The sequence below is a fragment of the Thamnophis elegans genome, chromosome 7 (assembly GCF_009769535.1).
Source record: "Thamnophis elegans isolate rThaEle1 chromosome 7, rThaEle1.pri, whole genome shotgun sequence".
Classification (NCBI taxonomy): Eukaryota; Metazoa; Chordata; class Lepidosauria; order Squamata; family Colubridae; genus Thamnophis; species Thamnophis elegans.
In genome coordinates, this window is record NC_045547.1 from 80,492,218 (window position 1) to 80,605,772 (window position 113,555).

General features: G+C 46.0%; 3 protein-coding genes across 6 annotated transcripts in view; 1 reads left to right on the plus strand and 2 right to left on the minus strand.

Annotated features, from left to right (window-relative positions):
* Positions 1 to 10,629: 10,629 nt before the first annotated feature.
* TMEM60 (transmembrane protein 60) lies at positions 10,630 to 14,419 on the minus strand. Of its 4 annotated transcripts, none has more exons than XM_032220619.1 (3): positions 14,325 to 14,415; positions 13,282 to 13,423; positions 10,630 to 11,283 (listed from the first exon to the last, which is right to left on the minus strand). In XM_032220619.1, the coding sequence occupies exon 3, from the start codon at positions 11,233 to 11,235 to the stop codon at positions 10,831 to 10,833; it is 405 nt and encodes a 134-aa protein (XP_032076510.1). In that variant the 5' UTR covers positions 11,236 to 11,283; positions 13,282 to 13,423; positions 14,325 to 14,415; the 3' UTR covers positions 10,630 to 10,830. The 4 variants fall into 4 exon arrangements, with proteins under 4 accessions (XP_032076510.1, XP_032076508.1, XP_032076507.1 ...); XM_032220617.1 differs by lacking the exon at positions 13,282 to 13,423 and adding an exon at positions 12,828 to 12,969 and having other exon boundaries at positions 14,325 to 14,410; XM_032220616.1 differs by lacking the exon at positions 13,282 to 13,423 and having other exon boundaries at positions 14,325 to 14,419.
* A 472-nt stretch (positions 14,420 to 14,891) lies between these two features.
* Positions 14,892 to 91,185, plus strand: PHTF2 (putative homeodomain transcription factor 2). The gene is made up of 18 exons (XM_032221781.1): positions 14,892 to 15,124; positions 44,400 to 44,475; positions 57,950 to 58,006; positions 66,946 to 67,015; positions 68,840 to 68,998; positions 70,615 to 70,780; positions 71,794 to 71,958; positions 74,144 to 74,342; positions 76,238 to 76,396; positions 77,206 to 77,424; positions 79,210 to 79,338; positions 79,695 to 79,967; positions 81,952 to 82,083; positions 82,457 to 82,543; positions 85,281 to 85,436; positions 86,498 to 86,593; positions 88,710 to 88,835; positions 91,016 to 91,185. Exons 2-18 carry the CDS (start codon positions 44,431 to 44,433, stop codon positions 91,034 to 91,036), a joined length of 2,259 nt encoding a protein of 752 aa, XP_032077672.1. The 5' UTR covers positions 14,892 to 15,124; positions 44,400 to 44,430; the 3' UTR covers positions 91,037 to 91,185.
* A 17,973-nt stretch (positions 91,186 to 109,158) lies between these two features.
* Positions 109,159 to 113,555, minus strand: part of MAGI2 (membrane associated guanylate kinase, WW and PDZ domain containing 2) — a 182,691-nt gene continuing 178,294 nt past the window's right edge. Inside the window, exon 14 of the mRNA XM_032221891.1 lies at positions 109,159 to 109,934. Within this exon, the coding sequence (XP_032077782.1) occupies positions 109,159 to 109,934 (776 nt within the window). The remainder of the gene's footprint in view (positions 109,935 to 113,555) is intronic.

Below are 113,555 nucleotides of genomic sequence, written 5' to 3' on the forward strand. Positions count from 1 at the left end.
TGGCTGAATAAAGTTAGGAACATGCTTAGCTTAATTCCTTCTGTGCCAGAACCTAAACATTTTCCTGTATGTAACAGAACACAGAAACAGCTGTCACTTTCCGACCTCTTTTTTTGGCACAAATTATGACTTCCATTATTCCCAGCGGGGAGTATAATATGAAAAAAATATCCATTAAAATATCCACCCGTCTCATCAATTCCATTTTGAGTCTTCAGCTCTGCCATTCAGATGATGACTATTTTCGCAGCATCAGCCCCCCCCCCCCCCCCCCGGGCCCCACAATTCGGTTAAATACGCAATAAAACCTCTCCTGGTCATATCAGTTGAGTATCTTAGCTTGCATAGCTGTAATTGTGGTAATTTTTAGAGACAAGCAAATCATTAGACTTCATTTGCTTGTGGGATTTTATTTTATTTTTTACAACGAGGTTTAATGTGTCGGCCTGAATCCAAAATGCCACAGAAGCTGCTGCCAGAAAAAAAGATTTGAGAATGAGCTAGCCTTCAATGGGACTAGGGGATCTCTAATTTAAAATTGATCTGTGGTAGGGAATATGTACCGTCCTGTTTTCATACAAAAGAGAGGCAGAGATGCCCTTGTTAAAACCAGATGTAATCATTGCTGTGCATTCTAAGCACGGAGAATGATTTCTAGAAGAGGGGTCTCTAACCTTGGCAACTTTTAAGACTTATGGACTTCAATTCCAACTTCATCAGTGGCTGAGGAATTCTGGGAGTTGGAAGTCCACAAGTCTTAACAGTTGCCAAGCTTGGAGACCCCTGCACTAGAGGACTCTGAATATAAGAATCAACATGGTTTTCTATACAAAGTGATGCTCACAGCCCTTTCAGATTGCTGATGTCAGCAAATGCCACCATTTTCGTGGGGTTGGGTTGATTTTTTTTTTTTGTACACCTTTGATAAACATGTCTTAACAATATCAGGCAGTTCCTGTAAGAGGCTGCTTTTGTGTTTTCCCTTTGAGGTTTATGCAGTGTGCTGAAAATGTTACGAAGTGCTGAAGCCTTTTGTTTAAACCAATTGTTCATCCGAAACTAAGCTGTCATTGGATATTGTAATCTCTGTCTTTGGTTAGGGCTATTATATCTGGCGTGTGAAAACCTGGATGGCCTCTAGAAGGCAGCAGTGGGTTTTCTAATTCTCTGCTGTCATCTAGTACTTATCTCCCATCTTTGCATCCCAAATATATTAGCCTTAGTCTTTTTGTTCTTTTCTCCAGAAATATGTCCTTTCTAGTCTCCTGCCACTTACCTGCTTTGAATGATGCAACAACAGATAAATGCTACCTTTTTTTTAAAGAAAAAAGTTCTCTGAGCTTCTTCATACTCTCCACCTCACTCTACAATTTAAAAAAAAAACTATTTTCAGTCTGTATAGTTTAATCTTTCCCAAGTAGGATCTGAATTGTTGGGATTAGATTAGTTATGACACCCTACCCTCCCTCTACATTTTTTTAACATACAAGTAGTGCTTGACCTACGACCACGGTTGAGTCCCACATTTTTGTTGCTAAGCGAAACATTTGTTAAATAGGTTTTGCTCCATTTTACAACTTTTCTTCCCACAGTTGTTAAGTGAATCACCACAGTTGTTAAGTTTGTAACACGGTGGTTAAGTGAATCAAGATTCCCCATGGACTTTGCTTGTTGGAAGGTCACAAAACAGGATCACGTGACCTTGGGGCACCGCAACCGTCATAAATATGAGTCAGTTGCCAGGTGTCGGGATTTTGATCATGTGACCATGGGGGAGGCTGCAATGGTCATAAATGTGAAAAACGTCATAAGTCACTTCAGTGCCGTAATTTTGAACGGTGAGTAAATGAACTGTTGTAAATTGAGGATCACCTGTATTATGTAGTAGGCAATCGTTAGCAATTAGGTTGGCGAGATTTGTGCTTAAAACATATTTTTTTTCCTGATTTTTGAATTTGAGATACAATTATAACAACTCCCTGTTCAGTGAAGTATAGAAAAATACGACTTACTGTTTCTGAAAAACGAAGGATTTTCCACAATTTGTAGTCATGTAATCGACTACAAATTTTGTTTTGAAGTGAAAAATGTTTGTACTGTGTATTCTAGGCAACAAAACTTCTAATTCATGGATTATGCTTAAAACTTGGTTTAATCATAGTATGCAAATCACGTTTGCTTTGTTGAGAAGGTGACGAATGCTATAGGCACTTCCTGATGGAAGAGTCCTATAACTTATTCACTATTTATACTGAACTAGTCAAGCAAAATTGTAATTCTTCTGAAGAGACCAAGTTGGGAAAATATGTGTGGGGTTATATCTAAACTCTTACTACGAAACTGAATGGCTTTGGTCCAAAAGCCAGTTCCTTACTACCTGGTCCCCAGTCAACTAAGCAAGGGAAGGAAATAAAACATGTCTACCTTCTAGATTTCTATCAATATAAATTTGCAGAAGCTGCAACAAGCAGGAATCGGATCGCGGCTGCAATATTCCTCCTGTTAACAGTTATTCTTCCTGTTAGCTCTATGCTTCCTTCCAAAAATTCTTCTAACCATACCATTAAAAAAAAAAAAGCTGCTTTGCTCTCATTGAAAACTAAACCCTGATGAGTTGCCACATTTTTCCTTCATGGAATACTATCGGTTTACCTTTATTGAGAACAAACAAAAATGTTCTCCTGGTGTTGAAAAATAAGTGAAATAGCACATGAACTCTTTGTTCCATGTCATTGTATGTAAGGCGAGGCTAAATTATGCTGATCTGGCTTAAGCATGGTTTAAATATGGCCACAATGGTGGGATTTGCATTTCGCTAATCTGTACCGAAACAAACCACAGTACAGGTTTAATATGATGTGTGAATACCGGGTGTAAATGGAAGAGGTAAGTAACAATGAGGAAGCAATATATCTTCATGAGTATCTTATTACATAAAGCACTTTAATGTCAATTGCTTTTATTTTCTTTATTGAAAAAGAGGAATATTAGACAATCATTTTTTACACATAGAACTAATTAGTTGTGACATGTAGGTGGATACACACACACACACACAATTTTAATAAATTTAATGAATGAGTTAATGAATTATATTGAATACAAAGATTTCTTGGTGGAACTGGGTTTTTCCATTAAAATGTCTGGATTTCAGAAATTAGCATGAAACGAACTAGCAGAGACTACATACACAAAGAGAGACTTCACTTCCCCAACTCCAAACTCTCTCCATCACCATTTCTATTTTGGTAGTATAACACACAGGGATTTCCGCTAACAAGGCCCATCTTTGCATACCCTGGTAACCTGCATCCGTTGATCGGCTTGCCTGCCGCATTGAATTATGGTTTATTCAATAAACTGCAATTGGTTAGGCTAAAATATAAATCCCAATGATACGTTAGTATATATACAGGGCTCATTACGCTTCAGGACTGATTTAAACTCTAGCATGAGCAAAGTACATCTCGGCTGCTAATTAAAGCAGCCTTTCCTTGGGCTGCTGCGGGAGACTCAAAACCATGCCTGCTTAAATGAATCAACTCATTAAAATGACCTTCAAAAGCAAACACGTGGCCTGAGGGTGGCCTGACCAAAGTTGTGGCTGCTTTAATGAGCAGGGAAGTCTCATGCTCACGTTTTTAGGTTTTAAGCAGTGCCGTGTCATTTTTAAAGCATCTGCAGCCCTTGTTTTAACATTAAGCTCAAAACAAAACCACAGGGTGGCTTGATCCTGTCACCCACAGGTGATGTGTAGCACCACTTTAGAAACTTAGAAAGCATTTGCTTCCCTTCAGAAAATAAGCCAGTAGCCCTCCTGGATCACTCCCACCCAACCCGTGGTGCAGAAGATTCTGATCTAGGCATAAAAATATTTGGATGCTCATTAGGTGAACACGTGTGACAGTATCTTGAGGCGAGTTGACTGCTCAGGAGTTTACTCCTTTGTAATTTTGGGGTGCCAAGTTGAAGGCCCGTCTGAGCCTGGTTACTATAAGTAGCCTTATAACTGGGCAGGCCTTCCTTGTGCTCATCGCCAATTTGAAGATCCTCCTAGTGTCTCCAGAATGAACAAGCGGTAATCGGGATGACCTGAATGTCCACGGCTAGTCCTGTGGCAAACAGGGCCAGGGTGATGTTGATGTCTATTGCCATTGTTCTTGCTATCTTGAAAGAGGGAAAAGTAGTGTTAGATCCATCCGTTGGTGTTCTTCAACGGATCAGCTTGGAAGAGGTGGCTGTTTCTTTTGAGCTTGGTGGCGTTTTTGGGGGGGGATTTTAAGGTCCATTCTCTGCAGTTGTCTATAGAGATCATCCAGATTATGGTTGTCCCAAAGGTGCTTCCCCCCCCCCCCCCCCCCAAGAGGTAACTGGACTTTCCGGTTTTTCGTGGAAGAGGTTTCGCTTCTCATCCCAAGAAGCCTCTTCAATTCTCTGTATTTGTAATGCTTTCGTATTTGCTGACACTTATAATTTTTTGCTATGAAATCAAGTGGCTCCATGATGAAGCTCTTATGAAGTTGTCTTAAGGGAAGGGTCATATTATATGATTCTGAACTGATCAGCTCCAAAGATGGTTTCCCAACCCTCCAAGTTAACATAATATTCTGCTTTGATCAGATTCCCAAGTGGTGTTTTTTTTTTTGTGATAGATCTATTCATGTCGGCCATCTTTCTCATGATCGATTGTGCGCCAGATTCTGGAGTATTTTTAGCTGAATACATTTTCTTTGAAGGAGGTCATTGTGAATGCTAAGAAGAAATTGGGTGTAAGGCTAGGTTTATGATTGCGATCACAGTCTGGGCACGTGGCATCTTTATAATGGTTTGATACGCCGATTTCAAATTTCTTGACCCTTTTGAGGTAGCGTTTATTGGGTAGCACTTAATCATCTGTTGCACCTTCTAATAAACATAACAGCTGAAGTTATAACCTGCTTTTGTTTTAGTCCAGCTGTCAAGCCAGTTGTGATCTGTAAGCTGTGGTTTGTGACTCAAACCAGCCAATGGTGGTTTAATAAACCCCTGCATGAGGCAATGGGTAAATGCTGTCAGGAGATTTGGAGGTTTTTCTCCTGCTCGTGAGAGCTCCCCGTTTTGGTAATGAGAATGGAGTGCATTTGAGACACATTCCTGGTACTCGTAAGCTGAAATATAGACATCCCAATCTTGGAGTTCAACACGGCAATATCTGAGGTTAAAGGTAAAGGATCCCCTTGCACATATGTGGTAGTCGTTCCTGACTCTAGGGGGCGGTGCTCATCTCCGTTTCAAAGCCGAAGAACCAGCGCTGTCCGAAGACGTCTCCGTGTCCATGTGGCCGGCAGGACTAAACGCCGAAGGCGCACGGAACGCTGTTATTTTCCCAACAAAGGTGGTTCCTATTTTTCTACTTGCATTTTTTACGTGCTTTCGAACTGCTAGGTTGGCAGAAGCTGGGACAATGAACTCACTCCGTTACGCGGCGCTAGGGATTCGAACTGCCGAACTGTTGACCTTCCTGATCGACAAGCTCAGCGTCTTAGCCCCTGAACCACCGCATCCCTTTTATCTAAGAAGTATCCAAACTTGGCATTTTTAAGACCTTGTGGACTTCAACTGCCAGAATTCCCATATTGGCTGGGGAATTCTGGCAGTTGAAGTCCACAAAAAATTGACAGGGGTATCCAACAAAAAATTGTTGGATACCCCTGTCTCTAGATGATCAGCAGCCCAGCAGATGGCAGCCTTTTCCTGTTGTATTTGGGCAAGGAAGTGGCTCCTTGAATTGATTGCAGGGGTCAGATCAGGCAATGGTGTTACTAATACACCCCTTCCCTGGAATTCATTCCGTCTCCTCTCTTAACAGGAAGTTAGTAACTCCGAGAAAGAGTTTCATTTCTCAGTTAATCTTGAAACATGACTAGAACTGACTTAAATGTCAGCTCTTCCACAGGCTGGGCATTGGTCGCATACTTTCTCTTGAGCAGAGCACCAGACTTTCTAAGATTGCCTGTTTCCAAATTCCTCTGGCCAACAGTGTTATCCATTCCTTCAGAAATTGTTTTCTTCAAAACAATTTTCAGCAGCTAGGCCTTTTTCCGAAGAGAGAGTTGGAAGATCGATACTCATCCGTTGTGGTTAAATTTCTTGCTTACCAAGGTAGGGGAAAAAAACATTCCTTCATCTTTACGAGCTTCTTTCGTTAATGGCATGAAAATATCTATTATCTGCTTAGCTGAATCTTCTATATATATAAAAATGGCTCTGGTGGTGTGTGTGTGTGTGTGTGCGTGCGTGCGTGCGCACCAACATAACTCTGGAATACCTTGAGCAATTTCAACCAAACTTGGTACAGAGATGACTTACGCTCGGGAAAAAATACTGTGGGTGTGTGCATTCTATTAAGATACAGCCTGTTGTGCCTTAAAATGGCTTCTACTGCACAGTGGAGTGGAGTTGCTATGGTAACGGCTTCATAATACTTCCCAAGGGGGGTCCCTCTGGTAAGGGGGAAAATCCAACATTAGAAAGTACGTTTAGTCCGGACATTTCCCTCTTATGAATAAATACCCCGGTTATCAGCTAGGGGTTTATAAAGAATATATTATGCCTATTAGCTGTCTGGTAACCAATATTCTCATTTTATTTTATTTTTAAATTAGAAAGCAAAACTTGGAGTAGCATAAAAATTGGGAGTGACTTAAACTTGGCTAGATGGAGTGTTCAGATTGGTTCAAATGCAGGTTAACATTTTCATAATGGCGAAAATGAATGATCCTCAGATGATTATTGAGAAAACGATAGAGGTGATGTGTCTTGTTCCCAATTTGAAATCTTGTTATGTACAGCAACAAAGTGGTTATTATTATCTTTGCACACTGCCCAATAACTTCCCTTAAATGGAAGGGTGTAACTGAAACACCTACAACTAAATATACAATCCTTTAGTAAGTGGTTACGGCATTTTAATTTTGGTTTACAGTGTCAAAAGCTTCCAACAGGGCAAAAATTGAGTATTAGCCATCGAGCGCTTCCGAGATTATTGAATGCCACATTTACCGTATTTTCTGGCGTATAAGATGACTTTTTAAACCCAAAAAATTATTTCAAAAATTGGGGGTTGTCTTATAAGCCGGGTGTTAAGAGAGGCCATACCCTAAAAATCAAAACAAAAGAAAAAGCAACGCCACCAAGCAAAAAGCCGCGCCGCCACCAGCACAGATGCCGGATTTTTAATTGATAACTCGGCGCTCCTCCGTGACCCATCAAAACCGCGGAGGACAAAATCGCGCTCGACGAAAGCGCGCATTTGACGTCATCACAACGCGACAAAAAAAATTAAAAATTGAAATAAAAATAAAATTAAAGCAAGCTGATTCACATAAAGGTAAGGGTTAGGGTTAGGGTTAGGGTTAGGTTAAGGGTTAGGGTTAGGTTTAGCGTTAGGTTAAGGGTTACGTTTAGGGTTAGATTTAGGGTTAGGTTAAGGGTTAGGTTTAGGGTTAGGTTTAGGGTTAGGTTTGGGGGGGTTAGGGTAAGGATTTTGCTTTATTTTTACATTTTTCGATCACAGCGTGATGTTTTCGTCGCGCTGTGATGACGTCAAATGCGCGCTTTCGTCGAGCGCGATTTTGTCCTCCGCGATTTTGTGGTGGAACCCGCTCCTCACCTGGGCACGTGGATGGATGAGCGCTGGGATGGCTTAGTAAGGTCTGGCTGGTGTTCTGGAGGAGGAAGCGTTGAGCTCAAACTACGAAAGCCCGGCAGTTCGGAGGCCTTCAGTCTGCTCGTGGGTACCTGAAAGTATGGGATTGCCTCATACGCCCAGTCACCTTATACGGCGGAATATATGGTACTTTTGAAAACAACATGTTGAGAAAGGAAGATTACCGATGTAGTTTGGAAAGCAGAAAGGCTCAAGTACAACAATGAAATCTGCAGAGGTTGGTGCTCAAATGGAAAGATACCTCTTTGAGTCAATTAGATCAGGGGTGTCAAACTCAAGGCCCTGGGGGCCGGATCCGGCCCACTGGGTGCTTAGATCCGGCCCACGGGCCACCCTAGAAATAGCAATTGACCAGTCCACGATGCCTCTGCCAGTGAAAACGGAGCTTGCGAGGGCTGTGCGCAACCCTCCCAAGTTCCATTTTCACTGGCAGACGGTTGCAGGAAACTGTCCCAGCTGAAAACGGAGCTCGTGAGCACTGTCCATGGCCGCCCTGAGCTCCGCTTTCACTGGCAGACGGTTGCAGGAGGCCGTTGCAGCCGAAAACGCAGCTCAGGAGCCCGTTTTTGCTGGCAGTGTGTTTGGGCTGCCACAGGTGTCCCCCCACAAGTGATGTCATGGTGGCCACACCCACCTCAGCCCTTCCAGAAGTCAAACACAACCCTGATGCGGCCCTTCATGAAATTGAACTTGACACCCCTGATTTAGATCTATTTAGCTATAAAAATCTTTCACATTCTCTTCCAGATCATTCTATAATTCAGGAATTTTTATGAGACTTTAAAAGTCCTACAAGGAAGGTAAAAGTTACGAAATATACCCAGTGCAGTTAAATTTTATAGTTTTTGTACGCTTGAGTAATTTTACTGCTTCGTTCAAACTGATAAAAAAATAAAAAATAAGACTTGGCTGTGAAACCATCCATTTGGTCATTGGACTGCTTTCGATTTCGGAATCCCCCAGCCCTGAATTTAACTCATACTTGCACAAATCCATTTCAATTCTATTCATATGCGTGAACAGAAACGCTCGGTGAATATCCAAGTTACTAAATGAGGAATTGCCAACTGCTATAGGAAGTGGGATTTGGTGGCTCAGTGGCTAAGACGCTGAGTTTGTCGATCAGAAACATCGGCGGTTCGAATCCCTAGCGCCGCGTAACGGAGTGAGCTCCCGTTACTTGTCTCCCAGCTTCTGCCAACCTAGCAGTTCAAAAGCATGTAAAAAAATGTAAGTAGAAAAATAGGGACCCCCTTTGTTGGGAAGGGAACAGCTTTCCGTGCGCCTTTGGCGTTGAGTCATGCTGGCCACATGACCACCGAGACGTCTTCGGACAGCGCTGGCTCTTCGGCTTTGAAACGAAGATGAGCACCACCCCCTAGAGTCGGGAACGACTAGCACATATGTGCGAGGAGAACCTTTACCGTACAGGAAGAAGTTATGTCACCAACTTCTCCGGCACCACAATGTGCAATCGTGGATTGTGTGCATAGGCATTTCACATACACCCCCCCCCCCCCACCAGTTCTTCAATTCCCTCTTGCTGCTTTCTCCACCGTGTGGCTGGGAACTCTGAAAAGTCCCATTGTCAGAAAACATCCCTAGGATGCGGTTTCCGTCTTGAAACGTGGGAAGGGGCTGTTAATAATTTGATAGTTTGCATGGTGTAGCTGAGAAAGGCTTAATCAGGCCTGGAACAGATTATTTCAAGTTTGTTTCAAGCTACCCACCAATCTCTACCTTGACCCACTTAAATATGTTGTGCAAATAACAGCTGAGCAGCAATCTTTCCATACGCAGCCTCCGTAGCGTTGTATCTACTAACAGTATAAAGCCTGTCCCATATTGGAAACAAGAAACCAAAATTCCACATTGTAGTATTTTGTATCGGAAGACGTGCTTGATATCTAATGCTGCTAGCATCAACCATATTATGGAGTTGGTTGATTGTATGCAAAAGGATGCTTGCCAGGTGGAAAGCTGCCAGGTTTGAGACCCGAGCTCTGTATGCTGGGGTGAGCTCCCGTTCTTTGCCTCCGCTCCTGCCCCCCTAGTAGTTTGAAAGAATGCAAATTTACCTTTTAACGACCCCCATAATCCCTTGCGGGGTGGAGTCTGGGCAACTGAATGGAGCTGAGTGTTTACTGGCCGGATGCCCTTCCTGTTGCCAATGGGGAGCTTTGTTCAGCAGATATATTCTCATTGTGCCGAGAGAGAGAAATATCTGCCTCTACCTAGGATTGAATTCACAGCCTCCTGTTTGTGAGGCGAGAGCTCCGCGCCTAGGCTACCGTACCACTCTTTGAAAAGGATGCAAATGCGAGTAGACAAATAGATACTACTTCAGTGGGAAGGGAACGGCATTCTGTGCACCTTTGGCATACAGCCACGCTGGCCAGGGGACCATGGAAAATGTCTTTGGACAATGCTGGCTCCCTCGGCCAAGAAACAGAAATGGAGCACCATACCCTTCAGTCGGAGATAACCAGCCAGGGGAAGCCTTTACCTTTAAAAAGTTGAGATTGTATGTAGTTGCCTTATTCTACTGCACCAAAAGGGCTGACTTTTCCCATTTATCCTAGAGTTTCCTCTTTCCCTTCTCCTCCCCTTCCCCTCCCAATTCTCATTTTACTGTTATTTTTTTTGATTATCTGCAAGAATTTGTTCATCTTCTTGGATACCCTTTTTAAAACCGCCTTCCGCAATTTGGATGCCCCGAAGAAGCGCAGATTTCATTACCAGAATTATTAACCTGTGGCATTTGTACACATTGGAAAGACGGTGAACCCGAGTAGAATTGCTGAAGACAACAGCAGAAATAGTAAGGTTTCTGGCGTACGGCTGTGTAATTGCAAATTTGTGTCCCGTGACTCGCTCGCTAGACCCGTCGGAGGCCAAGAACTTAAAATGTAGAAACCACAGAAAATATGAGGTTGTTTTATTTACATTATATACATGGAGATCAGATGGCCCCGCTTCGCATACCGAAGAACCACGTCTAACAACTTGCAGAGCAAATGCCTATTTGAAATCATTCCTTTTAGAGGCGGTAAAGCTCATTACGGTGTTATTGGAAAAAAAAAATGTTGAATCTCAAGAATGTTGGGGGAGGGGGGGGAAGTTTAGTCCCTCCTTACATAGAAAATATTATAGCCCAGTTCTATCATCCCTCCAATGAGCAGAATCCAAAGGGGAATAAAGACGTAATAAAGTTTCATGGCGGTGAATTGTTCCAGTTTCGCGCACAGAGCGAGGCAGAAAGCCAGCTTCAGAAGCATCGCCGTAAGGTACCAAGCCTTTTTCTTGAGGTTCTGAGAACCGTTGCGAGGATCGTAGCCGGACTTGCAACGGCGAGCCATTTTCACGATGATCATCACTAGGAGGATGGTATCAAAGATCCAAACCGGGATAAATATGAGAAACCAGTTCCAGGGAGCCTTTTCATCCAGTTTTAACACCAACATGATCAGGAAGAGCAACGTAAAGAGCCATGTGAGTAGCACTCTCTGGGCCAAGGACATTCTCATTTAAACAGCCTTGGTAGGTCAGTAGCCAAAACAGAAAAAGAGAACACCCTAGAATAAAAGGGGAAAAAAAAATAAGGTGATGGGTAAAAGCATATAAAAAGACATTCTGCATGTTTCCGCCATTAAGCTTTTGCTATTTTTCAAAAAACAGAAACCAGGGGATAACGTGAACAAGGAATTTTATGAGTTCTGTAAAACCGAATGGGAAATTTCTACTTGTTCCATTTAATTCATTTGCACTGGAGAGAATAGAATATAGAATAGAATAGAAAGGGAGGGGAGGGAGAAGAAAAATAGAGAATAGAATAGTGAATAGAATAGGACAATGAATAGAATAAGAATAGAATTCTTTATTGGTCAAGTGTGATTGGACACACAAGGAATTTGCCTTTGGTCCATAAGCTCTCAGTGTATATAAAATAAAAAATACATTTGTCACGAATCATAAGGTACAACATTTAATGATAGACATAGGGTACAAATAAGCCATCAAATCATACTAAGAGTCAATATAAATCATAAGGATACAAGCAGCAAAGTTACACTCCTGCAGTCCTAAGTGGGAGGAGATGGGTGATAGGAACGATGAGAAGATGAATAGTAATAGTAATGCAAACTATTAGTAAATAGTTTGACAGTGCTGATGTTGCACCAGCATCAGTGCTAGAAGGGAGTGGGGGTTTGTGGAAAGGAAGAGTAGGGAGCGGGAGGACTTTGGTATCCTTGGTGCTCTCTGAGCTTGGTGGCTTTGTATACGTTTCATTGCCCAACTAGGTAATAGCATAAGGACTAGAAGGGAGTGGGGTTTGAAGATGATGATGAGGAAGACTGTGTGGTCCTCTGTGCTCTCTGAGCTTCATAGTCTTCTTGAAGAATTTGCATGACCCAAACAAGGGAATATCATCAGGAGTGCTAGGAGGGAGTGGGGTTTGAGGAGGGGGACTAAGGGGGTCCTTTGAGCCCTCTGAGTTTACTGGTCTTCTTGCAGATGGTGCATTACCCAAGTAGGTAATAGCATCAGTGCTTGAAGGGAGTGGGGGTTGAGGACGAAAACTGTGGGGTCCTTGGTGCTCTCTGAGCTTGGTGGTTTTCTTCCAGACATTTCATTACCCTACTAGGTAACACCATCAGGGGTATAAAAGAGAGTGGGATTTGTGGAGGAGGATGGTGGCTTTGGGGGTCCCTGATCCTTTGAGCTTGTTAGTTTTCTGGCAGACATTTCGTGACTCAACTAGGTAACATCATCAGTGCTACAAGGGGAAAAGGGGAGGAGAAGGAGGGGTGGTGGTGGAGGACTATGGAGGCCCTTGGGGCTCTCTGAGCTTGACTGTTTTCTTGCAGACATTTCATCACCCAACTAGGTAACAGCATCAGTGCTAGAAAGTAGTGGGATTTGTGGAGAGGTGGAGGAGGAGGAAGACTGGGGTCCTTTGTGCTCTATGAGCTTGGTGGTTTTCTTGCAGGCATTTCATTACCGAACTAGGTAACCTCATCAGTGTTTGGAGGGAGTGGGTTTGCAGAGGGGAAGGGGGACTGTAGGGTCCTCAATACTCTGTGTGCTTAGGTGATTCGTCTCGAAGACGTTTCCTTACCCAGCTAGGTAACATCACCAATGCCAGGAGGGAGTGGAAGTTGTGGAGTGGAAGGAGGAGGATTGTGGGGTCCTTGGTGCTCTCTGAACTTGGAGTTTTTCCTGAAGACGTTTCACGACCCAACTAGGGAACACCATCAGTGCTAGAAGGGAGGAGGAGAAAATAATGTGGTGTCCTTTGTGCTCTATGAGCTTGATGGTTTTCCTTGCAGACATTACATTACCCAACTAGGTAACATCATCAGTGCTACTAGGGAGGGAGGTTTGGGGAGTGGAGGAGGAGGAGAGGGAAGAGGACGATGACTATGGAGCTCATTGGTCCTCTCTGAGCTTGACTGTTTTCTTGCAGGCATTTCATTACCCAACTAGGTAACCTCATCAGTGTTTGGAGGGAATGGGTTTGTAGAGGGGAAGGGGGACTGTAGGGGCGATTTGTCTTGAAGACGTTTCCTTACCCAGCTAGGTAACGTCACCAATGCCAGGAGGGAGCGGAAGTTGTGGAGTGGAAGGAGGAGGATTGTGGGGTCCTTGGTGCTCTCTGAACTTGGAGTTTTTCCTGAAGACGTTTCATGACCCAACTAGGGAACACCATCAGTGCTAGAAGGGAGGAGGAGGAGGAGAAAATAATGTGGTGTCCTTTGTGCTCTATGAGCTTGATGGTTTTCTTGCAGGCATTACAATACCCAACTAGGTAACATCATCAGTGCTACTAGGGAGGGAGGTTTGCAGAGTGGAGGAGGAGGAGAGGGAAGAGGACGATGACTATGGAGGTCCTTGGTCCTCTCTGAGCTTGACTGTTTTCTTGCAGGCATTTCATTACCCAACTAGGTAACCTCATCAGTGTTTGGAGGGAGTGGAGCTTGTAGAGGGGAAGGGGGGACTGTAGGGCGATTTGTCTCGAAGACGTTTCCTTACCCAGCTAGGTAACGTCACCAATGCCAGGAGGGAGCGGAAGTTGTGGGGTGGAAGGAGGAGGATTGTGGGGTCCTTGGTGCTCTCTGAACTTGGGGTTTTTCCTGAAGACGTCTCACGACCCAACTAGGGAACACCATCAGGAGTGCTAGGAGGGAGTGGGATTTGCAATGAGGAGGACTGTCGGGGTCCTTGATCCTTTCTGAGCTGGCTTGTTCTCTTGGCGGACGTTGCGTGACCCAACTAGGGAACATCATCAGGGCTCCCGGGAGCGCTGGGCCTTTTTGCTAAAAGGCCGAAAAGGGGCTCCAGAGTCGCAGGGGCAAACAAAGCTGTTCCCCCCCCCATAAAAAAACCCCTTCGGCCTTTCCACACAACGCAGCTCTTCCCTCCCCGCCGTCCACGCCGCTCACCCCCACCGACCACAACCACCGCATAGAGGCCCGAGGCCGCTCCAGGGAGGCTCCGGAGGAAGGTCTCCGAGCCCGGCCTGGGCCCCGCGGCGGCGAAAGGCAAAGCAAGGCCGACCGGCCCTCCCCGGCCTCGTCTCCAGAGCCCCGAAAAGGCGGGAAAGGCCGTTACTTACCCGCCTCAGGACCCCATGGGCGCCCGCCAAGCGACGCCGCTCTAGGACGGCACCTGCCGGGCCCGCCTGACCAGCGAGAAGAGAGAGACAGAGAGTCCCCCCCACCCCCCCCAATCCACCACGCATCTCTCCCCATTGGCCGGTCTCGGTTCGTTTCCGCCGTTCTCATCGGCTGGAGCGCTGCCTGTCATTCCCGCGCGGGGCCTTCCTCCCCTGTGTTGCCCTATTCGGGCAGTCCAGCGTGCCTATCAAGAATCGTTTTCTCTGAAGTCCCGCCCTCACCCGCCCCCGCCGGAGCTGTCATTTCCCTTTGGATGGTTTCGCCGCGCGCCCGTCAATCACGTCAAGCCAGCCAAGCCTGAGCGCTTTGAGGCCGCGCCCCTTTCTCTCTCCCCTCCCCTCCCCGCCCCCGGACGACGTCTCGCCCATCAGCGAAAGGAGACTTTCGGGTCACGTGAGGGGATTTTTTCGAGCCTGGCGCGCCGCGGGGCCCTCCTTTCGCTCCGCCCACGGGGAGGAGGAGGAGGGAGCAAGGGGGCGGGTCAGCAGAGCCCAGATTGGCACGACCGTCCTCCCACGGCGGCGCGCTGTTGCTGCTGCCGCGGCTTTTCCTTCCCCCCCTCCCTCTCTCCCTCCCTCTCTTGCCCTCCCCCGTCTCGGGAGCCGCGCGCGCGTGCACCCCCACCACCACGCGCTGCTCCCGCTGCCCCTTTTCCGCTCTGCAGAGGTTCATTTTTTTTTCAGGGGTGGGGAGTCTTCTTCCTCCCCCCGCCCCTCGCCTGCCAGCCAGCGAAGGACCGGTGAGTGCCCCCCTCCCCACCCCGCTTTTCAGCTGGGAGGGGAAGGGGTCTGGTAGGTGGGGGGGGGCTGATTGCCGCCGGGAGAGGAGGAGGGAGGATGCAAAGCCAGGATTTGAGTGGGGGGGGGTCTGTGTCCTTGGAGGAGGGCGACGTGACTGGGGAGGGGAGGGAGGAAGGGGGGCGTCGTTGCATGCCGGCAGAGGAGGGGGGTTGCATGCCCCCCCTCTCTATAGAAAGGGTCTTTGCTGCTTTTGCTTTTGCCCCTGGCAGGGGGGAGGAGGGAGGGCGCAGTGAGGAGTGTCTCTGGCTGGATCTCTAGAAAGGGTCTTTGCTGCTTTTTGCCCCCTTGCAGGGAGGGAGGAGGGGGAGGGCGCAGGTGAGGAGGGGCTCTGGGCTGGATCTCTAGAAAGGGGTCTTTGCTGCTTTTGCCCCCTTGCAGGGAGGAGGAGGGGGAGGGCGCAGGTGAGGGGGCTCTGGGCTGATCTCTAGAAAGGGGTCTTTGCTGCTTTTGCCCCCTTGCAGGAGGGAGGAGGGGGAGGGCGCAGGTGAGGAGGGGCTCTGGGCTGGATCTCTAGAAGGGGTCTTTGCTGCTTTTGCCCCCTGGCAGGGAGTGAGGAGGGGGAGGGCGCAGGTGAGGGGGCTCTGGCTGGATCTCTAGAAAGGGGTCTTTGCTGCTTTTGCCCCCTTGCAGGGAGGGAGGAGGGGAGGGCGCAGGTGAGGAGGGGCTCTGGGCTGGATCTCTAGAAAGGGTCTTTGCTGCTTTTGCCCCCTGGCAGGAGGAGGAGGGGAGGGCGCAGGTGAGGAGGGGCTCTGGGCTCTCCTAGAAAGGTGTCTCGACTGCTTTGCCCCCCTCCCCCCTCCTAAGGGAAGAAGAGGGAAGGCACAGGTGAGGAGGGTCTCTGGGCTGGATCTCTAGAAGGGGTCTTTGCTGCTTTTGCCCCCTTGCAGGGAGGGAGGAGGGGAGGGCGCAGGTGGAGGGGGCTCTGGGCTGGATCTCTAGAAAGGGGTCTTTGCTGCTTTTGCCCCCCTTGCAGGGAGGGAGGAGGGGGGCGCAGGTGAGAGGGGGCTCTGGGCTCTCCTAGAAAGGTGTCTCGACTGCTTTGCCCCCCTCCCCCCCTCCTAAGGGAAAGAGGGGAAGGCACAGTGGGGGTCTCTGGGCTGGATCTCTAAAAGGGTCTTTGCTGCTTTTGCCCCCTTGCAGGGAGGAGGAGGGGAGGCGCGGTTGAGTAGGGGTCTCTGGGCTGGATCTCTAGAAAGGGGTCTTTGCTGCTTTTGCCCCCTTGCAGGAGGGGGAGGGGGAGGGCGCAGGTGAGGAGGGGGCTCTGGGCTGGATCTCTAGAAAGGGGGCTTTGCTGCTTTTGCCCCCTTGCAGGGGAGGAGGGGGAGGGCGCAGGTGAGAGGGGTCTCTGGGCTCTCCTAGAAAGGTGTCTCGACTGCTTTGCCCCCCTCCCCCCCCCTAAGGGAAAGAGGAGGGGAAGCACAGGTGAGGAGGGGGTCTCTGGGCTGGATCTCTAGAAAGGGGTCTTTGCTGCTTTTGCCCCCTTGCAGGGAGGGAGGAGGGGAGGGCGCAGGTGAGAGGGGCTCTGGGCTGGATCTCTAGAAAGGGGTCTTTGCTGCTTTTGCCCCCTTGCAGGGAAGGGGAGGGGCAGGTGAGGAGGGGGCTCTGGGCTGGATCTCTGAAAGGGTCTTTGCTGCTTTTGCCCCCTTGCAGGGAGGGAGGAGGGGGAGGGCGCAGGTGAGGAGGGGTCTCTGGGCTGGATCTCTAGAAAGGGGTCTTTGCTGCTTTTGCCCCCTGGCAGGGAGGGAGAGGGGAGGGCGCAGGTGAGGAGGGGCTCTGGGCTGGATCTCTAGAAAGGGTCTTTGCTGCTTTTGCCCCCGGCAGGGAGGGAGGAGGGGAGGGCGCAGGTGAGGAGGGGTCTCTGGGCTCTCCTAGAAAGGTCCCGACTGCTCTGCCCCCCTCCCCCCTCCTAAGGGAAAGAAGAGGGAAGGCACAGGTGAGGAGGGGTCTCTGGGCTAGATCTCTAGAAAGGGGTCTCGGTTGCTTTGCCCCCATTGCAGGGAGGGCAGAGGGAAGGCACAGGTGAGGAGGGGGCTCTGGGCTGGATCTTGCTTGCTTTTTACCCCCTGTAGGGAGGGGAGGAGGGAGGGCACAGGTGAGGAGGGGCTCTGTGCACTCCCTTAGGGCTGGATCTCTGCTGCTGGGTCCCCTCGGAGGGAGGTGGATTCAGGAGTTAAAAGTGGGGGCTCTGACTCTTCCCTCCCCCAAAAGGGGGTCTCAGCTTCCTTGCCCCCTTGCAGGGAGATAGGAGGGGAGGGCGCAGGTGAGGAGGGGGCTTGCAATCCCCCCCCCCCGTAGGATTGGATCTGTTTGGTCCCCCCTCAGGGAGGTTTTGGAACCCATGCAAAGTCAGGTGGGGGCTCTAAGCCCTCAGTAAAAGAGTGGGGGGTCTCGACTTCCTTGCCAAGTAGGAAGGGATGAAACAGCAAAGATCCCCCCCCCCCGGGAAGGTTTTTGCTGCTTGGCCCCCTCCCAGGGAGGGAGCTCCCCTCAATCTACAAGGGGAGGGGTCTCAGCTGCTTTGCCCCCTTGCAGGGCGATGGAACAGGGGAGGGGCACAGTCAGGACCACCCCCCCTAGCAGCTTTTCTACACTTGCAGAAAACCCACCTGCTTGGATCCTTCCCAGGGAAGCAGCCCTGAGTAATTCAAGATTTAATTCAGCATGCTAAACTGAATTAAGCTGACAGGTAGATCCCGGTGGAAAATCCACTGGTTCGTCTTCCTTCTGGCTGATTTTGAGTGGATCGCTTGTGTTTTGGGCACCCTACGGTTCCCACTTCAGATTTTTAAAAAAAACCAGAGAGAGAGAGATAGCAAAACAGAACTAATTACAATGCTCTGGAGTAAGGAGAAAATGGTGATTATGGTGATGCAAACAGCCCTGGTTTGGGTGAAAGCAGGACAGGGGTTATTTCAGTGAGCCGATTAAGCAAGATGTTGGGTGATGCCTCCTGAGACCGTGTCTCCATTTGGCCGCACCCGGAGCTTCTTTTCGGGAGCGAGTGCCAAAACCATTCAGACAAAGAGTTATCCAATCTCCTCTTATAACCTCCAGTGATGGAGTAGCCACGATTTCTTGTGGTTGGCCGCCGGCCCCTCCAGCAGCCAAGTCAGAGGAGGAGAAAGAGGTGTGGGAGTCAGGGTCAGCATCAAGGCAACCTGGAGCTTTGAGGGGGAAGAGGAACTAGAGCTGACAGAGAGAGGGAGAGGGAGGGGGGAGAGAGAGAGGGGGGGGGAGGCGGAGCCTGGGCTGTCCGTCAGCCCTCAGTTGGAGAGTCAACAGCCCCCAGAACTGGAGGTGGCTGATGAGGAAGGGGAGGAACAGCTGGATCCAGTGTCTGATGTGTGGATGCACAGAAGGCAGAAGGAGAGGAGAGCAGTGGAAATCTATGGGCCGGTCCTTGGGACAGAAGAGTGAAGCCTCATCCTAGGGATAAAAAGACAGTGGGTAAGAGATGAATAGATGTAGCAGACACTTTCGGACTTTCACAGGGGTCGCCTAAGACATCGGAATCTCATATTTCGGTAGTCGGAGGAACGGAGACACCAATTTTATGGTTGGGGGTCACCACAACATGAGGAACTGTAATAAGGGCCGCGGCATTGGGAAGGTTGAGGACCACTGGCCTACGATGAGAGAGAAACTTTTTGCCGGGGCTCCTGGAACTCCTAATAAAGGAATCTTTGAGTTAACTTTTTTTGTCGTGTTCGGGAGCTGGGTCAGAATACTTCTGGAGGCAAGCTGTTCCACCTTGGAGGTCTTCTAGTCCAGCCCCCAAGCAGGGGACCCTCTACCACTTCAGACCAGAGGTGGGTTTCTACCGGTTCGCACTGGTTCGGTAGAACCGGTTCGCCAAATCTACCGAACCAGTTAAAGAGGTTCCACCAGTGGACCCGGAAAGCAGGCCACACCTACAGAAGAGGGTTCCAAACATTTTTTGAAACCCACCACTGCTTCAGACCATGACTGTCCGGTCTCTTCTTAAAAACTTCCAGTGTGGATCATCACAACTTCTGGAGGCAAGTTGTTCCACCAATTAATTGTTCCCGCTGTCAGGAAATTCCTCCTTAGTTCTAGGTTGCTCCTCTCCTTGATAGTTTTCCATCCATTGCTTCTTGTCCCTACCCTCAGGTCCTTTTGGAAAGATCAAAAATCCAACTTGGGGGCGGCGGGGGGGGGAAGCTGGGGTTCTACCACAAAACCGCGGTAGAGTAAAGCGCGCTCGACGAAAGTGGGTACGTGACGTCATCACAGTGCGACGAAAACAGCACGCTGGTGAGCGGTAAACTTAAAATTAACGCGTAATCTAAACCTAACCCCCCCAAACCTAACCCTAAAACTAACCCTAAGCCTAACCCTTAACCGAACCCTAAACCTAACCCTAACCCTTAACCTAACGCTAACCTAACGCTAACCCTAACCTAACCCTAAACCTAACCCTAACGCTTAACGTAACCCTAACCCTTAACACTAACCCTAAACCTAACCCTTACCTTTACGTGAATTAGCTTGCTTTAATTTAATTTAATTTTAATTTAATTTATTTTTAATTTTATTTGTCGCGCTGCTGATGAGTCACGTACGCGCTTTGATTGGGCGCGCTTTAGTGGACCGCGGTTTTGAACGGGTCACGGAAGCTGCAGCCTACAGAAACTTCGCCAAAAGTTTGAGGGCTAGAAATAAAGTTTCCTAATCGGGAGATGCCCCTCTAGTTATTGCATGGCTAAAGAAGTCATTTAGAAAACACAATCTGAGTAGACTAAAGCTTCAACAGAGCCAAAGCTGAAAAGGAGATCAATGTGTGTGTGTGTGTGTGTGTGTGTGTTGTGTGTGTTTGTGTGTAGCCAAGATGCTTATCGCTGGACTGGTGACAGCTTTTAACCGAAGGAAATGTGAAATTCTGCAAAGCAGAAATACGGCAACGTTGAGGCTAACGGGCCTGGCAGAATGCTTAATTCTTCTTTTGAAGAACCTTTATAATAATAGTTTTCAAAAGCTGGATTTTTTTGAAAGCGCAGAGAAGAGCAGGGAAAAGGCATGAAAACGAGGACCTGTAGTTCCAGGGCATTGTTTAATGATGCGCAGGTAATTTCAGCTTCGTGAACTCACAGACGGTGCGAAAAGGTGGCGGAATTATTATTATTATTTTTTGTGCATTATCGGGCTCAAGACGGAAGTCGGACAGTTTTTGAGAAGGATGGAGAGAATTAATTGTGAAAATTAAAAGGAAGGAACGTTTTTTTTCTTTCTTAAAACCGTGTTTTCTTTCAGCGATCATATTGGGCTGTTCATAGCCGGACGTTGAGAGACAACGAGGGAAAGAAAGGATCCGTAAAGTTGGGAGTGTAAATAAATGTCCAGAGAGGGTTATTATAGTTGTTACATGCCAGGTGGGGCTCAAAAATGCCATCTCTCGATTCTATCGGATGACATGAAGACAGACTGAGGTGGTCGGCAGGAATTTCCCCCTGGCTTAAGGGCCCTTCAATATCATTGATGTACATTTCGGTTGCTGTTTAGTTATGGAGCTTTGTTTTGCCTTACGTTTTGCAAGGATTCAAGAAGACTCAATAAGTGGATTTTCTGTAGGGAATTGAGAAAAAAATTATCCGTCTAACCATCCTGGGAAAATTTTACATATGTGCATGTGAGGTAGATAAGGGTTTGAAAGTTGGTTGTTTGTTGTTGTTGTCCTTCTTCTCTCTTCTCCTCCTTCCTTCTCCCCTTCCCCCCCTCTCCTTTTTCATCCTCTTCCTCCTTCTCTACCACCTTTTCTTCTTCTTCTTCTTTTCTCTTCTTCTTCTTCTTCTTCTTCTTCTTCTTCTTCTTCTTCTTCTCCTTCTTCTTCTCCTCCTCCTCCTTCTCCTCCCCTCCTCCTCCCCTTCCCCTCCTCTTCCTCTTCTCCTCCTCCTCCTCTTCTTGTTCTTCATCTTCATCTTCCTCCTCTTCCTCCTCCTCCTCCCTTCCGCCCTCCTCCTCTTTTCCGCCCTCCTCCTCCTCCTCTTCTTCTTCCTCTTCCCCCCCCTTCCCCCCCCCCCCCCTCCTCCTCCTCTTTCCCCTCTCCTTCCCGTCCCCCCCCCCCTCTCTTCCCTCTTCTCCTCCTCCTCCTCCTCTCTTCTTCCTCCCCTCCTCCTCCCTACCCACCATTATTATTCTTCTCTCTCTCCTCTCCTCTCCTCCTCTCCTTCTCATCTTCTTCCTCCTTCTCTCCTCTCCACCCTTCTTCTTCTTCTTCTTCTTCTCCTCCTCCTTCTCCTCCTCCCCCCCTCCTCCTCCTCCCCCCTCCTCTCCTTCTCCTCCTCTTCCTCTTTCTCTACCACCATTCTTCTTCTCCTCCTCCTCCTCCTCCTCCTCCTCTCCTCTTTCTTTCCTCCCTCCTTGACTACCACCATTATATTTCTTTTTCTTCTCCCTTCTCCTCCTCCTTCTCCTCCTCTTCTTCATTTCCTCCTTCTCCTCTCCTCCTCCTTTTCTTTGCTTCTTCCTCTTCCCTATTCCTTCTCCTCCTTCATCTCCTCCTCTTCTTTCTCTCCTCCTTCTTCCTCTTCTTCTTCCTCCTCTCCTCCCCCCCTTCTTCCCTCTTTCTTCTTTCTCTTCCTCCTCCTCTGTCTGAAGATATTTTTCTTTTCAAAATGGAAAGCTCTACCCATTACACTTCGCCGTTTCAACCCTTCGGCCCCTTCTCACTCCACATTCCCCCTCTTGCTCCCTCTGCGGATCTAGAGTACATCTCTCCCTCTTTTGTCCTTGTTGGAAGAAATGTCCCCTGGGTTCAGGTCCAAGTGGGGGAAAAGACACTGGATTCACGGAAGTTGGCTGGAAAGATGGTCTTAATGGCGGACAGGATCGCACGCCTTGAAGATGTTGGGCAAAGGGAAAAAAAAATTGAAGAGATGCTGAAAGTGCCTGGATTTATGCCCTCTGTTGGGCTTTTGCATCTGAGCTGTATTCGATTGGTTCAGGCTCCGATGGGGCCATGCAGGGGCAATTCTGAAGGCTGCCCTGAGTCCCAAGCTTGGTTGACTCTTGTGGGGTGATGATGTAATGAAAGGGCTTTGGGATTCCTATTATGGCTCTGCCTGAAGGAGGTAGAACTTTGTTATGTAGAATAGGCTGGCTCAGGCCTTAGTGACCCATTGACAAAGGTGTGTTTCTGCCTCCCTTTTAGGGGAAATATTCTGCCCTTTTAATATTTCCTAAAATATCTCATTTTTCCAAGGAGAGGGGTGGGTGCTAACTTCTCATATCCTGACCATTCCCATCCTTTCATCCACAGCTGCCTAAGCCTCTTCCCCTTTCCCCCTCCATTTTTAATGCTCTCAGTTCCTCCTTCCCTGGACTGGAGTTCTTAGAAGCTCCGTTTTCTTCTGTGGTTGGAAAATTTCCTCCGTAGACTTTTCTCTACTTTTTTTTGAATTAAAAGTTTTAATAAGTTTTACAATTATACCTTTCCCCTTCCCTCCCTCCCCCCCCAATCCCACATCCCCTCCCCCCCATCCCAATCCCATCCCCTCCCCCCCCAACCTCCCAGAGCAAATACAGGGTATAAACATTTAGCAATCATGCATCGTACCTTCACTTATACTTTAACTCCCTTTGTAAACTAACTGTAGATAAATTGTAACATTCCTTGTTCATTCATTCATAGCTAACTGAAATTTCTTAGTCCCATATTTATTTTGAATATAATCAGTCCATCTTCTCCATTCCAACTTGTATTTCTCATCCGAATGGTCCTTCAAGTATGCTGAGATTTTAGCCATCTCTGCTAAGTTTGTTACTTTTAACATCCATTCTTGAATAGTAGGCAATTCTTCTTCTTCTTCAGTACTGCGCCACCAGCAATCTCGCAGCCGTTGTTAAATTCAGAATCAAATTAGTCTCTATAACTGTACAATCTATAATTATACCTAACAAGAACAACTGAGGAGTAAACTTTATCCTCTTTTTAAGAATATTTTGAATAATCCACCATATTTTATCCAAAATGCTTTGACTTTTTACAAGTCCACCATATATGATATGGTGATATGATATGACTTTTCTCTATAGCAATAGCAATAGCAGTTAGACTTATATACCGCTTCATAGGGCTTTCCGCCCTCTCTAAGCGGTTTACAGAGTCAGCATATCGCCCCCAACAATCTGGGTCCTCATTTCACCCACCTTGGAAGGATGGAAGGCTGAGTCAACCTTGAGCCGGTGAGATTTGAACCGTCGAACTGCAGTTAGCAGTCAGCTGAAGTGGCCTGCAGTACTGCACCCTAACCACTGCGCCACCTCGGCTCTTCTCTACTTCTCTACTTTTGCCGCCATCCAGAACTCCTCACGGTGATCCTTTCGGGGCAATCCCCAGTCTTGATTTTTTTTCTTTTCTTTTCGGAGAAAAAGAAACGACTAATGTAAATCAAAACTTCTTGCTGCTTGTCAGCATATAACAGTGGTGGCGAGCTCCGGAAACCCGAAAACCAGCTGGCCAGCACCACAATGTCTTCCCACTTGGAAATGGCTGAACTGGGCCAAAAACAGCCCGAAAAAGGCCTGGGAAAGCAGCCCGAAAATCTGCCAGTTTTTTGACCGTTTTCCAGCACCCACGAAGACCAGCTGGCCGATGCATGGAGTGTCTTTTTTCCCACTGGAAAACTGGCCGAACAGAGACAGAAACAACCCGAAAAAGGCTTGGAAATGAGAGGAGGAAGAGAAAAAGAAATGGTGTCCGATTCATCGCGACCCCATGGACATTCCTCCAGGCCTTCCTGTCTTCTACCATCCTCCGGAGTCCATTTAAACTCACGCCGGCTGCTTCGGTGACTCCATCCAGCCACCTCCTTCTCTGCCGTCCCCTTCTTCTTTTGCCCTCCATCATTCCCAGCATGAGGCTCTTCTCCAAGGAGTCCTTCTCCTTCTCATTAGGTGGCCAAAGTCTTTGAGTTTCCTCTTCAGGATCTGGTCTTCTAAAGAGCAGCCAGGGTGGATCTCCTCTAGGACTGACCGGTTGGATGGCCTTGCAGTCCAAGGGACTCAATGCAGGAGTTCTTCTCCAGCACCAGATTCAAAGGCCTCCATTCTTTGGCCTCAGCCTTCCTTATGGTCCAACTTTCACAGCCATCCATTGCAACTGGGGAAACCATAAGCCTTGACTATACACACTTTGATTGGCAGGGTGATGTCTCTGCTTTTTAGTTTGCTGTCTAGATTTGCCGTAGCTTTCCTCCCCAGGAGCAAGCCTCTTGGCTGCAGTCCCCATCTGCGGTGATCTTGGAGCCCAGGAAAGTAAAATCTGTCATTACTTTCATTTCTCCCCCATCTATTAGCCAGGAATTGAGAGGGCCGGATGCCATGATCTTAGTTTTCTTCATGTTGAGTTTCAATCCAACTTTTGCACTCTCCTCCTTCACCAGCATCAAGAGGCTCTTTCCCTGCATATGGCTCTCAAAAGGCTCACCACCTCCAATATACATCGCAGAAACACACACACACACACACACACACACACACACATACACAAAAAACAAATAATACAAAATTATGCAGAGACCCACATATTATATGACTTCAGCTCCTAGAATTCCCTCACTTGGACCTTCTTGAGGTTGAGAAACATCGCTGTAGTCCATTCAATAATACAGATACGGATTAACAGAGTTGGAAGGGACCTTGTAGGTCATCTAGTCCAACCCCCTGCCCAAGCAGGAGACCTGCGCCATTTTTGTCACAGGGGCAGTCCATTCTCTTCTGGAAAGCTTCCAGGGACGAAGCTCCCACAATTTCTAAGGCTGGAAATGAGACAAATCCAATGCCTTAAATAATGGATCTCTAGCATTGCTTACAGCAAAGCTCAGAGCTTTTACTAAAATCAATACATTCGACTTCCTTCCATTAATTTCATACCTCCCCTTATCTTTTGATTTACGGAGGCCTCGTTCAATGGATATTATCGGATTTGGGACGTCTCTCCTCCTTAATTCCAGAAATGAGTTCTTCAGGAATTTAAAACGCCTTCAACATTCTTGTTTTTTGACCTTTATAAAGCAAGGAATTCAAGCAGTCACATTCCCCCCCTCCTTCTCTTCTTTCTATTCTGGTTGAAGCAGGAATTTTGACTGAAAACCGTAGATTTCTGCTGGCTCTTTTCTTTTCTTTTCCCCCCCAATTTGTCTCAGTTGTCCCTCATTCTATATAACTCCATTTGCACCAGGAGGCAGGACAGGAAAAAATGGGTGGAAACTAACCGAAGAGAGAAGCAATCTGGGATTAAAGGACAGCTTCCTAACAGTGAGGACAATTAATCAGTGGAACAGCTTGCCACCAGAAACCGTGGAGGCTTTTAAGAAGAGACTGGACAGTCACTTGTCTGAAATGGTATAGGTTCTCCTGCTTGAGCAGGGGGCTGGACTAGAAGACCTTTAAGGTCCCTTCCAGCTTATTCTTCCCTCCCCATTCCCTCCCTACCCTACTCCACTCTACTCTACTCTTTCTACTTTCTCCGATTGAGATATGACCTTCGTATGTAAGGTCAATTTTTGATTTACAACAATTCATTTTAGTGGCTTTTCAAAGTTACAACAGCGCTGGAAAAAGTAACTTGTGACTGTTTTTCACACATCCAACCATTGCTGCCTTCCCATGGTCATGTGATCAAAGGCTTGGCCACTGACTCGTATTTACGACGGTTGCAGTGTCTTGAGGCCACAAGTTTCTGAGAAACAAAGTCAACGAGGAAGCACAGACTGACTTAACAACCGAGGGACCAAACGAACGACTAGAGGGATTCACTTAATAATTGTGGCAAGAAAGGCCGTAAAAGAGAGCAGAATAATTGTCTCGCTTAGCAACATACATTTTGGCCTCAATTGTGGCCGTCTCTCCTTGGTTAGTTTCATCCATTGTTTCTTGTCTTGCCTTTTGGTGCTTTGGAAAATAGTTTGACCTCCTCCTCTTTGTATAGGAGCTGCTCAACTATTGGAATGTGGCCATCATCTCTTCCCTAGTCCTTCTTTCATTAAACCAGACACGCCCATATGACTATTAGACTAAAATGTCTTTCAGACTAGTTAGTTGTAGGGACAATTCACTGGAACTAACTCATGATGGCCAACTCAGTGTGAGACAATTCAACAATTCGATTTAATTATTTAAACTAATTTAAAAGGGCCATGTCGAGTTGCCATGTCAGTTGACTATGGCAAGTTGGCCATGTTGAGTTGGTCATGTCATGTTGGCTATGTCATGTTGGCCATGTCGAGCTGGCCATGTTGAGTTGGCCATGTCAAGTTGATTATGCCAAGTTGGCCATGTTGTGTTGGCCATGTCATGTTGGCTGTGTGAAGTTGGACATGTTGAATTGGCCATGTCATGTTGGCTATGTCCAGTTGGCCATGTCGAGCTGGCGATGTTGAGTTGGCCATGTCAAGTTGACTATACCAAGTTGGTCATGTTGTGTTGGCCATGTCATGTTGGCTGTGTGAAGTTGACTATGCCAAATTGGCCATGTTGATTTGGCCATGTCATGTTGGCTATGTCGTGTTGGCCATGTCGAGCTGGCCATGTTAAGTTGGCCATGTCAAGATGACTATGCCAAGTTGGCCATGTCCAGTTGGCCATGTCGCGTTGGCCATGTCCAGTTAGCCATGTCCAGTTGGCCATGTTGAATTGGCCATGTCAAGTTGTCATAGACAAGCTCCATCCTTTGATCCCTGATGTGTAGACACACTCAAAACACTGAACTGTGTGTGTGTTGGATTTTGGCAATCAGAGACAGTTCTTTTTCCAGGAAGAATGGGAATAGTAAGTTATTTGGAATGTCTCTTTCTAAAAATAATAGTTATATATATAGAAATTCCACTTCTACTCATCATCCCTTTTTGCTGTCAGCTTACATTACCCCATTGGTTATTATTATTATTTTCTTGTGACATTTCTTAAATTCAACCATTTCAGGCACTGTGGGAAAATATTATTGTGTATGTTTTCCAGGGCGGCATCAGGCAAAAAAAGGGCTGGCCAAAATTTCCTTAAAAAAAAGGATCATGTGAACGGAGAATGAGATCCCTCTTGTGTATGACTAGATAATTTACGACCTGGCATTCAGCTTGTTTAGCCGAACCCAGTTCTTGTATGAGGAAGGTTGCAAATATATCGCCACGAAATATGTCCCGAATGAGAGAAAAAATTGTTATTGCGGATGGTTTTGCAATGAAATTCTATGAATCTGAATTCTTTTTTTGGAGACAGAGTTCTGGCAGGTTTGGCAGCATTTTCTAATCTGAAAACAGGTTTTGGATACATACAAGAAGGAGCTATTTAGGTATATTTATATTTAGAACAAAAGGGATATGGTGGCTCAGTGGCTAAGATGCTGAGCTTGTCGGTTAGAAAGGTCAGCAGTTTGGCGGTTCGAATCCCCAGCGCCGCATAACGGTGAGCTCTTGTTACTTGTCCCAGCTTCTGCCAACCTAGCAGTTCGAAAGCACGTCAAAAATGCAAGTAGAAAAATAGAACCACCTTTGGTGGAAGGGAACAGCGTTCGCTGCGCCTTCGCCGTTAAATCATGTCGCCACATGACCACGGAGACGTCTTCGACAGCGCTGGCTCCGTTTTACGAATTTTCTTGGCTCAGTTGTTAAGTGAAATGCTGCAATTGTTAAGTTAGCCACACGGTCGTTCAGTGAATCTTTTCCAGTCAGAAAGGGGAATCACATCATCCCAAGACAACGGCAACCATCATAAATATGAACCAGTTGCCCAAGTGCCTGAATTAGGATCATGTGAACCCCCCCCCCGGAGATGCTGCAACTGTCATAAAACGGGCATAAGTCACGTTTTTCAGTGCCATTAGAGCAGGGGTGTCAAACTCAAGCCCGCGGCCCGGATCCGGCCCGCGGGGTGCTTAAATCTGGTCCATGGGGCTGGCCTGGAAAAGGACTGGCCAGCAGTGCTTCTGGCAGCCAAAACAGAATGTGGGTAGCGTCTTGCGTGCCCCCCCCGTGCCCTTCTTGGCCAGCAGAGTGAAAATGGGGCACAGGGAGAGCCTCCCGCATCCTCATTTTTGGCCAGCTAGATGCGGCAGGAGGCCATCCAGGCCAGAAACAGGGTGTGGGTGTGCATGTGGGGGGCTCACACGGCCCCTCTGTGCCCTGTCTTGGCTGGCATGGTGTTGCCAGAGGCATCCACCCCATCATCCCCCGCCCCTCCTCCCCAATCCGGCCCGCAGGGGAGAACTACAGCGCTGATCCGGCCCAGAAGAAATCCAGTTTGACACTCCTGTGTTAGAGCTTCGAACCGTCGCTAAATGAACGGTTGCAAAGCGAGGACTACTTATACCTGCCGCCCGTGTCGCGGTCCCCGAATACTGTTTTAGCAATAGCAGTTAGACTTACATACCGCTTCATAGGGCTTTCAGCCCTCTCTAAGCGGTTTACAGAGCCGCATTTGCCCCCAACAATCTGGTCCTCATTTCACCCACCTCGGAAGGATGGAAGGCTGAGTCAACCCTGAGCCGATAGATTTGAACAGCCGAACTGCAGAACTGCAGTCAGCTGAAAGTAGCCTGTGGTGCTGCACTCTTAACCACTGCGCCACCTCGGCTCTCAATGCATCGTTTTTAAATGCATCGTTTCTTTCCTATAATGCAGACTGTCGTTTCTTGAAAACTCCACATACGATCTGTTTCTTCTTACCAGGGTTTCCTATCCCTGTGCTGTCTCGTCTAAATTGATTGCAACATTAATAATTCACACACACACACATCACACACGCACACACACACATCACACACACACACACACACACACACACACACACACATTAAAAAGCAGGTGACGGGGGGAATGTTAGCCGAGAGTGATTGACGCATCCTATGTATAATGAACACGGCAGCGGGATAGACTTAAATATTGCAGAGCAAGGAAATTAGCATCCCGGTTTTCAAATCAATTAACAAAGCTGTTACTTGTACAGGCACAAAAATGCTGCCATTCATGGAATTGCTGGCGAAGCAGCCCGAAGAAGGAATGGGAAGTCTTTTTTTTTTTTTTTTTCCTTTTTCCTAACTAGCGTTCTGGATGAACAATCTTCTCCCCCCTGCTTTGAGTGGCCTTTGCCCAAAAAGCTTACTGTGAACGAAGGAGAAAAAAAAATTTGCTGACCGTCAGAACAATGAATCAGTGGAACAATTTGCCTCCAGAGGTTGTGGGTGCCCCAACTCTGCAGGTTTTGAAGAAGAGAAGGTCAAGAATGGACATTAAAAGTAGTAAATTCTTTCTTTAGGGAAAATAAGGTGGTGTTACAACAGGGGCTAGAGATGGTAAACAAATCAACCCAAATATTATAACCTTTTAAATGGAATAAGAGGCAAAGGGAAAGAATATATGTGAATGTATACCTATAATTGTATGCAAGAAATAAATGACAGTAAGAATATAAAACACAATATAGGTAACAATATTTTGTTATAAATAGCTAAGTATAAATAAATATAGAATTGTACATAAAAATGGATAACAAATAAGGGGACCATGAATGCAAGATAGAAATGTATAGAAGGGAAAACACTAATTGTAAAGAAACCGATACGGAACGGCTGTATGATATAGGATGGAACTTCTTGTTCCTATGTTGTGTTAAGTCATGTTTTTGTTGATGTGTTTATATGTTTAAAATAAAATAAAATAAAAGTAGTAAATTTAGCAGAGATGGCCAAAAATCTCAGCATATTTGAAGGACTATCCAGATGAGAAATATAATTGGAATGGAGAAGATGGATTGATCACATTCAAAATAAATATCGGACTAAGAAATTTCAATTAGCTTATGAATGAACAAGGAATGTTATAACTGATCTAAATTTAGTTTAATAAAAGGGGAGTTAAAGTACAAGAGGTAGGAAGCTATAGTTAGTTAGCTTATGTTAGTGTATGATTGTTAAATGTTTACACCCTGTATTTTGCTCTGGGAGTTGGGGGGGAGGGAGGGTTGGGGTGGGGGAGGGAAGGGGAAATATTTGTAAAATGTATTAAAACTTTTCAATTAAAAAGAGAAGGGAGGGGACGCCATTTGTCTGAAATGATATACGGTTCCTGCTTGAGCAAGGGGTTGGACTAGAAGACCTCCAAGGTCCCTTCAACTCTGTTATGCTGTTACCAATCCTTCCTTCTTTCCTTCCTCCTTCCTTCCTTCCTTCCTTCCTTCCTTCCTTCCTTCCTTCCTTCCTTTTCTCTTCCCTCCCTCCCGCATCACTGGAGGCTTTTAAAAAGAGATTGAACAAGGGTATAAGGCTGAAATGATATAAGGCTTCCTTCCTGAACATGAGGCTGGACTAGAAGGCCTCCAAGGTCCCTTCCAACTCTCTTATTCTGAGGTTTCCCCCCCCCAAGTTTCCTAATTAAGATCATGAATAGACTCTCATAAAAGGAATGGAAAGATATTTCCGTTTGCATTAAGTACAGTGACTCTTGAAATACAGATAACCCTCGGCTTACGACCACAATTCTGTGGCTAAGCAAGACAGCTGGTAAGTGAATTTTGTCCCCTTTTTACCACTTGTCTGGCCACAGTTGTTAAGTGAATCGCTGCAATGGATAAGTTAGTCATGCGGCTATTAAATGAATCCAACTTCCCCACTGCCCTTGGGTCAGAGGGGGATCACATGACCCCAGGGCATTGCGACCGTCATAAATAGGAGTCCGTCACCGAGCATCCTCCATTCTGATCATGTGACCAAAGAGGGTGGTTCGATGGTCGTAAGTGTGGAAAAAGTCATAAATCACTTGTTTGTGGCGCCGTGGGGCTTCGACTGTCATAAATAGGAGTCGGCTTCATTTTGTGACCAAGGGGGAATGGTTCGATGGTCGTAAGTGTGAAAAACAGTCATAAGTCACTTGTTTGTGGCGCCGTGGCTTCGACTGTCATAAATAGGAGTCGGCTTCATTTTGACCAAGGGGAATGGTTCGATGGTCGTAAGTGTGAAAAACATAAATCACTTTTTGTGGCGCCGTGGTGGCTTCGACTGTCATAAATAGGAGTTGGCTTCATTTTGTGACCAAGGGGAATAGTTTGTTGGTCGTAAGTGTGAAAAACAGTCATAAGTCACTTGTTTGTGGCGCCGTGGTGGCTTCGACTGTCATAAATAGGAGTTGGCTTCATTTTGTGACCAAGGGAGAGTGGTTCGATGTCAGTTGTTCTCGTGGCCATGGTGACTTTGAATAGTCACTAAATGAACTGTAATGACTTCTTCACATACGGCCGGGCCAAGCAAGGATTGAAAACACCGCAACATTTTCCTTGTTCGCCAATGTTTGACTAAACATTTGACTTGTCGAATTATTTGGCAGAGGATTTAACCAGAACAAGAGCCAGGTAAATATGAATGAATCCCAGGTAAGCTTTGGGCAAACAATTGGGAACTCAGCGGTACAGATTGGTATTCCGTATTAAAAGTGACTCATCTTTAGGGAATGAAATTAACGCTACCGAAAAAAGGCCCCGAGGCTAACTCTCTGTCAACAGGACTGTTTTAATTGTCGGAGGCAATTAAAGATCTGAAAGAAAAACAAAACAATACGTGTTTGGATGTTTAAGCAGAGAAGGATTTGGTTGTACCATTAAAACCGTCTTTGGGACTTTAGGAAAAACTAATTGTACCACTACCAGGACGGTTTGACCTCTTAAGATGCATGTAGATTAAGAGAAGGCTTCGGTTGGGTGGAATGGCAACTTAAGAGACTTTGAGAAGGTTGTTACGTGCAGAAGTAGTATTCTGTATGTGCAGAAGTAGTATTCGCATGTAGATTAAGAGAAGGCTTTGGTTGGGTGAATGACAACTTAGAGACTCTGAGAAGGTTGTTATGTGCAGAAGTAGTATTCTGTATGTGCAGAAGTAGTACTCTGCATGTAGATTAAGAGAAGGCTTTGGGAGAAGTAGTATTCTGCATGTAGATTAAGAGAAGGCTTCGGTTGAGTGGAATGACAATTTAGAGACTCTGAGAAGGTTGTTATGTGCAGAAGAAGTATTCTGTATGTGCAGAAGTAGTATTCTGCATGTAGATTAAGAGAAGGCTTGGGGAGGAAGTAGTATTCTGCATGTAGATTAAGAGAGGGCTTCGGTTGGGTGGAATGACAACTTAGAGACTTTGAGAAGGTTGTCACGTGCAGAAGTAGTATTCTGTATGTGCAGAAGTAGTATTCTGCATGTAGATTAAGAGAAGGCTTTGGGAGGAAGTAGTATTCTGCATGTAGATTAAGAGAAGGCTTTGGGAGGAAGTAGTATTCTGTATGTAGATTAAGAGAAGGCTTTGGTTGGTGGAATGACAACTTAGAGACTTTGAGAAGGTTGTTATGTGCAGAAGTCGTATTCAGCCGGTTCGAATTGCATCGCCTGAACCAGTAGTGCCGAACTGCGAGTGGGCCCGTCCACGCGCCCCGGCTTCAAAGCTTCCTGTGTAGCCTCATTTTTGACTCCGCATGCACGCCGTGTGCTCAAGCAAAGCACATGTGCGGAAGGCCGTGTGGAAGGTGTGCACACACTCGCTCGCTCACAGTTGCCAACCGGTGGTAAACCTAAGTGAATCCCACCGCTGGCTATGTGTCAGTGGTGGGATTCAATTTTTTTACTATCAGTTCTGTGGGCGTGGCTTGGTGGGCAGGACATGGCTTGGTGGTGTAACAGGGGAAGGATACTGCAAAATCTCCATTCCCTCCCACTCCAGGGGAAGGATACCGCAAAATCCCTATTCACTCCCCACTCCAGGGGAAGGATATTGCAAAATCTCCATTCCCTCCCTACTCCAGGGGAAGGATACTGCAAAATCCGCATTGCCTCCCCACTCCTGGGGGAAGGATACTGCAAAATCTCTATTCCCTCCTCACTCCAGGGGAAGGATACTGCAAAATCTCTATTCCTTCCTCACTCCAGGGGAAGGATACTACAAAATCCCCATTTCCTCACAATCAGTAGGGACTCAGGAGGCAGAGAATAGATGGGGGCGTGGCCAACCAGAGGTGATATTTACCGGTTCTCTGAATTACTCAAAATTTCCGCTACTGGTTCTCCAGAACTGGTCAAAACCTGCTGAATGCCACCTCTGCTAAGTGTGCTGTATAAATCAGCACAAACTTCATGTCCGCCAATAAACTAAAAATTCAACGGCTCATGTGCAAAGGCGTGCATATGAATGCGTGTAAATACTTTAGGGATTATCTAACTAACCAAGGAGAGACGTGGGTTTGACACCCCTGGTGTAGGAGATGTCCAGGTTGAGACCGTGGGGGTGGTCAAACGTGTTGTCAGTCACGAGTTCCCGCGTGGCCACAAGACATCTAAGTCCATCCCACCTTGAATGGCTTTCTTATCACCCGCTCATTTCCTTTGACTGTTAGTTGGTCAGATTCTTGTAGAGAACTCAAGCCTGCAAAAAGTTTTTTTTGAACTGCCTGGATCTCCTGATTTCCCTAGCGCCTGACACATAGGTGTAGTGAAACTCTTTATATGCTCTTTTTAATTTTGTAGTACAGGCAGTCCTCGACTTATGACCACAATTGAGCCCAAAGTCAATGTTGCTAAGCGAGACATTTGCCCTAGTGAGTCATGCCCCATTTTGGCCCATTGAAATCCTTGACTTTGCTTGTCGGAAAGTCACTGAAAGGGATCCCGTGACTCTAGGACGCCTCAGACTCGCTTAACGAACGTCTCTCTTAGCAACAGAAATATTGGCAGTAATTCGAGGACTTCCTGGAGAAGACTTGAGCCCCATCGCAATTTCTTTGTATCTGTTTCAACTTGTTGGTATTTTACACAGCCTGTTGGAATGCTTTGGGAAAAAGTGGTACGATATGCATACCTTTGGTATTGCAATGGTTAAGAATTGTGTTGTGTCTTAAGGCTAGGCGCGGTGTTAGCAGTAAGGAAAGGAATGCGCGGATCCAGCTGCCGAAGAGGAAGGCTTTGTGTGCCAGAGGTTTTTATGCGGACTCCTGTTTTTGGCACCTGAAACAGCCTCTCCCAACTCTGTAGACTCGACCGGAGCTCGAATTGCACCAGACTTCCCACACGGTGCGAGCCGCAACCACGACAGACCACAAATGTGGGAATTGCAATTTCCGCGTATCTGGAGGGAACCGATTTGGAGAACATCGTCCTAAAAAAAATAATCCTTCATAGTTTTTGCGGGGATATTACATGCAAGAGGGACGCGGTGGCTCAGTGGCTAAGAGGCTGAGCTCGTCAACCGCTGCCATCATTAGATTAGCAACTTGGTCGTTAAGTGAATCGCCTTTCTGGAAATAAATTCTGGTAGCACAATTGGTGCAGGCAGCCCTTGTCTTAACAAGCACAACTGAGCCAGAAATTTCTCTCTTTAAGTCAGTCTTGCCCCATTTGACAATCCCTCCTGCCACCGTCATTAAGTGAATCACTGCCGGCCTTAAGTTTAGTCCCATGGCTGTTAAGTGAATCTGGCTTCTCCGTGGACTCTGCTTGTCAGGCAGTCGCAAAAGAAGATCACGGGATCTGTGACCGTCGTAAGCACAAGTCAATTTGCAAAGTGTCTGGAGTTTGAATCCGGTCGTAAGGGTGAAACGGCGGTCATAAGTCCCATTTTTAGGGCTGTTGCAACTTGGAACGGTCACTCAACAAACTAAGTCAAGGACTACCTGTAATCGGAACAGATGTTGCCATGCTGAATTTCTTTGTCTGTGTGTGTGTTTTTGCTATCGTAAACTAAGCTGGTCTTTTATCCCTGGTGAAAAAAATTGGTGCATTTTCATCTTCATGCTAACATTTATTCACCGTTGCACGTTGACTGCACACCGCTAAATAAATAATCCCCAGCCTTCCTTTTTTTTTTTTTTTGCAAATAAAATACTTTGCAGCTGTGTCATCCGCCACTTATAAAGTACGTTTTCTTTCTCCTCTCCTCCACTCTCCGAGAGCTCAGCCAGTGGCTCACACACTTCCTCCTGAAGCCGGTTTATTGTTTTCAGCTTCTAGCCCTTGGAGACTTCAAACTGCTCGCGGGAGGAGCGAGCGAGGAGGAGAAGGGGGAGTGCTTGGGAACAATTACATTGGCAAGGTTGGTTTGACGGCTGATTAGGGTTGGGTTTGGGGGTTTGGGTTCTGAGAATAGAATTTCAGGCGGCTCAGTGGCTAAGACGCTGGGCTTGTCAATCAGAAAGATTGGCGGTCCTTTGGTTCGAATCCCTAGCGCCGAGCTCCCGTGACTTGTCCCAGCTTCTGCCAACCTAGCAGTTCGAAAGCACGTAAAAAATGCAAGTGGAAAAATAGGAACCGCCTTTGGTGGGAAGATAATAGCGTTCCGTGCGCCTTCGGCGTTGAGTCGTGCCGGCCACATGACCACGGAGAACGTCTTCGGACAGCGCTGGCTCTTCAGCTTTGAAACGGAGATGAGCACCGCCCCCTGGAGTCGGGAATGACTTGCATGTATGTGCGAGGGGAACCTTTACCTTTTTAAGAATAGAATTGGGTATGGAAATGCATCCTTGATTTTTTTTAAAAAATTCTCGTGAAGCCTGACTTCTTCAGCTAGGACTTTGAGTGAATTTTTATAGCAATAACACTTAGATTTATAGATTTATAAACTTAGATTTACTTGCCTCCACAAGTTGTGAATGCTCCAGCACTGGAAGTTTTTAAGAGGAGATTGGATAACCATTTGTCTGAAGTGGTGTAGGCTTTCTGCCTGAGCAGGGAGTTGGACTAGAAGACCTCAAAGGTTCCCTCCAACTATTCTATCCTATCCTATCCTATCCTATCCTATCCTATCCTATCCTATCCTATCCTATCCTACCTTTCCATGCTCTGCTCTGCCCTGCCCTGCCCTGCCCTACCGTACCGTACCCTACCCTACCCTACCCTACCCTACCCTACCCTACTCTACTCTACTCTACTTTATTCTAAATACTTAGACTTATATACCGCTTCTCAGTGCTTTTACAGCCCTCTCTAAGCAGTTTACAGAGTCAGCCTCTTGCCCCCAACAATCTGGGTCCTCATTTTAACTACCTTGGAAGGATGGAAGGCTGAGTCAATATTTGAGCTGGTCAGGATCGAACTGTGGGCAGAGTTCACCTGCAATACTGCATTCTAACTACTGTGGCAAAAGGAAGGAGAATGAGAAAGGGAATAAGGGATGAAGGAAGGAAGGAAAGAAGGAAGGGCAATAGCCCTTAGACTTATATACTGCTTCACAGTGCTTTTACAGCCCTCTCGAAGCAGTTTATAGAGTCAGCTTATTGCCCCCCAACAATTTGGGTCCTCATTTTACCCACCTCGGAAGGATGGAAGGATGAGTCAACCTTCAAGTAGTCAGCATCGAACTCCTGACTGTGGGCAGAGTCAGCCTGCAATTCTGCATTCTAACCATGGATGGATGGATGGATGGATGGATGGATGGATGGAAGGAAGGAAGGAAGGAAGGAAAGGAAGGGCAATAGCATTTAAACTTAACACTTCACAGTGCTTTTACAGCCCTCTCTAAGCAGTTTACAGAGTCAGCCTGTTGCCCCCAACAATGTGGGTCCTCATTTACCCACCTCGGAAGGAGGGAAGGCTGAGTCCACCTTGAGCTAGTCAGGATCGAACTCCTGGCAATCGGCAGAATTACAATGCTGCATTCTAATCATGGTCCTTCCTTCCTTCCTTCCTTCCTTCCTTCCTTCCTTCCTTCCCCACTTACCAATAGCACTTATATACCGCTTCACAGTGCTTTACAGCCCTCTCTAAGGGGTTTACAGAGTCGCCTCTTGCCCCCCAGCAATCTGGGTCCTCATTTTATCCACCTTGGAAGGGAGGGAAGGCTGAGTCCACCTTGAGTCTGGTGGGATTCGAACTGCCAAACTGCAGTCAGCTGCAGTCAGCAGAAGTAGCCTGCACTCTAACCACTTGCCTTACCACTCTTGCGCCTAACAACTGCTCTTACGCGACTGATCGTCCCTGAGCTTGCAAGGTCAGCTTGTCCCCAGATGCGTGACGAATGGAGGCCGCCGAGAACAGGCTGCTCCGAGGAGTAAACACTGTACGTTGTGTGTAGTTCGTTCGTCCCTGTAGTGATATGTTATCTTGTGTCTGGGGAACACTCGGAGAAGGGATGTTTTTTGTGATGCTTCGAAGGGCCCTGGGGAACGCGGGCAGGATGTCTTCCCAGAAACTCTCTGTTCAGTAACCTTCTGAAGGTCATACTCTACGGGTTGTCAAGAGAGCACCAAAGACCTCCATAGTCCCTCTCTTCTTTCCCACTCCCCCCCCTTCCTCCTCCTCCTCCTCCACTCCGCGAACCTCCCTCCTTAGTAGCACTGATGATGTTACCTAGTTGGGTCACGAAATGCCTGCAAGAAAACTCATTCAGCTCAGAGAGCACCAAGGACCTCCATAATCCTCCACCTCTTCCCTCCCCTCCCACTTCCTCCTCTTCTTCTCCTCCACTCCGCAAACCTCCCTCCCTTGTAGCACTGATGATGTTACCTCGTTGGGTCACTAGGATTCTGCCAGAAAAACCACCGAGCTCAAAAGACCACCAGGGTCCCTCGGTTTAACACTTTACTCCCCATAGTGCTTGTCCCGTTGGAACACTGTGATTCTTCGGCCTAAGAGTTGGAGTTGAGCTGCTACGGGGAGAAAAGGATAACAGGGGATCCGGCCTTCCTCTATTTCAAGCCAGGTTTCGTTTGCAATGCAAGATCTTGTGTTTATTAGCAACGCAGCTGTTTTGTTGTAAAAGAAACCGTTACTTGCTTTTTTGGAAACCCATCAGAGGTCTGAAGTTCTCCATTCCTGAACAGGAGTAGAAGAAGTTGATTGTGTCACATAATTGGAAAGAAGAAGTTTCAAACACCCCCCCCCCCAAAAAAAATAGAGTAAAAGGAGATGGTTTCTGAATTAAGAGTGGAATGGATAACAGAGCTGGAAGGTATACCTTGGAGGTCTTCTAGTCCAGCCCCTGCTCAGGGCAGGAGACCCTAGACCATTCCAGACACGTGGCTGGCCAGTCCCTTCTTAAAAGCCTCCAGTGATGGGAGCACCCACAACTTCTGGAGGGGAGGGTGTTAAGGATTCATTAATATTCATGAGGCCCAGCAACAGCCTCTGACTTTCCTGGTTGGCTGGAAGCCTCAGAGGGTGTTGCCGGCCGAAAGTTACAGTTGATTGGCCGAGGGACTGACGTCAGCGGTTGCTGTCTAGTCCCCGCCGGTGATTGGTTAAACGTTAGTATAAATACCTTTGGCGCGCGTTCTGTCCTTTGAATCGCTGTCAGCTTAGAATAACCAGTTGTTTGTTTGAACCCTGGCTGCCGCGTCGTCCCTCCGTCGATATTTAAAACTGGCGACGAAGGTGGGATCGCGATTCCACGCAAGCCTAGGGTAGAGAGAGAGGTTCTATCAGCCAGCTGCCACAAGCCGCTACTCGCGCCGGCACCGAACGCTGAGGGAAAATTCCTGTCACGACCTCCTCTCCACAGCCTCCCACTCCTCAGTCCCTGTCACTAACTTTAGCCAACATGAATCCTTTGCCGCCTTCGCTCCATTCGGCTCCGCCGGTGAATCCTGGAAGGGTTCATGGAGCGGTTTGAGACATACCTCATTGCTACAAAGAACCAGGCTCAAACCGATGAGGAGAAGTGTAGTTTCTTTTTATCCTGCTGCGAACCTTCGATGTTCGCCTCAGCCAGAGCTATGGCTGCTCCCAGACCAGCTTATAAATTAGGTTGGGACAACTTGATGGCTAAACTGAAGGGGCACTATCCCAACACCTTCCAAAATTGCCCCAGCTTTGTGTTCCGCAGAAGAGTGCAGAAGCCGGGAGAGTCAATTAGTCAGTTCTTAGAAGCCCTGCGCACGGTAGCGTCCCAGTGTGATTTCCTCAAATCTTGAGGAAAATTTAGTTGAGCAATTCGTGTGCGGAGTGCGGGATGTCCATCTAAGAAACCGCATGTTCCGCTACCACGATATTACCCTCCTACAGCAGTGGAGATCGCCAGAGCAGCGGAGCTCTCTGAGCAATCCACCGCGGATCTGGAGTGGCTACAACTATCATCACAAACGCCAGGGCACGTTCCGTTCACGATCCACCGACCTCCCAAATCCATGACATTGACTTTGATGACTTTACGCCGTCCGAGGACCCGGAGCCCGACAACGTCGGCCAAGTACGTGCCCAACCTCGGCGAAGACAACCGGCTCCTTCAGCGGCCGCAATGCAAGCCTCCAAGGGCGTCTTGCCTCAGTTGCGGAGGCCGCCACGACCGCCAGACCTGTCAGTTCCGGAACGCCATCTGCCGCCGTTGTCAGAGGCAGGGGCACATTGCCCAAGTCTTCGAGCATCCTTGCCGCCCCTGCCTTCTTCCAGCCAACGAAAGATCCAAATCGCAGCCGCGCACGCCAACCACCGCGGCCAACTCGCAGAGGAGACGACTGCCACAATGTGTCCGCACCGCAGGATATGGAGAGTTCAATCAACCAGGCCTCCTCCGGATCCCGGAAAATAACAGCCAATGTCCACCTGGCAGTCAGCCGTGCCAAATGGAGGTGGACTCCGGCTCCTCCCGTTCGTTGCTGTCCTGGGAGCATGTTCTCCCCGCCTCTGCCCTGCGGTGCCCCAAACAAAGTTAGCCCAACCCGCTTACTTTTAAGGGACTACCAAGGAAAATTGATTCCCGTGACTGGGGTCTTTCCCTATTCCTTCATTATGGCACTTTTAATGGGAAGCTGCCAATCATTATTGTAAAAACGCCCTGCCGGCCCTTCTCGGCCTTGACTGGTTTCCAGCCCTGGGTTGTCCATTGGGGGGGTGCACCGGGTGATTTCCTTTTCAGTAGAGGACGTTTTAAAAGAATTCTCTGACGTTTCCGATGGTCAGCTTGGGTGCTACAAGGGAACCCCCATCTCCCTTAGTTTGAGATCCCCAGATTGCTCCCATTAGCTGAAAGCCCGCAGGGTGCCCTTTGCCTTAAGGGCCAAGGTTGACGCCGAACTTGACAAACTCTTGGCGCAGGGTGTCATCGAGCCAGTTGATCACGCTCCATGGGAGACCCCCATAGTTCTCCTCCGGTCAAGCCGGATGGCTCGGTGAATCTGCGCCGACTACAAGTCGACGATCAACTTGGCCCTTCAGGCAAACCCCTATCCAGTCCCTGTTGTGCAACACCTGCTCCACTCCTTGGGGCAGGGTTGCATATTTGCCAAACTGGATATGGCGCAGGCCTATCAACAGCTCCCGGTGGATGACGATGCGGCGGCTGCCCAGACCATCGTCACCCATCGTGGGGCTTTCCGTTGTCGCCGCCTGCAATTCGGCGTGTCCGTTGCCCCGGGGATCTTCCAGAGCCTCATGGAGCGTCTGCTCCATGGACTACCGGGGGTTGTGCCATATTTCGATGATGTTCTGATCGCTGTAGCCAGCCGCTCAGAACTCATCGATGTATTACGGAAGGTCCTCAGTCGTTTCAGGGGCGCGGGATTGAAATTGAGAGCAGCAAATGCTCATTTGCTGTCCCTAGGGTAGAATTCTTGGCTTCTTAATAGACACCCAAGGCATTCACCCTACACCGTCAAAAATTGCCGCCATTAAGAACGCCCCTGCTCTCACCTCCAGGGCGGAGCTACAGGCGTTCCTAGGGCTGCTCAATTTCTATGCCCCCTTTATTCCTCACAAGGCGTCACTAGCCGAGCCGCTGCATCGGTTGCTCGACCGATCCGCGGCCTGGCGCTGGGGCAGCCGCGAAGCGCATGCGTTCGCGGCTGTCAAAGAGACGTTGACGTCATCGGCAGTCCTGATTCAGTATCATGACGGGATGCCTCTGACGTTGGCGTGTGACGCCTCCCCATTTGGTCTAGGGGCGGTCCTGAGCCATGTCCTCCCGAATGGCTCAGAGGCCCCTGTGGCCTTTATTCCCGGACACTCTCCTCGGCGGAGCGTAACTACAGTCAGATCGACAAGGAGGCTCTGGCTGCAGTGTCCGGGATTAAGAGGTTCCACGACTACCTCTATGGTCGGCACTTTACTCTTGTCACCGACCATAAGCCACTCCTTGGGCTTTTGGCGGGCGACAAGCCGACCCCTGCCATTTTGTCCCCCCGAATGACTCGCTGGACGGAGTTCCTCGCAGCGTATTCTTATACGCTGCTCTAACCGTCCTGGCAAACAGCTGGGGCATGCGGATGCCCTCAGCCGTTGCCCAGCTACCGGAGACGGACACCGCCACCGTCCCAGCCCTCTCCGTCCTCTCCATTGCCTCCTCCGGGTTCCCAATCTCCGCCGCAGACGTGGCAGCCCACACGAAGGCCGATCCAATCCTCTCCCAGGTCCGCTTCCTGGTTTTGAGGGGATGGCCAACAGACAAAGTGGCAGAGGGTTTTCGGCCCTTTAAAAATCGCCAGACAGAGATCTCCACGGGGGTTGTCTCGTCTGGGGGGATCGGGTGCTGATCCCCGCTGCGCTTCGGCCACAAGTTCTGGATCTGCTCCACAAGGACCACCCGGGCATAGCACGGATGAAGGCATTGGCCCGTAGCTATGTCTGGTGGCCCTTGCTGGACACAGAGATAGCGGCCTATGTAGGCCGCTGCAAACGACTTGTCAAGTATCCAGGCCCAACCCCCCTGCCGGGCCTGCTCGAGAGTGGGAGGCTCCGAGAGGCCCATGGTCCCGCCTCCACATCGATTTCGCTGGTCCCTTCCACGGCCAGAACTTCCTGGTTGTGGTGGATGCCTACTCCCGATGGGTGGAGCTGGTCCTCATGGGCTCTACCACAGCCGAGAGTACGGTCAGGCTCTACGGAAATTGTTCGCAACCCATGGGTTGCCGGACGTGATGGTTTCGGACAACGGGCCCCAGTTCACATCCACCACTTTCCAGAATTCTTGGCCGAGCAATGGATCCGGCACGCGCCCATAGCCCCGTATCACCCGCCAGCAATGGCCGGGCGGAGCGGGCGGTCCCGCTCAGCGAAGGAGGCACTGGGCCGCATGGACCGGGGCGACTGGCAGGCGAGGGTGGCGGCTTACCTGCTAAGCCAACATTCCACCCCCTGCCCAACCACCAACAAAGCCCCGCGGAGCTCTTGATGGGTCGGCGCCTGCGGACTCCCCTGGATAGGCTTCACCCGCTCTATTCAGGGGATCAGCCGAGCAATCTGGGGGTTCTCCCTCCCCGTTCCTTTAAGTTAGGGGATTCCGTGTGGGCCCGGTCTTTTGCGGGGGAGCCGAGATGGGTGCCAGCTTCTATCGTTGCCCTGACCGGCCCATGTTCTTTTAGGATCCAATTGGCCGATGGATCCCAATGGAGACGCCACCTGGATCAGCTAAGGAGGCGTCTCCCGTCGCAGGCCGGTGCCACGAACCCCCGATTGACAACACCGCAATACCGGGGTTGCCCTGTGAAGCCTTCGCCACTCCAGGCCTCAACCTGTGCCAACCACAACATACTCAAGCCGAGGGACCGCAAACAAGGGCCTTCGCCACTCCAGGCCCTACCTACCAAAGCGCCACCTGCAAGGACGCAGAACTGACACCTCAACCCGTCCTAGGAAACTTTCAGAAATTCAATCACAACCCCGGGGACACTCCCCAGAAGATCCCTCCTACGCCTGGCGACGCGCCCCCACGGCCAAGCCTACCTTTGCAGTTGAGCCCGTCTTCTGGGCCTTTTCAAAATGGCGTGCCTCGGAGCTCCACTCCCTTTGGGGAGGAGCTACCACGAGGAGGTCCTCCTCCGCCGACGACTGCCCCTGCAATGAGAAGATCTGGGCGGGTCCGGCGCCGCCCAGCATACCTTCAAGACTACGCATGCTCCGTTTCGGGCATGCGCAGAACTGGGGGAAAGGGGTGTTAAGGATTCATTAATATTCATGAGGCCAGCAACAGCCTCTGACTTTCTGGTTGGCTGGAAGCCTCAGAGGGTGTTGCCGGCCGAAGTTACAGTTGATTGGCCGAGGGACTGACGTCAGCGGTTGCTGTCTAGTCCCCGGCCGGTGATTGGTTAAACGTTAGTATAAATACCTTTGGCGCGCGTTCTGTCCTTTGAATCGCTGTCAGCTTAGAATAAACCAGTTGTTGTTTGAACCCTGGCTGCCGCAGTCGTCCCTCCGTCGATATTTAAAAGAGCCCGTCCCACGGGTTGATTGTCCTCACTGTTAGGAAGTTTTCTCCTTAATTCTGGGCTGCTTCTCTCCTTGATTGCTTCCCATCCTTTAAAAAATATTGTGAAATAGAAACTCAAAAACATCATCTGGAACCGTGTGTGTTTGTGTGTCAAATTCTATTTCATTGAGAGCTAGCATCAGGGTTGTGTTTGACCTCGTGGGCATGTCCAAGGAAGGCATGTTCAGCCTCGACGTCACTCGTGACGGGGGCGCCCGTGGTGGCCTGAGTGCTATCCCAGTGAAAACGGGCTCCCGAGTTCTGTTTTCAGCTGCGCTGGCCTCCTGCAACCCTCTGCTAAAGAAAGTGGCCCCCGAGCTCTGTTTTCAGCTGCAACGGCCTCCTGCAACCCTCTGCCAGCGAAAACAGGCTCCCGAGCTCCGTTTTCAGCGGCGATGGCCTCCTGCAACCCTCTGCTAGAGAAAAGAGGCTCCCAAGCTCTGTTTTCAGCTGCAACGGCCTCCTGCAACCTCTGCCAGCGAAAACAGGCTCCTGAGCTCCGTTTTCAGCGGCGACGGCCTCCTGCAACCCTCTGCTAGAGAAAAGAGGCTCCCGAGCTCCGTTTTCTGCTGTGACGGCCTCCTGTAACCCTCTGCCAGTGAAAACGGGCTCCCGAGCTCTGCTTTCAGCTGTGGCGGCCTCCTATAACCCCCTGTCAGTGAAAACGGGTTCCGAAGCTCCGTTTTTCAGCTGCGACAGCCTCCTGCAACCCTCTGCCAGCGAAAACGGAGCTTGGGGGCTCCGTTTTGCTGGCAGAGGCACCGTGGGCCAGTCCTTTGCTGTTTCCAAGGCGGCCTCCCGGGCCAAATCTAAGCACACTGTGGCCGAATGCAGCCCTCGGGCCTTGAGTTTGACACCCTTGATCTAGAAAACAAGCAGACGGTATGAGACCATCGGCTTCATTTGCAGCATTTGAACGCGGATTAAATAGTTGTCGTTGCGAGTATTAGACTTCTCACTCTTACGGATTAATTGGCCATTGCGATTTAAGCCAAAACACTGCGCCTTGCTTTAGTTGAAATTCTAAGGTTTAACGTTGTGTGTTTTCTTTTTGTTGTTGTCTCCGCAGCCTAAAATGACTTCGGTATAAACGCCACAGAATGGCCTCCAAAGTCACAGATGCTATCGTCTGGTACCAGAAAAAGGTAAGATTTTTTTTCCCAGTATGAAATGATGGTTCATTTAGGTCACTAATGGCTAACATTTTTATTGTCATGTGTGAGACATCTCCCCCCCCCCCTGTGTGTCCTGTCTCCCTGTGCTCGCGCGCATGACTGCCCCCATCCCCCGCATGACTCCTCCCCTGCGATCCCCCCCTTCCGCCTCCCTGAAGCCTTCTGGGACCAAAAATGGGCTGCGGGAGGGAAATACCGCCCCCTGCGCCCTCCCCCCCCCGCATGCACATGCGGCCCCCGCTCCTTCACACATGCGCCCCGCACATGCACAGCACAGCAGAGACTCGAAATCAGCTGGCCGGCGGTAGGAACACAACGCATGCGCGGCTGAGCTGGGGCGCCGGCTCGCTGATTCTAGGTGGTGATTGTCCCAAAGGTGCTTTTTCAGGAGACAGCTGGATTTTTCTTATTTATTTATTTCCTTTGGAAGACGTTTCGCTTCTCATTCTCACTTGAATGAACCTCCAAGTGGCCTCAACGACTCTCTAAAAGGATGCAAATGACCAGCTGTCTGCAAGGTGTATCAATCCTTCCATTCCCCCACCGTTCAGTCAGAGCTGAAGAAGCTTCTTGGATGAGAAGCGAAACTTCTTCAAAAAAAAAGCCACAAGAAACTCCAGTTTTGCCTCCTGAAAAAAAAAAAGCACCTTTGGGACTAATATCTGAGAGCTTTATTTTAATTAAAAAATTCCGGTTTTATCCTCTTGTTCCCCAAAGCTTTTATTATGTCTGGAGGCAGTGGGTGCAGTAAGTTTTCTGTTGACAACGCTTTCATCTTTACGTAGAAAATAACTTACCTTAAGGTTAGCTAAAATCTCAACAAATACCTCCCCCAAATGCTGGAAATGTGAATCAATACATGGAACATACTACCATTTATGGTGGATCTGTGAGGAGGCTAAAATTTTTTGGAAAAGGATCAAAAAGTGGCTAGAGGTAATAACAGGTTTTAAAATAGAATGGAAACCTGAAGTTTTTTTTTTAATTAGGAATAATGACTATGAAATATATATAAAAAAGAAATCCAGTATTTAATATTACATATAATTACGGCGGCGAGGATTGCCTTTGCCCAGAAATGGGAAAAACAAATTAATTCCAAGCGAAGATGAAATAATAAGAAATGTTATGGACTAGAGCTGAGGTGGTGCAGTGGTTAAATGCAGCACTGCAGGCTACTTCAGCTGACTGCAGTTTTGCAGTTTGGCGGTTCAAATCTCACCGGCTCAAGGTTGACTCAGCCTTCCATCCTTCCGAGGTGGGTAAAATGAGGGCCCGGATTGTTGTTGGGGGCAATATGCTGACTCTGTAAACTGCTTAGAGTGGGCTGAAAGCCCTATGAAGCGGTATATAAGTTTAACTGCTATAGCTATTGCTATTGCTGAAATGGACAAACTAACTAAAGAAATCCAGGGAAAAGAAGAATCAGAATTCTACCAGATATGGGATAAATGGTACAGGTAGATGGAGGAAAGAAACAAGAATCAATGAAGGAAGCCCAAAATAGTAGTTAAGGAGAATTAACACACATCTATATGTCTCCAAGTGGTTTAAACTTACTAGAGGTAATCAGCCAATATAGTAGACAGAGGAGTAAGATAAGAGGGTTAAGAATGGTGAAATACAAATTGAAAAATAATAGAAGGGGCAATAATATCGTGACCTGTCAAAACTGCGGTCCACTAAAGCGCGCCCGATTAAAGCGTGTACCTGACGTCATCAGCAGCGCGACGAAAAAAATTAAAAATAAATTAAATTAAAATAAAATTAAAGCAAGCCGATTCACATAAAGGTAAGGGTTAGGTTTAGGTTTAGGGTTAGGTTAAGGGTTAGGGTTAGGTTTAGGGTTACGTTAAGCGTTAGGGTTAGGTTTAGGGTTAGGTTAAGGGTTAGCGTTAGGTTTAGCGTTAGGTTAAGGGTTAGGTTTAGGGTTAGGTTAAGGGTTAGGTTTGGGGGGGTTAGGGTAAGGTTTTCGCTTTAATTTTAAATTTACCGCTCACAGCGCGATGTTTTCATCGCGCTGTGATGACGTCACGTACGCGCTTTCGTCGAGCGCGCTTTAGTCTACGGCTAGATTTTTAGAATATGGGAAGAAGATATATATCTTCATATATATATATATATAAATAAATAAAATAAAATAAATAAATAATGGAAGAAGTGATCTTCTAGAATGGAAGTAGTGATCTTCCTCCCATGTTGGGCATACCGGGGGTTGTAAATCTAAATAGATACCTTTCATCCTGGCTGGCTGATAAGGAGTCGAGCTCTGTGGCTCAATGGTTAACACATCTGCCTTAGAGGCAATACAGCACAGGCTTGATTCCCAGTAAGGGTATGGCTAGCTGATGAGAGCTAAATAGCTTGAAATAGATCTATACTAGTCTCCCTTTATTTATTTATCAGCACAAATATAACATATAGCCATATATATATATATATATATATATATATATATATATATATATATATATATATATATATATATATATATATATATATATATATTTTTTTTTTCTGAGGTTTTCGTGGGTGTTAGTATGTAGGTCTCTAGTTGTTCGGGTTTTCTCCCGCGTAGAATTGGAGATGTCTTGGCGACGTTTCGACGAAGTCACATTCGTCATCTTCAGGCTGCTGCTGACTACTTCAGGTTTGGTGTTTCCAGGAGTAGGGTTTGGTCCAGGTTTGGTGTTTCCTACTCCTGGAAACACCAAACCTGAAGTAGTCAGCAGCAGCCTGAAGATGACGAATGTGACTTCGTCGAAACGTCGCCAAGACATCTCCAATTCTACGCAGGAGAAAACCCGAACAACTAGAGACCTACATACTAACACCCGCGAAAACCTCAGAAAATATATATATATAAATATATATATATATTTATATATATATATATATATATTATATATATATATATATGCTATATTTATGCTGATAAATAAATAAAGGGAGACTAGTATAGATCTATTTCAAGCTATTTAGCTCTCATCAGCTAGCCATACCCAAGTTGGGAATCGAACCTGTGCTCTATTGCCTCCCAGGCAGGGAGTTAACCATTTGAGCTACAGAGAACGACTCCTTATCAGCCAGCCAGGGTGGGAGGTATATACTTAAAGTCACAACCCCTGGTATGCCCAAGTATGGGAGGAAGGTCACACTTCCACTCTCTGTCATTAGGCTCGTCACAAGAGACCATCCAGACAGAAACCCAATATTTTTTACTGTTGCCTTTTTGTTACATTTGCTATATTTATACTGATAAATAAATAAAGGGAGACTAGTATAGATCTATTTCAAGCTATTTAGCTCTCATCAGCTAGCCATACCCAAGTTGGGAATCGAACCTGTGCTCTATTGCCTCCCAGGCAGGGAGTTAACCATTTGAGCTACATGCTTATTTATCAGCATATGTGTGTAATGTATGTATGTATATTATATATATATGCTGTATGTATGTATGTATGTATGTATGTATGTATGGTTGCAACTGGTACGATGAAACGGGGCCAGGCGTTCACCACATGCACATGCGCAGCCCGCACATGCGTACTTACGACCCTTGACACTCCAGCTGCTCGGCAGAGCATCACGCAGGCGCCGTACGCTCCATGTGTGTGCGCGGAATACCCCATCGCTCAAATACCGGTAAGGAGGACGGGCGGGCAGGTGGGCCCTCCGGAGCACCATACTGGAATAGTATCTGGTGCTCCCAGCAGGCACCGATACGCCCGTACATACTGGTATGTATGTTCCAGCATAACCCTGGAGCACCTCGAGCAATTTCAACCAAACTTGGTACACAGATGACTTATTCTCTGGAAACAAATACTGGGGGAGTAAGACAATCCTGGGGTGTGTGTATCTGTGTGTGTGTGTCCCAGCATAACTCTGGAACGCTTGGGCCGTTAAGGAAAGCGAGTGCGGCATCCTAGAGCGGCAGTTGTTTGTGATGCCAGTTCCTTTTCAGCTCCCTCTGGGAAGCCACCAGTGAGGAAGTGCCTGATGGGTTTAGGGCAAAGCGCCAGGATCGTAGACAGGGCGGGAAAGAGGAGCGCATGGGGGGGAAGGGAGAGGGCAGGGATGATGGGCATGGGAGTAGGGTGAAGAAAAGCCCTCTCAATGGCTCCCTGTCAGACAAACGCTTCGATGTCTCTAAATATCTGGGCAATGGCGGATTATCAGCTAGTTTAAAATAAAAAAAGTCTGTATAATTGCTTGTTGTGTGTTTACCCAATTCGGCAAAGATTTTCTCCGAAAAAACAACAACTCTGAATTGAAGCAGTAATCTGATCTTCACAGGGAAGACTGGAATACAGATACAGGAAGTCCCCGATTACGACCACAATGGAGTCCCCAGATTTCTGTCCTTAAGTGAGACGTTGGTTAAGTGCTCCATTTTATGACCTTGCCGCAGTTGTTAAGTGAATAACCACAGTTGTTAATTGACGAACACGGTTGTGAAGTGAATCTGGCTTCCCCCTCCCAACTTAACAACGGCCACGATTCACTTAACAACCGTGGCCAAGGAAGGTCGTGGAATGGGGCCAAAATCGCTTAACGACAGAAACTTCGGGCTCAGTTGTTGGTCATAAGCCGAGGACGGCCTACATTGCAGTTGTGCATTGCTGAGTAGATACTGTATCTCTTGCTGAACGTTTTCTTCTTATTTCCTGAGGGCCAAAATGTCTTTATCAGGTGGATTGCATCAATAAATTTGGTTAGGATCGTGATAGGGAACTTATGGCAACATATGGCATCCTTCCTCTCTGTGGGCACATGAGCCGTCACCCAGCTGGGCTCCACCGCGGCGTGACCCGACAAAAGGGCGAACGACAAAACCGCGCCCAACTAAACCGCGTCGCTGACGTCATCAACGCGGCGACAACAGCCAGCGCGGAGAAAGAAGGGCGTTTTAAATAGCGCGTCAAAAGAAAGCCGATTTAACTTAAGATAAGGGTTAGCTTTAGGGTTAGCTTTAGGGTTAGGTTAAGGGTTAGGGTTAGGTTTAGGGTTAGGTTAAGGGTTAGGTTTAGGATTAGGTTTAGTGTTAGGTTTAGGGTTAGGGGTTAAGTTTAGGTTTAGAGTTTACAGCGTGCTTCTGTCTCCGCGCTGTTGTTGCCCTGTTGATGACGTGGTTTAGTCGGGCGCGGTTTTGTCGTTCGCCCTTTTGTCGGTGAACCCCACCGCGGATGTGCCTTGCGCCCGCCAGCTGGTTTTCGGGTCTCTCGTCCATTGCATTACAGGTGCATGAACGTTTCCGTCATGCGGCGACAAAAAGGTTAGCGCTCCCTGGGTTAGGACGGCAGGCGAGCGAGTGGACATCAATTATGCATTGACGCTGAAATATTTATTGTTTCTATTAGAAACTCCGCGGCTGGTAAGTATTGGACTACACGGTGATACTGTCGCAGCCTCTAGTTAAACTGAACTCAAGGTGTTTCTCCCGAAGCTCAGGTTTAAATCTGGAAAGGATGTGCCTTATTCTTTCCACCAGAAACTTAAGATAGCAATTAATCAACAGGGCTTAGCAAAAAAATAATAATAATAATCAACTCCCGTTAAACACACACACAGACGCACAAATGTTAAGGGCCGATATTATTATTATTATTATTTTGGTGCAACTTGCAGCCTGGCAAACAGAACGCAACCCTCCTTTTTTAAAAAAAATTATTTTATTTTATTTTCAAAACAAACATACAAATCCTCCTTCTTTACATACTGTAGAAAGTGTATCAGTTGGTTACAAAAGGCTTTTGTGCGTCATCAAATATAATTCATATTAATTCTAACATCTTAGCTCGGACATACCTCCACTTTTATTTGACTATAATTATTTAAACGTCCATCATAAAATATACTAAGATTTAATACATAACCACATACTGGCATTTCATTTACTTATTTGTAAAATCCTCCATTAACATTTAAATCCTCATATCCTGTTCTAGCTAAACATCCATAATATTTAATACCAAAATTTTCTAATCCTCCATGTATATAATTTTATTATCATTATCCTTTCTTTATTTAACTATATCCTATATCATAATATTTTCCCCCTATTAGTTAAACTTTAGCTGTGTCTAACTTTGTTCTTTTTTATTGTTATTGTTATTAATAACCTTTATATATAGTCCAAAATATTTCTAACCTTCCCTTCACGGGTAACATTCAATATTCATATCCAATTATTACTTATCGTAACAGCTCAACGTTGTATACATTACTATCATTATCAATGATCAATCAAGGGCCGATATTATTGTTGCCCTTGGTTGTATATAAACCGAGGCATAGAATAAAACAAAACACCTATTAGGGCCTCTTGGTAAAACCTTAGGAAGTTTTCCACACCTGGAATACAGCATCGAGTTTTGGTCAACACATTGCCAAAAATAAGATTTGGAAAAAGCCAGGAGTGGAGCAACTAAGACAATGAAAGTCCTGGAGACTAAAACATACGAAGAACGGTTGCAGGAACTGGGTATGTCTAGTTTAATGAAGAGAAGGACTAGGGGAGACAGAATAGCAGTCTTCCAATATTTAGCAATAGCAATAGCAGTTAGACTTATATACCGCTTCATAGGGCTTTCAGCCCTCTCTAAGCGGTTTACAGAGTCAGCGTATCGCCCCCAACAACAATCCGGGTCCTCATTTCACCCACCTCGGAAGGATGGAAGGCTGAGTCAACCTTGAGCCGGTGAGATTAGAACAGTCGAACTGCAGAACTGCAGTCAGCTGAAGTAGCCTGCAGTGCTGCATTTAACCACTGCGCCACCTCGGCTCTATTTGAGGGGCTGCCACAAAGAAGAGGGAGTCAAGCTATTCTCCAGGGCACCTGAAGGCAGAACAAGAAATCATAGTTGGAAACTCATCAAAGGAGGGAAGCCACCTGGAATTAAAGGAGAAACTTCCTCATAGCGAGGACAATTAACCAGCGGAACAGCTCGCCACCAGAAATTGCGAACGCTCCCAACACGGGAGGTTTTGTAAGAAGAGACTGGACAGTCATTGTCTCAAATTCTGCAGGGGGGTGATGGCTGTGGTGCCCAGCGCCCTTTCTGTGGGTACGCAAGCCATTGCTCCAGTTCAGCTCTTCTGCGCATGTGCACCTGCCTTCTGCTGGCCGGCTGGTATTTGGGTCTCTGCCGTGAATGCGTGGGGGGCTTGCAGGGGGCCACATGTGCAATCATAGGGGCAGGGCGTATGCATGGGGGGGCATAAGTGGGTGCGGGCACACATGAGTGTGGGGTGGGGTGCATGCGTGGGGGGCGTGCGTGCATTGCATTTTGGGGGTTCGGGTGCTTCGGGCACTTTGTCTGGAAAAAGTTGGCCATCATTGGTCCAGGGTCTCCTGCTTGATCAGGGGTTGGACTAGAAGACCTCCAAGGTCCCTTCCATATCTATTCCGATTGTTAGCTCCCTCCTTTTTTTTTAATATATATTTTTATTCTTTTTCTTAAACAACAAAACAACACATACAAAACAAAGCAAGAAAAAAAAACTTTCCTCCATTTCATCAAGCGTGTTGTTTGGTTACAAGTTTTTGTGCATCAATTCAAGATTAAGAATAACATCACTGGTTTTGTGTTAAACATAACTGAATATTTCGCTGTCATTGAGCATTATGTGTTCAAATTACCATTAATATTCTTTCATTTGTAACAATCCTTATTTCCTTGAATTCATAATTATCTCTCAAATGACAATAAGCCTTTAAAGTATTATAATATCACTTATCTCCAAGGAAAAAAAAGAGGAGATTAGCTCCCTCCATTTCAAGGTTTGCCTGTGTGCAGAAGTGGGCAATTTTGTCCAAATGCTTTACTCCTACCCTGGAGTAATATAATACTTCCACATTTTGTATCAAGTTGAAGAATAGACAGTTATAAAATCCTTCTTTTCTTTTCTTTTTTTTTCAAGAAGTGCATTATCTCTCTCCAGACCACTTCCTGGCCCCTCCTTCTTAAAACCAACTTTCGTGCAACAACATCGCTCGCAGTTCAAGGCTAGGCCGTGTCCTCCCCGAACGGTTTCCGTTCACAGTTGCTGGGAGGGGAGAGCGCTGCGCCCCCACATCCTCAGCGCGATGCTTCAGGCACGCCAGTTCTCTTGCTAGTTCTCTCTCTGTCCCTCACGTGCTTTTGGAGGGCTGCAGAAGATTAAATGTATATAGACGTTTAAATAACTTCCGGAGTAACGGAATGAAAAGACTTGCCCCCCCAGAAGTGGTGGGTGCTCCAACACTGGAGGTTTTTAAGAAGAGATGGCACAGCCATTTGTCTGGAATGGCGTAGGGTCTCTGGCTTGAGTAGGGGGTTGGACTAGAAGACCTCCAAGGTCCCTTCCAACTCTTCCCTTCCTTTCCCTTCCCTTCTTCCTTTCCCTTCCCCCTCTCCTCTTGAAGAGATTGGACTGCTAGTTGTCTGGAATAGTATAGGGTCTCCGGCTTGAGTAGGGGGTTGGACTAGAAGACCTCCAAGGTCCCTTCCAACTCTTCCCTTCCTTTCCCTTCCCTTCTTCCTTTCCCTCCCCCCTCTCCTCTTGAAGAGATTGGACTGCTAGTTGTCTGGAATAGTATAGGGTCTTCGGCTTAAGTAGGGGGTTGGACTAGAAGACCTCCAAGGTCCCTTCCAACTCTTCCCTTCCCTTCCCTTCCTTTCCCTTCCCTTTTTCCTTCCCCTCCCCCCTCCCCTCTTCTCTCCTCTTGAAGAGATTGGACTGCCAGTTGTCTGGAATAGTATAGGGTCTCCGGCTTGAGTAGGGGGTTGGACTAGAAGACCTCCAAGGTCCAACTCTTCTCTTCCCCCAACTTCTCCTCTCCTCTCTTCTCCAAGACTGCCAGTTGGACTGCCAGTTGCTTGGAATGGTATAGGGCCTCCAGCTTGAGTAGAGGGTAGACTAGAAGACTTCTAAGATCCCTTCCAACTCAACTCTTCTCCTCTCCTTCTCTCCTCTCGAAGAGATTGAACTGCCAGTTGTCTGGAATAGTATAGGGTCTCCGGCTTGAGTAGAGGGTAGACTAGAAGACCTCTAAGGTCCCTTCCAACTCTTCTCCTGTCCTCTCCTCCCCTCCCCTCCTCTCTTCCCCTTCTCCTCTTTCTGTGTACTGAAGGTCTCCATATCGCTGTAGAAATGGAGGTCATGTCTTCTGGATCAGAATCCTTTTTTCTGCTCTTGGGTGATACAGGGTAAACTCTCCTTGGCAGGCAGCTCTTTGAGCCTGTCCTCAGATCCCTGATGAAAAAGGCGATTTCCTCAGCTAACCCGCTATTTCTGCCTCCCCCCTCCCTGGAAAATGCACCTGAAACGCATCTGAGGTAATTTAGAAGCACCCACTCATGAGGGCATTCCAGTTGCACCAGTCACAAACCTGGTGGTTTGAGCCGACATTCCCCAACATTCTCCTCATACTCTTGACTCATCAGAGCCCATTAAATATATATATGTATTAATATTCTACGGAAGGAATAGAATTACCCTGTCATTAAGGAATAAGTGGCTGATACAGCTAATTTTTGGTTTATGATTAAAAAGCTCGTCTGATGACTGGATAATTACACCGTTTCTTTTCATTAGGATGTGGAAGTGTGGTGTGTAAGAGGTTGTTATTGTCAGCTTTCACCCTTGTAGTTTCATTCTATTTGGGTATCAAGGTCATGGGATCAAAATTCAGGCACTTGGCAGCTGATCGTCGCATCTCCGTGATCCCCTTTTGCGACCTTCGGATAAGCAAAGTAGATTCACTTAACAACCGTTAAGTTGCTAAACGAACAGACGTAGTGATACGGTGTGTCGTAAAGGCCATCGAATGTGACCCAATCCACCTGACAGATGATTCGCTTAGCATCGGGAATTTGAGGGCTCAGTTGTCATAAATCGAGCACTACCTGTAATCATCTTTTAATGACACCGTAATCCCTTGCGGGATTGTGTTTCCTGGCCGTATGCCCATCCTGTCTCCGGTGCGGAGTTTTGTTCAGCAGATATATTCGGATTGTGCCCAGAGAGAGAAATATCTGCCTTTACCCAGAATCGAACTCATTGCCTTTTGATTGTGAGGCGAGAGTTCTACCTCTAAGCCACCGCTCCACTAGAGCAGTACCTGTAATACAATAGGAAATGTCTCAATATTGTCTCTGTGTGTGTGTGTGTGTGTGTGTGTGTGTGTGTATCTGTGTGTGTAAATAAAAAAATAAATTTTGGAGAAATCAGGTGTGAGTTTCTTTACTTCCTGGCTTTATGTTAGTGTGTTTCTTTCGTAACCCTACAAATGCGCGCACGACAAAAGCGCACCAACAAAACTGCGGCAAGAAAACCGTGGCGTCGAAATCGCACCCACAACAGGGTGCTGACAAAACTGCGCCCACAAAAGCGCGATTAGGGTTAAGGTAAGGGTTAGGTTCAGGCTTAGGCTTAGGCTTAGGCTTAGGGTTATTACCTTGTTTTCACGTTGTTTGTTGATAGCACGCTGTTGTCGGCATGCTGTTGTGGGCGTGATTTCGACGTCGTGGTTTTGTCGGTGCGCTTTTGTCGTGAACCGTTTCTTTCAATTTTTTGTGGTGTCTCACGGACCTTTCCCGGGATTTTATTTTGTTACCTTGCTCAGTAGATTTTGTTATTAAAAATAAACCACTGAACTGGAAAAAAAAAAAGAATCTACTGAAAGATTTTGTTGTTGTTATGAGCAGCATGGTGGCCTAGTGGTGAAGACGCTTGCTTCCCACTTAGGTAGCGGGATGTTTCTCTTTCAGGACACAAAGAGAAACTATCTGCTGTGAACTCCACTTAGGCGTCAGGAAGGAGATCCGGCCAGTAAATGCTCGGCTCCATCCAGTCATCCTGATTCCACCCCAAATTAAAAGATTACAGGGTTGTAAAAAGGGAGTTATTCCAGTAGATTTTATTATCTTTCTGTGTGAATCCTGTTACAGATTATTTAACTGCCTGTGTTAAGAACTCGAGTTCATACAAGATCCATCTCCTCGTAGTTTACCACAAGCAGAATTTTTGTTCCATCTGTTACGACGCCTGACATTGGAGTGGAAAGGCAAAAATAACAACAAAAACCTTGAAGATTTAGTAGAAAAGGAAGACAAATGCTTTAATAATAAAAAGACATACAGCAGAAGCATTAAAAGAACGAATAACATGTAGAGGAGTATGCCTTGTAAATCGTACTACGTGTAGAATCTCCAGTCTGTTAATCAAATTTTATGAAATTACTTAGTACTAAACCGAAGTATAATGTTCATTCGAAGACTTGTGTGGTAAACCACAAGTTTCTATTCTTCCTTCTTTCTCTAAAGATAACAACTGTAGAATGGGAACTTGTGTGTGTGTTCAGCACAGCACGTAAATAATTTCCTAATGCTTGAAGGGCCTCTGAAATGATGGTGTTTTTAGTTTTTACTATAATGAAGTCGGCAAAGGAGGAGAGTCAGAACAGCCTTTCATGCATTATCTAACACTCCTGCAATAGTTTTATTTCGCCACCTGTAACACCAGGCTGGATAAATGGTTATCCAGCACAATCTCTAATTATTATCTAGAGTAATCCTTGAGCAGGTCCTGAGAGAGATGTGGATTCCTGGAAGTATACAGTTTACAGAAATGTTGTGCACTCTCTTCTATTTTTATATCTTTATTTATTTTTCTGTTCCTGTTTGAACATAGAGCACGAAATGATTTTTTAAAGTTAATGACTATAAATTATGGATGTTAGCACATTAATCAGCTATCTATTTTACAAGATGGCTGGGTGGATGTGTGGGTGGGTTGATGGGTAGGTAGATATATATATATATAGATAGATAGATAGATAGATAGATAGATAGATAGATAGATAGATAGAGAGATGGACGGATGGACGGATGGACGGATGGGTAGACAGACGGACAGACAGATATGGACAGATATGGACAGATAGAGACAGATGATGGATGGATGGAGCAGTAGGTAGAGAGATTGATATGGAGATAGATATATAATATAAATTAGAAAGAAAGAAAAAAAGAAAGAAAGATAGATAGATAGATAGATATAGTTAGATGAATATATAGATCGATATAGAGATAGAGGGATGGATAGAGGAATAGATGGATGTAGGGATAGATAGATAGATAGATAGATAGATAGATAGATAGATAGATAGATAGATAGATACAGAGGCAGGCAGAGAAGATGGATGGATGGATGGATATAGATAGATAGACAGACAGACAGGGATGGATGGATGGATATATAGATGGATATAAAGATAGATATAGAGATAGGTGGATGGATAGAGGGACAGATGGATAGAGGGATAGATGGATAGATAGATACATAGACAGACAGACATAGAAGATGGATGGGTAGGTAGGTAGATAGAGACAGAGACAGACAGACAGACAGATAGACAGAAGATGGATAGAGGGATAGTGGGATAGAGAGATAGAGAGATAGAGAGATAGATAGATAGATAGATAGATAGATAGATAGATAGACAGACAGACAGACAGACAGACAGAGACAGACAGACAAGATGGATGGATGGATATAGGGATAGATAGATAGATAGATAGATAGATAGATAGATAGATAGATATAAAGGCAGACAGACATGATGGCTGGATGGATACAGTAGATGGAGGGATAGAGAGCGAGATGATAGACCGATCCTATTGCAAAACATAGCAAATCGTTTTTATTCTAAGGACGATCTTAGTAGGAGCAACGCTCAGACGTTTACTTCGTTTATCCCGGAATTAACCCAGAGTACTCTATCTGGGTGTACTGCCCTATCTCCACTTATTGTAAAGCAGTTCGTTGAATCTGGATGGATCCATCAAGTGGCTTTCAGCTCCTCACACCCACATAGATAAAAGTTATCAAGAAACAACACGGGGGCCTTTTAAGTTGCCTAATCACGTCATTCCTTGGAATGCAGCCTCTGGAATTTAGCAATCTTCTAAGTCAAGTGTTTTCAGAGGACTTCTGACACTGTGGCATGCTCCATTTTTGCAAATGTAGAAGCACCGTTAATTTTGAAGCCCGCTAACATCAGCTGGGTGCTGCCACCTGTTGGATCAGTGCAGATAATGCAGAAAAGCCATTTTATAACTCGTTATGATGTGCAGCCCGTTTAGCTAAAAGTCATAAACCAAAAAACACCAGCCGTGCTGTTAAAACAGATAAATGTGATTTATTATCAGCTAAACCACTGTAATACGGGCAGTGCTTATGTTTGTAATCGCTAAAGTTTTTTTAAAAAAATTATTAAAAGGCAGATTTAAAATAATCACATGTATTTAAGATGGTTCATCTCTTTGATCTGCTGCTTTCTCTCTCTCCATGTAATATATATGTATATGCACAGATGTGCTGTTTTGGATGCCGTGCCAAATTTGCATTCTGCCGTGCCATGTTTTAATTAAATCCTTTTTTTTCTCCTTTATAGATTGGGGCTTATGATCAACAAATATGGGAAAAATCTGTTGAACAAAGAGAAATCAAGGTAAATTTTCGGGCTTTAATTCCGTTATTTTATAACAGTACATTCCTTAATAAATTTGTTTTATGTTGGTTAAGAAAAGCAGAGTTTTTAAGCAAAAACTTCTAATCTTTACAATGATTGAGCATTTAGCCCTGTTTAACTGTTCCCCAATAACGTTACGTACAACCAATAACACTTGATATTGTTAGTTGAGTTTTACATAATTGCATACTGATTTTCCTGTTCTGGTTAATGATCGCAATAAACTTTTTCAAGTTCCAGGAACATATTTAAATAAATGCGCTTTATAGAAATATTTGCAGATTAATAAGTTTTGAGCAGCTTTCATTATTAACTTACTAGCAAATAACCCGGTTATTTGTTTATAGGGGGAAAATGTCCAGATCAAACGTAATTTCTAATATTGGATTTTCCCCCTTACCAGAGGGATCCCCCTTGTGGAGTACTGTGAAGCTGTTACCATGGCAACTCCACAGCGCTGTACAGTAGAAACCATTTTACGGCAGTACAGTAGAAGTCATTTTAGGGCACAACAGGCTGTATCTTAACAGAAGACACACCCTGAGGGGTGTTAGGGGCATCTTATCCCCACAATATTTGTTTCCAGAGAATGAGTCATCTGTGTACCAAGTTTGGTTGAAATTGCTTGAGGCGTTCCAGAGTTATGCTGGAACACACAAACACACAGACACACACACACACACAGACACACACACACTGTATATATATTTTAAGGAAGTCGTATAAAATTCTGAACGTGACCCACAGAAAATTATTTTTTCTCTCCCACATTTTGTTAACAAAGTGGTAGGATTTACATGCTAATTCTTAACAGATCTGCAATATTTTAGTAGTTTTAAATCAATTCAAAGTTAGAACAATTCATCAGTGGAAAACCTTGCCACCAGAAGTTGTAAATGCTACAACACTGGAAGTTTTTAAGAAGACATTGGATAACCATTTGTCTGAAATGGTCTAGGGGTTGGTCTAGAAGACCTCCAAGGTCCCTTCCAACTCTATTATTCTATTCTATTCTAAATCAGTTTTTTTTCCTACTGAAATGAAACATCAGCACAAGAATCAGGAAGGGGAAGGAAAATTATAGGATTGGGACAACTAAATTTGTTTTATGTCCATCAGGCTGTAAAATGGGTATAAACAGCACCACACTTTGCTGTGTGTAGAAGCTCCAAAAATCGGAGTAAAAAATCTACCTTTCTTTCTCTCTTTGAGAAATCTAAGCACTGACAGAAAAATCGTGCTGTGTTTAGTTCACGTTGCGTTAAAACTGCTTGTCATTTCATCTTGCACGCTCTTGTGACTTTTTGTTAGTTTTAGTTTATTGTCTTCTGGTTGTGTTTATATGGTTCCCGTTCACTTTTCATCCTGTTATTCTTTTGAACAGTTTATTAAACTGGTAAGTATGTGATGATGGCGGAAATGTGCATCAAGCAAGCAATTTTTGTAGATTAACGGTTTTTGCATCTAAGCTAACCTCACTAACAAAATCTGTTTAGCATCTGGTGAGCTGCAAGCAAACGTTTGAATATTTAAGGATCCCTTCCATATAATAATAATAATAATAACAACAACAACAACAACAACAACAACAGCCCGACTAGTAACCAATGCCAAATCCGGCGAAACAACTGGCCGCTGTGATACAATTGTATAATAATAATGCTGTAAAAAAATTGTTCAGACTGATTATAAATTGCGGCACAATTCAGTAGCACAAATGATCCATTGGAATTTGTGCAAAAATTATAATATTAAAACAGCAACAAACTGGTGGGAACATCAGCCTGATGGTGATACTGGTGGTGGTGATACTGATAGACTATACCTGCCCCGAAAACCAGGTGGCAGAGGATTATTACAAGTGAAGCAAACAATTGAAGAAGAAAAACATGCACTGGCTGATTATTTAAAAGAAAGTCAAGAACATCTATTAATCGAAGTAAAGAACAAAAATCTACTGAAGGCCCAACAGACGAAACAAGAATACAGAAAAGATGTGATAAAATCAAGAATGGAGAGTTGGCAGAACAAAGCACTGCATGGCCAATTTCTGGAAAAAATAAAAGATAAAGTGGACAGTGAACAAATTTGATTATGGTTAACAGCAGGTACATTAAAGAAAGAAACAGAGTCACTAATTCTGGCTGCGCAAGAACAAGCTATCCGCACAAATGCCATTAAGGCCAAAATCGAAAAATCCTCTGATGATGCCAAATGCAGACTTTGCAAAGAAGCTGATGAAACTGTTGATCACATACTCAGCTGCTGTAAAAAAAATCGCGCAGACTGATTATAAATTGCGGCACAATTCAGTAGCACAAATGATCCATTGGAATTTGTGCAAAAATTATAATATTAAAACAGCAACAAACTGGTGGGAACATCAGCCTGAAAAAGTCACCGAAAATCAGATGGTCAAGATCTTGTGGGACTTCTGTATACAAACCGACAAAATACTGGCGCATAATACACCAGACATCACACTGGTTGAGAAAAATAAGGTCACAATCATAGACATCGCAATACCAGGTGATAGCAGGGTCGCCGAGAAGGAACATGAAAAAATCGCAAAATACCAGGACTTAAAAATCGAAATTCAACGACTATGGCACAAACCAGCAGTGGTAATTCCAGTAGTAATTGGCACACTGGGTGCTGTTCCAAAAGCACTGGAATTACATTTAAAACAGTTAAAAATTGACAAAATCACCATCAGTCAAATGCAAAAAGCCGCACTGCTTGGATCTGCACGCATATTACGAAAATACGTTACGACGTCCTAGGCCTCTGGGTGGGGCTCGACTAGTAACCAATGCCAAATCCGGCGAAACAACTGGCCGCTGTGATACAATTGTATAATAATAATAATAATGATGATGATGATGATGATGATGATGCAAGAAGATTGTGCAAACTGACAACAAGCAGCGGCTCGACAAAGTAGCAACAATGGTGCATTGGAAGATCTGCAAGAAGTATCATTTTACTGTAAGCAAGAACTGCTTAAAATATAAAAAAGCGTACAATAGAGAAAGTCATAGAAAAGGAAGAAGTTAAAGCTCTGGGACTTCAGAATCCAGACAGACAGGCACCTGTCACATACCCCGGACTTAACAGTTGTCGATAAGAAAGACAAAAATGTCTGGATAGTGGAAGTGCCTGGAGACAGCAGAAGAGAAAGAACTGGAGAAGATAGCAAAATACAAAGACCTACAAATAGAAATAGAACATTTATGGCAAAGGCAAGCAAGGGCAGTACCAATATTCATAGGTCCCTTGGGTGCAGTCCCAAAACAACTAGAGCACTACTTGAACACCGTAGGCATTGACAAATTTGCCATCAGTCAATTGCAGAAGGCGGCTTTACTTGGCACTGCTTCCATCCTGTTGACGAGATCTGTAACACCGTCAAACATCCAGATTTGCTTATCCCAGGTCCTTGCTAAGGACTCGATAGGCAGGCAAAAATGCCAAACCCAGTCTGAACATCTGGCTGACTCTGTGATGATTAATAATAATAATAATTTAGTGCCATTTAATTTTATCTGGAAATGTCTTGTTAAACATCTGGATAAACATAAAGCATAGCGCTACACCATTAGGAAGATTTTCAGTATTTTAAACTAAATGATTACAGCTTTTAATGGCTTAGCCCCCATGACGGCGAACCTATGCCACGCGTGCCGGAAGTGAAACGCAGAGCCATCTCTCCAGGCACGCCAGGGGTTGCCCGTTGCTCTGCATGCATGGGAGGGCCGGAAACTGGAAGAACAGCTCCCTAGCGTGCATGGTTGTGCCAGGAAGCTGAGCTTCCAGTTTCTGGTGTGCGTAGGCTCGCTGGCCAGCTGGTTTTCGTGTGCGGATATGGGCAAGAAACCGGAAGCTCAGCTTCCAGGTCCGCACATGGTACTGAGTAACTGCTCTTCCAGTTTTCAGTGCTCCCCTCCTGCCCGGTGTGCGCACTCCCGTTTCGGCACTTGGTGCCAAAACGGTTTGCCAACACTGGCTGAGCCTATATGAAATCTGCCCATTATTATAATCGCCATGGATATATTTTGGAGGCATCTCAAGGACTTTTCCTTCATTTTCCTTTGGATTCAGATCAAGGAATGCGACATGATTCGCCTCTTTTCCTTCTTAAATTCTGCCAGTTTTATCCACTGTTTCCGTCTGCGAAGCAGCTCCAGGCCGTGCCATTTCAAAAGTCCGTGTCTTTCCGTAGCTTCTTTGAAAAAAATAAAATAATAAAATTCCTGCCTTTTCCCCACCTTGCTTAGACGTAACCTGTGCTGTTCTTCACACCAGGGTCACTACTGATTTCCTAATCCAGCTTTTTCTCTTGGAGAAGGCGAATGTTTGCTTCTTGTGTTGGTGTGAAATAAGCCTCTGTAGACTTCTCAGTTTCAAAGATGGCCCGAGAGAAGTCTTCAGCACGTGCTTGGGAATGGGAGTGAGCGTTGCATTCCTTCTCTGTTTACCAGTTTGTGAGCTAATCATTTCACGCATCGAAATTAGCAATACCAAATTACCAAATCAACAACGGCTTATAAAGCCCAGCTCCGTGAAAGGATCCCTTGTTTTAGCATTTGGCCAACGTCAAATTTCACATTCTCATCTTTTTTTTCCCATGGGAAAAATGCAACAATTTGATTCCAGCCTTAGAAATTTAGTGCCCCACAGAGTGTCTGCAAAGTATGCTGGGGGAAAAAAAAGTCAAATTGGCAACCCACCACAGTGTGATTGAACCCACCGCTGTTTCTTCGTCTACATGTGGTTCATGAAGCGGCATGGAGGCCTAGAGGTGAAGACACTCACCTCTTAACTTGAAAGATTGAAAGTTCAATCCTGGGTAGCGGCAGATATTCCTCTGTCAGGGCACAAAGAGAAAATATCTGCTGTGAACTCCCCATAGGTGTCAGGAAGGGCATCTGGCTAGCAAATGCTCAGCTCCATCCAGTTGCCCCTACCCCAAATTAAGGCATCAAAAAGGGCCGTAAAACGAAAGTTTTGGTGCATCTAAAAAAAGGGGTGGAGCATTGTTCACACCACCATGGCCGCCATCTTGATTTTTTTGATCACGCCGCGTGGATACTCCCTGATTGCTAAATTAAAAAAAAACTGTTTAGGGTACTGGTTTGAGTGAGATTAGAAGACTTTTTGGAAGCGTAATGGCGTGTTTTGGAAGACACTGAGACAAGGGCCTTTCTTGAGAGGGTTGGAGATATTTTTTGTAACCTGTTTCCTGTCCCTCATTGGTTACTCCTGGCAAGCAACTCCTTGCCACTTGCATCTCCCTGTTCTTCTTTGGCTGTTTGTGGCTTCCCTGCATGCAATGTCACAGTTTGTTGCAAAAACCACATCCAGAAAGCACACACAGGTAACTCTTTTCAGCAGGATTCATTAACTTCTTTATATACATAATTGTTCTGAGCCCCCTCGTCCCACACCAACACACTCCGAGCCAAAGATAAGTTACAGCATTTAATTAACAGACAGGTCCTTGGCAGCAAACCAGCACAGACAAGCTTGGGCAGCAATCCAGCATAGATAAGCCGTGGCAGCAATCCAGCCTGCCAAGCTCACAATAATGTTCTCCAACATTAGTTCCTGCGTTGACTTCTGCAAGAGGGGCATGTGCGCAAACAGTCCTTTTATAGTCTGGAGAGGAGCCTAATGACCACCAGCTGAGTGCAATTACCTCCTGTACTTGCGCAATTGTTCCTGACGCCTATTAGCTCTTTGGTGCCGGGCATCCAGGAACAACTCACTGCTGACCCCAGGCTCACACTCCCTTGTCTCCTCCCCACTGGTCCAAGGCTCAGGCGCCTCCTGGTGGCCAACCAGCCTCTTTGTGCCCTGCTCAGAGTTGGAACCCCGTCCAGGGTCCTCCACATCCTCCAGAGCCGACTCATAGGTCCCCTCGCTGTCAGAGTCTGGTGGCAGCTCCAACGGCTCCTGCTGGGCCACAACACATAATGACACATGAATAAATGTACAATACCAACGGCAGATTCTTCCAATGCGGTAGAGAAGAGAAGATTGGTTTCCAGCTTCAGTTCGGAAAGCAGACTAGATTAGATTTTCTTTTCAACACAGATTTTGCAGCTTTAGTACAGAACAGTTGGACTAAGTCATGCCTAATCTCCGAGATGTCTGGCATGGCTCTCAGTCACCAAATAGTTCCCATTGGCTGGCCCAGTTGCCATACCTATACATTGACTGACCTTGTTACCATGTCTTATTCCCGTTCATGAATATTCTGACAGGCAAGAAATCAGGAGCCAGGATAGGCTTCAAAAAGCACTCTTAAGTTTATTTAGTAGAGGCGAGGTGGCGCAGTGGTTAGAGTGCAGCACTGGAGGCTACTTCAGCTGACTGCAGTTCTGCAGTTCTGCAGTTCGGCTGTTCAAATCTCACCGGCTCAAGGTTGACTCAGCCTTCCATCCTTCCGAGGTGGGTAAAATGAGGACCCGGATTGTTGTTGGGGGCAATATGCCGACTCTGTAAACCACTTAGAGAGGGCTGAAAGCCCTATGAAGCGGTATATAAGTCTAACTGCTACTGCTATTTCATTCTACCTGTATGTAATAATATCTCATGGGGTAATAACCAACGTGTGGCTCTGGAATTTAATTTAATTCTATCCCCGTGGATAAGCTGTTTCAGTTTTCTCTTTGCTAATTAGCAAACATCATTTAGCTCTCTCTCTCACTTAAGTTTTTACTCCAAAATAAAATGCCGTGGGGAGAATGAGATTTTTCTGTATTATACCATGCATGTGTCTGCATTCTGGGTTTAAATAATCAAGGAGCCAATACCCCAAACATGAAAGCTGCAGCATTTTGCGGCAACCATGAGTTAAATTATTCAGTGTGTTGCTTGCGCTGAATCTCCTATCAATCTGTTTAAACTTTAGTTAACCCAAGAAGGATGAATGTCACCCTCTAAAAATAGATGTAGCTAACCATGATTCCGCTGATCATGTTTTCCAAAATGAAAAAAAGAGAGAGAGAGAGAGCCTTAAATAAAAACAGAGCCAGGGAATGAAAATGTCAAGCAATTTTTTTTGTTCAGCCTCTCCTTTGGCAGTGCATTTTTGACATGGAAAAAAAATATCAATACAATTCTGCATTGGTGGTTGGGAATCTTAGATAATAATGCAGATACGGCCACAATTGAGATGGACTTGCAGGATTTTTGCACCTTTGTGGATTCTGCTGTTTAATAGTGAATATAGTAAATTATTTCAATTATTGGGAGTAGTGCAGTGGCCTAGAGTTCAAGCTATCGACCTCGCAATCAGGAGGCGGTGAGTTCAATCCAAGGTAGAGGCAGATACTGTATTTCTCTCTCTCGGCACAATGAGAATATATCAGCTGAACAAAACTCCTCATCGGCGACAGGAAGCATATCCGGCCAATAAATAGCTTCCCATTCAGTTACCCATACTCCACCTCACAAGAGATTATGGGATTATCAAATGATGATGATAAGTAAATTATTTCAATCTGCTTTTAATAGTTAGTAAGATAGGCCTGAACTGAAAAGTGGTTAGGCAGAGGAACTTTTCCAACTATATATCCTTTTAAACATAATTGAAAGCGTGTATTATTTTAGTAACCAGATCCTTGCACCCATAATGACCAATGTAATGAGAATACATTAATGGAAGACATTTGTGAGAGCTAAGAGGAAGGAATGCAATAATGAAGTTTTCCATTTGCCACGCAATAAGACAGATAATGTTTTATTAGCTAGAACTGTGGGCAGTAGGTGGAGACTGGAGGTTAGAAATTAATGCAACAAGACTTTAAAAGTAACCTGTCTTGTAATGGTTTGAAGTAAGATGTGGGAAGATTGATATTGATATTAAGATTTGCCAAATAATTGATAATTATTTGTTGCCAGGAGACAGCAGGAGAAAACAGCAAGTCAATTATTCAAGATAGATTGGGGTGGGCTGGGGAATGTTATTTCCAAAGGTGGACTGGCATAATTTTTGTGAATTCAGTGGTTAGGTTAAAAGGACTTTGAATTTCAAGAACTCCGGTATAAGGTAATTTATAGTGTAAATAATAGGAGTGCTTGATGTTAAAATAATAACCTTGATAGAAAATATGGAAAATATTAACTGATGTTAAAGACGGAGATTTTTCTTCGTTGAAATGAATCTGTTGAGATGTTGTGATCATGAATTTTAGAAATGACAACTTACAGCAAGTGAAGCCATTGAATTTTTCTACGATATAATGTTTGATGGCATTGTGGCAAGAACCTGAGAAAATGAGGAGATAGAACTGATTACAAAAGAGAAGTCAAAACAAAAATAAAACCAAGATTAAAAAACGTCACAAGGGCTCAGTGGCTAAGACGCTGAGCTCGTTGGTCAGAAAGGTCGGCAGTTTGACGGTTCGAATCCCCTAGCGCCGCGTAACTGAGTGAGCTCCCGTGACTTGTCCCAGCTTCTGCCAACCTAGCAGTTCGAAAGCACATAAAAATGTGAGTAGAAAAATAGGAACCACCTTTGGTGGGAAGGTAACAGCGTTCCGTGCACCTTCGGCGTTGAGTCATGCCAGCCACATGACCACAGAGACGTCTTCGGACAGTGCTGGCTCTTCAGCTTTGAAACAGAGATGAGCACTGCCCCCTTGAGACAGGAACGACTAGCATATATGCGCGAGGGGAATCTTTTTAACGGTATTTTCATGGCCTTGAGTTATTTATCAAAACAATAAATTTTTAAAAAAATCTAATCGGGATGTTCAGTTTCCTAACTTGTGGCTGCACACAGATCCAAATCATTTAACACGGCGGCCTCTCATCAGATAGATCTCAGATCGCCCAGAGGTGACCCGTGTTTCAGCTTTCAGTGTAGTAAATAACGTTGGGTGTTGTTGTTGTTTTTTTCCCTCTCATAGGGTTTGAGAAACAAACCAAAGAAAACGGGGCACGTGAAGCCTGATCTCATTGATGTGGATCTTGTAAGAGGTAAGACTTGGTCTCCTCGACTGGCGATGTCATTTTATTCCATCGGTCAGGTTCCGGTAGATGGCGAGAAAAGAAAACGCCACAAAACACAGTCCTGGTTTGTAGGGAGTTGATCTTCTTTGCTCCAGTATGAACTGACCAACTCACCAAACCCAAGGAGGCAAAATGAAGTTGGGGCTCCCCATCACTGTTTAAATCTTCCCGCTGCCCCGCCGTAGCTACTCGTGTCCCCACCCATCACGCAGTGGCGATCAGGTCCATCTAGAACCATATGGAGCTGTGCAACGGAGTTCAGGGCTGCAGGTATAGCGTGCAGTGGGCGTAGCGCGGCTGCATAGTCCTTCTGTCCAGTCGCCTTTCCCCACCTGAATGGCAGCCCCGGGCCACCAGGCGCACCAGGGCTGATACCCTCGATATTAGCTTCGTTTTAACATTTGTAATGTACTCTCATTTTAGAGGGCAGGTTTTCTTCATGGGGTGAAACTCCCTATTGGGGAGGGATTTTGGTCAGGTGCAAAAGGATTAGGGTCATAGGTTAAGTTGCGAGTCCGAAAAATTGACCGCTCAAGCCCATCCAGGAGAATCGGGTGAACTGACGGTCAACGCTAAATTGGCGCTAGATAAGAATCAACGGAATTCAAGGGAGTTGGACTGACATGCTTGCGGCAACATAATGATTCTAGGCTAATGACTCACTTAACTCCACCATCCGGTTCTGTCTTGCTCTTCCACTGCAGATTTTCAGTAATCCCGAGCTGCTACCTAAATATCAGACCAGCATAGCCCTGTTGTCAAGATTAAAACCACTTAGATTTCTCTGCATCTTGTCACTTTTCAACTTGCCCAAAGAACTGGGAGGAGGTGGGAGGTGAGAAGGAATGCGGAGGCTTCAGACTTTAGCCATGAGAACCAGGTTCCCATCAAGGACACTCCTGCAGGTGTCAGCCAAGACACGAACTGTTCTCAAAACAAAAGAATGATCCATAATTGGACAATGTGTCCTCATAATATATAACATTCAATGTGAAATATTATTATATTATATTAATTATATTAATTATATTATATTATATTATATTATATTATATTATATTATATTATATTATATTATATTATATTATATTATATTATATTATATTATATTATATTATATTATTATATTATATTATATTATTATATTATATTATATTATATTATATTATATTATATTATATTATATTATATTATATTATATTTATTATATTATATTATATTATATTATATTTATTATATTATATTATATTATATTATTACATTACACTACACTATATTATTATATAATATAATATTATATTACATTATACAGGTAGTCCTCAATTTACAACAATTCATTTAGTGACCATTCAGATTTGCAGCGGCTCTGAAGAAAGTGACTTATGACCGTTTTTCAAGCTTATGACCATTGCAGTATTTCCCATAGTCATGTGATCAAAATTTGGTCACTTGGCAACCGTCTCCTTTTTATGACGGGGCCTCACCCTTTCGCAACCTTATGAGAGGCAAAAGTCACTGGAGAAGCCAGATTCACTTAACAACCATCGGATTAACTTAACAACCGCAGTGATTCACTCAACGACTGAGGCAAGGAAAGGTCGTAAAATGGGGACAAAATTCAACCTAACCATTGTTTCCCTTAGCAACAAAAATGTGGGGCTCCGTTTTGGTCGTACGTCGAGGACCACCCATACTTATAAATATATTTATATAAAATATATTTTTTAATGAATTTAAAAAAACAACCACATGTCTCTGTGTAACCAGTTCATTAATGTTGCTTCTCTTTAGGGTCGGCTTTTGCAAAAGCAAAACCAGAAAGTCCTTGGACTTCCTTGACTCGAAAAGGGATTGTCAGAGTTGTTTTCTTCCCCTTCTTCTTCAACTGGTGGCTACAAGTGACGTCCAAAGTTATATTTTCGTGGCTGCTTTTCCTTTATCTTCTCCAAGGTACGCCTGGATGAGAACCTTCTGCCTAAGTAATACATGGCAGTTCTGGGATTTACATTTGTTTTACTACCGGTTCCGTGGGCGTGGCTTGGTGGGCTTGGCAGGGGAAGGATACTGTAAAATCTCCATTCCATCCCCACTCCAGGGAAAGGATACTGCAAAATCTCTCATTCCCTCCCCACTCCAGGGGAAGGATCCTGCAAAATCTACATTCCCTCCCCACTCCAGGGAAAGGATACTGTAAAATCTCCATTTCCCTCCCCACTCCAGGGAAAGGATACTGCAAAATCTCCATTCCCTCCCCACTCCAGGGGAAGGATACTGCAAAATCTCCATTCCATCCCCACTCCAGGGAAAGGATACTGCAAAATCTCCATTCCATCCCCACTCCAGGGAAAGGATACTGTAAAATCTCCCATTCCCTCCCCACTCCAGGGAAAGGATATTGTAAAATCTCCATTCCATCCCCACTCCAGGGAAAGGATACTGTAAAATCTCCTATTCCTTCCCTACTCCAGGGAAAGGATACTGCAAAATCTCCATCCCCACTCCAGGGAAAGGATATTGTAAAATCTCCATTCCATCCTCACTCGAGGGAAAGGATACTGTAAAATCTCCCATTCCCTCCCCACTCCAGGGAAAGGATACTGTAAAATCTCCATTTCCCTCCCCACTCCAGGGAAAGGATACTGCAAAATCTCCATTCCCTCCCCACTCCAGGGGAAGGATACTGCAAAATCTCCATTCCATCCCCACTCCAGGGAAAGGATACTGCAAAATCTCCATTCCATCCCCACTCCAGGGAAAGGATACTGTAAAATCTCCCATTCCCTCCCCACTCCAGGGGAAGGATACTGTAAAATCCCCATTCCCTCCCCACTCCAGGGAAAGGATACTGTAAAATCTCCTATTCCCTCCCCACTCCAGGGAAAGGATACTGCAAAATCTCCATCCCCACTCCAGGGAAAGGATATTGTAAAATCTCCATTCCATTCTCACTCGAGGGAAAGGATACTGTAAAATCTCCCATTCCCTCCCCACTCCAGGGAAAGGATACTGTAAAATCTCCATTTCCCTCCCCACTCCAGGGAAAGGATACTGCAAAATCTCCATTCCCTCCCCACTCCAGGGGAAGGATACTGCAAAATCTCCATTCCATCCCCACTCCAGGGAAAGGATACTGCAAAATCTCCATTCCATCCCCACTCCAGGGAAAGGATACTGTAAAATCTCCCATTCCCTCCCCACTCCAGGGGAAGGATACTGTAAAATCCCCATTCCCTCCCCACTCCAGGGAAAGGATACTGTAAAATCTCCTATTCCTTCCCCACTCCAGGGAAAGGATACTGTAAAATCTCCCATTCCCTCCCCACTCCAGGGAAAGGATACTGTAAAATCTCCCATTCCCTCCCCACTCGAGGGAAAAGATACTGTAAAATCTCCATTTCCCTCCCCACTCCAGGGAAAGGATACTGCAAAATCCCCATTTCCTCCCGATCCGCTGGGACTCGGGAGGCAGAGAATAAATGGGGATGGAGCCAGTCAGAGCTGGTATTTACGATGGTTGAACGATGAATGGCTTCTCCATTTGTATCCTCTTTTTTTCTTCCTGACAGTGGCTGCCATCATACTCTTCTTCACAATACAAACCCCGCACAACATACCTCTGACGGAAGTCATTGGCCCAACATGGCTCATGCTGCTCCTTGGAACGGTGCACTGCCAGATTGTCTCCACAAGGACCCCCAAATCCTCCACAAATACCGGCGGGAGAAGAAGGAGGTAGCTTTATGGGAGACTGGGCTGGGTTTGTTATTATGAATATCAAAGCCTTTTTGAATTTACTTTTGTCTACCTTCCTGAACGTTTTATTTCTTACTAAAAGGGAAGATCCTATTATTTGAAAAGTGTAGGAAAAGGAGAGGCGGAGCCTGGGGGAGGAGTCAAGAAAAGAATCAGCCTGGAATCTCTACATTGCCACAAACGGTCTTAAGTCCAACCCCTTTTGAATTCTGTTAATTCCGCTAACTTTAGTGCTGACTGTTACCGTATTTTTCAGAGTATAAGATGCACCAAAGTTTTGAAAAGGCAAATTAAAAAAAAAAAGTTTTTGCACTCTGCAAATCTCCCCAAAACAGCCCATTTTTTTGGAAACCGGGCCCGTTTTCCCCCCAAAAAGGCATGAATAGCCTTTAGGAAGCTTGTAGAGTGCTCCAGAGGGGGGGGGGGGCAAAAATGAGCAAAAAACAGCCCGTTTTTGTGTGAAAATGGGCCCGTTTTTTTGTCAAAAAAGGGCATGGATAGCCTTTAGGAGGCTTATAGAGTGCTCCTGGGGGCTGGGGGAAGGAGCAAAATTGAGCAAAAAAAGGCCCCTTTTTCACTCATTTCTGCCCTCCCCAGCCCCCAGGAGCTCTCTGAAAGTCTCCTAAAGGCTGTGCATGGCCATTTTTGCAAAGGGGGTGGGGTTTCGGGAGGCCAAAAATGCTGCATTCAGTGTATAAGACGCACCCAGATTTTCAGCCTCTTTTTTTGAGGGAAAAAGATGCGTCTTATACACTGAAAAATATGGTAAGTTTCTTTTATAAAGGCCTGAGCAATAAATGAGCTTAACTGGAAGTTAGCAAGTGCTTCTAATCGTTTGCACCGGAGAAAAAGGCACTCACGGAAATGGGATTTTTCTCGTTTAAACGAACTGAAGCCATTGTTCGGCAGTAAACACACCGAAGGGAAATTCTGTCCATGTTGCGCTGCTAGTGAATTACCTTTACAAAATGCCTCCATTTTGAATTTTCAAGGAAATTACGGAAAGCCGCCCACTTGGAAGTGCATCGCGAAGGGGATGGCTCCAGCACGACCGATAACACCCAAGAAGGGACCGTCCAGAGTTATGGTACCAGCACCTCTTCTAGTCTTGGCGCTGTCTTCAAGGAACTTTGGCACGCGACTTTCTTTTTATCAGGGTTGGTATATTTTAGTCAAGCCTTGGTTTGACTGCTCCTCTTCTCTTAACATCGTCCCATCCAAGTTTGTTTGAGCCTCCATGACTTTTGTTCTCCACACTTTACTTTTAAAACCAGTAGGAGAAAATGGAGGCCACAGATCAGTGGTGGGTTTCAATTTTTTTTAGAATCTCTTCTTGTAGGTGTGGCCTGCTTTGTGGGAGTGGTTTGCCGGCCATGTGACTGGGTAGGAGTGGCTTGGCAGTCATGTGACTGGGTGGGTGTGGCCAACTTGTAAAATGTAGTGAAACTCACTTAACAACGTTCTTGCTTAGCAACCAAAATGTTGGCTCAGAAACTCTGGCATTTGAAGCATGCAAGTCTTAAAGCTGTCAAGTTACAAGACCCTTGCACCCCTAACCCTTTAGGAAAAAAAACCCCAGGGGTGTTCAAACTTGACAGCTTTAAGACTTGTGGACTTCAACTCCCAGAATTCCTCTTCCAGTCATGTTGGCTCAGGAACTCTGGCATTTGAAGCACGCAAGTCTTAAAGCTGTCAAGTTACAAGACCCTTGCACCCCTAACCCTTTAGGAAAAAAAACCCCAGGGGTGTTCAAACTTGACAGCTTTAAGACTTGTGGACTTCAACTCCCAGAATTCCTCTTCCAGTCATGTTGGCTCAGGAATCTGGCATTTGAAGCATGCAAGTCTTAAAGCTGTCAAGTTACAAGACCCTTGCACCCCTAACCCTTTAGGAAAAAAACCCCCAGGGGTGTTCAAACTTGACAGCTTTAAGATTTGTGGACTTCAACTCCCAGAATTCCTCCTCCAATCATGTTGGCTCAGGAACTCTGGCATTTGAAGCACGCAAGTCTTAAAGCTGTCATGTTACAAGACCCTTGCACCCCTAACCCTTTAGGAGAAAAACCCCCAGGGGTGTTCAAACTTGACAGCTTTAAGACTTGTGGACTTCAACTCCCAGAATTCCTCCTCTCGCTCTTCATCTTGATGATGTGCGGACGGGCGGGGGGGAGAGAGCTGGAACCGGTTCTAAACGGCACTGTAGATTTGTGGAACCTCTTCTATAGAAGAGGTTAGAACTGGCAGGAACCCACCCCTGCCACAGATTCTCAGAATTAGATTCTGTTCTAAATCTGCTAATTATTTTTCAGCCGAGTTTCTTATTTTGTCTCCGGTGCGTTTGCTGTTAAATTAGGGCCAGGCCCGTCTTCTTTTTCGGCCTCCGTTAATTAATCTGGAAAGGGGGGAAAATCCAACATTAGAAATTACGTTTGGTCTGTACATTTCCACCCTATAAATAAAAACACGGGCATCTCCGGGTTATCGGCTAGTTAATAATATATATGATCAGCTTATAGCCTAAGAATTCCCTTATTGCCATTTTTTACTCTTTGCATGGAAGCAGTTTGGGAAACGGGAAAATTCTTTACCCCAAACAATAGAGCCGAGGTGGCGCAGTGGTTAGGGTGCAGTACTGCAGGCCACTTCAGCTGACTGTTATCTGCAGTTCAGCGGTTCAAATCTCACCGGCTCAAGGTCGACTCAGCCTTCCATCCTTCCGAGGTGGGTGAAATGAGGACCCGGACTGTGGGGGCAAGTTGCTGACTCAATTTGCTAAAAAAAAATTGTAAACCGCTTAGAGAGGGCTGAAAGCCCTATGAAGCGGTATATAAGTTTAATAAATAGATAGATAGATAGATAGATAGATAGATAGATAGATAGATAGATAGATGATAGATAGATAGATAGATAGATAGATAGATAGATAGATAGATAGATAGAAATTATAGATGATATAGATGATAGATAAGAGATAGATGATAGGATAGGTAGGTAGGTAGGTAGATAGATAGATAGATAGATAGATAGATAGATAGATAGATAGATAGATAGATAGATAGAAATTATAGATGATATAGATGATAGATAGATAAGAGATAGATGATAGGATAGATAGATAGATAGATAGATAGATAGATAGATAGATAGATAGATGATAGATAGATAGATAGATAGATAGATAGATAGATAGATAGATAGATAGATAAATAGATAGATAGATAGATAGATGATAGATGATAGATGATAGATGATAGATAGATGATAGATAGATAGATGATAGATAGATAGATAGATAGATAAATAGATAAATAATAAATACTTCATGTGTTTGGTTTGCCCCTAGAGCAAAGAAAGCAAAGAACTCCATAGACAAATCCACCGAAACGGACAACGGGTATGTTTCTCTTGATGGAAAAAGGACAGGTAGAAACAACGAAGATGCTTTACAATCCCACGAGCCACTTTCTGAGACCATCCGGTCAGAAGAACCCGGATGGAATATCGGAACTGCCCGAAGTACATACAACACTTCGAATCCTAAAGTAAGTCCTTTATTAGGGGGGGGGCGGAGGCTAAAACATAGGAAGAACGGTTGCAGGAACTGGGTCTGTCTAGTTTAATGGAAAGAAGGACTAGGGGAGACAGGATAGCAGTCTTCCAATATCTCAGGGGTTGCCACAAAGAAGAGGGAGTCAAGCTATTCTCCAAGGGCCCTGAGGGTAGGACAAGAAGCAATGGGTGGAAACTCATCAAGGAGAGAAGCAGCTTAGAAATGAGGAGAAATTTCCTGACAGTGAGAACAATTAATCAGTGGAACAACTTGCCTCCAGAAGTTGTGATTGCACCAACACTGGAAGTTTTTAAGAAGATGTTGGATAGCCATTTGCCTGAAACAGTATAAGGTTTCCTCTCTAGGCAGGGGGTTGGACTAGAAGACCTCCAAGGTCCCTTCCAACTCTGCTATTGTATTGTATTGTATATGTTGATCTGTCTGTTTAGATGGCAAAGGACGAACTGCCGAATGAAGATCAAGGTTGAAGTAGCCATGACAGGAGGTCAGCTAAGGTTAATTGTAGATCTTGATTAACTCCTTAGGGATTTAGCAAGAGCTGTAGATGTCGCTAGAGGCAAGAATAGAATGACAAGAGATGGAAGGGACTCTGGAGGTCTTCTAGTCCAACCCTCTGCTCAAGCAGGAGGTTCCACACCATTTCAAACAAATGGTTGTCCAACCTCTTCTTGAGAACCACCACTGATGGAGCACCTAGAACCTCTAAAGGGCAAGCTCTTCCACTGATTAATTATTCTCACCGTCAGGAAATTTCTCCTTCATTCCGGACAAGCCATTGCAAGACAGGAAGCAAAGGATGGAAACACACCAAGGAGAGAAGCAACTTAGAACCAAGGAGAAACTTCCTGACAGTTAGAACAATGAATCAGTGGAACAGAAGTTGCCTCCAGAAGTTGTGATTGCTCCAACACTGGAGGTTTTTAAGAAGAGATTGGACAACCATTTGTTTGAAAGGGTGCAGGGCCGTGATGGCACACAGCATCCTCTCTGATGGCACGTCAGCTGTCGCCCCAGTTCAGTTCTGCTGTGCATGCGCGCAGGCTCCATTTTCGGATGCAAAGGAGCTCCATTTTAATTGCCAGAGGGCTGCAGGAGGCTGCCACGGCCAAAAATGGAGCATCGATGAGTGACATCAAGCTGGCATGTCCTCCTGGCCACGCCCCCAGCCTCACACACACAAGCACCGGCCTCACGAGGTCAAACACAGCCCTGATGCAGCCCTCAATTAAATTAAGTTTGACATCCCTGTTTTAATGGTTTAATGTCCATGCCCAAAGTCCCTTTTTGGATGATTCGGAAAGCGAACTAATACAAAACAGAGGGCAGGATTTTCTCCTTTTATCAAGAGCCGAGGTGGCTCAGTGGTTAGGGTGCAGTACTGCAGGCCACTTCAGCTGACTGTTATCTGCGGTTCAGCGGTTCTAATCTCACCGGCTCAAGGTTGACTCAGCCTTCCATCCTTCCTAAGTGGTTGAAATGAGGATCCAGACTTTGGGGGCGATGTGCTGACTCTGTAAACCGCTTAGAGAGGGCTGAAAGCCCTATGAAGCGGTATATAAGTCTAACTGCTATTGCTATTGGTATTGCTATCTTTTTTTTCCCCCCTTCAGTATTGGCTGTCCTTTTAAACAATAACTTATGCTGATTTTTAGGACTTACAATTAGCATCCTGTGTTTTAAAATTGGCAGGTAAGGGGGTTCACAATTGAGGACAACAACTGATCAATAGGAGATACAAGTGACAGTAAATGGGTTCGGCTACAGGGCACAGCCCAATTCTCTCCAGAATTGTATGTTAAAAGCGTATGAATTGTTTAGAGATAAAAGACGTGGCTTTTATTGATGGTAACTTCTTCTTTGGTTTAGGACAGCCACCGGACAATGACAAATATATCAGATGAAGTCTCTAGTGAGGAGGGGCCGGAAACTGGATACCCTTTACGGCGGAATGCTGAACGCGCTTCCAGCGATTGTGCGTTTCGAAACAAGAAATCTCACCACTATAAGAAACATTTTCCCGTAGAGGTAACAGCACTTTTTGTGGTTGCTGAGTAAAACTTTTTTAAGGGCATCAAATTCACGGGTACTTTTGGGGGCGTGTAAAGAGCCGTGGGGGTCAGAGTGTAGCATTGCAGGCTAACTCACAGCCCACTGCCAGGAGTTCGATCCTGACCGGCTCAAGGTTGACTCAGCTTTCCATCCTTCCGAGGTGGGTAAAATGAGGACCCAGATTGTTGGGGGAGAAGAGGCTGACTCTGCTTAGAGAGGGCTGTAAAGCACTGTGAAGCGGTATATAAGTCTCAGTGCTATTGGTACTCCTTCCCTCCCTTCCTCTCTTCCTTATTCCCTTTCTCATTCTGCCTGTCTGGTGGCACAGTGGTTAGAATGCGGTATTGCAGACTAATTCTGCCTACTGTCGGCAGTTCGATTCTCATCGGCTCAAGGTTGACTCAGCCTTCCATCCTTCCGAGATGGGTAAAATGAGGGACCCAGATTGTTGGGGGCAATGGGCTGACTCTGTAAACCGCTTAGAGACGGCTGTAAAGCATTGTGAAGCGGTATTTAAGTCGAAGTGCTATTGCTATTGCTATTTGCCCAGCCTGGCAGGGTGGAGGGATCAAGTGTAGAAGTAGCCTGGAATTACTGCGCAATCACAAAAGGGCTAGTGGCTGATTTTTCCTAAGCTTATTTAATTGTTCCCAGGTATAAGCTGCCAAATCGGGAAGATTCCTGTATTAGAGGCTGAACGTAATGAAGTACTTAGCTCAAACTATGCAGGAATAGGTCCGGTGGTTTGTGCAATAACATCCTATGGCTCTTCCTGTCTTGTTCAGGATGTCCCCAAATCGGGCACCAGCTGCAGCTCAAGATGCTCGAGTTCCAGGCAAGATTCGGAGAGCACCAGGCCAGAATCGGAGACGGAGGACGTCCTGTGGGAGGATTTCTTGCACTGCGCCGAGTGCCGTTCGTCCTGCACCAGCGAGACTGACGCGGAGAATTCCCAGGTCAACTCCTGTGTGAAGAAGGAATACAGAGACGACCCCTTTCATCCGGTGAGTCGAAGAATAAGTGATACAACAGAATCCTATATAACAGAGTTGGAAGGGACCTTGGAGGTCTTCTAGTCCAACCCCCTGCTTAGCCAGGAAACCCCCACAACATTTCAGACAAAGGGTTGTCCGGAGTCTCCTCTTTTTTAAAATAGTATTTATTGTTTTATCATAAAAAAATAAAATACAAAAAAACAAAAAGGGTTTTTTTCACTCAAACAGTTATTACCGTATTTTTCAGATTATAAGACGCACCTGGACTATAAGACGCCCCTAAATTTAGAAGAGGCAAATAAAGGATTTTGGCTCCCTCATGCTGCATTTTTAGCCCTTTTTGGAGACTTTTTTCAAGGCTTTTTTCAGCCCGTTTTTGAGGCTTTTTCGGTCTGTTTTGGATGTGTTTCCTGGGCCATTTTTGAGGCTTTTTTCCAGCTATTTTTGAGGCTTTTGGGGGCTGTTTTTTCCCAAAGAAAACGGCCCGAAAAAAGCCTAAAGCTGGCAGGTGCGCGGGGCTTCAGCAATACCGCTCTATAAGACACACAGACATTTCCACTCCCTTTTGGAAGACAAAAAGGTGCCTCTTATAGTCCGAAAAATACGGTAAATACATTTAACATTGGACATGTAGGATCCACCCTGGCTGGGTGATGTGTGTGTGTAATGTCATAATATATTACTATATAAGATATTATATAATATATAATAATATATATATATATATATATATATATATATATATATATATATATATATATATATATATATATATATATATATATATATATATATATATATATATATATAATATATTCTGATAGCAACAAAGAGGATTAGGGGACTGGAGGCTAAAACATATGAAGAACATTTGCAGGAACTGGGTATGTCTAGTTTGATGAAAAGAAGGACTAGGGGAGACATGATAGCCGTCTTCCAATATCTCAGGGGTTGCCCCAAAGAAGAGGGAGTCAAGCTATTCTCCCAAGCACTTGAGGGCAGGACAAGAAGCAATGGGTGGAAACCAATCAAGGAGAGAAGCAACTTAGAACTGAGGAGAAATTTCCTGACAGTGAGGACAATTAATCAGTGGAACAGACGTTGCCTCCAGAAGTTGTGACTGCTCCAGCACTGGAAGTTTTTAAGAAAAGACTGGATAACAGGTTGACTGCTTTTTGTGCGTGCGTACACACACACGCACACACACACACACATTCTAGGTTGCTTCTCTGCTTGATTAGTTTCCACCCATTGCTTCTTGTTCTGCCCTCAGTGGCTTTGGAGAATAGCTTGACTCCCTCTTCTTTGTGGCAACCCCTGAGATATTGGAAGATTGCTATCATGTCTCCCCTGGTCCTTCTTTCTCTTAAACTAGACATACCCAGTTCCTGCAACTGTTCTTCATATGTTTTAGTCTCCAGTCCCCTAATCCTCTTTGTTGCTCTTCTCTGCACTCTTTCCGGAGTCTCCACATCTTTTTTAGATTTCTATTTATGTGGAGCTTGTCAAATCTGTCTTAAAGCCATAATCTTTCTTCGTCCCTTCATCTGCTGTTGCTCATGTCGTTTTTGTTATTGTTGTTCCTATGCAGTGTTTCTCAACCTTGGCAACTTGAAGATGTCCGGACTTCAACTCCCAGAATTCCCCAGCCAGCAGATGCTGGCTGGGGAATTCTGGGAGTTGAAGTCCGGGCATCTTCAAGTCGCCAAGGTTGAGAAACACTGTTCCTATGGCTTTACAGAACCTTTTATGACCCGCTTTTTTAATTTATTCATTTATTTATTTGTTCGGCAGGGTCATTTGCCTTGGTTCCATAGCTCGAACCCCGGGCTGGAGAAAGTCAGTGCCATTGTGTGGGAAGGCAACGACTGCAAAAAGGCAGATATGTCAGTGCTCGAGATCAGCGGGATGATCATGAACAGAGTGAGTCTCTGTTTTTTTTTTTTTAAGGTCTAAGATTTTCTCCAATGGAAGAACGATGCTTGAGATGCTCTTAAGAATTGAAGTCTAGAAGTTGTTGCTATTTCCTTACATTGTACGAGCTGTTGGGATGTAACTCTTGCTAAGCTAAAACCTCTGGGGAGTTTCTCTCCAAAATGAAATGCATTTGTATTTGTATTTTTATTTATTATACTTGTATGCTTTTACACTTCCTTTGAGCTGAATTCAGATTCCCTTTTTCGTGCATCACAAACCCCTTCCGGAACTGGATTCGTTAAAAAAGCGAAGCTCTTTATCAACCTCTTTGTTTTTGCCTTTTTTTTTTTTTTAATCTTCAGGTGAACAGCTACGTCCCGGGAATTGGGTACCAGATTTTTGGCAACGTGGTCTCCTTAATCCTGGGACTGATGCCGTTCATCTTTAGACTTTCCCAAGAAAAAGACCTGGAACATTTAGCCACGCACACGGCTACCGAACTCTACGCGATCGCCTTCGGCTCAGATGGGAACATCATGGTGATATCCATGGTCATTGTGTGCTTCGTAGTGCGGGTTTCCCTGGTGTGCATCTTCTTCTTCCTCCTTTGTGTGGCTGAGAGGACTTACAGGCAGGTAAGCAAACAATTGTAAGAAAACAATTGACGTACAGGTAATCCTCAATTTACAACGGCACGGAATAAAGAGACTTACGGCCATTTTTCACACTTATGACCATGCCGGCCACCTAGTCTTTGGGTTTCCGGTGCTCCAGTGAGTGCAAAGACCAACTGACGTTCGCCTTTGCATGCGCCGGAAACACAACACGCGACTTTCCATGTGCTCCGGCCAGAGGTGATATTCAGCAGGTTCTGACCAGTTCTGGAGAATTTTAAGTAGTTCAGAGAACCGGTAAATACGCACTCTGACTGGCCCCGCCTACATCTATTCTCTGCCTCCCGAATCCCAGCTGATCATTAGGGAATGGGGATTTTGCAGTATCCTTCCCCTGGAGTAGAGAGGGAATGGGGATTTTGCAGTATCCTTCCCCTGGAGTAGGGAAGGAATGGGGATTTTGCAATATCCTTCCCCTGGAGTAGGGAAGGAATGGGGATTTTGCAATATCCTTTCCCTGGAGTAGCAAAGGAATGGGGATTTTGCAGTATCCTTTCCCTGGAGTAGGGAAGGAATGGGGATTTTGCAGTATCCTGTCCCTGGAGTAGGGGGGAATGGGGATTTTGCAGTATCCTTTCCCAGGAGTAGGGAGGGAATGGGGATTTTGCAGTATCCTTTCCCTGGAGTAGGGAAGGAATGGGGATTTTGCAGTATCCTTCCCCTGGAGTAGGGAAGGAATGGGGATTTTGCAGTATCCTTTCCCAGGAGTAGGGAGGGAATGGGGATTTTGCAGTATCCTCTCCCTGGAGTAGGAAAGGAATGGGGATTTTGCAGTATCCTTTCCCTGCCACGCCCACCAAACCACGCCCACAGAATCGGTAGTAAAAAAAATTAAATCCCACCCCTGTCTCCGGTGCATGCGCATGCATTCCAGTTTGGGTACTTGGTGCCGAAAAGGTTTACCATCACTGGTCTAGTTAATGAAAAGAAGGACCAGGGGAGACAGGATAACAGACTTCCAATATCTCAGGGGCTGCCAGAAAGAAGAAGCTGTTCAAGCTGTTCTCCAAGGCACCTGGGGGCAGAACAAGAAGCAATGGGTGGAAACTAATCACGGAGAGAAGCCACCTAGAACTAAGGAGAAATTTCCTGACAGTGAGAACAATTAATCAGTGGAACAGCTTGCCACCAGAAGTTGTGAATGCTCCAACACTGGAAGTTTTTAAGAAGAGATTGGACAACCATTTTTGGGGTGGACTCCAAGGTCCCTTCCAACTTCGTTGTTCTGTTCTTTGCAAAAAAAATAAAAATTATCAGTTTAAATATTGCTTACCTATGTCTGCAATCCATTCTTGTAAACCAGGCCTTGAGTTAACCCATTCATTATTTTTAGAATAAGTATTACCACAAGCAGATCCTTTGTGCACCTTTTGATGTCTTGGGAGATCCCTAATATTGGGGAATCTAATAAAGAAATAAGCCTCCTTAATACACAAGAACATCAGAGTTTGTTGCAGAAAAATCAAAGCACGCATAGATAACTGATTCAGCAGGATTCATTAATTTCTTCATATGCATAATAATAGATGAATAAATGTATGATACCAACAGCAGATTCTTCCAAGGTGGTACAAGTTAGAAGCAGAACACAAGCAGGAGAGAACAGTTTCATTCCGTGTTCAGAGCAGACAGAGGAGTTTAAACTAGTTTACTTCTCAGAGCAGCAAGCTCAGAGCTTACAGACTAGTTTCAGTTTCAATTCTCAGCTAAGCCACGCCCAGACTCCAAGCTTAAGTTTCTGTTTCGAAAAACAGCACTCATTGGCCGACCCAGTTGCTATGCCTATTCATTGACTGACCTATTCCAATCTATGAATATTCATACTCGGACAAAGAAACAGTTGTGTAAATAATTATGGTTGTATTTAGCGTGTTCGTTCTGCCCCTGAAAGGAATTACAATGAAGAATTGTTATTTGTTTCATTTCAAACTCCTGTGTTTTACAGAGATTGCTTTTTGCAAAACTTTTTGGCCATTTAACATCTGCCAGGAGAGCTCGGAAGTCAGAGGTTCCACATTTCCGGCTAAAAAAAGTCCAGAATATTAAAATGTGGCTTTCCCTTCGCTCCTATCTAAAGGTTCGTGGTTATTTATTTATTTCAACCTCGGCCTAAATTAACGCCATAGAAGGCGCTATTGATGCAATTGAGGCTTAAACTCCCCCCCACCCGACCGTCCCTCCCCCCCCCACACTATTCAGGTAGTTGTTACGTGATTTTTGTCCCATTTAATGACCTTGCTTGCCACGTTCTTATGTGAACTACTGCAGTTGTTAAACGAGCAACGTGTTCAGATAGCCAGTTCGGACTGATTCAGGCGAAGTGGGAGCTTCGATGATCAGCTGGCCCACCCACCCGCCTGTCCTTTATTTCCTGCTTTCTAGCTCATTTCAATCGCGGGACGCAGCGGACTCCCCCTCCCCCCCCATTCACCGTTGGTTTTTATTTTCAGAGGCGAGGCCCTCAACGTTCAGTGGATGTGATTGTCTCCTCTGCTTTCTTGCTGACGATTTCGGTGGTGTTTATCTGCTGTGCACAGGTAAGGAGCCTGATGGGGACTGAATTTCTTCGTGCTGTTATGGCAGTATTTCTCAACCTTGGCGACTTTATTTTTTTTTAAATTTATTTTATTTTATCAATTTCATATATACATTCACAATTATATGATCTCATAACTGTTATTAATAATATGTATTTATAACAATTTTTCCCTACTGTTGACAATATACTTGAAGGTCCATCTTATCTTACAACGGTCCTACTTCTTCTTCCCTCCCTCCCTCTTTCCTTCCCTCGTTTCTTCTCTCCTACTCCCCCTCCTTCCCTCCCTCCTTCTCTCCTTCCTTCCCTCCTTTCTTTTCTCCTTCTCTCCTTCCTTTCCCCCTTCCTTTCCTCCTTCCTTCCCCCCTTCCTTCTCTCCTACATTCCCTCCTTCCTTCCCTCCTTCCTTCCCTCCTTCCTTCCCTCCTTTCTTCTCTCCTACATTCCCTCCTTCCTTCCCTCCTTTCTTCTCTCCTTCCTTCCCTCCTTGCTTCCCTCCCTCCTTCCCTCCCTCCTTCCTACCCCCCTTTCTTCTCTTTCTTCTCTCCTTCCTTCCTTCCTCCTCTCCTTTCCCTTCTCTCCTTCCCCTTCCTCCCCTATACCCTTCCCCTCTTCTTCCCATTCCTCCCCTCTTTCCTACTCTTACATTCCCTCCCATTCTTCCTCTGAACCTTGGCGATTTTAAGTCCCGTGGACTTCAACTCCCAGAATTCCCCAGCCAGCTATGCTGGCTGGGGGATTCTGGGAGTTGAAGTCCACGGGACTTAAAAGTCTCCAAGGTTGAGAAACACTGTCTTATGGGCTCTCACCATTATTCTTAATGTCCCTAGGCTTTGAGCAAGTAGTATTCAATAGAATGAGGGACATGGCGTTCCAAGAAGAACTTAAACAGGTTGCCTCTCCACAGTAGGGACAGAATCAAACAGGGTGTGTGGGAATCGGCAAGATATCTAAATGACCTGAACTCCCCAAAACAAAGAATAGCTTTCTTCAGAGCCAGATTTAACATCCTTCCTTCAGCACTCCTCCAGGGCAGGTATAAGAGAACACCTATAGCCGAACGCGTTTGTATATGTGGCAAAGGAGAAGTGGAAGATAATTCGCATGTTCTATTACACTGCGAGCTACACAGAGCTTGTAGGTCTGCACATATTCTTCCCTTATTAGAGAGATTGCCAGGGAGGGCAGACAATTTTTATCTAGGCTTCCTCCTCCAGGACACTAACCCGGTTACCACGTATGCAGTGGCAAAGTTCTGTGCTGCTGCAATGTCCATAAGAAAAAAATTGGGAAGGAAGGAGAAAAGAAAGGAGGGAAGGAAGGAGAGAAGGAGAGAAGAAAGGAGGGAAGGAAGGAGGGAATGTAGGAGAGAAGGAAGGGGGGAAGAAAGGAGGAAAGGAAGGGGGAAAGGAAGGAGAGAAGGAGAGAAGAAAGGAGGGAAGGAAGGAGGGAAGGAGGGAAGGGGGAAGGAGGGAGGGAAGGAAGGAGAGTAGGAGAGAAGAAACGAGGGAAGGAAAGAGGGAGGGAGGGAAGTAGGACCGTTGTAAGATAAGCTGGATCTATGGGATGGTAAGAAAGCAATCTTCAAGTATATTGTCAACTGTAGGGAAAAATTGTTATAAATACATATTATTAATAACAGTTATGAGATCATATAATTGTGAATGTATATATGAAATTGATAAAATAAAATAAAATTTTTTTAAAAAAAATTGGCTACAGAAGTATAGCACCATCTTGTACCAATTATCTGGACACACCTCTAACACTCTTTGGACCATTATGTTATCCACTTTTAATGTCAATACTTTTTAATTATATTTTAATGTTAGTATTTTTTAATATAGTGTAAAAAACTAATGTGTATTGCTGGTCTTTGACCGTAATAAAGATTTTACTTACTTACTTCATGTCGAAATGTCGCAGGTAAGCAGCCTAGATAAGTAATAGCCAAAGTAATAGCCAAAAGCTTGTCGATCAGAAAGGTCGGCAGTTCGGCGGTTCAAATCCCTAGCGCCGCGTAACGGAGTGCATTCCCGTTACTTGTCCCAGCTTCTGTCAACCTAGCAGTTCAAAAATGCAAGTAGAAAAATAGGGACTACCTTTGGTGGGAAGGTAACAGCGTTCCGTGCGCCTTTGGTGTTTAGTCATGCCGGCCACATGACCACAGAGACGTCTTCGGACAGCGCTGACTCTTCGGCTTTGAAACGGAGATGAGCACGGCCCCCTGGAGTCGGGAACGACTAGCACAGATGTGCGAGGGGAACCTTTACCTTGGAAGAAGTTGGAATCCCTTTACTTCTGCCTGTCTACTCAGAAATAAATCACATTACAATTAAAGCCGAGGTGGCGCAGTGGTTAGGGTGCAGTACTGCAGGCCACTTTAGCTGACTGTGATCTGCAGTTCAGCGGTTCAAATCTCACCGGCTCAAGGTCGACTCAGCCTTCCATCCTTCCGAGATGGGTGAAATGAGGACCCGGACTGTGGGGGCAAGTTGCTGACTCAATTTGCTTAAAAAAATTTGTAAACCGCTTAGAGAGGTCTGAAAGCCCTATGAAGCGGTATATAAGTCAAATAAATAAATAAATAAAATAAACGGCTCGATCCTCAGGAAAGTGAGGATTTCACATTATTGCAAGAGGAGTTGCAATATTCGTGAATTTTATTCAGTGAAAGATAACTACGGCGCCGACAGAGAATTAACCCCTCTCTTTTTTCTTCTTCTTTACCTCAGCTGCTTCACGTCCATGCGGTCTTCCTTGACTGCCATTATAATTGGGAACTGGTCATATGGTGCATTTCATTAACCCTTTTCCTTTTGAGATTTGTGACACTCGGATCCGAAACTAGCAAGAAATACAGCAATACGTCCATATTGCTTACTGAACAGGTGAGAACTTTCCCCCGGGGAAGTCGGGGAAAAAAAAAATCCCCTCAAGACATTTAAGTGTACACTCATCAGTATACCGTTAAAATGAAATAGGAAACTGAGAATACTGTATATCTACGGAAATTCATAGTCATTCAGGTCCTGGCTGGCCCAGAGGTGTTTTTTTCAAGAGGCAACTTTCTTTGTTTTTCCTTGAAGATGTTTCGCTTTTCATCCAAGAAGCTTCTTCAGTTCTGATTCCTGACAGAACTTCTGACAGAACTGAGGAAATTTCTTGAATGAGAAGCGAAACGTCTTCAAGGAAAAACAGAGGAAGCACCTTTGGGAGCAAGTAACTGTAATTTTGATGCTCTTTCCTTGAAATTATCTCCGTTGGAATAGCAGTATCTTATAAGGGACGCAGTGGCTCAGTGGCTAGGACGCTGAGCTTGTTGATCAGAAAGGTCGGCAGTTTGGGGGTTCGAATCCCTAGCACCGCGTAACGGAGTGAGCTCCCGTGACTTGTCCCAGCTTCTGCCAACCTAGCAGTTCGAAAGCATGTAAAAAATGCAAGTAGAAAAATAAGAACCACCTTTGGTGGGAAGGTAACAGTGTTCCGTGCGCTTTCGGCATTGAGTCATGCCGGCCACATGACCACAGAGACATCTTCGGACAGCGCTGGCTCTCCGGCTTTGAAACGGAGATGAGCACCACCCCCTAGAGCCGGGAATGACTAGCACGTATGTGTGAGGGAATCTTTACCTTTTAAGTACCAAAGGAAAGACTTTATTAAAACCGTTATTAAGCATGTTACCTCATTGTCTTTTGTTTAATCATTTTACGGTTCTTCGTAAAGCAATAATTGACAGGCCTGCCTGAGTTTAATTTAATTTGGCTCGTCAATTATACATTTCCCCGAGACTCTTGGGCTGAAGTTGCCGGCTTATGAGTTGTTTATCTAAATAAACATTTAAAAAAATGATAATGAAAGATAAACACTATCTTTGAAATAAAATACAGCTCCTTGAGGTGATTGTTTGTTTTAACCTGTTTCTCCTCCCCCCCCCCGCCCCCCGGATTAGATAAACTTGTACTTGAAAATGGAAAAGAAGCCGAACAAGAAAGAAGAACTGACATTGGTCAATAACGTCTTAAAACTCGCTACGAAGTTATTGAAGGTCAGAATTTCAAAAACGGAAACGATTTTGGTACCGGTAAATAGACCGATCGCTCTCAGAGAAGGTCTCTTTTGAGACTGTCATCTCATTCCCCCTTTGCGTTCCGCCCATTGTTGGATTTAAACAATTAAAAGAAAAATTAAATCCTGTCATTTCTGTTGCAGAAGAGTGCCAAAAGGGTCAGGAGTGGGATTTAAAAATTTATTTTATTAATAAAAATTGCAGCAACGGGGTCCCCTGCCCTGTTGCTGGGTGGGCGTGGGACAGGGGTGGGTTGCTTGCCAGCATTACTGCTGGCTCGGCGCGCAAAAACTTTTGCTCCCCGTGTGCGCGCACTTGCAGCTAAAAAAGGCCTGCACATGCGCACAGTGTTAGAAAAGGGGAAAAAAATATTACATTTCTGCAATGAAAATTGTTCTGTGCATGCGCAGAAACGAAAATCAAGATGCCACTGTCGCCGATAGAACCAGTTTTCGGGCGTGGCAGGCTGAGTTATTAATCTACTCGGCTGAACCGGTAGGAACCCACCTCTGGTGTGGGCGTGGCCATGGTGGCCTCAGCCATGTCAGTCTCCTGCACTACAGGCGGAGATGGGGGCGCGTTTTTCACCCTCTCCATGCTCCGGAGGTTTTTCTCGAGCCTCCGGGAGGGTGAAAACTGCTTCCCCTGGGTTCCAGAGGCCCCAGAGGCCGGAAACAGGCCCGCTTGAGGACTTCCAGTAGGCCCGTTTCTCTCCCCCCCCTCCGAGCCTCCGTGCGGGCCCTGCACTTACCTGGCATGATGAATGGGCTGCATGGAGACTCCTGGGAGGGGTTGGCGTGGCCAGCCATGGGTGGCATTTGGGGGCTTGCTGAACTGGGCAGATCTGTAGCTAGAGGATCGCCCGAAGCAGTGTGAACCCCCAGCAGCTCACTCCTGCAAAGGGTACCTGTTGTGGCCCAGCAGGAGCCGTTGGAGCTGCCACCAGACTCCGACAGCGAGTCGGCCCTGGAGGATGTGGAGGACCCTGGACCCTGGACAGGGTTCCGGCTCCGAACAGGACGCAGAGAGGCTGGTTGGCCACCAGGAGGCGCCTGAGCCTTGGATCAGTGGGGAGGAGACAAGGGAGAGTGATCCAGAAACCAACAGTGAGTTGTTCCGGGATGCACACCGTCGAAGAGCTACTCGGCGTCAAGAACAACTACGTAATTACAGGAGGTAATTACGCTCAGCTGGTGGTCATTAGGCTCCTCTCCAGACTATAAAAAAGACTGCTTGTGCCACGCCCTTCTTGCAGAAGTCAACGCTTTGACTAAAGAGAAACCAACCAGGGTTGACTCAGCCTTCCATCCTTCTGAGGTGGGTAAAATGAGGACCCAAATTGTCGGGGGCAATATGCTGACTCTGTAAACCGCTTAGAGAGGGCTGAGCGCCCTATGAAGCGGTATATAAGTCTAACTGCTATTGCTATAACTTGGCAGGCTGGATTGCTTCCAGAGTTTGTCTGAATTGCTGCCAAGGTTTGTCGGCCTTGCTGCCAAGGTCCTTATCTGTTTGGTTACTTGGCTTTTAGCCACTGAGATTCTGGTCTTGTTATTAAAGGACATTCCCATTAAGCGTGTCTCGGCTTTCCTTACTGGATGGAGGAGGGGGTCAGAACAGGTACCTTAGCAATAAAATTAAAATTCATAACCATCAGTGGAAAAAGAGTAGTTCTCGGCTTACGACTGTCATTTTCGTGGCTAAGCAAGAGTTTTTAAGTGAATTCATTTTACCGCCTTCCTTGCCACAGTTGTTAAGTGAATCTCTGCAGTTCTTAAATTAGCAATATGTCGTTTAGTGAGAATTTGGCTTCTGCATCAACTCTGCTTGGCAGAAGGTCGTGAAAAGTGACTACGGCCGTTCATAAATAGGATCCAGTTGCCCAGTGGCTAAGATTTTGATCAGGTGACCGTGGGAGTGCTGCCCACCGTCATATGTGTGGAAAACGGTCATAAGTCCCTTTTTGGAATGCCGTTGCAGCTTCCAGTGGTCACGAAAGGAATGATTGCAACTGGGGGAACTAACTCCATTTTTTCCAATTAGACCGTTTATATTTCTTCCATTTATATGAGGTAAATATATTTCTTCTTCCCAGGAATTGGATAATCCTTTCAGATTATATGGACTAACAATGAATCCTCTCCTTTACAACATAACACAAGTTGTTATCCTATCCGCCGTTTCGGGGGTAATCAGCGACTTGCTTGGATTTAACCTAAAGGTAACTTTCTCAATTACGCCCTTAATTTATATTTTTTTAATTTGTGGAGGTCTTTTAGATAACCATGATTTCATACTATGAAGTAACCGTTGCATCATGTTATGAAATTTCTTTTAATTCCAGTCTCAAAATATTGATAATGAATGTCTGAACACATAGAATGGTAGCCCTGGCATAATTTTTATATATTTGTTTGTTAATTTAGTTGCTTCCTGCCTCATTTTAAGGCTACCCTTACAGTCATAAAAAGGAAATGAAAGGCAGTAGTAAAACACTAGAACTCATAAAAATAAACAATGAAAAAAGGAACACGAGAATGAAATTAGGCCGGCTCAGACTTGAGTAAGCTTTGACTAAACACGCGATTGGCAATTTATTGCAACTTTATTTGCAATAAAAAGAGCTTTAAGTGGAAGGCCACTATTTACATCCTTCGAAGCTGTTAGATAATAATTGATGGACGTAAGCGATGGAACAACTTTTCAGTGGAAAGAGTTTGTGACAGATTTTTGTCATTTCTATTTTTCAAACATGGCTCTGAAAGACGGCCAAGTACTTTCTTGACATAATTGCAGGCGTAGATTTTTCTATTGAGACCCCCCCCCCCCCCAAACCAAACTCGCATTTGATAGAAGAGAATATTTGCTGTTGAATTGTGAGGTCCTTTTGGTGTTTCCTTAATGAATTTCTTGCCGATGGTTCATTCCCCGATTAGGAAAAACATCATCCCTAGTAGAAGAGAGAGGGGTTTGTGCAGAGGAGGAGGAGAAGGAGAAAGAGGGAAAGAGGAGGAGGAGAGAAAAAGAAAGGAAGGGAGAAGGAGAAAGAGGAGGAGGAGAGAAAAAGGAGCGGGGAGAATGGAGGAGAAAGAGGAGGAGAGAGAAAGGAGGAGGAGGGAGGCAGAGGAGAAAGAAAAAGGGAGGAGAATGGAGAAAGAGGAGGAGGAGAAGGGAAGAGGAAGAGGAGGAGGACTGTGGGGTCTTTAATGCTCTCTGAGCTTGGTGGTTTTCTTGCAGACGTTTTATTACCCAATTAGGTAACATCATCAGTGGTAGAAGGGAGGGAGATTTGCAGAGAGGAGGAGGAGAAGAGGAAGAGGAGGAGAGAGGGTCCCTCATTGCTCTCTGAGCTTGATGATTTTCTTGCAGGCGTTTCCTTACCCAATTACGGAACATCATTGGTGCAGGGCTGAGGTTACCTCACTGGGAATGAAACATCTACCAGTGCTGACAGAGCAAGTCACTAGTGTAATAGGAGAGCAAACCCTCCTCCCTTACTAGCATTGATGAGGTTACTTGGTTTGGTAATGAAACGTCTGCAAGAAAACCACCAAGCTCAGAGAGCACCAAGGACCCCACAGTTCTCCTCCTCCTCCTCCTCCTCCTGCTCCTCCTCCTCCTCCTCCTCCTCCTCCTCCTCCTCCTCCTCCTCTTCTTCCTCCTCCTCCCTTCTAGCACTGATGATATTACATAGTTGGGTAATGAAACGTCTGCAAGGAAACCACCAAGCTCAGAGAGCACCAAGGACCCCACAGTTCTCCTCCTCCTCCTCCTCCTCCTGCTCCTGCTCCTCCTCCTCCTCCTCCTCCTCCTCCTCCTCCTCCTCCTCCTCTTCTTCCTCCTCCTCCCTTCTAGCACTGATGATATTACATAGTTGGGTAATGAAACGTCTGCAAGGAAACCACCAAGCTCAGAGAGCACCAAGGACCCCACAGTTCTCCTCCTCCTCCTCCTCCTCCTGCTCCTGCTCCTCCTCCTCCTCCTCCTCCTCCTCCTCCTCCTCCTCCTCTTCTTCCTCCTCCTCCCTTCTAGCACTGATGATATTACATAGTTGGGTAATGAAACGTCTGCAAGGAAACCACCAAGCTCAGAGAGCACCAAGGACCCCACAGTTCTCCTCCTCCTCCTCCTCCTGCTCCTCCTCCTCCTCCTCCTCCTCCTCCTCTTCCTCCCCTTCTTCCTCCTCCCTTCTAGCACTGATGATGTTACATAGTTGGGTAATGAAACGTCTGCAAGAAAACCACCCAGCTCAGAGCGCACCGAGCCCCCCCCCCCACCCAGTTAAGTTTCTATCATCTTGTCACACACTCCCACCTCTGACGCCAGACGAGGACAAGCCCAAGATAAACAATGGAATGATGACGATCCATCTTTGGCTTACCACCGTTTTTTTGATTTCAGCTTTGGAAGATCAAATCCTGACCCTCTTCCAAGGCGGGATGCCGACGTTGCGGTGAAGAAGACAACTAAGAAAACCGAACTGCCTCCACGCAGCCCTGCCGCGCTCGATTCGCAATCTCTTTACGGACATCCGTTTACGGAGGAGAGAGAGAGAGAGAAAAAAAATAATACAAAACCCCAAAGTGTTTACAACTGAGAAGACTAGTGCAATCCGAATATTTATTTTACCTTTTTGATTTTTTTTTCTTTTCTTTTAGGAAACTTTTGTTTTAGCTGACAGCGTGTTTGGTCACGGGCTTTTGGTTACCGAAAGGGTCAATATATATATATATATCAAATCGGCTTTGCGGACTTGCGAAAGAACGAAGGACCTTTTAAAGCTATAAAGACGTTCTCGTTACAGCAAATTCCGCCCGGAAGTCACTTTATCGGAGAAAGTATTACCACGTATTTAGTACGTTTTTTATCCACTGCCCTCGAGATGCGGGGCGTCGGCACACCAGCATATTGTCCCTTACAATAGAAAATTACGCTGACTGTTAACGACGGCGCATTATGCCAGAGAAAGCATCAGTGCAAAATCCAGCAGCTTCTCTTAACTCAAGGGATTCCAGGACCCAGGTGGGAACTGTGGTTTAAACGTGACCGAATTTCAACAAGGTGTGTCCCCGAGCAAGTCAACGAGTGCTCTTCCACGATGGATTTTTTTTTTCATTTTCTTTTTTTTTAGCTGAGCAATAATTGTAAACTGTTACTTCACTGTAAGATATTTTGATAAAAAATTAGCTGTAGTATTTATTTGAAGACGTGGAAGCTGTTTGCCCAGCTCTCTGCCGCTCAGTATGCGCACTTTTGTGGTTATTTTAATAACGATCTTGATATATATAAAGTATATCACCGAAGTGAGTACACGCCCCTCACATTTTGTAAATATTTGAGTATACCTTTTCATGCGATAACACTGAAGAAACGACACTTGGCTACAATATAAACTAGTGAGTATACAGCTTGTGTAACAGTGTAAATGTGCTGTCCCTTCAAAATAACACTAGTGTCGATGTTTTGTGGCGCCATCATTATTTCCCAGCACTGCCTCAACCCTCTTGGTTAAGGTTGTTAAAATATTGACACTTTGGGCCCCATTTGGACAATTATCACTTAGGGGTGTACTCAATTTTTGTTACCAGCAGTTTAGACATTAATGGCTGTGTGTTGCGTTATTCTGAGGGGACAACACATTTACACCAAAGGTGGGTTCCGGAACCTGCCGCAACTGGTATGCTGCAGTGGGGCTGGGCATCCACCACGTGCACACGTGCTGCGCACCTGTGTGCACCCACCACCCATGAAGCTCCAGCTGCTCGGCGGAGCATCGCGCAGGCTCCGTACACTGCCTGCCCATGTGCAAATGGCCTGTTTGGGTCAAATACAGCTCAGGAACGCGGGCGGGTTAGTGAGCCCTCTGCAGCTGGTGCCTGCTGCTCTCAGCAGGCACCGGTACCCCTGTACCGGGACGTACCACCTGCAACCCACCACTGATTTACACTGTTATACACGCTGTATACACACTACTGTACATTGTAGCCAAGTGTCTGTGAAGTTTCCAAAAGATGACCTAATTAATTTACAAGCCTCGAGACAAAGTTCAAAAGAAATCCATCCATTTATTAGGATCAACATTTTGGCATGTTCTTCTGCGGAGCCGAAACTGATTTCCGCTTTATGGCATCTGAGCTTTACCCCTCTATCCCCTCCCTTCTGTCTGTGTCATAAATCACATCCACCAACAAGGTGCTGCGGCAGGCTATGAACGTGCGCACTGTTACAAGTTGACAGTGTCATTTCTTCAGTGTTGTCACACAAAAAGATACACTTGAATATTTACAAAATGTGAGGGGTGTATATTATGGTGCACTATAGGGTGATAATCTTGCCGTTGCGATTGGGCATAAAAACGGAAGTGTGTGCTCGACCCAAACATTCTCTTTTTCCGCACAGTACACTATAATATATGTGACTTATACCACACAGAGGCTTTAAACTGAACTCTTCAACAAGGTGTATATTATAAATTATAAAATGAAATACCGGTTTTCCCACCCTGTTCCTAATTCTTCCCAGCATACCGTATTTTTCAGAGTATAAGACGCACCAAGATTTTAAAGAGGCAAATTTAAAAAGTTTTTGCACTCTGCAGACCACCTAAAAACGACCCGTATTTTTTTTAAAAGGGCATGAATAGCATTTAGGACACTTGTAGAGTGCTCCTGGGGGGTGGGGCAGGGGGCAAAAATGAGCAAACAATGGCCTGTTTTTTGCTCATTTCTGCCTTCCTCAAGCCCCAAGGAGCACTCTGAAAGCCTCCTAAAGGCTATGCACGGCTATTTTGGTGAAGGGGGCGGGGTTTCTGGAGGCGAAAAAATGCTGTATTCAATGTATTAGGCGCATCCAGATTTTCAGCCTCCTTTGAGGGAAAAAGGTGTGTCTTATTCTCCAAAAAGTACGGTATTTTGGAGTGAGCGTATTTAAAAATCAAACTGAGAATTTAAAAACTGAAAGCACAGGCAGGTGGGGGAATGTCTTCCTTGTTTTCAAACACATGACAGACGAAATTGTGCAAGGAAGAGCTATTTTACTGGATTTCCTAAACTCTGTTTATAAACAATTGCGGATTATTTCAGGAACTGTCTTTCCTGATGTACGCACACCAGTGGTGGGATCCTGCCAGTTTAACAACCGGTTCAGTGATCATGTGTTTTGTGCCCTTACGCGTGCGTCCATGCCCTTGCCTGACATGCGCTGTTCGCAGTTTTACTAAAACTTACCTTCCACGTTACTTGTGGAGTAACACAGCTGAGCTGCGGCAATCCTCTTTTGCCGTGCTAATCAGCTGAGAGGATATAGGTAAGCAAAGCACAAGGGCGGGCGGTCGAACCTGTCGGGGCGTACCCGTTCGCTCTCAGCTGATCGCCGGAGTCACCAGTTCACCTGAATCCCAACCCTGACCCACACCCCAAAAAATTCTCGAGTTTCCTGAAAGAAAAATAATAATCCAAAATTCCCAATTTGCCTCTTTGCTCTGGAGGAAGTTACGATACGCTGAACTTCCCAACGTATTTTTGGAGTGAGTTATGTTTAAAGATCAGGCGGTCGGACTGCGAATTTAAAAGTTGTGACCTGAAAAGACAAAGAGATTCTCTTCCTTGTCCCAAAGGTGCTTTTTTCCCCAAAAGGCAAACTGGACTTTCTGGTTTTTCTTTTGAAGACGTTTCGCTTCTCATCCCAGAAGCTTCTTCAGCTCTAACTGAATGGTGGGGGAATGGAAGGGTTTATATTCCTTGGAGAAGCTGGTCATTTGCATCCTTTTAGAGAGTTGTTGAGGCCACCTGAAGGTTTAGTTGTGTCCTCAGGGTCACCTGAGTGGAGAAGCTGGTCATTTGCATCCTTTTAGAGAGTTGTTGAGGCCACCTGAAGGCTTAGCTGTGTCCTCAGAGTCACCTGAGTGGAGAAGCTGGGCATTTGCATCCTTTTAGAGAGTCGTTGAGGCCACCTGAAGGTTTAGTTGTGTCCTCAGGGTCACCTGAGTGGAGAAGCTGGGCATTTGCATCCTTTTAAGAGAGTCGTTGAGGCCACCTGAAGGTTTAGCTGTGTCCTCAGGGTCACCTGAGTGGAGAAGCTGGTCATTTGCATCCTTTTAGAGAGTCGTTGAGGCCACCTGAAAGTTTAATTGTGTCCTCAGGGTCACCTGAGTGGAAAAGCTGGTCATTTTCATCCTTTTAGAGAGTCGTTGAGGCCACCTGAAGGTTTAGTTGTGTCCTCAGGGTCACCTGAGTGGAGAAGCTGGTCATTTGCATCCTTTTAGAGAGTTGTTGAGGCCACCTGAAGGCTTAGCTGTGTCCTCAGGGTGACCTGAGTGGTGCTAAATCTCTAGATAAACCTCCAAGTGGCCTCAATGACTCTCTAAAAAGGATGCAAATAACCAGCTGTCTGCAAGGAATATAAATCCTTCCATTCCCCCACCATCCAGTCAGAGCTGAAGAAGCTTCTTGAGATGAGAAGCGAAACGTCTTTAAAGAAAAAAATAAACTCTAGTTGTCTTTTGGGGGATATAAAAGCATCTTTAGGATAACCATGACCTGGATGACTGAGAATCTCCATAGACATATACTCTTCCTTGTTTTTCTTTTTTTTTTTTTAAACCTGAGCATAAAATGACAGGCTCAATATTTCTGGCTCAAGGTAAGAGCCATTTAACGGGGTTTCTGTCATTTTCTAAAGCTATGTATAGGTTTATACGTGCAGACAGTATTAGTCAGTTTTGGCTTTAGTGGCAATAATAGTAACTAGTGGTTAGTTATGCAGTGAAGAAGGATGATGCCTACAATTGAGTTACTTTGATATGATATGCACAGCTGTGATCTAGTGGGGAGCAGAGAAAATGCTATTTGTTCGTACACAGAGCAGAGGTGGGATCCAACTGGTTCGAACCGGTTCGGCTGAACCGGTAGTAACTTGGCGGCCTCTGGAACCGGCATCAACCCAGGCCTGCCACACCCCCGAACCAATTCTCTCGGTGGCGCCGTAGATGGCGCCATCTTGTTTCTGTCTTCTGCGCATGCACAGAGCAATTTTTGTTGCACTGGGCGCGTGGCGCATCCCTGAGTGAACCAGCAAAAGCGACAGCCGGAACCCACTCTTGACACAGAGATCCCCTGGATTTCTGTTGTTTAGTTGAGCGGTCAACACAGAACGCACAATAGTTGCTCATGACAAGTTGCCACTCCGCTAGGTGAGCTCAAAAGTGGTGAATATGTGTTGGAGGGCAGCCTGGTGAAATTTCCCTAAAAGTCCATCCTAGTCGGAAAGTTATACCAAATTTGAATCAATAAAAAGTTAAAATTATAGGGTCGATCAGGGGTGTCACACACCATTTCATTGAGGGCCGCATCAGGGTTGTGTTTGATCTCGGGGCGGACAGAGTGGGAGTAGCCAGGGTGGGTGTGGCCAGCTTGATGTCACGTGCCTGTGGCGGCCCAAGTGATCTGCCAGAAAAAAACGGGCTTCCAGTCTCCGTTTTTGGCTGGGAAGGCCTCCTGCAACCTCCTGCCAGCGAAAATGGAGCTCAGGAGGGCCTTCCCCGAGCTCCGTTTTCACTGAGAAGACGGTTGCAGGAGGCCATCCCAGCTGAAAACGGAGATTGGGAGCCCATTTTCACTGGCAGAGCACTTGGGCTGGTCCTCCCCTGTTTCCAGGGCGGCCCCACGGACCAGATTTAGGCGGCCCGCAGGGCAAATCCAGCCCGCGGGCCTTGAGTTTGATACCCCTGGGTTAAACGAATTGTTATTTGGAGAAAAAGGATCTGTTGGTTTTTGATTTTTTTAAAAAAATCTGCCGAGAACAAAGTCTTTGTGAAAGTTGGCTTACATTATCAAATTGCAATCAAGCGGGGAAAAAGATCCCGTTGTATTAGGTTGAGTAGCTCTGGCAGATCCTGCATTTCTCAGCTGATCCCGTGAGTTTCGAGTTTTGAAAACATGGCTATTGTTAAAAGTAAGTAAGAGAAAATAATGGAACTGAGCAGAAATAATATGTAGACAGTCGCTTCCTCTGCAGAATTATTACAACTGATCTTGTGTGTGGTATAAGATATTTTTATATATAAAGTAACGCAGGCATTTTGTATTTTATTTTCTCGCTGTACTAATGACCAAAGTATCTTCTGTTGTATTATTTGTTTGTTCACCCTTTCCCCCCACTCAAAAGAATGTGTTACTAGAGCTTTAACAACATGCAATGTGTAATTTATCACGTCAAATTTTGATGTGACCCGTTCTTCTTCATTTGTGTGTTCCGACGTTCAGGTTATGTTTAGGATAATAAGTCTGTTTTATATATTATTTTTGGTTCCGAAATACGGTACAGACCTACGTAAGAAGCTAAATTTTACAAAGAATATATTTTAAGACGAAAAAAACAAACGAACAAAAGTACAGTATGAATTGGAGGAGGAGTTTTGCGTAGCGATCAGAAATCATATTCCATTCTGCCTTACCATTCTTTTAAATAAAAAGAAGAAGAAGAAGAAGGAAAAAAAGAATAGATGTTTTCATAAAGAAGCATTCTGGATTTTTTGTTTCGTTTTTCAGTCTCAAAATACGGAGGGCGTCCTCATTTGAAGGCAGCGGTTTGAGTTTTGATCGTGCGCGTACCATAACTTTACCATAAATTTAGTGGTGTGCTGGTTTGGTGCACTATTTCTGGTTAGCATTAGCAGACTTAAGCATGGGAGCGAGCAGAGAGGAAATGTGAACCTCACAAAAACGACAGGTTTAAATTGTGCCATCGGTGTATCAAACCTGCCATTGAGAAGCTATCTTAAATATCCCTTTATTTGACAGAGACGGCGGTTAAGGAGAATGTGGCAAATGTTGTTTAATTGTTGTTGGCTAATGTTTGTAACCGGCAACGTGCTGAAGCTTGGAATAAAATATGTGGCTAATGGTACAATGTTGAGTATTCCTTTGTGGGTTGTTTTGGGGGGGGGGGGGGTTGCTACCAAAGTTTTCCTGTCGGGCATCAACAGATCAGATCGACACATGAAGGTCTGATTAAAGCGATTTATTGCTGAACAGCCTCTGGACAGGATTCTTCTAGAACTAGAACTAGAAAAGGATTAGAACCGCAATGGCGAGCCTATTGCTAAGGGCACATGAGGGGGTCGGCCTGCCACCTCCAGCGTGCATGTGTGTGCTGGCAAGCTGACTTTCGGCCGTTTTTTACCCTCCGGAGGCTACAGGGAAGCCTCCAGGGGGGCGAAAAATGGTCCAATGGGCAATTCCAGAAGTCTGTTCCCAAACGGTTTGCGTGTTCGGCTGTTTTACGCTCTCCCCAGGCTTCAGGAGGCTTGAGTAGGGTGAAAAACGGTCCAACACACAAACTGGAAGTCCAGAGGCTTCAGTGAGGCCTGCACACATGCGTGGGGGTGGGGGTTATGCATGCATGCACGGTGTGTGTTTCCGCATGCATGCATGGGGGGGAGGGCATTGCAGGTGTAGGCACCTGCGCTTCTTGCGGCCCTTCAGATTCTCTACAGCAGGGGTGTCAAACTCGCATCGTCACGGTGGCGTCACATGACATATGGTGACTTTCCCCCCCCCTTTGCTAAAATGCGAGTTCAACACCCCTGGCCCGCACGAGTTTGACACCTCTGCTCTACAGCTACATTACATGGAACCCTGCGTTTTGAGCATTTCATTCCTGATGCCATTCCCATTCTTGGTGTCAAACCCAAGGCCCGGGGGCCGGATCCGGCCCGCAGGGTGTTTAGGTCTGGCCCAGGGGAGCCACCCTGGAAATAGCAAAGGACCGGCCTGTGTTGCCTCTGCCAGTGAAAACGAGCCCGGGATGGCCGCCCACAGCCCTCCTGACCTCCGTTTTCGCTGGCAGAGTGTCACAGGAGGCCATCGCAGCCGAAAACGGAGCCCGGGAGCCTGTTTTGGCTGGCAGAGTATTCGGGCCACCACAGGCACCCCCAACACAAGTGACATTAAGCTGGCCATGCCCCCCATCCCCCCGAGGTCAAACACAATCCTGATGCAGCCCTTAATGAAATAGAGTTTGACACCCCTGATCTAGGAAACGTCTGGGTTCTCATATATCTAACGGGACAAGAGAGATGGGATGTTGTATTATGGGTACACCCAAAATGTTAATTGACACAGTCTATGCACTCCTGGCAGGAAGTGTGTGTGTTTGTGTTTGGGTATGTGTGCAATTTAATTTAGAAGAGACCCACTCTGCACAATTTCAACTAATTCCACCTGTCACTTATTCTAGGTAATACATTCAATTTGTCAATTTTAATAGATTTGTATGCCGCCCAATCCCGAAGGACTCCGGGCGGCTTACATAAAAGCAGTTTAAAATTATTAAAAAAGATTAAAACACAAGACAGAACGACTTCAAAACAAAACAACAAAAAAAAAAGCCAATTCGGTGTGTTTACTTTTTTTCCCCTCTTAAGGAAAAGTTCTGATGAAAAAAAAAAAAAAAACAGGACTAAAATTAGCCGGGTTCTGAATTGCCACAGTGTGCATCACTCAGTAATAGTGACTAGATTGTCAATTTGTTGATTTCCTGCTTGCATAATTTACAGGGGAGAAACCTTGTTCCTCCGGTGTAATTTTGGCAATTTCATACACAGGTATGATGTACCTGGTGTTGTGGCCCGCGAGTGGAGCTGGCAGCGGGTTCAGACAGTGAGGAGGTTGGGGAGGAATCTGGGCCAGTCCTGGAGTCTGGGGGAGGCTCCGATGAGGGCTCTGTGTCGGGGCCAGGACCGTCTGACAGTTATCAGCTGCCTTCAGAGTAAGACATCAGTGAGGCAGACAAACAGCTGGAGCCTGTTCCCAGTGTGCGCATGCGCAGAGCTGCCAGGAGAAGACAACAGCTAAAGAACGGGGGTCGACTTTGGAGTAAGGCCACAGGTGGATGGTGAATGGCCCCTCCCAGAGGAAATAAAAGGGGAGCGAAAGGGGAGTGGAGTTTGCAGGAGACCATTAGTTCGCTTAATTGGCTTGTGACTCTCCGAGACTCCTGGTCAAGTTCTGCAGATATTGGCCTGGCAGCTCTCCAAGCCAGATAAGGTCTGTGACTATAAATCCTCCCTTGAAAGACTTTGGTGGATGTGAAAGCAGAATTCACAGTCAATTAATAAAAGGGTGTTTTTTTTTTCGGGACAAGGAGTTTTCTTCATGCTCTTGGGAAGCCTAAGTGACAACACCTATCCCGTAATCTTCTGGTGGGGGCGTTCCTATCAGGTGCGATCAGAACTAGACTGATTTCATTGAATTCAATTCATTATTGCTACCTATACATACGAAACTGTTCAACTAACTGTCCAAGCTAAATTGGCGCTCGGTAAGGGTCAACAGAATTCACGGGAGACTGAACCTTGCGGCTACGCAACGATTCCAAACGGATGACACGTTTGACTCCGCCTTCCAGCTGAGCCTGCTTCTCTATAGTTCCTGAGCCCAATCCCTTTCCATTCACGAAGGAGAAAAATGGCTGGGTTGAAGTGGAATGTAGCACTATGTATAGCTGGAGTGGGACGTACAGAATTCATTCATTATCAGCCAGGTCCCTAAAGGATGATCTAGAGCTGTGACGGTGCGGAAAACTGGAAGAGCTGGCCTTCCATTTTCCAGTGTGATCATGCGTGCCGGTCAGCTGATCATCATGCGTGCATGCGAAAGTTTATTTTCCGGCACGCACATGGCCCCTGGGCAGCTCCTCTTCAGGGTTACGGCCCCAACGAGCATACCCGCGCAATCCCTTTTTGGCACCCGGTGCTGAAAATGTTCACCAACCCTGATCCAGAGAGTAATCTCTCAGCTAATTTTGTTTATTCGCTCAGACCGTTAAAAAAAAAGAAGCAGAACTATTAGAAGCGTGCAGTGTGCTTGATGTTCACTTTCTAATTAAAAAATGAGATTCGATGGGCAGTCAAGGAAGAGGACCACATTTTTAAATTGCTTCTTTGGACACAATCCCTAAATTCTACTTTTAAGACTATGCGGTGGGGTGTCCGGTAATCATAAATCTAATTCTGGAAAGAGCTCCTTTTTAAAAGAAACTAGGCAAAGTGCAAAGTAGCCCAGCTCTGTGTCAGGACTTACACAACCTACCGCCGCGATGTGGCCCCAAATTTCTGTTGCTAAGCGAGACAGTTGTTAAACGAGTTTTTACGACCCCTCTTGCCCACCGTTGTTAAGTGAATCACTGCAGTTGTTAATAACAGGCTGTTATGTGAATCTGAGGGACGCGGTGGCTTGGTGGCTAAGACGCTGAGCTTGTTGATCAGAAAGGTCGGCAGTTCGGCGGTTCGAATCCCTAGCGCCGCGTAACGAAGTGAGCTCCCGTGACTTTTTCCCAACTTCTGCCAACCTAGCAGTTTGAAAGCGCGTCAAAAAGGCAAGTAGAAAAATAGGGACTACCTTTGGTGGGAAGGGAACAGCGTTCCATGTGCCTTTGGCATTTAGTCATGCCAGCCACATGACCACGGAGACGTCTTCGGACAGCGCTGGCTCTTCGGCTTTGAAACGGAGATGAGCACCGCCCCCTAGAGTCAAGAATGACTAGCACGGATGTGCGAGGGGAACCTCTACCTTTATGTGAATCTGAGTTCCCTATTGACTTTGTCAGATGGTGGCAAAAGATGATGATATGACTGCTCCCCCCCCCTCCGGACACTCTACGACTGTCATATATGAATCCGTTGCCAAGCATCTGAATTTGGAACAGGTAGTAGCATGAAGATGCTGCAATGGTCATGTTATTCTGTTCTGAAATATCACTTCTGATCTCTTGATGCTTCCCTTCGAAGTGCCACAAGGTGTCTCTGTGTCCCACCCAAAAGCTTATCTACAGCTAGTGAAGCTTATCAAGAAAATTCAGACTTTTGGCATCAACGTTGTCAAGATGCTATAACATTGACGCCCGTGAAGAAAATCCCAGTTCACTACTGAAACACTTTGTGATTAATGTCACACGCTCCCAATTGAGGAGACTATATAGCAATAGCAATAGCAGTAGACTTATATACCGCTTCATAGGCCTTTCAGGCCTCTCTAAGCGGTTTACAGAGAGTCAGCATATTGCCCCCAACAATCTGGGTCCTCATTTTACCCACCTCGGAAGGATGGAAGGCTGAGTCAACCCTGAGCCGGTGAGATTTGAACCGCTGACCTGCTGATCTAGCAGTAGCCTGCAGTGCTGCATTTAACCACTGCGCCACCTTGGCTCATGACTAAGATAAGGGGCAAACCATACCGAGGAACGATTGAGGAAGCTGGGTATAGAGTAGAATAGAAAAGCAGAGTTGGAAGGGACTTTGGAGGTCTTCTAGTCCAACCCCCTGATTAGGCAGGAAACCCTCCACCACTTCAGACAAATGGCTATCCAACATCTTCTTAAAGACTTCCAGTGTTGGAGCATCCACAACTTCTGGAGGCCAGTTGTTCCACTGGTTAATTGTTCTCACTGTCAGGAAATTTCTCCTTAGTTCTAAGTTGCTTCTCTCCTTGATTAGTTTCCACCCATTGCTTCTTGTTCTGCCTTCGGGTGCTTAGAGTAGAGTACAAGAGAAGAGAAAATAGAATAGAAGAGTAGAGTAGAGTAGAATAGTAGAGTAGAATAGAATAGAATAACAGAGTGGAAAGGGACCTTGGAGGTCTTCTAGTCCAACCCCCTGCTTAGGCAGGAAACCCCACACCACTTCAGACAAATGGTTATCCAACATCTTCTTAAAAACTTCCAGGGTTGGAGCATTCACAACTTCTGGAGGCAACTTCTGTTCCACTGCTTGATTGTTCTAACTGTCAGGAAATTTCTCCTTAGTTGTAGGTTGCTTCTCTCCTTGATTAGTTTCCACCCATTGCTTCTTGTCCTGCCTTCAGGTGCTTAGAGTAGAGTAGAAGAGAAGAGAAAATAGAATAGTAGAGTAGAGTAGAGTAGAATAGAAGATAGAATATAAGAGTAGAGTAGAATAGAATAGAATAACAGAGTTGGAAGGGACCTTTGAGGTCTTCTAGTCCATCCCCTTGCCTAGGCAGGAAACCCTATACCATTTCAGACAAATGTCTCTCCAACATCATCTTAAAGACTTCCAGTGTTGGAGCATTCAGAACTTCTGGAGGCAAGTTGTTCCACGGATTCATTGTTCTAACTGTCAGGAAATTTCTCCTCAGTTCTAAGTTGCTTCCCTCCTTGATTAGTTTCCACCCATTGCTTCTTGTCCTGCCCTCAAGTGCTTTGGAGAATAGTTTGACTTCCTCTTCTTGGGGAGCAACCCCTGAGATATTGGAAGACTGCTATCATGTCTCCCTTAGTCCTTCTTTTCATTCAACTAGACATACCCAGTTTTGGCCCTAAAAATGGCTGAAAAATCACCTGAAAATGCCCCCAAAATGGCCTACTTGGAGGGGTGTTTTCCAGGCTGTTTCCAGGCCATTTTTTGAGCCAGTTTGAGGCTGTTTTCAGGTTCTTTGGGGCCTGTTTTCAGGCCAGTTTCTGGTGCCTGCGAAGACATGTTGGCCAGCCTCATGGAAACCAGAAGAGCAGTTGGTGATGGCAGGCATGCCCACAGGGAAGGCTCTCTGTGCCAGCTCTGGCATGTGTGCCATAGGTTTGCCATCATAGGTATAAGGTCTCCTGCTTGAGCAGGGGGGTGGACTAGAAGGCCTCCAAGTGTCTCATTCTACATTCCAAGAAAATTCTGTGCCTTTGAAAATGTTTGTTTCTGCTTAATCTGTTCTAACGGGAATACAGGCAGCCCTTGGTCTACCACAGTTTATTTAATGACCATCCAAAGTTACCACGGCACAGAAAAATGTGACTTACGACCGTTTTTCGCAGTTACGACCGACTTTTGCAGCATTCCCCATTGTTCATGAGATCGAAATTCGGACCCTTGGCAACTGTTTCGCCTTTACGACAGTTGCAGGTCACCCTTTTGCGACCTTCTGACAAAGCCCAGCGGGGAAATTCAGGCTCCCTTCACAAGAGGGCTTACCGATTTATCAACCGCAGGGATTCACTGAACGGCCGTGGGAAGACAAGTCGTAAAATGGGGCGGAACTCACTTAACAACTGTCTCGTTTGGCAACTTCAACTCTGGGCTCAGTTGCCATCGTAAGTTGAAGACTACCTGTAAATGCGTATCTTGGTGTATTAATCCCAGGCTGACAATAATAGTAACTTTTGTAAATGTTCTGACTCAGATCCCCAAAGACGAAAAATCCTCTCTAGTTGAAGCAATGGTTCCTTTATTAGGAGCGCCGGCAAAAAGTTTCTCTCTCACCGCAAGCTAAGAGGTCTGTCCGGCAGGGAGATGAACAGTTGTCTGCCACATCTATTCATCTCCGCCCCCTGCCTTTGATCCCCAGAGCTAGGGTGGGGCTTCACTAGCAGCTGTGGCTCTTCTGTCCCAAGGACCGGCCCATAGATTTCCACTGCTCTCCTCTCCTCTGCCACATCTATTCATCTCCGCACCCTGCCTTTGATCCCCAGAGCTAGGGTGGGGCTTCGCTAGCAGCGGTGGCTCTTCCGTCCCAAGGACCGGCCCATAGATTTCCACTGCTCTCCTCTCCTCTGCCACATCTATTCATCTCCGCCCCCTGCCTTTGATCCCCAGAGCTAGGGTGGGGCTTCACTAGCAGCTGTGGCTCTTCTGTCCCAAGGACCGGCCCATAGATTTCCACTGCTCTCCTCTCCTCTGCCACATCTATTCATCTCCGCACCCTGCCTTTGATCCCCAGAGCTAGGGTGGGGCTTCGCTAGCAGCGGTGGCTCTTCTGTCCCAAGGACCGGCCCATGGATTTCCACTGCTCTCCTCTCCTCTGCCACATCTATTCATCTCCGCCCCCTGCCTTTTATCCCCAGAGCTAGGGTGGGGCTTCGCTAGCAGCGGTGGCTCTTCTGTCCCAAGGACCGGCCCATAGATTTCCACTGCTCTCCTTTCCTCTGCCACAGCTATTCATCTCTGCCCCCTGCTTTTGATCCCCAGAGCTAGGGTGGGGCTTCGCTAGCAGCAGTGGCTCTTCTGTCCCAAGGACTGGCCCATGGATTTCCACTGCTCTCCTTTCCTCTGCCACATATTCATCTCTGCCCCCTGCCTTTTATCCCCAGAGCTAGGGTGGGGCTTCGCTAGCAGCGGTGGCTCTTCTGTCCCAAGGACCGGCCCATGGATTTCCACTGCTCTCCTCTCCTCTGCCACAGGTATTCATCTCCGCCCCCTGCCTTTTATCCCCAGAGCTAGGGTGGGGCTTCGCTAGCAGCGGTGGCTCTTCTGTCCCAAGGACCGGCCCATAGATTTCCACTGCTCTCCTCTCCTCTGCCACAGGTATTCATCTCTGCCCCCTGCCTTTTATCCCCAGAGCTAGGGTGGGGCTTCGCTAGCAGTGGTGGCTCTTCTGTCCCAAGGACCGGCCCATGGATTTCCACTGCTCTCCTCTCCTCTGCCACATCTATTCATCTCCGCCCCCTGCCTTTTATCCCCAGAGCTAGGGTGGGGCTTCGCTAGCAGCGGTGGCTCTTCTGTCCCAAGGACCGGCCCATGGATTTCCACTGCTCTCCTCTCCTCTGCCACATCTATTCATCTCCGCCCCCTGCCTTTTATCCCCAGAGCTAGGGTGGGGCTTCGCTAGCAGCGGTGGCTCTTCTGTCCCAAGGACCGGCCCATGGATTTCCATTGCTCTCCTCTCCTCTGCCTTCTATGCATCTGTGCATCAGGCACTGGACCCAGCTGTTCTTCCCCTTCCTCATCAGCCACCTCCAGACCTGGGGGCTGTTGACTCTCCGCCTAAGGGCTGACAGATGGCCCAGGCTCTGTCCCTCCCTCTCTCCCTCTCCCCCCTCTGTGACAGCCCCGTTCCCTCTGCCCCCTCGGAGCTCTCAAGTTGCCTTCATGCTGACCCTGACTCCCACGCCTCTTCCTCTTCCTCTGATTCAGCTGCTGGAGGGGCTGGCGGTCACAACACTTGCCTCCATGTTGTAGCTGCTCCAACATTGGAAGTTTTCAAGATGAGATTGGCAGCCGTTTGTCTGGAATAGTATCAAGTTTCCTCCTTGAGCAGGGGGTTGGACTAGAAGACCTCCAAGGTCCCTTCCAGCTCTGTTATTCTGAGTTTGGAATGTCTGGTGGACAGGAAGAATGCAAAGGCGGACATTCCTTAGCAGTTCAGAGATTATAGATAGTCTTAAACGTATAACCATTTGTTTGGTTAACTGTTTGAAGTTAGAACGGCATTGAAAATAAGTGACCTATGATGGTTTTTCCCACTACTGTCGCAATATCCCCATGGTTATGTGATCAAAATTTGGACGTTTGGCAAATGATTATGACAATTGTGGTCTTACCAGGGTGATGTGGCCACTTTTTGTGATCTTCTGACAAACAAAGCCAATGGAAGAAGCCAGAGACTCAACAACTGTGTAACTAGCTTAACAACTGCCGTGATTCACTTAACAACTGTGACAAAAAGGTTGTAAAATGGGACACAGTTCTCTTAACAACTGCCTTGCTTAGCAATGGGAAATTCCTGTCTCCATTGTGGTACATTGAGGACTATCTGTATCTATAGCAATGTAGATAATTGCTTTAGTTTGGCAAGATTCAGTCGCAAGTGCGCACCAATATATAGGAACTACTCCGAAGTAACTCCACGTGTCCTTCACGATTCTTGGTGTCCGGACTCTTCCTCCCATAATGAATTACACGGCATAAACAGTTGGGAAAAAAAGATTCTTGGATATATATTTTATTTGAGTGGTTTAGAATATCATACAGTAAACAAGATTTCTGTAAAAGTTAATTTATCCATAGTGGTGTTTCATAAAAATAGTTGCTCACTTTCAGCTTTTTCTGTGACTATTAATACATGGAATTATATTTATAGCAATAGAGCTGTACAAGGTAAATTCACAGCTAACACTACACAGAAATATTATCTGGAATGGGGTTTAAATGATGCCTCCACATGTTATCAATTACAGCCACATAAAGCCATGTGATCGACACAAAAAGAGGGATGAGCACGATGCGAACTGAAGTCGAACAAGAATCTCAGTTTCTCCCTCTTCGCTTGAGATGTCCTGTCTACATTTCAGATTTAATAAATTAAACAGCAACTTATGCCAAATATCTAGGCTGGGAATAAAGATATATCTCTCTCTATTTCTTTTAATTAATATATATATAGACAGATAGATATTCTATTTTGTAAACAGCTACATATCTTTGTGCTTTCTTAAAAAACTAGAATGGGGCAGGTTCTTAAATATGCATTTTTGATTCCACCCCCCCCCCCCAAGGTGCAAAAATTTCCTTTCCTTCTTTTCAATCTGATTTCGTCTAAGATAGAAGCGAGTGCCATCGCTCCCCAAGGAAACAAAATGAAAATGCGGATTAACTGATTGTAGATCGAGTGGAACTACCCTGTTTTCCTGAAAATAAGACCTCCCCCGGATAATAAGCCCCATTGGGGCTTTTGCGCGCATGCGCTAAAAATAAGCCCTCCCCCAAAATATTGCAACACAGCAGCAAAAGCCTTGAGGTGACCACGCTCGCTGCCTCCTGCACCTCAAAAATAATAAGACCCTCCCCGAAAATAAGGCCAAGCGCTTATTTCAGAGGTCAAAAGAAAATAAGACCCTGTCTTATTTTTGGGAAAACATGGTAGAAATGCAGGGTTTTGTTGCTTGGCTAAGGTTCAATCATTTCTTTATGCCCTTGATCAAATCGAAATATCTCCTGACTGGATTCTGCTCATCGAACAACGTTACTTCTGAGAAATAGGGAGGGTTTGAGAGAAATATATTTATATATATGTGTGTGTGTGTGTGTCTGTGTTGCATTTGTGCTGATAAATGCAACACAAATGTAACAAGGCAACATAAAAAAATGGCTTTCTGCCTGAATGGCTCCCAGAGTGAGCCGATAGACAGAAAAGGGAAGCAGTATGCTCCCTCCCATATTTGGGCATACCAGGGGTTATATATATATATATATTCAAGTTTGATAACCCTTTTGTCTGGAGAAAAAATTAAAGTTATTACTGAGTGCTGCTGCTTTTATTCCTATTGCTTCGGGGAAAAAAAGAAAAATAGCAAACGTTTCGGAAATTAAGAGGGCTGATTCACAGAGCTTGGAGAACAAGCCAAACACTTCATCGGTGTGCAAATGAAACGTCATTATGGCACTGGAGACGTGAAAAAGAGACGCAGGATTATGGAAGGAAGGAACACGGCGTTGCCTCATAAAAAATAGGACTTTCATGGACATCTACTTTTAGACTTTCTAAAGTGCGACGGGGAGTAAAATCTAAAGGCGGGCCTATTTTTAAAAAAGTTGAATTAGTATTTAGACAGTGATGAGTTCTTGCTGGAGACCAAGGCTTTTCAGATAGGAAAAAATATATATCTGTTTTTTATTTTATTTTTCAAGAATCACTCTCTCGTCGTGGTCCTCTGGCAATTGTAGTTTAGGATCCCTTCTGTGAAACCTAGGCCAGTGCCCCCCCTCCCAACCTTTTGGGCACCAGGGACCAGTTCCATCCTCCCCACCATTTATGTGGGGTGTGTGGGGTTTTTTTTCTGTGACCTGCATCCCACAGATGGGACCCACCAGTCAGCGCTGGTTTGCGCTGACTGGTTTCTGGCATGCCGCAGCCCGATTCCGGACAACAGGCCGGGGAGGAGGGGGGGGGGAGGTTGGAGACCCCTGGTGTAGGTGATATTTGGAGATCCAATTCTGTAGATGGGGGCCTGTCTGGGAGAGGAATCGATCTCAGGCCAGGTTTCCGAATGTAATTCCACTCTTAATTTCTCCGTGTACGGAAATATGGTTGGCTCACAAAATGGACGTAAAAATGATTCTGCTTTAGCGAACTCACTAGGGTGCCTCATCATGAATTTATGATACTAACATTGAACACATTTGGTTCTCTTGTTTTTTTTTTCATTTCCCCCAAAAAGTGTTAACAGTAGAGACATAGCATGGATTTACAATGTCAATGCTTCAACCCCTGTCTAGATATGCCGAGAACTATTTATTTACAACATTGAGTTCAGATAAAATATTCTATTTTTTTTTCCACTTTTAACTTTCCCCGTGCAGTTTTATTTAAGGCGATGTTCCAGTTTATGATTGCTCTAACTTCTTCCAGTTTCTCGATATAAAGTCTGAATTGGAAAAAAAAGAAAAAAGAAGAGAGAAGTCATTCCTAAGACCTTCATGCAGTGGGAAACGTCAAGAGTAAAGCTACACTGCATAGGGGGGGTCAACCGTCCCTTTCATATTTATTTTGGTTTCTTCCGTAGCTGCCAAAGTCTCTAAAATGAAACTGGGGACTTCAAGGTCACGTTTAGATACTCTTTTATCTTCCATGAACGTATTAAGACGCAGATGCATGTTATGCATGTTGTCGCAGAGTTACACGTTAACGGCTTTTCGTTTTGTTTTGTTTCCCGTCATTTCGAGCGGATGAGTTAAAATAAATTAAAATGAGGGGGGGGGAGGCAGAAATAGAGGGGCGTGTTTCTGCATCCCCGCGGACCACGAGAAGGCAGCAGTCGCGGATGGCTTATCTGCTCATGGCAGAAGGGGTGGATTTTAAGATCCCAGGTAACTTATCGGAGCCAGGGATTTTCCATGGCCCCGGAGAGACCGTTGCCTTCCGAGCGGTAGGGTTGGGGTTGTGGGTCGAGATGGGGTGGGCGTGTCCCTTCCGTGGGAATTCGCCGGGCTTCCTCTCGGGTTCTTTCAGGCTGTGATCCACGTCACTTCCGTGGGAGCTGCAACTATTGCTACTATACGCCTTGGTAGCACCAATGGAATCCAACTTGACGTGTTCGGTTGACTTCTTCTCTGCCGCCACCGTGACGTAAGGATCCTTTCCTCCAAGGGATCCTCCTCGTTTGCTCTTGGATCTCCCAACCCATTCCTCATTGGTTCCAGCACATCCATGTCCTCTGACACCATCCTCGGCCATTGGGTTGAGTCCTCCTGCCTTAGTTTCCGGCAACGGCCTTCCGCTCTCCGTACTCTTGCCTTCCGAGCTTGCTTTCCTCCACACCTCTTCATGTTTTGACCTATCTACCTTCTTGGGACTGGCAGGCCGCTCCGTCTGTTCGCCTAACCTTTTCTTCCTGTGGCCGTTGACCGGAAACTCCTTTGGCTTGTTGACGTGATGTTCCCTCTTGATATCCCAAGCTGAGTCTGGGCTTATCTGGCAGGAAGGGTCAGAGGGCTGGGCTAGATGCGATGAAGATAATGGCAGGACAATGTCATCGGGGGAAAGAGTTATTTCCGACAGACCTGGGGAGGTGGCAGCGGGGGCCCTCCAGGAGTTTGGTTCGTCTGTTTGAACGAAGAGAAACAAGGTTAGTTCCGAAATCCCCCCTGTTGAGTATTCATTACAACACTTGACGACGGTTCAACAGGAAGCCGCCTCCGTCGTTTTCAAAAGCTTGGTGAAAAGGAGGGAGGAGACACAGCAATTAAGTGAAGTCACGTCAATAGAAATCCCAACCGAGGCAATGCAATGCCTTGCTCTTCTAGAGCTACATCTCTCAACACGGGGTGGTTCCCACCCACTCACAAAAGTTAGCCATGGTGGATCATTGACTCTAAACGAGGAGGAGGAAGAGGAGGAAGAAGGAGGAGGAAGAGGAGGAGGAAGAGGAAGAGGAGGAGGAGAGGAGGAAGAAGAAGAAGGAGGAGGAGGGTGCTCCATCACGAGCTTTTTGAGAAGAGAAGAGAAGTGGAATAGGCAATAGAATAGAATAGAATAAAGGGAGGGGGGAAGAGGAGGAGAAGGAGGAGAAGAAGGAGAATGTGGGTGCTTCATCACTGAAGGTTTTTGAGAAGAGGAATAGGAATAGGCAATAGAATAGAATAGAATAAGGGAGGAGGGAGGAGAAGGAGGAGGAGGAGGAGGAGGGTGCTCCATCACTGGAGGTTTTTGAGAAGAGAAGAGGAATAGGCAATAGAATAGAATAGAATAGAATAAGGGAGGAGGGAGGAGGAGGAGAAGAAGGAGAAGGAGAATGTGGGTGCTTCACTGAAGGTTTTTGAGAAGAGAAGAGGAATAGGAATAGGCAATAGAATAGAATAAGGGAGGAGTGGGAGAAGAAGAAGAAGAAGAAGAAGAAGAAGAAGAAGAAGAAGAAGAAGAAGAAGAAGAAGAAGAAGAAGAAGAAGAAGAAGAAGAAAAGAGAAATGCTTGGCTTTCATCTTTTGGGCCAATCATATCTGTCCCCTGGCTATCTTTTGGAAGGGGCTTGGCCCATCCAAGGGAAAACGTTATTGCCAAATTGAATCTCGGTTGGTCACCCGGACCAGAGGTTTACTCTTCCGAGCTTTCAGATGTGTTGGAGCCCCTCATTGGGGAACTTCTCTCTACTGCTATATGTGCTTTGGGCTATTCTGGGAGTCATATTTATGTGGTCATTTCTATTGGGTGGGTTGGTGTGTTGATGGCTGGCGATTGGCTATTGTTTCCTGGTGCTGCCAAGCCCTCAGTTCAGAGGTGGGTTCCTACCGGTTCACACCTATTCGGTAGAACCGGTTCATCAAATCTACCGAACCGGTTAGAAGAGGTTCTACCAGTGGACCCGGAAAGCAGGCCACACCTACAGAAGAGGTTCCAAAAATTTTTGAAACCCACCACTGGTCCTTGGATATGACTATTCTACACTATCATGCTCATATTTATAAAACTCAGTGCCTCTGTGAAAGGTAAGTATGACTACTGCGTTTGTGGTGCAATCGGAACATTGCGTGTGTCGAAGTTGTTTTAACGCAAACCAAAGATGCCAGTGCTGTGTGTGAGGTAATTTAAGGTGGTTCTGACAAGTGTCGTCGGCATCTTCATATCTGGTCACATGGGCGGCAAGCCACTCCCATCCGGTCACATGGGCGGCAAGCCACTCCCACAAAGGAGGCCACACCCACAGAGTAGGTTTGAACAATTTTTGAAACCCACCACTGCCTCAGTTCCTAAGTATTTGATAGGCTGGTGGCAATTCAGCACTCCTGTTGACTGACAAGGGGACCATTTTCCAAGGTTTAATCATTTCCGCAGCTATCTTTGTACTGGCAGTGAAATCCTCTGAAGTCTGCTACCGGTTCGTTGAGTCTGCTACCTCGCGTGCACAGCGCTAAAAAAGGAACATTTTGAAGCCTTCCGAGTCTGCAAAGGTAAGTAGAACAGCATGGGGTGGGGGGAGAGATAAATCTGCTGTGTCACGCAATTTAGATTAGCTACAAAGCAGGAAATCCGATGATTCTAACTAATATATATCATGCATCACAGCTGATTGTTGCCCAGCTGATTGTTGGAAATACCGGTTCGCCTGAACTGGTAGCATTTTTTTACCACCGGTTCAGGCAAACCGGTAGCATTTCACCCCTGCTTTGTACAAATCTAGAAAATGTTATTAGCATCCTTGCAAAAAAAAAAAAAGATAGCTAGGGAAGTGATTGAAGCCTGGGAAATGGGCCCCCTTGTCAATCAACAGGAGTGCTGATTTACCTCCAGCTTATCAGGAGTGGGTTACGGCTGCTTCCACTGCTGGTTTGCTTAATGCGCGCCATGCGTGTACTGCATGTGCAGTACTGAAACATGGCTTCTGCGCACGCACAGAAGCAAAAAAACAAGATGGCAGTGCCTATGGCGCCACCGATAGAACCAGTTTGGGGGGCGTGGCAGGACTAGTTACTATCTACTTGGTAAGAGCCAAGGTGGCGCAGTGGTTAAATGCAGCACTGCAGGCTACTGCTAGATCAGCAGTTCAGCGGTTCAAATCTCACCGGCTCAGGGTTGACTCAGCCTTCCATCCTTCCGAGGTGGGTAAAATGAGGACCCAGATTGTTGGGGGCAATATGCTGACTCTCTGTAAACCGCTTAGAGAGGGCTGAAAGCCCTATGAAGCGGTATAGAAGTCTACTGCTATTACTCGGTTGAACCACTCCAAACTGGTAGGAACCCACTTCTGGTTTGGCAGCACCAGGAAGCAACAGCCAATCGCCAGCCATCAACAGACCAATCAATGAACAGGAAGGTGTTGTGGCCCAGCAGGAGCCGTTGGAGCTGCCACCAGACTCGAGGGGCCCTATGAGTTGGCTCTGGAGGATGTGGAGGACCCGGGACAGGGTTCCGACTCCGAGCAGGGCACAGAGAGGCTGGCTGGCCACCAGGAAGCGCCTGAGCCTTGGACCAGTGGGGAGGAGACAAGGGAGTGTGAGCCTGAGGTCAGCAGTGAGTTGTTCCTGGATGCCCGGCACCGAAGAGCTAATAGGTGTCAGGAACAGTTGCGCAATTACAGGAGGTAATTACACTCAGCTGGTGGTCATTAGGCTCCTCTCCAGACTATAAAAGGACTGCTTGTGCACATGCCCCTCTTGCAGAAGTCAACGCAGGAACTAATGTTGGAGAACATTATTGTGAGCTTGGCAGGCTGGATTGCTGCCACGGCTTATCTGTGCTGGATTGCTGCCCAAGCTTGTCTGTGCCGGTTTGCTGCCAAGGACCTGTCTGTCTGTTAATTAAATGCCGTAACTTATCTTTGGCTCGGAGAGTGTCTTGGTGTAGGACGAGGGCTCAGAACAGGAAGGCACCACATAAATGCAACTCAGAGAATAACCCAAAGCTCATATTCCAGTAGAGAGAAATTCCCTAAGGATGAGCTCCAGCACGGGTCCGAAAACTCAGAAGATAAAACCCCTGGTCCCGGTGACCGACCCACATTGGATCATACAGCATTATCCCAGGACACGATTTTTTGCCTTTATTCGTAAAGGATTAATTAGATCGTTCCTTTCCCTAGGCCAATTTGTAACCCGCAATGCAACACAACATAAAAATGGTGGGCATTCTAGTGAATTCTTAAGGAGGAAGGTCGGAAAGTTGGCCTCACTACATAGATTGGATCATCGGACGGTTATAAAACAAGATGGCGGGTTAACCATTATGCGACA

Excerpts from the sequence above, each read along its gene's own strand:
- TMEM60 (XM_032220616.1), bottom strand. The coding sequence starts at position 11,235 with ATGAGAATGTCCTTGGCCCAGAGAGTGCTACTCACATGGCTCTTTACG.
- PHTF2 (XM_032221781.1), top strand. The coding sequence starts at position 44,431 with ATGGCCTCCAAAGTCACAGATGCTATCGTCTGGTACCAGAAAAAG. Across the intron at positions 76,397-77,205 it reads AGAAACATTTTCCCGTAGAG|GATGTCCCCAAATCGGGCAC; the intron begins GTAACAGCACTT and ends TGTCTTGTTCAG. Across the intron at positions 79,968-81,951 it reads CTGAGAGGACTTACAGGCAG|AGATTGCTTTTTGCAAAACT; the intron begins GTAAGCAAACAA and ends TGTGTTTTACAG.